General features: G+C 43.3%; 4 protein-coding genes across 11 annotated transcripts; 1 reads left to right on the top strand and 3 right to left on the bottom strand.

The window, feature by feature from the left end:
* Nucleotides 1-25,459: 25,459 nt before the first annotated feature.
* Nucleotides 25,460-29,122, bottom strand: LOC139410623 (PH domain containing endocytic trafficking adaptor 1). Of its 2 annotated transcripts, none has more exons than XM_071155946.1 (3): nucleotides 28,990-29,122; nucleotides 28,446-28,549; nucleotides 25,460-27,804 (listed from the first exon to the last, which is right to left on the bottom strand). In XM_071155946.1, the coding sequence occupies exon 3, from the start codon at nucleotides 27,779-27,781 to the stop codon at nucleotides 26,939-26,941; it is 843 nt and encodes a 280-aa protein (XP_071012047.1). In that variant the 5' UTR covers nucleotides 27,782-27,804; nucleotides 28,446-28,549; nucleotides 28,990-29,122; the 3' UTR covers nucleotides 25,460-26,938. The 2 variants fall into 2 exon arrangements, with proteins under 2 accessions (XP_071012047.1, XP_071012048.1); XM_071155947.1 differs by having other exon boundaries at nucleotides 28,446-28,574; nucleotides 28,990-29,114.
* A 19,072-nt stretch (nucleotides 29,123-48,194) lies between these two features.
* Nucleotides 48,195-56,538, bottom strand: LOC139411910 (protein Largen-like). Its single transcript, XM_071158664.1, has 2 exons — nucleotides 56,401-56,538; nucleotides 48,195-48,929 (listed from the first exon to the last, which is right to left on the bottom strand). The coding sequence occupies exons 1-2, from the start codon at nucleotides 56,536-56,538 to the stop codon at nucleotides 48,195-48,197; spliced, it is 873 nt and encodes a 290-aa protein (XP_071014765.1).
* Nucleotides 56,539-58,894: 2,356 nt separating this feature from the next.
* Nucleotides 58,895-71,922, top strand: LOC139410622 (hydroxysteroid (17-beta) dehydrogenase 4). Its single transcript, XM_071155945.1, has 24 exons — nucleotides 58,895-59,106; nucleotides 59,617-59,670; nucleotides 59,794-59,901; nucleotides 60,336-60,395; nucleotides 61,928-61,949; nucleotides 62,127-62,173; nucleotides 62,579-62,663; nucleotides 63,816-64,003; nucleotides 65,169-65,260; nucleotides 65,363-65,387; nucleotides 65,465-65,593; nucleotides 66,236-66,342; nucleotides 66,632-66,868; nucleotides 67,138-67,189; nucleotides 67,280-67,351; nucleotides 67,771-67,874; nucleotides 68,021-68,086; nucleotides 68,255-68,324; nucleotides 68,529-68,635; nucleotides 69,192-69,278; nucleotides 69,423-69,509; nucleotides 69,598-69,736; nucleotides 69,967-70,094; nucleotides 71,669-71,922. The coding sequence occupies exons 1-24, from the start codon at nucleotides 59,049-59,051 to the stop codon at nucleotides 71,756-71,758; spliced, it is 2,214 nt and encodes a 737-aa protein (XP_071012046.1). The 5' UTR covers nucleotides 58,895-59,048; the 3' UTR covers nucleotides 71,759-71,922.
* Nucleotides 71,923-72,487: 565 nt separating this feature from the next.
* LOC139410621 (dmX-like protein 1) lies at nucleotides 72,488-132,979 on the bottom strand. Of its 7 annotated transcripts, none has more exons than XM_071155937.1 (45): nucleotides 132,757-132,979; nucleotides 131,640-131,842; nucleotides 131,120-131,245; nucleotides 119,138-119,215; nucleotides 118,891-118,969; nucleotides 118,464-118,599; nucleotides 118,259-118,325; nucleotides 117,941-118,119; nucleotides 117,652-117,856; nucleotides 116,941-117,112; nucleotides 114,972-115,151; nucleotides 113,949-114,184; nucleotides 107,859-108,546; nucleotides 107,635-107,756; nucleotides 107,420-107,509; nucleotides 106,717-106,816; nucleotides 106,488-106,607; nucleotides 106,151-106,372; nucleotides 103,933-105,636; nucleotides 103,656-103,766; nucleotides 103,201-103,370; nucleotides 101,035-101,132; nucleotides 100,758-100,923; nucleotides 100,206-100,482; nucleotides 99,083-100,098; nucleotides 95,460-95,651; nucleotides 94,641-94,717; nucleotides 93,369-93,490; nucleotides 92,376-92,627; nucleotides 91,907-92,091; nucleotides 90,108-90,256; nucleotides 89,919-90,004; nucleotides 89,490-89,691; nucleotides 87,919-88,036; nucleotides 87,489-87,551; nucleotides 81,417-81,503; nucleotides 80,110-80,231; nucleotides 79,710-79,848; nucleotides 79,540-79,600; nucleotides 79,184-79,311; nucleotides 78,829-78,906; nucleotides 78,150-78,241; nucleotides 77,942-77,994; nucleotides 74,771-74,988; nucleotides 72,488-74,477 (listed from the first exon to the last, which is right to left on the bottom strand). In XM_071155937.1, exons 2-45 carry the CDS (start codon nucleotides 131,724-131,726, stop codon nucleotides 74,253-74,255), a joined length of 9,078 nt encoding a protein of 3,025 aa, XP_071012038.1. In that variant the 5' UTR covers nucleotides 131,727-131,842; nucleotides 132,757-132,979; the 3' UTR covers nucleotides 72,488-74,252. The 7 variants fall into 7 exon arrangements, with proteins under 7 accessions (XP_071012038.1, XP_071012039.1, XP_071012041.1 ...); XM_071155938.1 differs by having other exon boundaries at nucleotides 91,907-92,094; nucleotides 100,209-100,482; XM_071155940.1 differs by having other exon boundaries at nucleotides 100,209-100,482.
* Between the last annotated feature and the right edge of the window lie 8,256 nt (nucleotides 132,980-141,235).

Raw genomic sequence — 141,235 nt, 5'->3', positions numbered from 1 at the left:
GCTAACGTAACATTATACCAGTCAGATGAGAGCTAACATTGGCTAGGTAGCTAACCAACAAGCGATTAAATCTAGCTAGCTATATTTTGCCAAGTACCCAGTCAACACGGTGGGTTCTGGCCTATTCCGTTTGAGACTCGGGGGACTTGGCATCGACTCGGACTCTGGGGGCTTCATACGGGCTAAACTCTTCCCGAGTCCCGCAGAATCATATTACTCTGGGTTCCGGCTAATGGTACTCGGGCCGAGTCCACTTCAGCATATCTGTCCCAATTAACTTTTTCAGAAGTAGGGCCGTATTAAGTTTTATTCGGCAGGTGATGGAAGAATATAAAAAAAAAATAATTAATGTATTAATTTCACCTCAAATTTGCTAGATAATTTGCAAGCTAAAAGTTGTCCCATTAGGCTATTCGATGGAGAAGGAACGTAGAGAATCTATGCTATAAATTAATTAGATTTTACTACTGTGTTAGCTAACTAACTCAAAAAGGCCATTTTATGTTCGGTAAAGGAGATGCCACAACACTTCGTTGACAAGAGGCTGACTGAAGAGCATCCTTTTCCTGAGAAGTGGTTGCGCTATGATGCTATTTGTCACATGCGCAGAATACAAGTGTAGACCTTACCATGAAATGCTTACTTAGAAGCCCTTAACCAACAGTGCAGTTCAAAAAGGAGTTAAGAAAATATTTACCAAATAAACTAAAGTATAAAATAATAAAAGTAACACAATATATATTTTTTTAAAACAAGTCTATATACAGGGGGTACCGGTACCGCTGTAGAACTTGTTGTGGATCTGGGGACCCATGCCAAATCTTTTCAGTCTCCTGAGGGGGAAAAGGTGTTGTTGTGTCCTCTTAACAACTGTCTTGGTGTGTTTGGACCATGATAGTTCTTGGTGATGTGAACACCAAGGAACTTGAAACTCTCGACCCTCTCCGCTACAGCCCCATCAATGTTAATGGGGGCCTGTTCGGCACACCTTTTCCTATAGTCCACGATCAGCTCCTTTGTCTTGCTCACATTGAGGGAGAGGATGTTGTCCTGGCTCCACACTGCCAGGTCTCTGACCTCCCTTTAGGCTGTCTCATCGTTGTCGGTGATCAGGCCTACCACTGTTGTGTCGTCAGCAAACTTAATGATGGTGTTGGAGTTGTGCTTGGCCACAGTCGTGGGTGAACAGGGAGTACAGGAGGAGACTAAGTACACACCCCTGAGGGGACCCAGTGCTGAGGATCAGCGTGGCGGATGTGTTGTTGCCAACCCTTACCACCTAGGGGCGGCCCATCAGGAAGTCCAGGATCCAGTTGCAGAGGGAGGTGTTTAGTCCCAGGGTCCTTAGCTTAGTGATGAGCTTCAGGGGCACTATGGTGTTGAACGCTGAGCTGTAGTCAATGAACAGCATTCTCACATAGGTGTTCCTTTTGTCCAGGTGGGAAAGGGCAGTATGGAGTGCGATTAAGATTGCGTCATCTGTGGATCTGTTGAGGGCGGTATGCGAATTGGAGTGGGTCTCGGGTATCTGGGAGGATGCTGTTGATGTGAGCCATGACCAGCTTTTCAAAGCACTTCATAACTACCGGTGTGAGTGCTACGGGGAGGTAATCATTTAAGCAGGTTGCATTCGCTTCCTTGGACACATGGTGTCTGTTTGAAACATGTAGGTATTATAGACTCGGTCAGGGAGAAGTTGAAAATGTCAGTGAAGACACTTGCCAGTTGGTCCGCGCATGTTTTTAGTACACATCCTGGTAATCCCTCAAGCCCCGCGGATTTGTGAATGTTGACCTGTTTAAAGGTCTTGCTCACATCGGCTACCGAGAGCGTTATCACACAGTCATCCAGAACAGCTGGTGCTCTCATGCATGCTTCAGTGTTGCTTGCCTCGAAGTGAGTGTAAAAGGCATTTAGCTCGTCTGGTAGGCTCGCGTCACTGGGCAGCTCGCGTTTGGGTTTCCCTTTGTAGTCCATAATAGTTTTCAAGCCTGCCACATCTGACGAGCATCAGAGCCGGTGTAGTAGGATTCAATCTTAATTCTGTATCGACGCTTTGCTTGTTTGATGTTTTGTTTGAGGGCATAGCGGGATTTCTTATAAGTGTCCGGATTAGTGTCCCGCTCCTTGAAAGCGGAAGCTCTAGCCTTTAGCTCGATGCGGATTTTGCCTGTAGTCCATGGCTTCTGGTTGGGATATGTACGTACGGTCACTGTGGGGACGACATCGTCAATGCACTTATTGATGAAGCCGATGACTCCTCAATGCCATTGGATGAATCCCGGAACATATTCCAGTCTGTGCTAGCAAAACAGTCCTGTAGCGTAGCATCCGCGTCATCTGACCACTTCCGTATTGAGCGAGTCACTGGTACTTCCTGCTTGAATTTTTGCCTGTAAGTAGGAATCAGGCGGATAGAATTATGGTCAGATTTGCCAAATGGAGGGCGGGGGAGAGTTTTGTATGCATCTCTGTGTTTGGAGTAAAGATGGTTTTGAGTGTTTTAAAACTTTGGGTGCACATGTAACACGTTCGTAGAAATGAGGTAAAACGGATTTAAGTTTGCCTGCATTAAAGTCCCCGGCCAGGTTCTGATCTGAGTGTGCTAATGCCACCGCAGCATAAAGATGCTGATACTCAATGGGAGATTCCAGCACTGACTGATCACAGCTATGTGTCAAAAGAACCAGTCAACAAGCCCATCTGCCACAAACAAACCCAATGTGGTGGTGCAGAGCCATTGACCCACACCATCCTGAAGAATGACACTAGCTCAATGTTGTATACTGGCCTACCTCTTAGTGTTTTCTTTGACCATGTAGCTTTTCTGGAGAAATTCTACACGGCTAACTTCAAAATGCATATCACTGATGAAACACTGATAACCTTGATGAAGCTGAAGCTGAATCTTCTCCAGGGTGATCTTGCTGAACAATTTGCTGTGTCCCAGGGAGTAGTGAGCAGAATACTTTCCTTCTGGATTGATACAATGGAGGAGCACATGAAGATCTACATTCCATGCCTGCTGAGGGAGACAATCCAGAACACAATGCCTCAGTGCTTCATAGTGAAGTTCCCCAACACAACTTGCATCATCAACTGCTCTGAAACCATTCTTCAGAAAGCACTTCATCTCGATTCCAGAAGGGAGTCATACAGACACTATTATTCCAGCAATACTCCCAAGTATTTGGTTGTCATTGCTCCATGTGGACTCGTTATGTTCATTTCTCCTGCATATGGAGTGACAAGTTCATCACCCAAAACTCTAGCTTCCTGGAATACCTTAGGCCTGGCGAATAAGTTATGGCAGACAGGGGCTTCACCATCCGGGATCTGCTGTATGAGAGAAAGTTGAACCTTGCCATACCAGCCTTCACTCAAAAGGAGACCAGCTGTCAGATAAGGATGTCACAAGCACGAGAAGGATAGCTAATGTTGAGAGAGTTATCAAGACGACTCAAGGTGTTCAAAATCCTCTCCCAGACTGTTCCCGTCAACCTGACGCTCAAAATGGACAGTCCTTAGAATCAGTGCAGCGCTTGTTAACATGCAGGGTGAGATCATCCATGAGGATGCTGAGTGAGCAGTGAGAACGTTCATACATATGAAATGTAACTTTATACACTATCATTTCATCCACATGAGATACTGTGTGTATATATAGTTTCCTATTTAATCTGAATCATTTTAATGTTCCTTCATTAGAAATGTATTGTAACTTTGCATGTTCCTGATAATTACAGGCATCCAATAGGTGCTGTTATTATGCCTTCTTCAATCTATTTAAAATACATTTTCTTCAACAGCAAAATGTCTCTAACAGACCAAGAGGGAAGAAAACTGTTTACGAAGTGCCACACTGTTTTCTTAATTTGTTCCCTTGAAAACCAAACCCAGAATCAAACTGAAAAGACATTTGAAACCCTTAGACATGCCTCCTCATCCTTCATTTCAAAATGTTACGTATCAAAGAAAATGTCAACAAAGTTGAATTTCAGAGTGTTTTTATTAACATGAATGAAGTGCCATAAGAAAATAAATAGCTATACAAGGTTGTCGTGACTTTCATTAATGTGATGATTGTTATTTATCGAATCATCAAACTATGTTTAATTGTTACCAGATTAAATTAATCATGTAACAATTAACTCATTACGAATGTGGGGTACCACGGAAGAAGTTGTTTATAGAGTTACCATCTCCCGAATTCAACTCTAAACGATATACACTACCGTTCAAAAGTTTGGCCTAGAAGGCCAGCATCCCGGAGTCGCCTCTTCACTGTTGACTTTGAGACTGGTGTTTTGTGGGTACTATTTAATGAAGCTGCCAGTTGAGGGCTTGTGAGGCGTCTGTTTCTCAAACTAGACAATCTAATGTACTTGTCCTCTTGCTCAGTTGTGCCCCGGGGCCTCCCACTCCTCTTTCTAATATGGTTAGAGCCAGTTTACGCTGTTCTGTGAAGGTAGTACGCAGCGTTGTATGAGATCTTCAGTTTCTTGGCAATTTCTCACATTGAATATCCTTCATTTCTCAGAACAAGAATAGACTGACGAGTTTCAGAAGAAAGTGCTTTGTTTCTGGCCATTTTGAGCCTGTAATCGAACCCACAAATGCTGATGCTCCAGATACTCAACTATTCTAAAGAAGGCTAGTTTTATTGCATCTTTAATCAGAACAACAGTTTTCAGATGTGATCAAATAAATACAAAAGGTTAAAAAAATGTTTTTTTAAATGTACCCCCTTTTTCGTGGTATCCAATTATTAGTTGTTACTGTCTTGTCTCATTGCTACAACTCGCGTACGGGCTCGGGAGAGACGAAGGTTGAGAGCCATGCGTCCTCCGAAACATAACCCAACCAAGTCGCACTGCTTTAACACAGTGCGCATCCAACCCAGAAGCCAGCCGTACCAATGTGTCGGAGGAAACACCGTACACCTAGCGACCTGGTCAGCATTCACTGCGTCCGGCCCGCCACAGGAGTCGCTAGTGCGCGATGAGACAAGGATATCCCTACTGGCCTAACCCGGACAATGCTAGGCCAATTGTGCGTCGCCCCATGGAGCTCTCGGGTGCGGCTGGCTGCGACAGAGCCTGGGCTCGAAACCAGAGTCTCTGGTGGCACAGCTAGCACTGCGATGCCCGGGAGGCACTCAAAAGGGTTTTTTAACGACCAATTAGTCTTTTAAAATGATAAACTAGGATTAGCTAACACAACGTGCCATTGGAACACAGGAGTTATGGTTGCTGATAATGGGCCTCTGTACGCTTATGTAGATATTCCATAAATAATCTGCCATTTCCAGCTACAATAGTCATTTACAACATTAACAATGTGTACACTGTATTTCGGATCAATTTTATGTTATTTTAATAGACAAAAAAAAAGTTATTTCAAAAACAAGGACATTTCTAAGTGACCCCAAACTTTTGAACGATAGTATATATATATATATATATATATGTATGTTATATATCGATAACAGTCACTTATTAATCATTACCTCATATCAGTCTCATTCTGAACGTCACAGACTTCTTGAATCCATAAAAGAGCCCAAGCCTTTTCTGATTATTCAGTACTACACAAATTGATTCAATTATTTATTTTCTAACTACCTAAATAATAACAGAGTACACATACACACCTACATGAGACAAAAGTCCCTAGTGGACTGACAAGATATGACGGCTTATTACACATATGGTGAGGGAGGGGTAGATAGATAGAGGGAGAGACAAAGAGAGTTAAACTTATCGTACATTTGTAAACTACCCTCAAAGTAATAATAATACTTTGCTCATGTACCACCACCCGTTTGGGTAAGAAATGTAATGTATTTATGTGTATATGTCTTTGTTCATCGTCTCTCTGTTGAAACCAATCAGTCCTTCTATGGGAAGATCTCGATGGGTGTAAGGCACTGGTTGTCCTCCAGAGGTCACAATGTCCTTCTTCTTAGTTGTATTGGTCTTGTAGTGGAGTGTTTTCAGAGCAGATACTCATATGTTTGTCTGAGATGGGATTCCTCAGGTAGATAGTCAAAGTTCCAAACTCACTTTACACATGCCCAGCTGCAGACTGGCAATGTTAAGGTCTAGTCTTTATCTTCTACACCTTGTGTTGAGAGTTTCAGAGTTTCTAACCATTTCCACGTGTGGACCACGGTCAAACGTCTTCTTGTCTGGGAATTTCAACTATTTGTAACATTTAACTTACACTTCACGTCTGCTGGTCTGGTATGTTGATTCTTAGCGAGTCCTTTTAAGCACTCTGCTCAAAAAGGGAGGCTCAGTTGCACTGACACACTCTTCTGACCTCATTCGGGACGTGGCTTAGTTAATGTGCAAAGGCCGTGAAAACTGATCTCGTTCGAAAACTAAAATCACATGGCTGGGACGGTTTTATGACACCTCACGCCTATCGTAAATCTTATGCAGCAGAGAATCCTCTCCAGTATCAATCAAAGGAATGCCTTTTCTAGAGAGCCTGTCGCCCGCCCAAAAACTGTAACGTTCAAAAAGTGACGATTAGATCAATATATATATTTTTTATAATAGTATTTTTATTTTCCCCAATTTCATGGTATCCAATTGGTAGTTACAGTCTTGTCTTATCACTGCAACTCCCGTACAGACTCGGGAGAGGCGAAGGTCGAGAGCCCTAGAAAGCCGTAGAAATCACATAGATTAACATATTTGCAGCACAGAGTTAGAACTCATCCACTATCCTTGGCAGCATATGTGCACAGCATATGTGTGAAATAGAATGCTTTCAGTTTAGTGACAAGATCAGCACACAGTTTCACATCAAAAGGCACATCAATAACAACCTGTTCGGATGGAGCCCAGACAAGCAGGTTGCATCTCTCCAGTCCTGTGCAGAACATGCCCATTTGGACCTGCATGTAGTACGGACGGGCTCCATTAGGTTGCAGCTGAGGAACCCCATCCACCAGTTTGCCGGAAAACAGTTCAGTCAGAGACTTTCACTTCTTACTCAGAACACAACATTTGATGTCTATAAGTTCTTGAGAGTTTAACACTCCGTCTGGGCTTGCAGAAAGACATGGCTCCTTGACTCTCACTACTGTGTCTCTGCTCTCCAGACTAAACCCACAGCTCTCCAGCCATGTGTAGACCACCTGCTCGTTCTCCTTTCCATCTTCAGAAGAAATGCTCCAGCACAAAGTTGTTAGGATTTGTTGAGGTGCGAACAGGAACCTTCTTTGCTGAGCTAGCAGTGATCCGAAGTTTACATGCGTCAAACCGTGCATGGGAGGCTTTCTGTGCTTTAGTGACCTCCTCCAAGCTGGCACATTTACACTGCTCCAGTGTTTTGCTCTGACTGGACTGTAAACGCTGAAACATCCTGACAAAATGCATGTAATACCCTGTTAAAACATGTACAGTTGAAGTCTGAAGTTTACATACACTTAGGCCAAAACTCGTTTTTCAACCACTCCACAAATTTCTTGTTAACAAACTATAGTTTGGCAAGTCGGTTAGGACATCTACTTTGTGCATGACACAAGTAATTTTTCCAACAATTGTTTACAGACAGATTACTTCACTTATAATGCACTGTATCACAATTCCAGTGGGTCAGAAGTTTACATACACTAAGTTAATTGTGCCTTTAAATGGGACCACGCAGCCGTCATACCGCTCAGGAAGGAGATGCATTCTGTCTCCTAGAGATTAACGTACTTTGGTGCGAAAAGTGCAAATCAATCCCAGAACAACAGCAAAGGACCTTGTGAAGATGCTGGAGGAATCAGGTACAAAATTATCTATATCCACAGTAAAACTAGTCCTAAATCGACATAACCTGAATGGCCGCTCAGCAAAGAAGAAGCCACTGCTCCAAAACCACCATAAAAAAGCCAGACTATGGTTTGCAACTGCAAATGGGGGACAAAGATCGTACTTTTTGGAGAAATGTCCTCTGGGCTGATGAAACAAAAATATAACTGTTTTGCCATAATGACCATCGTTATGTTTGGAGGAAAAAGGGGGAGGCTTGCAAGCCGAAGAACACCATCCAAACCGGGAAGCACAGGGGTGGCAGCATCAGTATTTATGCTGCAGTAGTTTATGTGTCGGGGGGCTAGGGTCAGTTTGTTATATCTGGAGTACTTCTCCTGTCCTATTCGGTGTCCTGTGTGAATCTAAGTGTGCGTTCTCTAATTCTCTCCTTCTCTCTTTCTCTCTCTCGGAGGACCTGAGCCCTAGGACCATGCCCCAGGACTACCTGACATGATGACTCCTTGCTGTCCCCAGTCCACCTGGCTGTGCTGCTGCTCCAGTTTCAACTGACCTGAGCCCTAGGACCATGCCCCAGGAATACCTGACATGATGACTCCTTGCTGTCCCCAGTCCACCTGACTGTGCTGCTGCTCCAGTTTCAACTATTCTGCCTTATTATTATTCGACCATGCTGGTCATTTATGAACATTTGAACATCTTGACCATGTTTTGTTATAATCTCCACCCGGCACAGCCAGAAGAGGACTGGCCACCCCACATAGCCTGGTTCCTCTCTAGGTTTCTTCCTAGGTTTTGGCCTTTCTAGGGAGTTTTTCCTAGCCACCGTGCTTCTACACCTGCATTGCTTGCTGTTTGGAGTTTTAGGCTGGGTTTCTGTAAAGCACTTTGAGATATCAGCTGATGTACGAAGGGCTATATAAATAAATTTGATTTGATTTGATCATGTTGTGGGTGTGCTTTGCTGCAGGAGGGACTGGTGCACTTCACAAAATAGATGGCATCATGAGGATGGAAAATTATATAGATATATTGAAGAAACATCTCAAGACATCAGCTAGAAAGTTAAAGCTTGGTCGCAAATGAGTCTTCCAAATGGACAATGACCCCAAGTATACTTCCAAAAAATGTGTTTGCCTAAGGTGTATGTAAACTTCCGACTTCAACTGTATTTAGAACTATGGTTTAAGTAATAATAATATGTATACTGTAATGAAACATATAGGGAGCAGATCCGAACCCTCAACCTTCTAGCCCGAAGTCCAGCTATCACCTGTGCCCAAAAAGCATGATGAGCGGCAGAGTCCATATCCGAATTTATAAACCCAGGGTCGCTACAATACATTGTATACTTTGTATACATTTAATCAGATTTGTTTTATTTTCATAAGCGCAACATTTTACTACAGCCTTCGCTATTGGGCCTATGTTGGTTAAATTCTTGTGTACTGTTACTTTAAATATGTTAGGGACAGTTTCTGTTCATGTGAAGAGTGTGTGTCCGTTTTGGCCAATCAAGTTGGACTATGAGTTGTGTGCAGAGGGTTCACGGGTTTTTCCGTTGACGCTTAGGAGAGAAGAACGTGTGAAAGATGCTCTTTGGAAGTGGGAATTGGAAGTGGGAATACATGTTGTGCAGTTAAAAGACGAATAGTTTTTAACAGCACCCTACTTTACTTACCTTAAATAAAGAAGATTAATAGGTTAATATTTTAGCAATCGTGTTGTCTCATTTCGCATGCTGCTTGACGAAGGTTCCAGTAGCTTTGGGAGCTAGCATGGGTTCGTCGGATCGAGAGCTGGAGAGGACGGTTTGGTCTGAGGGACTTTGAATGCTTTGTTGAAGCTGGACATAATTTTTCGGGTGCATGCAGGGCACTTTCTGCCAATTGTATTATGAATGGGCAACGGCCTTGGGACTTTTGGTTTCAAGGGGGTTCTACGAAACCGCGACTAACTGGGGTTAGCCTAATGTTTTTTTGAGCTCCAACTGCGCCAACGACCATTTTCAGTTTAGCAACCGGGTTTAGGTTTAGGCTATTACAATTGTATTGTATCGTGTTTGTATTGCAGATTGTTTGCAAGTGTATCATTCATAATTCATTATTTCTATATAAACATTCTATCTGTAGATAAGAACCCTGGTCTCTTTAGTTTTTCCCTAGCGAGTTAAGTTATACCAGGTTTATTATGTACTGAGAGGTATTTTTCACCATACTACTGTATTAATTTAACTGAGCCTTAGGTAAGAGTGTTACATTTTGGGGGCTCGTCTGGGATATTATTTAATTTGTTTTCCTTGAATGATATTGTGTATTTTGCATACATATTAACACGAACAACTAAGCTTCTACACTGAGTCACTGTATTAAATTGCTAGTTGTTAGTGCTGTGAATTAATTGTACTCCACAAGTCTGGTTCATCCTTGGGAGCAATTTCCAAACGTCTAATCCGCCCCGCTCAATTGATCTCATCAACATGGAGGTTGATGAGATTGTAGCTTGGTGCACCGAGCAGAAGGTAGCTTCACACAATATTGTTGTACAGAGTAATGTGTCTGAAGTCACAGATGTATTTATTTTATTTAACCTTTATTTATCCAGGAAAAGCCCATTGAGACCCATAGTCTCTTTTTCAATGGAAACCTGGCCAAGAAGGCAGGTTCAATCAATACATTACAATCAATACATTACATAATTAAAACATACAACATGATCCAGCCTAAAAAAAAGCATTTACACTCCTCTGTAACAGTCTCCCATAATTTTCTTAAATTCATTCAGTGACACTTAACATATCTAGATGAAGCATGGATTGTACAGTTGTGGCCAAAAGTTTTGCTGCCTCAGTTTGTATGATGGCAATTTGCATCTACTCCATAATGTTATGAAGAGTGATCAGATCAATTGCAATTAATTGCAAAGTCCCTCTTTGCCATGCAAATTAACTGAATCCCCCCAAAAACATTTCCACTGCATGTCAGCCCTGCCACAAAAGGACCAGCTGACATCATGTCAGTGATTCTCTCGTTAACACAGGTGTGAGTGTTGACGAGGACAACGCGGATCACTCTGTCATGCTGAATGAGTTTGAATAACAGACTGGAAGCTTCAAAAGGAGGGTGGTGCTTGGAATCATTGTTCTTCCTCTGTCAACCATGGTTCCCTGCAAGGAAACACGTGCCGTCATCATTGCTTTGCACAAAAAGGGCTTCACAGGCAAGGATATTGCTGCCAGTAAGATTGCACCTAAATCAACCATTTATCGGATCATCAAGAACTTCAAGGAGAGCGGTTCAATTGCATTGAGGTGTGAGTGCATCTGCACGCACAGTGAGGCGAAGACTTTTGGAGGATGGCTTGGTGTCAAGAAGGGCAGCAAATAAGCCACTTCTTTCCAGGAAAAACACCAGGGACAGACTGATATTCTGCAAAAGGTACAGGGATTGGACTGCTGAGGACTGGGGTAAAGAAATTTTCTTCGATTGTTTGGGGCATCCGGAAAAAAGCTTGTCCAGAGAAGACAAGGTGAGCACTACCATCAGTCCTGTGTCATGCCAACAGTAAAGCATCCTGATGTGCATCCATCATGTGTGGTTGCTTCTCAGCCAAGGGAGTGGGCTCAGTCACAATTTTGCCTAAGAACACAGCCAAAGAATCCTCCAAGAGCAACTTCTCCCAACCATCCAGGAACAGTTTGGTGACGAACAATGCCTTTTCAAACCATGATGGACCTTGCCATAAGGCAAAACATCGATATAGCCAGGAAACCCCCAGACTTTAATCCCATTGAGAACTTTTTTTAAAATTTGTTTTAAATCCCCCCAATTTAGTGGTATCCAATTGTTTTTAGTAGCTACTATCTTGTCTCATCGCTACAACTCCCGTACGGGAGAGACGAAGGTTGAAAGTCATGCGTCCTCTGATAAACACCCCAACCAAAACCAAACACCCCAACCAAGCCGCACTGCTTCTTAACACAGCGCACATCCAACCCGGAAGCCAGCCGCACCAATGAGGTGGAGGAAACACCGTGCACCTGGCAACCTTGGTTAGTGCGCACTGCACCCGGCCCGCCATAGGAGTCGCTGGTGTGCCATGAGATAAGAACATCCCTACAGGCCAAGCCCTCCCTATCCCAGACGACGCTAGGCGTCGCGTCGCCCCACGGACCTCCCGGTCGCGGCCGGTTACGTCAGAGCCTGGGCACGAACCCAGAGTCTCTGATGGCACAGCTGGCGCTGCAATACAGCGCCCTTAACCACTGCACCACCCGGGAGGCCCTTCCCATTGAAAACTTGTGGTCAATCCTCAAGAGGCGGGTGGACAAACAAAAACCCACAAATTCTGACACACTCCAAGCATTGATTATGCAAGAATGGGCTGCCATCAGTCAGGATGTGGCCCAGAAGTTAATTGACAGCATGCCGGGGCAGATTGCAGAGGTCTTGAAAAAGAAGGGTCAACACTGAAAATATTGACTCTTTGCATCAACTTCATGTAATTGTCAATAAAAGCCTTTGACACTTATGAAATGCTTGTAATTATACTTCAGTATTCCATAGTAACATCTGCCAAAAATATCTAAAGACACTGAAGCAGCAAACTTTGTGGAAATTAATATTTGTGTCATTCTCAAAACTTGGCCACACCATGCATCTGGTGCACAAGATGAAAAGGCAGTCTTGCCTAATACTGTGAATGTCTTGGGGACATTTGGTAGCAACCACCTAGCAGACCGGGTAAGGTAACTGCTGGTGGTGAAGGAGACCTGTCTACAGAGGTAAAGAGGAAGTTTTCCCATAAAGGGCTTTGTAGATGAACACATACAAATGTATCTTTCTGCGCATATAAAGTGAGGTCCAACCTACCAATTTGTACAATGTGCAATGGTGGGTGAGTGACTTGGCATTTGTAATAAAGCGCAAAGATGCAATAAATAGAGTCCAGTCTCTGTAGGACAGAGAAGGTTGCATGCATATACAACAAGTCACCATAATCAATTACAGAGAGAAACGTGGCCTGAACAAACTTCTTTCTAGCCATAAGCGGGAAGCAAGCCTTATTACAAAAATAAAAACCCAATTTAAATGTAAGCTTTGTAACAAGATTATCCACATGAACTTTAAAGGACAACTTGTCATCCAACTAAATACCTAGGTATTTGTAGGATGACACTTTTTCTATGGATAAGCCACCAGATGTGACAATGCTAATGTTCTCTGGCAGAGTTCTAGCTCTGGTAAAGGTCATGAATTTAGTTTTTTGTACATTCAAGACCAGTTTGAGACCATAAAGGGAGGCCTGCAGTGACTGAAAAGCAGCCTGAACCAGAGAAGGAGCACATGAATATATGACTATCATATGCATTAGATGTAACTTTGCTGGTTGCATCCCATTTCCCAAATCATTAATAAAAATTGAGAACAACACAGGAGCTAAAATGGAACCCTGGGGCACATATTAATCTCAAGAAAGTTAGACTTGTGATTGTCAGTATATAACACATTGCGTTCTGTCAGAAAGATAGTTCCTAAACCAATTTACTGCCCTTTTACTGAGCTCAATGTTACTGAGCTAGCAACAATTCATGGTCGACTGAATCAAAGGCCTTTGATAAATCCACAAACAGAGCGGCATAATGTTGCTTTTTATCAAGTGCATTAATGGTGTCATTTGCCACTGCTATAGCTGCAGTTGTGGTGCTGTGCCCCGATCTAAAGCCAGACTGAACACCTCTCAGTATGTTCTTTTCAATTAAGACATTTTTTTTACTAGGGATTCATAGACTTTGGCCAGAATAGGGAGTTTAGAGAGAGGATGATAGTTATTAGCATCTGAGGGATCTCCCTTTAGCACCGGGAGGACATAAGCTGATTTCAAAATGCTGGGTATGGAATTGGTCAAGAGATTCAAGTTGAAAATGTGAGCCACAGGTTCAGTAATAATACCAGCTGCTATCTTTAAGAGGTAGGCGTCCAGGTTGTCTGGACCTGCGTTTCTATAGCCTTTAGTGCTGCATAGACCTCAGTATAAGAAACAGGCTCAAAGTTCAAATGGTTCACATGAGGGCCTATATCTTAGTTGACTGTAACAGAGCTGACATTAGAGGCCTGGACCCCACCATTATCAAAAAACTGAACCAGCAGATATGAAGTGATTGTTAACTACCCCTACAATATCAGCTTTATCCTTCACTTCATTAGAATCCATCATTAAATGGTCAGGAAGACCAGAGGATACATTATAACCGGACACTGATTTGATTAGCTTCCAAAACTTGGTAGGGTTGTTTAGGTTCTCTGTGACTGCATTTAAATAGTCATCTGATATGGACTTCCTGATCAGTCCTGTGCATTTGTTTCTTAGTACTCTGAAGGAGGCCCAGTCAACAGGAGCATTTGTATGTCTAGCTTGAGCCCAATAGATATTTCTCTTTCTACTTAATTCTGCCAAGTTATCTGAAAACCAGGGATTGTCCCTTCCACTATATTTCTTCACAGGGGCATGCTTATCACAAATCGACACAAATGTCATATAAAAATATGAATCAGACTTACTCTGTCAATATTATGGTACCGATCATGTAAGAACGTTTGCTCTTCAAACTGTCTAAAATGTCTTTTAAAAATATAACGGGGTTTGGATTTGGTCATTTTGTATTTCTAACACAAGCAATTGCACAGTGATCACTGACATAATTTTAGAATATCCCAGTCAATGTGTATTTGAGGGGTATTCGTTAGAATAATGTCCAGTAACTTTGATTTGTCAGGTGCTCTGGTATTCGGTCTTGTAGGCGCATTCATTAATTGAGTGAGATGCAGAGAGTCACACAGTTCTTTAAAAGAGTCTGATACAGATGCAAGCATGTCCCAGTTCAAATATCCTAAAATAATGAATTCAGAGTCATTTAACTTGTGCAGAACATCCGAAAGAGAGATCTCCGATCTCCCGAAGCCGAGGGCGGTCTGTAGCAGCCGACTACAGTGATGTGGGAATCCTTATATATGTTTGTTTTAACCGCAAGCAATTCAAAATGTTTGGCTTTGGTGATCGAGAGAATTTCAGAGGTGTTAAACTCGTATTTCACATAAATTGCAACCCCTCCTCCTTTACTCATCCGATCCATTCAAAAAAACGTGTACCCATCAATATAAATCCAGTTATTTGACACAGATTTCTTCAGCCAAGTGTCTGATAATGAAGCCCTCAGTCATGTCAAACCTTTTGGGAAGGCTTTGGTGCGCAATTGATGCTCGTATACTTCTGGTAAAAAGCACTATGTCTTGGTTGAGAGGTCACAGGATGTGACTAAAATCGTATTACCAGATGTTGTAGGGATACCTGGAGAGGTTGGTCCCTGGCCTGTGCGTGTCATTGTTGCGTCACCTGCATCTCCTGCTGAGGGTGAAGATTTCAGTCTAAGCTGCTGTCATTTCCGAGGAATGAAGGGAAGACTGTTGCAGATGTTACAGGTCTGATAAGTCCCTCCCCTTTTGTTGATCTAAACACTGCATTGGTTAGTGCCATTAGTTAATTGGTGGAGAAATGTCACCGTGCGGCTACTGAGATGCAAGGTTCCTGAAAGTTACGCATGTTCTCTGGTGTGAAGCCTACTCCCAGCAGAGAAGAGAAGTATGATGCTTGGGCTGAGCAGACCACTCATCTGCTGGATGAATGGTAATGTAGTGTTAATGTGAAGAAGCAGAGAATACTTGAAAGCCTAAAGGTTCTGCTGCTGACATTGTGAGGCTTTTGAAGATTGGAAATCCCACCGCTACTGCTACTGAAAGTGCATCTTGTCTGATGGCAAGGTTCAGAAACATGTTCCAGGAGGGAGAGAAACTTAATGCATATCTGCTGAGATTGAACAAACTGCTGCACAGTGGGCTATGCAAATGTGTAATTTAACTGTCTGAGATGAATAGCAACCGCATTGAACAGGTTGTGAGACGTGCACTGTCGCATGACATGGTTGCTCTTCGCATACGGATGACCTACAAGCTGGTGATCCATCTACCTTGTCTGAGCTGCTTCACAAGGTAAGGGAGGAGGAAGATATGCTTCAAGACAGGACTGTTCCCACAAGTGTTGTCATCAGCTCTCACTCCAGTTGTTGCTGCACCCACAGAAGTCAGTGACATGGAGCTGCTGAGGAAAGAACTGAATGGTTTGAAAACTGAGATGACTCGTTTTAGGTCTGCTGCTGTCACCACAGGTAAGCCTGACACGCTCACTCAGAAGACAGATTCCGCATTCAAAGTCAGAAGGAAGAACGCTGATCCATCTCAAGGTCCCACTAAGGATAAAGGCCGACCTGGCATCTTCTGCTATAAATGTGGAGAGGATGGACACTTCAAACGAGACTGTGAGGGTGAAGAAAATCTGAGGAAAGTCAACAAGCGTCTCATCAGCCAGAAACGGTCAATAGGAAACTACAGCGGGACCCAGGAAAGGAGCGGCCTGACGTCATCAGTGAAGATAAGTTCCACCATGTGCAACAAGAAACGTGAAGAAGCTAAATATATACTACTGTACCTACCGGGTGAGTTGGCCCTAGCGCTGTTGTTTCTGTACAGATTGAAGGCATCTATGCTAAAGCTTTACTAGATAGCGTGTCTCAGATCACCCTACATATCCTTTTACAACGTACTTGACGCCATTAAAGCCCATTGAATACTTGGAGCCTTAGCTCAGTGCAATACCCACCCCTATGATGGCTATTTGTTGTTGAAGTTTTCAGGATCAGTAGTAGGTGTAGTGGAGACCATTGAAGCACTTGTGTTGGTTTACCAAACCCGGCCATGAAGTCTCTATCCTAGTCGGTACAAACACTTCTGTGGTGAGAAGGCTGATGGCCTGGGAAGAGAAAGGAGGTGAAGGCTTCCTGAGCACACTACAAGTTCATCCTGCTATCAAAGAGGCTTATACGATTTCATTTTATGTTTTATTTCTAACCTTTATTTAACTAGGGAAGTCAGTTAAGAACAAATTCTTATTACAATGACGGCCTACCCCGGCCAAACCCTAACCCAGAAGATGCTGGGACAATTGTGTGCCACCCTATGGGACTCCCAATCACAGCCTGGAATCGAACCAGGGTCTGTAGTGATGCCTCTATCACTGAGATGAAGTGCTTAGACCGCTGCGCCACTCAGGAGCACCCTGGAAGAGAAAGAGATCTCAACTGATGTTGAAAACCGGAAAAGAGGAACTTTATGGTTTTCATAGACAACCTGTAACATTGCCCCCTAGTGAACTACCAAGAGTCACCGGGACTCAGAAATTTCCTAGATCACCTTGTGCTCAGACCATTTTGGTAGATAGGCCTGAAGAATCCCAGTGTCCAGAAGATTCCCGGTTTCCATAAGAACTTCTTGTGAGAGCTGAAATTCAGCCTGTGTCATCTAGAAGAATAACAGTTACAGTCAGAAATGTATCGTCATGGGAGATAACCTTAAAAAGTGGCATGCCCATTGCTTACCTGTTTCCTGTAGATGTAGCTCCTGTTCCTGCTGCCCCTGAGGGGAGTAAGCATAACTTACCTGAGAAGCTGACTACTTCTTCATTTAACTTTGGTGACTCACCTTTATGTGATGAATGGAATAGGAGGTTAAGAGGTGTTGAAACACAAATGATAGTCTCACTAAGCTTGTTGTCTCTGCTTGGCCTCTCTCTCCGCTGGGATTATCTGCCTCTAACCCTATGATGGGGGCTGGCCACTGGCTTTCTGGTGCTCTTCCATGTCGTTCCTTGGAGGGGTGCATCACTTGAGTGGGTTGAGTCACTGATGTGATCTTCCTGTCCCGGTTGGCGCCCCCCGTGGGTTTGTGCCATGGGGGAGATCTTTGTGGGCTATACTTGGCCTTGTCTCAAGGTAGTAAGTTGATGGTTGAAGATATCCCTCTAGTGGTGTGGGGGCTGTGCTTTGGCAAAGAGCCTGTACGGGAGTTGTAGCGATGAGACAAGATAGTAGCTACTAAACAATTGGATACCACGAAATTGGGGAGAAAAAGGGGTGAAATTCAACAACAAAAAAAGATAAAAAAGGGGGAGAGATACTCTTGTGAAGTGGGAAAACATTTTGTGCACTAAAAATAGTTTTTTCCTGAGTTGGTTTTAACTGCGCCCTACTCTCCTTAAATAAGGAAAATGTATAGTTTAACTTCGCAATCGAGTATAGTTTAACTTCGCAATCGAGTATAGTTTAACTTCGCAATCGAGTATAGTTTAACTTCGCAATCGAGTATAGTTTAACTTCGCAATCGAGTATAGTTTAACTTCGCAATCGAGTATAGTTTAACTTCGCAATCGAGTCGTCTCAATTCGCTTGCTGCTTGGGTGGATTGACGGAGGTTCCAGTTGCTTTGGGAGCTAGTTTGGGTTTGACGGATCGGGAGCTGGGGAGGACGGTTTGGTTTTCGGATACATGCAGGGCACATTCTGACAATTGGATTATAAATAGGCAACGTCCTTGGAACAATTGGTTTCAAGGGGGTCTCTATGAACCTGTGAGTAACTGTGGGGTTAGTCTAATGTTCCAATGGCGCCAATGACCATTTTCAGTTTAGCAACTGGTTTTAGGTTTAGGCTATTAAAATTGTATTGTATCGTGTGTGTTGCAGATTGTTTGCTAGTCCAATAACACAGCAAGAGAGGCAATCTGTGTGTGGGAGATCTTCACCTCGTACTTCTTCAAAGAGGGTGCTGTACCCTGGCAACACCATAGACTACACTATGCACAACAACAGGCTCTTTTAAAAAACTTGTTCAGGATCGGTGTCCCGTCCGTGGGACGGTTGAGCTAACGTAGGCTAATGTGATTAGCGTGAGGTTGTAAGAAACAAAAAAAAAATCCCAGGACATAGACATATCTGATTTGGGCAGAAAGCTTAAATTCTTGTTAATCTAACTGCACTGTCCAATTTACAGTAGCTATTACAGTGAAATAATACCATGCTATTGTTTGAGGAGAGTGCACAATTATGAACTTGAAAATGCATTAATTAACCCATTAGGCATATCTGAGCAGTCTTGATACAACATTTTGAACAGATATGCAGGATTTCACTGGATCACTCTAAAACGTTACACATACAGTGCTGCCATCTAGTGCCCAAAGTCTAAATTGCGCCTGGGCTTGAATAATTCGTTATGCCCTTTCTCTTGCATTTCAAAATGATGGTACAAAAAAATACACAAAAACGGTTGGTTTTTTCTTTGTATTATCTTTTACCAGATCTAATGTGTTATATTCTACTACATTCCTTTCACATTTCTACAAACTTCAAAGTGTTTACTTTCAGATGGTATCAAGAATATGCATATCCTTGCTTCAGGGCCTGAGCTACAGGCAGTTAGGTTTGTGTATGTCATAATACAAATTAATTACTTAAAAATCATACAATGTGATGTTCTGGATTTTTGTTTTAGATTCCGTCTATCACAGTTGAATTGTACCTATGATAAAAATTGCAGACCTCTACATGCGTTGTAAGTAGGAAAACCTGCAAAATCGTCAGTGTATCAAATACTTGTTCTCCCCACTGTAACTGTGGCTCCTTCCACCTTCAAAGAATAGGCAGAGGACCAACCATGGAGAATAGTAAGAAACTTCATTATTTCTATGCCTATGCTATATTGTTTGTCTTTGTGTGTCTGTGCATGTTTTCAGTATAGGGTACTCTTCAGCCACTTAGTGTGGACACCAGGTGAGGCCACACACACAGATTCCTTTTGAACACGGTCTCTTTAACTACCTTATATTCTCAATATTAGTCTCTCTCCTTCACTTCACCCCTCTTCCCCCTAAATCCTCTAGGTTATATCAGCTGTGACGGTAAACCCCTCCTGCATCTGAACTGGCTACATAGAGGACACAGCATGAGCAGAGGTCACTTGGTCGGGTCAACAGGAAGTATTATTAAAGAGATGCTTTAGATAGAGATGTAATAGTCCCAGAGTTAATGATCCAAGGTCAGTTTTGCATTTCACCTCCTGATGATTGTGATGACTGACAGTGTTAGAATAAAATATTTTTTTAAAACAAGGCTTAAGCATGCTCTCTCTCTCCATCTGTCTCTCATGTGCAGGTATGTTTTGATGTGAGAGAAGATGCCAACTCCCAGTCCCGTCATCGCCACCTCACCGGCTCTTAAGATAACCTTTGGGCCGACTGGGAGCCCAAGGCTGGTTAGGAGACACCACTAGGGACACTTATGTAATTGTGATGAACTGAGAGTATATTAATTCTAGCACTGTGATTCATTAATGATATGCTGTCTTCCCTGCTCCTCTGTTCTTACCGCTTTCCCTTTCTGTCTTTTACACCTCTATCACCACATCCTCTTTCTTCCTTGGTTTTTATAATGCACACCAGATGTGCATTGCAGTGCATATTTAACTTGTATTTATAATATATTTACAATGCATGTATTATCTATTTATAACACTTAGATAATGAACGTCGTTCAGAAAGGCGTTTCACATTCTCTACTGGTTGAAATTAAGTCTCTCATTTGATGAAATACTACACATTATCCTGTGTCCTCAGATAAATGCAGATTAAGGAAATTAGATATTGAGATGAATTGGGTTTAGAGTATTGACATGATACACATAGGAAGTGTAGTGGTGTACTGTTTAAATGTTTATTTGATTTCTGTATATATGAATTACAAATCAGCTTCTAACTAGTTAAATCATGATTCTAGTCTATTGCATAGTTACAATTTGTAACCATTGAGGTCCCAGGACCAGGATTGGTAAACACTGTTGAGGTGTATACCACAGGTATGACAAAACATTTATTTTTATTCTTCTAATTACGTAACCAGTTTATAATAGCAATAAGGCACCTCAGGGGGATTGTGGTTTATGGCCAATATACCACGGTTAGTGGCTGTGTCAAGGCATTCCACATTTGGCTGTATGTATTTTTAGATATAGGCCTATTGTAAATGTGCATTGCTGCGTTGTCTTTATTGAAGAAAGAAAAAGTACACATATAACTTGAAGCTACACATTATTGACAGAGGTAATGAACAGTCCATTGATCAGTACAGCAATTGATAAAACAGGACTATGTTTGAAACACAAGTGGTTCTGAGCTTTTGTCAATATTACACAGGTAAGCTAACAGCTAACAGACATCTGTCTCCAACACCTGTTATGTTGGGCACCTATTGACCAAAAAAGGATGTTATGATAATTTATTGAAATGACATGTATTGCTATAATAAAGTTTAAGGAAATACAGCCATGCACCAGAATTCTACAAGACAAAACAGCTCAATCATGCCTGATGGTCTTGTAAGTGTTGAGCGGAGCGACACGGGGGAACCCAAGAGCAGACTCAGATGAGGACACGGGGGAACCCAAGAGCAGACTCAGATGAGGACACGGGGGAACCCAAGAGCAGACTCAGATGAGGACACGGGGGAACCCAAGAGCAGACTCAGATGAGGACACGGGGGAACCCAAGAGCAGACTCAGATGAGGACACGGGGGAACCCAAGAGCAGACTCAGATGAGGACACGGGGATGAATGAACCAAAATATTTGTTACACAGAGAGATATGGAGTGCAGATCCACGGAAGCTCAGATGAGTTGCAGAAAAACAGATGTGTAGACTGAGGTTGGAGTTGGCTGAGTAGAACAGGGTGAACAGTACTGAGGGGAATCCAAGGTCGTGATGGTGAATAAAATCCAGAGCATGGTAGATGTGGAACAGGAGACAGAGAGAGCGGTAATTGCAATGAGAGGATAAACCGTGTGAGGCAGGGAAACAGGCACAACAGCGTAACAGGATCTTGCCTAATCATACATGGCTAGAATAATAACTGACTGAGCAGAGATTACGATCTGGCAGAGTGGAAGTGGCAGGATTGAGTATTTGTAGAGGTCTTGATTATGGAACGAGTTGCATCTGCTCTGACTCCAGAACACCTGTCTCCAACCCCACAATCACACAGAGAGGGAGAGAGAGAGAGTGTACAGGGGGAGTAACTGCAGGTTAAGAAGACACCGGATGAACACCAGAGGGCGTAGCAGGAGAAGATGTGACGGTAAGTATAAAAGCTAAGCTAGCTTTCATTTAATTTTTAAAAAAGCTTTAAAAAGGTACAGTGAGGCAAAAAAGTATTAGATCCCCTGCTGATTTTTTACCTTTTTCCCACTTACAAAGAAATTATCAGTCTATAATTTTAATGGTAGGTTTATTTGAACAGTGAGAGACAGAATAACAAAACAAATCCATGTCAAAAATGTTATAAATTGATTTGCATTTTAATGAGGGAAATAAGTATTTGACCCATCTGCAAAACATGACTTAGTACTTGGTGCAAAACCCTTGTTGGCAATCACAGAGGTCAGACGTTTCTTGTAGTTGGCCACCAGGTTTGCACACATCTTAGGAGGGATTTTTGTCCCACTCCTTTTTGCAGATCTTCTCCAAGTCATTAAGGTTTCGAGGCAGACGTTTGGCAACTCGAACCTTCAGCTCCCTCCACAGATTTTCTATGGGATTAGGGTCTGGAGACTGGCTAGGCCACTCCAGGACCTTAATGTGCTTCTTCTTGAGCCACACCTTTGTTGCCTTGGCCGTGTGTTTTGGGTCATTGTCATGCTGGAATACCCACCCACGACCCATTTTCACTGCCCTGGCTGAGGGAAGGAGGTTCTCACCCAAGATTTGACGGTACACGGTCCCGTCCATCGTCCCTTTGATGCGGTGAAGTTGTCCCCTTAGCAGAAAAACACCCCCAAAGCATAATGTTTCCACCTCCATGTTTGACGGTGGGGAAGGTGTTCTTTGGGTCATAGGCAGCATTCCTCCTCCTCCAAACACGGCGAGTTGAGTTGATGCCAAAGAGCTCCATTTTAGTCTCATCTGACCACAACACTTTCACCCAGTTGTCCTCTGAATCATTCAGATGTTCATTGGCAAACTTCAGACGGGCATGTATATGTGCTTTCTTGAGCAGGGGGACCTTGCAGACGCTGCAGGATTTCAGTCCTTCACGGTGTAGTGTGTTCCCAATTGTTTTCTTGGTGACTATGGTCCCAGCTGCCTTGAGATCATTGACAAGATCCTCCCGCGTAGTTCTGGGCTGATTCCTCACCATTCTCATGATCATTGCAACTCCACGAGGTGAGATCTTGCATGGAGCCCCAGGCCGAGGGAGATTGACAGTTCTTTTGTGTTTCTTCCATTTGCGAATAATCGCACCAACTGTTGTCACATTCTCACCAAACTGCTTGGCGATGGTCTTGACATCCTTGGAGAGCTCTTTGGTCTTGGTCATGGTGGAGAGTTTGGAATCTGATTGATTGATTGCTTCTGTGGACAGGTGTCTTTTATACAGGTAACAAACTGAGATTAGGAGCACTCCCTTTAAGAGTGTGCTCCTAATCTCAGCTCGTTACCTTTATAAAAGACACATGGGAGCCAGAAATATTTCTGATTGAGAGGGGGTCAAATACTTATTTCCCTCATTAAAATGCAAATCAATTTATAACATTTTTTACATGCTTTTTCTGTTTTTATTCTGTCTCTCACTGTTCAAATAAACCTACCATTAAAATTATAGACCAATTATTTCTTTGTCAGTGGGCAAATGTACAAAATCAGTAGGGTATCAAATACTTTTTTCCCTCACTGTAGCTTAATGGGATAATGTCTTACTGTGGTGCATGAAGAATCCAATACTTTACCTTGCATGCAGTACAAATGGCATTCTTGTGGAAACACCTCCTCTAAGAGTATGAACTAGGCTGTTTGAGAAGGTTTGAATCCTAAGCAACCTGCCTACACACGGTTTGAAGTACAATACCAACATAGCTACTGTAGTAGGTCAAAGCTGTGTGCTGGAAAACCTTGGTAGAGCATGGATGGAATAGACATTGTGGTGCTCGTGAATTTCCTTCATTTTTCGGCTTCAGACCAATGCCTATTCTCACTTAATGTTTTATTATATACAACTAGGTATAACTAGGCATAGAGCTATAAGAGAATTAGTAGATATACAAATATACTGTGGGTATACACAGTTGATGTACAAATGTGCAGTATCAATATGAATATATCTAAATGCAGAAGTACAAATGCAGTATAGCGCAGTTATTTCTGTGTAGGCTACCGTTCAGAGAATGCTTGATGCAGTGTGCAGCATAGAGTGCATAGTCCATAGGATCTTTTCAGGTGGTGTGGTTCTGGTCATGAGTGACCTGAACTGCCTGCCAGAGGTAAATTTTTTTCTTCTTTCCTGCACGCTTCCTTGCTCTTGAGCTAGGTACATGGACTTTCACCGTCAGTCATGAGACCGAACAGTGGTGTCGTCTGCAAACTTGAGTAGTTTGACAGATGCGTTGTTGGAGGTGCAGTCATGGCAGTAGAGGTGAGAGCATTGATCCTTGAGGCTTACCGGTGCTGAAAGATAGTCAGAAAGGTTTTTTCCCATCTTCACGTGTTGTGTCCCGTTTGTCAGGAAGTCAGTGATCCACTGACAGATGGCGCTGGACACATTCAGCTGGGAGTTTTGTTTTGTAGCAGTTCTGGGATGATGGTATTGACGCAGAGCTGAAGTCCAATAACAATATCCTTGCATATGTCTTTGGGTTATCGAGGTGTTTGAGGATGTAGTGTAGGCCCATGTTGACAGCGTCGTCCACAGACCTGTTAGGTCTGTAGGCGATCTGCAGTGGGTCAAGGGAGGCGTCAGTGATGGTTTAGAGAGGGGACAGTACCAGGCTCTCAAAGGTTTTCATGATGAACGAGGTGAGCGCGACAGGTTTGAAGTCGTTCAGGTAGGAGACTTGTTTTTTCAAGACTGGAACAACAACGGAGGATTGGAAACAAAAAAATACAATAAGTCCTTGTAACACTAATAAATACAAACATGTAATACATTGTCAATGTAGATTTGGTCATAGTGTTTTAATCATCTATATAAAATAAAACATGTTTTGATTGATAAATTAAAAGGACTAGGAATCAGGCCAGACTACCCATTCCATACACCTCGGTCGTCAGTAGTTACAACAAAGTCATAAACCCCCCTATTTCTACAATGTACCTTCTTAAAATGTGATTTTAAACCTAACCTTAAAATGAACAACACTGCTAAACGATTTGACCCAAAACTCTGACCTTCATTTAAGATCCAAAAGCATATTTTTGTTTTTATGAATTTTTACAATATAGCAAAGTAGAAATTAGTTTGTAGCGACATCTGGTAAAGTGAAGCATTTTGCTTTCATTTAGAGACAACACAACCCCATTGTCCCATCTGGACTGGTCACCTGATGTTGAATTTAATGCCAACCATTTCAGTTTCCTCGCTCACATTAAATTCACATTTATTCTACAGACATTTTTATACCTTTAACTAGGCAAGTCAGTTAAGAACACATTTTTATTTTCAATGACGGCCTAGGAACAGTTAACTGCCTTGTTCAGGGGCAGAACGGCAGAGTTGGTACCTTGTCAGCTCGGAGATTCGATCTTGCAACCTTTTGGTTATTAGTCCAACGTTCTAACGACTAGGCTACGCTGCCAACACAGAAATTGGCATCAGTTTAGCATCAAAAAAGTTTCCAATTCAAGAGAGGAAAACAGCCCAACATGAACAAATGTATTCATTCGAACATTGAAATCAAGGATACACACCTGGACAAAACAAGAGAATCTTTCAGCTGTTTATTAATTTGTTTAAATTACTTATAGGTAATGCTCATAGTATTATAAGTTCAGTCATTCATTCATTCATTCAGGGGTGAGCAGCTGAAGGTAATTGCATTACTGTCTCTAGACACAATCCCATCTTGCCACATGGAAACAGGACATTCTTCTGGCAGTAGTGTACTAAAATATTTTGGTATTCTTTCCATGAAGTTGACCACAAACAGATTACAAAAGTATAAAGAAGCATTGGGTTGTCATCGTTCCATTTTTAGCACACTGGATATAGAAGTGTCATGCTGTGCAATGTCTCATCCAATAATTTGGCATACTCCAAATGTCATATAATTAAAAAAGGGAACTGTAACTCAGTACAAAATGTCCTCCTAGTGTCAGATTTTTAAAAAACATAGTAATTAATAACATACAACTGATCATTCACTCAGTCACAATCACATCTATACCAACCACCTGTAGCCTGTTCAGGATCTTTACTGGCTTTCCACAACTTGATTTTCCATTCCTCGTCCTACCATATTTTTTGCACAAGTTACAGACTTGTCTAAATCTACCAGTCTTGTATGGTATGACCAGGAAACAGAAAAGGCCCCCCTAAAAAATATAAAACTGGGTTATGCCATTTTCGGTAAATGTATATATAAAAAAAGTGACTAATGAAAATACTGTGCGTTAGATCTGGCCAAATGGATTGAGCCATTGTCGCAAACAAACAAAAATTGCACTAAGTGTGGTTTGGCAAAAACGAAAGGCAGATAAAGGCATTGGGTAGGCCTACACTTATTATTAGATTACTGTCAACGACAGGTTTGGGAGGAAAATCATAAGGCACAGGTTAAAAAGAGAGAATAATTTTCTAAATATGTAAACCATTGCTTGAGCAAAATGAATGTGGTATAAAGAATGAATGCGCCGGTGTTCATTCTTCAATGGTCCCCCTTTCAAAACCTCCGGTGAAATGGAATGAAATGCATTTTCTCAACTATGTATATGTACTGATTTCTATTATGTGTCAGAGACACTCAATTCAGTAACAATCAGGGGTCATCCTTTCTTTTGTGAATATAACAATGGTAGAACACAACAATGACAGAGAAAGTGATAAGTGATCGTAGTTTCTGATTGGAAAAAAACTACAACAAAATAGACAGTAAATACAAAGATTTTCCTTTAAAAAAAAACATCCAAAATGTACCATAGACTCATAGAAATGTAGTGACAGACAGTCACAGGACAACACATCATATTCCCACTGGCCCACAAGACCTAAAAATACCAGGAAAGTGCTGCTTTTAGAAAATCAACCAGCTCCACAGACTGCCCCAAGGGTTTGGAATTTTAAGGACACGCTCTCTGGCATTAAAATCAAGGTATTTCGGGGTGAAACAATACTGCGAAGTGACAAGTGCCCTTTCTAATAATGGCTAACAGTTGGGCTGTGAGGTGAGGGGGGGGAGGGGCGCCTCAATGGCTCTGAAGCCACTCCACCCTCAGTTCAGCCACCTCTTTTCCGTACCAGTCGTGAAGTTTGGAGAAGCACCCAGTCCCGGGGGAGACAGGACTCTCAAGAGATGCACCCCTTCTGCGCGGAGGGACGGGCGGAGGCCTGAACCCATCGCCCCCTCCATTCCCATTTCCCTCCCACGGCACACCAGAGTGGGGGCCCTCACCAAACCCATTGACCAGAGCAGAAGGCTTGCTCCAGGCCACCCCGTTCTCTTTAGAGGTGCCTGACGGGAGCTGCACCTCCTCCTGAAGGCTGCGAGCATGAGCCGAACCCTGTGCGAGCGCTGCACCTGTAACCTGGGTAGAGGGCACGTGGGAAGCGCTGAATGATGCTCCTGATTTGGAGCGTGCCACCCCCCCAGCCTTCTTGGAGGACTTGGGCCTGCCCTGCAGCCCAGCAGCCCCCTCCTGGATTTCTTCCAGCTGCCTCTCCAACTCCCGCACCACCAGCCGCATGTAGTCGAAGCTGGCTCGCGACAGAGCCTTAACCCACGACTCCATGGCCGCCTGGTTCTCCGCCGCCATCTTGTAGACACGCGCCTTGGCGCAGTCAAACTTGATGGCAAAGGCGAACTCCTCAGCTGACTCGCAGAGCTCTACGGTGCAGCCCTCCAACACGATGACGCCGATGGGTTCCCGGCTCTCACGCTCCTCAAAGTAGAACAGCATGTTGCCCTTCAGGATCAACCAACGCCGGTGGTAGGCTGTGTTTCGCTCCCCCTTCTTGAAGAGGAAGCCTGTCTTGTCTGGCGGCGAGTCGCAGGTGGCATAGTGAGCCACACTACGTTCATTCAGCTTCATCACACCTTCTCCACAGGGGTGTTCTTAAAAAAATAATCAAATCACAATACAGCATCTGGGTACTAGTCCAGCTCATCAATAAGATGAATTAACTAATTGTTTAGGTATACACACCTCTCACAACACAGGTCAGAGGCATCTAGGATTAGACTACTGTAAACAAATTAAACAGCTCACAAGTCCTATACCTGCCCATGTGTAGTTTACAAGTACTGTAGCTTGCAAACAAAGACAGGGGTCATGCAAGAGGTCACTGTAACGATCTCTGCTAGCTAGAACAATTTAGCTTAATGCAGCGCTTCTCAAACACTGTCCTGGGGACCCCAAGGGGTGCATGTTTTGGTTTTTGCCCAGGCCAGCAGTCTGGGGAGCTCATCAACTTGATTATTTGACTCAGCTGTGTAGTGCTAGGGCAAAAAAATATATATAAAAAAATCCCGAGGACCGAGTTTGGGAAACGCTGGCGTATTGGCACCGATGTTATATGATTGAACAGGTGAAAGTGAGTGATCTGCCATATATATTTAACCTTTCCAGATAAGTCCAATCAATGATACATGTTTTATGTATCACAACAGGGTGCAGGTGCATAAAGTGTTTTACATTTAACAGCATTTTCAGTCAATAGCGCCGAAGACTGGATGTAGACTAGGGATATACTCACAGATCGCTCTCATATCCAGTTGGTGAACCCTTTACCGCAGGCCTGTTTGATCTCACAACAGCATCGCAGGTCAGAATTCACCATCCCCTTTCTCTCCGCTGGAGCTAGAAAAACACCGCAAATCTTACACTGTAATTTCGAAAACAAAAGGACAGTCTCACACCACAGGAAAAAAAACGGCCTTTAAGTACCAACACATGAATGTTTCAGGAATAACGTTAGCCAGCTATACTTTCAATGGCTTAGATTTGACACGTCACCAGCACAAGGATGCAACGTTACCAATAACTCCCCTTGAAAACAGTACTAGCTAGCCAATCCAACTACTGAAAGAAAGCTAACGTTAGCTAGCAAACACACACCTAGCTTGATGCCCCTAGCTAACTGGCTAAATGTTTTTGGTCCAGACAGTGAAAATGATCCAACGTCAGCAAATACAGTTTCCTCGCCTTAAAACAGGATACTTAATACTATGTCTGACATTTAAATATATAACATTATATACATACAATTGTCCCATTTCCACAAGTGTTTTTTCTCATACCTTGCAGTGTTGTTTTAGCTCTTTTTCACCTTTTTATTTTTAGCCTTTCATTCCTTTTCCCAATTTCAGTCACGTGTTCTTTCGACACAGCATCACCCTAACCAGCAGAAAGCACACTTGCTGTCCCTCGCTCCGTGCGGGAGGTTCTTCTTTCAGTTTTATTGGCAAATCACAACCAACTGACATGTGCATACACTGCCACCTACTGTACTGGAGAGTAAGGCTGGCCACGACCGAAAGTTGAAGTCGGAGGTTTACAAACACTTAGGTTGGAGACAATAAAACTCATTTTTCAACCACTCCACACATTTCTTTTAACAAACTATACTTATAGGATATAGTCGGTTAGGACATCTACTTTGTGCATGACACAAGTCATTTTTCCAACAATTGTTTACAGACAGATTATTTATCACAATTCCAGTGCGTCATTAGTTTAAATAATTGACTGTGCCTTTAAACAGCTTGGAAAAATCCAGAAAATTATGTCATGGTTTTAGAAGCTTCGGATGGGCTAATTTACGTAATTTGAGTCAATTGGAGGTGTACCTGTGGAGGTATTTTAAGGCCTACCTTCAAACTCAGTGCCCCTTTGCTTGACAAGTGGGAAAATCAAAAGAAATCAGCCAAGACCTCAGAAAACAAATTGTAGACCTCCACAAGTCTGGTTCATCCTTGGGAGCAATTTCCAAACGCCTGAAGGTATCACGTTCATCTGTACAAACAATAGTACGCAAGTATAAACACCATGGGACCATGCAGCCGTCATACCGCTCAGGAAGGAGATTCATTTTGTCTCCTAGAGATGAACGTACTTTGGTGCGAAAAGTGCAAATCAATCCCAGAACAACAGCAAAGGTCCTTGTGAAGACGCTGGAGGAAACAGGTACAAAAGCATCTATATCCACAGTAAAATGAGTCCTATATCGACATAACCTGAAAGGCCCTCAGCAAGGAATAGGTCACTGCTCCAAAACCGCCATAAAAAAGCCAGACTACAGTTTGCAACTGCACATGGGGACAAATATGGTACTTTTTGGAGAAATGTCCTCTGGGCGGATGAAAGAAAAATAAAACTGTTTGGCCATAATGACCATCGTTATGTTTGGAGGAAAAGGGGGGAATATTGCAAGCCGAAGAACATGTCCCAACCGTGAAGCACGGGGGTGGCAGCAGGATAAGATAATTATGTTCTCCAGATACATCACCCAATTTAATTTTATTACTCTCTGTCTGCAAACCATAATGTGTAAGATCCTGGTCGAATGAAACAGACGGAGGCCCAGCTAAATAGTCAAAAAGGTTTATTCACGGAACGTTCTGAAGTCAAGAATACAAAACAAGCCTCCCGGGTGGGGCAGTGGTTAAGGGCGCTGTACTGCATAGCGCCCGGGTTAGGGAGGGCTTGGTCGGTAGGGATGTCCTTGTCTCATCGCGCACCAGCGACTCCTGTGGTGGGCTGGGCGCAGTGCGCGCTAACCAAGGTTGCCAGGTGCACGGTGTAGCCTCTGACACATTGGTGCGGCTGGCTTCCGGGTTGGATGCTTGCTGTGTTAAGAAGCAGTGAGGCTGGTTGGGTTGTGTATCGGAGGACGCATGACTTTCAACCTTCGTCTCTCCCGAGCCCGTACGGGAGTTATAGCGATGAGACAAGATACCACGAAATTGGGGAGAAAAAAGGGTAAAAAAAGTAAAATAATAAAAAATAAAAAAAGAATACAAAACAATTCATTTTATACTGACTTCTCAATCCCAGAACAACAGCAAAGGTCCTTGTGAAGATGATGGAGGAAACAGGTTCACACAGCCATACGCACACACACACACACACACAAACAGACGCACATACACACATATCCACACACACATGCACACAAACTGACGCGCACACACGGTCTGTCTCACTACCCAGCCGACAGAGATGGTGACCTTGTCCTGCTACACTGTCTGTCTCACTACCCAGCCGACAGAGATAGTGACCTTGTCCTGCTACACTGTCTGTCTCACTACCCAGCCGACAGAGATAGTGACCTTGTCCTGCTACACGGTCTGTCTCACTACCCAGCCGACAGAGATAGTGACCTTGTCCTGCTACACGGTCTGTCTCACTACCCAGCCGACAGAGATAGTGACCTTGTCCTGTCTGTCTCACTACCCAGCCGACAGAGATAGTGACCTTGTCCTGCTACACGGTCTGTCTCACTACCCAGCCGACAGAGATAGTGACCTTGTCCTGCTACACGGTCTGTCTCACTACCCAGCCGACAGAGATTAGTGACCTTGTCCTTGAGACGTACTCCCCGTTCTCTCCCAAATCTCTAGTCAGGTCGGCACCGAGCTCAGACAGTCTGTGTTTAAAATACCATGAAGACATATTGTTTAACCCTAATTCTGACTAGGACTACACATTTATCGATTATGATTTTATACATTCTAATCAATTTCATACAATTATATGTTTCAGGGCGGAATATTCTAATCATTCAATGAACAGACAATTCTCACCTATCACAGCATCATGTTGTGGGGGTGCTTTGCTGCAGGAGGGACTGGTGCACTTCCCAAAATAAATGGCATCATGAGGATGGAAAATGATGTGGATATATTAAAGCAACATCTCAAGACATCAGTCAGGAACTTAAAGCTTGGTGGGAAATGTATCTTCCAAATGGACAATAAACCAAGCATTCTTCCAAAGTTGTGGCAAATGGCTTATTAAGGACAACAAAGTCAAGGTATTGGAGTGGCCATCAGAAAGCTCTGACCTCAATCCTATGGAAAATTTGTGGGCAGGACTGAAAAAGCGTGTGCGAGCAAGGAGGCCCACAAACCTGACTCAGTTACACCAGCTCTGTCAGGAGGAATGGGCCAAAATTCACACAACTTATTGTGGGAAGCTTGTGGAAGGCTACCCGAAACGTTTGACCCAAGTTAAGCAATTTAAAGGCAATGCTACCAAATACTAATTGAGTGTATGTAAACTTCTGACCCACTGGGAATGTGATGAAAGAAATAAAATCTGAAAGAAATAATTCTCTCTACTATTATTCTGACATTTCACGTTCTTAAAATAAAGTGGTGATCCTAACTGACCTAAAACAGGACATTTTTACTAGGATTAAATGTCAGGAATTGTGAAAAACTGAGTTTAAATGTATTTGGCTAAGGTGTATGTAAACTTCCGACTTCAACTATATTTATACCACTATATTTTCTTAATTAACTGACCCAGAATTTCTAATAAAATAAAAATAATTCCCAACAAACCTCACTACTCCCATTACCCACACCCAAAATACCACCCACTCCCCTTTCCCATCCAACCTCTCTGACCCCATCAAACAACCTATCCCTTTCTACATCATACATTTCACAATATAAAAATACATGATCAACCATTTCCTCTACCATACAGCCATTACACATTCCAGGACCATGTTTCCCTATCAATTTCAAAGATGAATTCAATTGCATATTCCTAATATCATCCTACACAACATAACCTCCTCCCTTCTGTTCCCATTATATGACACTATCTCCCGTGCAGATTTCATTGTATTATAACAATTTCTGCCCTCACTATTTTCATCCCATTGTCTCTGCCAGCAATCTAACCCATTTTCACCGAATCAATGTTTTCTTTTCCCCTCTACCCAACTGCACCATTATATCCACAATATTCTTTCTCACTGCTCTTTTTGTTATTATATCTACTGTGTCATTTCCATTAACTCCTGTATGGAATTCAAAAGAACTGAATTTCAATACCATGTCTTTATAAGCCCAACAGCATCATTATTTCTACCCATAAATCCTCACGTTCTGACGTTCCTGATCTTAAACTACACTAAACTGATGCAGAGTCCCAACATATTACTAGTCTTCTTGATTGTGCCTCTTCTATCCATTGGACTCCAACAATTATAGCAACCATTTATGTTGAATATACAGATAAATCATTTGTTAGTCTCTTGCATAGATTAATATAGAAATCAGGAATGAATACACCTGCTCCTGTCTTCCCAATCATGAGATCCTTTGAACCATCTGTATACACTGCAAGACAAGAATAAAATGTATTACTACTATATTGACCCACTATTGTTCCTACATTATCTTCTCACACCACTGTTTCTTTTCTTCTGTCAGGCTCAGATCAACATGTGGTCTTGTATAAAACCACAGTGGCACATTTCACATTGCCACAGATGGCCTTATAACAACATCTCTGAGTCCATATTCATCAACCCTTTTTCCAATCTCTGGGCCAAAACCCCTCTTTTGATATTGTTCATATTCCCAGCACTCTTCCAGTACTGACAGTATATGATGGTCTACCATACTACCCTTCAATCCAGTATGCCAGGGCTGGCTTAACTCTTCCAAGGGATAGTGGCATTTACCCAGTATCTACTTGTGAAGCCTCAACCGGTGTAGTTTTAAATGAACCATTGCACATCCTGAGTGCACTCGCTTGCATCCTATCAAGGTGCAACAGCGATGCAAAAGCCGCAGAACCATATACAAAGTACTCAATCTAAATATTCAATCTAAATATTCAGTAAATATTGCCTATCTGCCCCCCAATCATGCCCAACTATTGTCCTTACAATATTTAAGACTTTCTTATATTTAGTATCAATATACAGTGGGGAGAACAAGTATTTGATACACTGCCGATTTTGCAGGTTTTCCTACTTACAAAGCATGTAGAGGTCTGTAATGTTTATCATAGGTACACTTCAACTGTGAGAGACGGAATCTAAAACAAAAATCCAGGAAATCACATTGTATGATTTTTAAGTAATTAATGTGCATTTTATTGCATGACATAAGTATTTGATACATCAGAAAAGCAGAACTTAATAATAATTCATACTTAAATGATGTTACCCTTTCCATTCATATTGCATATAATTGAACACTGACATCTTCCTTAAATCTTTTTATTAGTGAACAACACATGGCAACAACCCCATGATAAGGACCATTCCTTTACTGCTACAACAGCACCTTGCATTGTCTCTATTACATAAGGAATATTTCTTCACATTTTCCAAATGGCACCATCATCTGCATATAATGCCTCCCCTACACCCTGTCCGATACCCCAAAGATATCATCAAACATCAATGTGAAATAAGATAGGACTAACAGCCCTACCTTGTGGAGCTCCATTTTCTACCTCATATTCTCTTGATAACGCCAATCCCACCGTGACCTGGAAAGTTAGGTCAAACAAGAACTCCATAATCCAGTTATACATTCTCCCACCCTGCCCATTTCATTCAATTTAATCAGTAAACCTTCCCGCCACATTGTATCATATGCTTTTTCAATATCAAAATATACTATTGACGGCCTCCCGAGTGGCCCAGTGGTCTAAGGCACTGCACCGCACTGTGCCACGAGAGATTCTTGGTTCGAGTCCAGGCTCTGTTGCAGCTGGCCGTGACCGGGAGACCCATGGGGCGGCACACAATTGGCCCAGCATCGTCCAGGTCAGGGGAGGGTTTGGCTGGCAGGGATGTCCTTGTCCCATCGTGCACTAGCGAGTCCTGTGGCGGGCCGGGCGCAGTGCACGCTGACACGGTCACCAGGTGTACGGTGTTTCCTCAGACACGTTGGTGCAGCTGGCTTCCGGGTTAAGTGGGCGTTGTGTCAAGAAGCAGTGCAGCTTGGTTGGGTTGTGTTTCGGAGGACGCACGGCTCTCGACCTTCGCCTCTCCCGAGTCCATACACGAGTTGCAACGGTGAGACAAGACTGTAACTACCAATTGGATACCATGAAATTGGAGAGAAAAAGGGATGAATAATAAACAAAGATATATATATATACTATTGACATCACTTCCTTCATTGCCTAAGCCTTGGTCACCTCCAGTACCAACTTTAACGAATGCATCAAGGCTTGTTCTTCATTTTCTGAATCCACTCTGGTGTGGACTTAATAGACCCCTATGTTCCAGATAATACATCAATCTTCCTACAATCAACTTTTCCATTCATTTACAGAGATTTGATGCAAGTGCAATATCAATCAATCAATCAATACAATTGATTTATAAAGCCCTTCTTACATCAGCTGATGTCACAAAGTGCTGTACAGAAACCCAGCCTAAAACCCCAAATAGCAAGCAATGCAGGTGTAGAAGCACAGTGGCTAGGAAAAACTCCCTATAAAGAACAGAACCTAGGAAGAAACCTAGAGAGGAACCAGGCTATGAGGGGTGGCCAGTCCTCTTCTGGCTGTGCCAGATGGAGATTATAACAGAACATGGCCAAGATGTTCAAATGTTCATAGATGACCAGCAGGGTCAAATAATAATAATCACAGTGGTTGTCGAGGTGGTTATCATTTTCCACACATCCCCCAGTTGTTTCCCTTCCTATAGAAGAACATAATTCCTGCCATGCACCTTTCTTGGCGCTCTTAAGGATGTCCAACCGCTGGGTTAGGGGAAGGTCCTGATCACTGCAAACAGTACAATTCAGCAAGAGAAAGTTTTGAAATTGAACCTACTAAATGTCACATTCCCAGTACTACGTCTAAAATGAGAGTAGTAATTGTTGGAATGCCAATGGAAATGGAAGAAGTTAAGGCTTCCCTGAAAGGAGGAAAAGTTATTGACGCGAAAAGGATGAAAAGCAAAGGAAGTGGCAGTCGAGTGGACACTACAACTGTACTGTTACAATTAGAAGGGAAGCTGCAGAATAGGGTGCAGCTAGGATCCCTCAGTTATCCGGTTAGAGAGTACGTGCCGCCTCCACTTCTGTGCTTCAAGTGCCAACGGATGGAGCATGTTGCTAATGTGTGCAAAGGTAAAATGAGAAGTGCAAAGTGTGGTAGGGATCACGTGTATGGGAAATATGGGCCTGATGCTAGAGTTAAATGTTATAACTGTGAGGGCGGATTTGAAGTACAACAGGAAGCCATGGAAGCACAGAGGTACACAATTACAAACAACGTATCCTATGCTGAGACTATTTGGAAAGTGAATAACAAACCTAGTGTTCAAAATACCCCAAATACAACATATTAGCAGATAGTCAACGCTCCTAGGACGCCTGTGGAACCTCAGCCCGATTGATATGCGAGCATAAACGTTTGATTACATAGAAAGATCATGGTAGAAGATTGTGTACACTTCTTGGCCTTCATGTGTAGGGCAATCAATATGACTGCTCCAGGTAAGAACAGGACTGCACAAATAAAATAATTAGTGAAGGCAGCCAAAGATATTCTGGGGATTTCTGAAGTTATGTAGAAATGATACATTGGATGCTGAACCAAAATTCAAATGATGATCAGCATAATACATAGTATTAATAATAATAGTAACAGTATTATGGTGTTCCATGTTGTTTAATGGAATGCTAGGAGTTTGATTGATAATGGACAAGAATTTAAGAAGTGTGTACATGATTTAGACGTTTTACAGGACGTGATGTGTGAAAAGGAAACATGGTTTAAACCTCAATTGGATTCTATTATACCTGAGTTTATCTATGTGAGAAGTGATAGAAATAAGAGTTGGTAGGTTTCATTAATTAAAGAAGATGTAGCACTTAGAGAGATTCATGGTTTCAAAGAACATGAATGTGTGGCACTGGAGATTTGTAGAGAAGGGGGTAATATCACATTGTTTAATACTACCATAATCCTTGTAAACCTGTCTCTGAAAACCCGTATCTGGGTTGTAAACCCGTATCTAGTTGCGATATCCAGTAAAGGTGATAATGAGATACAGTATGGTGTGGAGATTTCAGTGTGCATTACAGCTTGTGGGGCAGCAATACCACAGATGCTAATGGTTTAGTGGCTGAAGATTTTATGGAGCGAAGGGGACTAGTTGGTATAAATTATGTTTGGGGGACATGGATAAATGTGACTAAAGGTGCATTGTCATGCTTAGATCTTACATTGGGTCCTCCTCCATTGCTGGTACACAGTATGTGAGTGGGGTGTAAAGATAGAATCCACAATAGGTAGTGATCATTTTCCAGTCACATGCAACATAGATCTTGAAGTACAGTATCACTCAAAAGTTCGGACAGACCTTCTCATTCCAGGATTTTTCTTTATTTTTGCTATTTTCTACATTGTAGAATAATAGTGAAGACATCAAAACTATGAAATAACACATATGGAATCATGTAGTAACCAAACAAGTGTTAAACAAATCCGAATATATTTGAGATTCTTCAAAGTAGCCACCATTTGCTTTGCACACTCTTGGCATTCTCTCAACAAGCTTCATGGGGTAGTCACCGGGAATGCGTTTCAATTAAAACATGTGCCTTGTTAAGTTCATTTGTGGAATTTCTTTCCTTCTTTAATGCGTTTGAGCCAATCAGTTGTGTTGTGACAATGTAGGGGGGTATACATAAGATAGCCCTATTTGATAAAAGACCAAGTCCATAGTGTCACGACTACCGCCAAAGTTGGCTCCTCTCCTTGTTTGGGCGGCGTTCGGTGGTCGACGTCACCGGCTTTCTAGCCATCTCCGCTCCATTTTTCCATTGTTGCATTAGTTTTGTCTTGTTCCCTGCACTCCTGGTTGTCATTCCCTAATCACACTGCATATATTTATTCCTCTGTTCACCTCCATGTCTTTGTGTGAAATTGTTTTTGTTACATGTTCGTGGGTATGCGCCAGGCTGGGATTCCCCCCGTTATTCCGTGGCTTTTTACGAGGGATGTTGATTGTACAACATTTGCTAAATTTTTGTGACAGTTTCGCCCATAGCACTTTTACCTTTGGCTGGAGGTTTGGACGCAGTGGCGTCTGACTGTTTTATTTGCCTCTGCCTTAATAAAGTGTGCGTCTGTTCACAACTCTCTGCTCTCCTGACTTCTCCACCAGTAGCGCACACCTTGACACATAGTGTGGCAAGAACAGCTCAAATAAGCAAAGGGAAACAACAGCCCATCATTACTTTAAGACCTGAAGGTCACTCAATCCGGAAAATGTCAAGAACTTTCACGTGCAGTCGCAAAAACCATCAAGCGCTATGATGAAATTGGCTCTCAGAAAGACAGCCACAGGAAAGGAAGACCCCGTTACCTCTGCTGCAAAGGATACGTTTATGAGAGTTAACTGAACCTCAGATTGCAGCCCAAATAAATGCTTCACAGAGTTCAAGTAATAGACACATCTCAACATCAACTGTTCAGAGGAGACTGCGTGAATCAGGCCCTCATGGTCGAATTGCTGCAAAGAATCCACTACTCAAGAACACCAATAAGAAGAAGACTTGCTTGGGCCAAGAAACACGAGCAATGGACATTAGACTGGTGGAAATCTGTCCTTTGGTCTGATGAGTCCAAATCTGAGATTTTTGGTTCCAACCGCCGTGTCTTTGTGAGATGCAGAGTAGGTGAACGGATGATCTCCACATGTGTGGTTCCCACCATGAAGCATGCAGGAGAAGGTGGGATGGTGTGGGGGTGCTTTGCTGGTGACATTGTCTGTGATGTATTTAGAATTCAAGGCACACTTAACCAGTATGGCTACCACAGCATTCTGCAGCGATATGCCATCCCATATGGTTTGCGTTTAGTCAAATCAAACTTTCTTTGTTACATGCGCCGAATACAACAAGTGTAGACTTTACAGTGAAATGTTTACTTACAAGCCCTTAATAACCAACAGTGCAGTTCAAGAAGTTGAAAATATTTACCAAGTAGACTAAAATAAAAAGTAATAATAAAAATTAACACAATAAGAATAACAATAACGAGGCTACAGTATATACTATATCTGGCACCGGTACCGAGTCAGTGTGCGGGGGTACAGGCTAGTTGAGGTAATCTGTACATATAGGTGGGGGCGAAGTGACTATGCATCGGTTACAAACAACCAGAGAGTAGCAGCAGTGTACAAAAGGTGGGGGGGGCTCAATGTAAACTGTCCAGTGGCGATTACCATTATGAATGGTTGGGGGTAGAAGCTTGGGGGTAGAAGCTGTTGAGGAGCCTTTTGGTCCTAGACTTGGCGCTCCGGTACCTTTTGCTGTGTGGTAGCAGTGAAAAAAAGTCTAGAACTAGGGTGACTGGAGTCTCTGACAAAGGACAATCATTTGTTTATCTCTGACAAAGGACTATCATTTGTTTTATCAACAGGACAATGACCCAAAACACACCTCCAGGCTGTGAAAAGGCTATTTGACCAAGGAGAGTGATGGAGTGCTGCATCAGACGACCTGGCCTCCACAATTACCCGACCTCAACCCAATTGAAAAGGTGTGGGATGAGTTGGACCTCAGAGTGAAGGAAAAGCAGCCAACAAGTGCTCAGCACATGTGGGAACTCTTTCAAGACTGTTGGAAAAGCATTCCTTATGAGGCTGGTTGAGAGAATGCCAAGAGTGTGCATAGCTGTCATCAAGGCAAATGGTAACAACTCTGAATAATTTGTTTAACACTTTTTTTGGTTACTATATGATACCCAATGTAATATTTCATAGTTTTGATGTCTTCACTATTATTCTGCAATGTAGAAAATAGTACAAGTAAAGAAAAACCCTTGAATGAGCAGGTGTGTCTAAACATTTGACTGGTACTGTAAGTATACAGGTGGTAGACGAAAGATAGTTCCTTGGTGCCTGAAGTCTGTAATAAAGCCATCAATGATTGTGATAATGCTTTTAAAACTTTGAAGAATAATTTGACATTTGATAGCATGATAGTCTCTCAGGGAAAGAGAGTGTTGGCTAGGAAAGTCATTAATAACCCCAATCTCTTCCCAAATGATTTTTTTGTCAAATGCAAAGGATGGAAGTACTTACTTGCTGGTTCTGGGAACACTACCATAACTTTACAACTTTCTACTCCAACCTCTTTGTCTAGTGGTCCTGCGCTTTACAGATCTACTCTCAACACTCTCATGGTTTCCCCAGCAGTGTTCGTCCCTCCATCACCCTCATTGCCATTTCTCTTACTCCTGTTCCTCCTATTTACAACAGGTGTAAATAGCTGATCATCACTGGTCATATCATCATTTACAATATCAGTTGCCCTAACGCTACCATCTGAACTATCTGCCATGCCGACCCCAGCCACAGAACAAACAAACAAAGATACAGCTTGTTACTGACCGTCCGCAGGCCACGTTCGCAGCTACGCTCGCGCCTGGGAGGTTGCAGAATGGTTCTAAACTAGAGCACATGGCATGCCCAGCCTGCCAGACACGCCCGATCCGATAAATCAATGGCATTATAGGGGTGGAAGAGGCGGTGAGAGTCTGCAGTCTGTCACACAACGTGGGTGTAAGGTGTTGTTTCTGGACTCTTATTTTGCTTTTAACCCATTGACAGTAAAACAATAAGGTTGTTAATATTCACTACATGACCAAAGGTATGTGGATACCTGCTCATCGAACAGCTCATTCCAAAGTCATGGGCATTAATATGGAGTCCCCCCTTTGCTACTACAAGAGCATCCACTCTTCTGGGGAGGCTTTCCACTAGAAATTGGAACATTTCTGCAGGGTCTTGCTCCCATTCAACCACAAGCATTAGTGAGGTCGGGCACGGATGTTGGGCGATTAGGCCTGGCTTGCAGTCGGCGTTCCAATTCATCACAAAGGTGTTCGATGGGGTTGAGGTCAGGGCTCTGTGGAGGCCCTGTTCTTCCACACTAATCTCGACAAACCATTTCTACATGGACCTTGCTTTGTGTACGGGGGCATTGTCATACTGATGCTACAACGTTGGAAGCACAGAATCGTATAGAATGTCATTGTATGCTGTAGCGTTAAGATTTCCCTTCACTGGAACTAAGGGGCATAGCCCGAACAATAAAAAACAGCCCCAGATAATTATTCCTCCTCCACCAATCTTTACAGTTCGCACTATGCATTGGGGCAGGTAGCATTCTCCTAAACCCAGATTCGTCCGTCGGACTGCCAGATGGTGAAGCGTGATTCAAATCAAATCAAATTGTATTTGTCACATGCACTGAATACAACAGGTGTAGGTAGACCTTACCGTGAAATGCTTACTTACAAGCCCTTAACCAACAATGCAGTTTAAGAAATAGAAGTAAGAAAATATTTACTAAATAAACTAAAGTAAAAAAAATTACATAACAACAATGAGGCTATATACAATAATTGTTCAGCAGTCTTAGGCTTGGGGGTAGAAGGTGTTAAGGAGCCTTTGGTCCTAGACTTGGTGCTCCGGTAGCGCTTGCCATGCGGTAGCAGAGAAAACAGTCTATGACTTGGGTGACTGGAGTCTTTGACAATTTTTTTGGCCTTCCTCTGACACAGCCTAGTATATAGGTCCAGGATGTCAGGAAGCTTGGCCCCAGTTATGTACTGGGCTGTACGCACTACCCACTGTAGGGTCAGATGCCGAGCAGTTGCCATACCAGGCGGTGATGCAACCGGTCTATAATGCTCTCGATGGTGCAGCTGAACATTTTGAGGATCTGGGGACCCATGCCAAATCTTTTCATTCTCCTGAGGGGGAAAAGCTGTTGTTGTGCCCTCTTCACAACTGTCTTGCTGGGTTTGGACCATGATAGTTCTTTGGTGATGTGGACACCAAGGAACTTGAAACACTCAACCCGCTCCACGTCAGCCCCGTCGATGAGAATGGGGGCCTGTTCGGCCCTCACATTGAGGGAGAGGATGTTGTCCTGGCACAACACTGCCAGGTCTCTGACCTCCACCCTATTGGCTGTCTCATCGTTGTCGGTGATCAGGCCTACCACTGTTGTGTCGTCAGCAAACTTAATGATGGTGTTGGAGTCATGCTAGGCCACACAGTCGTAAGTGAACAGGGAGTACAGGAGGGGACTAAGCACACACCTCTGAGGGTCCCCAGTGTTGAGGATCAGCATGGCACATGTGTTGTTGCCTACCCTTACAACCTGGGTGTAGCCAGTCAGTAAGTCAAGGATCCAGTTGCAGAGGGAGGTGTTTAGTCCCAGTGTCCTTAGCTTAGTGATGACCTTCGGGGGCACTATGGTGTTGAACGCTGAGCTGTAGTCAATGAACAGCATTCTCACAAAGGTGTTCCTTTTGTCCAGGTGGGAAAGGGCAGTGTGGAGTGTGATTGAGATTGCGTCATCTGTGGATCTGTTGGGGCGGTATGCAAATTGGAGTGGGTCTAGGGTTTCCAGCATGATGGTGTTATGTGAGCCATGACCAGCCTATCAAAGCACTTCATGGCTACCGGCGTGAGTGCTACGGGGCGGTAATCATTTAGGCAGGTTACCTTCGCTTCTTGGGCACAGGGACTATGGTGGTCTGTTTGAAACATGTAGGCATTACAGATTCGGTCAGGAAGAGGTTGAAAATGTCAGTGAGGACACTTGCCAGTTGGTCCGCTCATGCTCTGAGTACACGTCCTGGTAATCCGTCTGGCCCCACGGCTTTATGAATGTTGACCTGTTTAAAGGTCTTGCTCACATCGGCTACGGAGAGCGGGATCACACAGTCGTCCGGAACAGCTGGTGCTCTCATGCATGCTTCAGTGTTGCTTGCCTCGAAGCGAGCATAAAAGACATTTAGCTCATCTGGTAGGCTCGCGTCACTGGGCAGCTCGCGGCTGTAGTCCGTAATATTTTTCAAGCCCTGCAACATCCGACGAGCGTCAGAGTCGGAATAGTAGTATTCCTCACTCCAGAGAACGCGTTTCCACTGCTACAGAGTCCAATGGCGGCGAGCTTTACACCACTCCAGCCAACGCTTGGCGAATGGTGATCTTAGGCTTGTGTGCAGCTGCTTGGCTATAGAACCCCATTTCATGTGAGCTTGTGTGGCCTACCAATTCGCGGCTGAGCCGTTGTTACTCCTAGAGGTTTCCACTTCACAATAACATCCCTTACAGTTGACCGGAGCAGCTCTAGCAGGGCAGACATTTGACAAACTGACTTGTTGGAAAGGTGGCATCCTATGACGGTGCCACGTTTAAAGTCACTGAGCTCTTCAGTAAGGCCATTCTACTGCCAATGTCTATGGAGATTGCATGGCTGTGTGCTCAATTTTATACACCAGTCAGCAACGAGTGTGACTGAAATAGCTGAATCCACTAATTTGAAGGGGTGTCCACATACACGTGTACATATAGTGTAGGCTATATATTTCCTTACACAGTGTAGTATCATGGATGACACCTCTGGAAGTGTGCTCCAGTTGCATAAAAATCTGCTCTAGCAACAGCTGGGGCTCTTGAACAAAGGTAGACCACTATCAGAGGGATCTATTTGACCCAGTTCCTTTGATTCCAAATGGAGAATCTATGGGTATTATAATTACATTCATTCCATGTTTGTTTTTTACATTGAACGTCTTCAGCTAATTGGGACGATGGTCTTACATGGTACAATGATTACATTTTTTATTTAACCAGGCAAGTCAGTTAAGAACAAATTATTATTTACAGTGATGGCCTACCCCAGCCGACGCTGGGCCAATTATGCGCCGCCCTATGGACTCCCAATCACAGTCGGATGTGATGCAGCCTGGATTCTAACGAGGAACTGCAGTGACCCCTCTTCCACTGAGATGCGGTGCCTTAGACTGCTGCCACTCAGGAGCCCAGATATCAATTGTCTTCCTTTTGCCTCTTGTCTTCATTCACTTTGAAATAGGTTTTTGACTCTCACTGAAAATCTAAGATAACGACAGTAGCACTAGCTTGGATGAGCGTTAATACTAACTTTTTCATTTGATTGACATACTGTAGGTCATTGACCTTTCAAATAGCTTTAGAAGCAGGAATTACCATTTCAAATCAACACAATCAACACATACTTGAAGTTATTTTGTAATTAACATGTTAAAGGAAAAACAAAGTATAAAGACTAACATAAGTGCAAAGTGCAAATGATGTCCAAAGATGCGGACATTGTTTCCCCGACACGTCGTTGACAATGTTTTTTTATTTCACGAGAGAACACAGTCACAAAGTCCGCATTGACTAAGGGTGGGCTGAAGTGAGGTGCACTCCAGTTGGTGGATCCTAACAGCCGCTCCAGGAAATGCATAGCAGACCACAGCGATGACAGGAGAAAGTGGAAAAAGAATCAGTCATGCATTCATTCAGTATCATTCCTCCTCTGATAAGCACAACAATGTATTTGGTTTAATCTAGTTTGCTTTCACATTTTACACAATTTTTTCCGCCCCTATACCATAACAATAATGTGTTTATATATATATATATATATATATACTCTCTCACTATATAAATAAATGATCCAGATATGCCCTGCAGAAACGCATGTACTGTCAGAAGAATGACAGCCTTCTTTAAAACACGCCTTTCATCCCACGGAATAAAAAAAATATCCTCTTTTTAAATGTTACAATCTCTGTAGAAAGGTTTTATAAATATATAAATATATACAAATAAAATGTAATGCAAGTTATTCTTGCTTTAAGTGCATGCCATATCTTTGCAAGCAACTTGTATGACATTGATCACACATAGATTTCTATACGCTCAACATAGCATTCCGAACACAAATTAGTGAACATCCTCAATTCCTATATTTTAGCCTTTTAACTTGCCTCATATTGTATGTTGGATTTTCAATATGACACATGTATGTATTTCATGTTCCTGTATATTAAGAGCAGTCACTGCAGATCAACAAATATTGTCCAGCAGATTTTACTGGCTGTTTATGTCTAATACCCCACAATTCACAAAAACCTGTAACCAACACATACAATTACGAACTGAGTGTGTCTGTTCTTGTTCAAATTATGTCATAAGAAAGTAACATGACCATGGTTATGTTTCTCTCTTTCTCACGTTCAATAGGAATGTCAGCTATAAGCAGACTTCCCACCCTTGAAGAGTTCTCAGAATGCTGGGGACATCAGTAATTCCACTGCCTATAAATTATACATAGAATCTCCATTTCAATTGTAAATGAACCAGTCACATTTGGATGCAATGTTTTCATCTTATGTTTGCATTACATTTGAACTTTTACCATGCTTCTCCCATGAATAAAACTGTGCTACTATGTCTTCCAATTCTCTATGAGGATTAATTATTTGGCCTTGGCTCAGAGGAATTGGTGTTCTGTCAAAGGTAGGGAGCCTCGTTCTCAGTGACTGTATGATGAACCAAAATTGATCCGTTTCATGTCAGTAAAGGCTGTTTCGACTTTTACCCAGAAGGACCTGCAGGGGAAACAAGGAAAACACATTAATGTGAGCATTCTGATAGGAAGAGGGAAATGCAATTGAACTTGCATAACAGCAGTAGCCATGGGGATGAACAGATTAAAAAAGAACATGACCACAATTCAAACAAAAGGATGGGGATGTTTTTTTGGTCAGAACATTATTTCACAATTCCTTTCAGAATATTCAAGGTTACATTAAACTTATTTGTTCATAAAATCACAAAAATGGTGAACAAAATAGTACATTGTGAATTCTCTTATGTTTTTGATGTGCATGCAGCTACACCATAATAGCCAACATCAATAATCTAGTATGTGGTCGGAACCTTACACTTTCTAACTCACAGATAGATGTTGGTCAACTTGAATGCCTTGTACTTTGACTAAAAATCTTTATCTAATCATCAAATTTAAATGGATTACTTCAATGGTGATTACACATTATAGTAGAATGTTGATACGGTCCCTTTCTTTACAGTTTCTGGGTGACATAAAATCTTCTGCATTTTAAGTGTCAGACAGAGGAAGTGGCAGACAGAGGAACTGTGTGTGTTTCGTACATTCTTCATAGTCTCTTGACCAATTCTTCCACTTGACAAATTCTTGACTGTAGATCTGTACAGCTGTATCACCATTTGAAAAACAAACAAGTCCCCATTGCAATATTGTTTATCTTAAAAAAGGAGATGCAGCTGATGTCTCTCCTTTTAGTCTCTAAAGGAGTATAATAATCTGATGCCTCTCCTTTTAATAGTCTCTAAAGGAGTATAATAATCTGATGTCTCTCCTTTTAGTCTCTAAAGGAGCACAATAATCTGATGTCTCTCCTTTTAGTCTCTAAAGGAGCACAATAATCTGATGTCTCTCCTTTTAATAGTCTCCAAAGGAGCATAATAATCTGATGTCTCTCCTTTAAATAGTCTCCAAAGGAGCATAATAATCTTGGATTAACATTGCTTCACAACTTTCTCAAAAATGCCCTCTCTCTCTCTCTCTCTCTCTCTCTCTCTCTCTCTCTCTCTCTCTCTCTCTCTCTCTCTCTCTCTCTCTCTCTCTCTCTCTCTCTCTCTCTCAATATGTATGAAATGTATTATTAGCACTCTGATGTTTTGATAATAATATATATATATAATAATAATGTACTGTAGGTGAACATTTATCTCCAGTATGGACGGAACGCCTCTGGAACAAAACTGTATTATTTGTCTTTTCACTTTCCTTTTTGTTTAATTTCTTTTCACTTTATTTCAATTTAGGAAGCTTGTATCCAATTGAAATTAAAGACCTAACCAAGTGATACATGTTGAGTATATCAACAATTGTGTCTGGCACTGTAGTACGATATGGAAGAGTATGATAGCTAATTGTTAATTGAAACAACTGTAATTGTGTCACATTTATGCATATTCCTCTTTGCCAGGTCGGTAAGTGATGATGTCACGCAGAATTTTTAACCATCAGTTTTGCACAATAAGTTTTACACCAGCATTCTAAACGTCTAGAATAGTTTCCCACCCACAGGTACATGCAGAACATGTACTGTAGCTGGGTGGGTGGGATTCATCATTGCGATAGATATCTCTATATATAGTTCTGCTGTGGGCACACTCTTGTGGAAGTCTTTTCTAATCACCCTACAATGCCCATTTCCTTTTAGTACATGTATGCATTTATGTATTTCAAGGGAATTGTTCATAATTTGTTAGTATTCTATATGACATACATAGAGCTGTACTACTTGATGAAGGTTAAGACATTTATTTTATTTCTCCAGAATAAAATGTTTTTTACTAATCTCATCCACAATGCGACCAGGCGAAGCAAGCCTGCAGGGCATAAGCTGATATCGCTACATCCTTCATGGCATTCCTCATGTTTGTTACATTTTTTCATGTTTCTGTTTATTTAAAATGCTTGAATAAGCACCAATCCCTATCTAAATGTTGAATGCGGGTTAGTAAGCTTGTCCATGAGAGCAAAGACATTGAATCTCAGCAGCGTTCACATCCCACTTTTTTGTCTTTGTTCCCACAGACTCACACACATTTTACACACACATCGCTTTCCCATGTCTACTTTAGAGCATTGTCAACATTTGTGTTGGTACAAAGGCAGTATGAAATAGTGTTATCGGCACAGTAATAGCCTAATCCTGCTCATTAGAAGGCTTGCTAGTAGGAGGTGCTACTATTTCCATCCACCTCCAGGGTATGCCTAATTTCTTCCCTTCCAAAGCACTGAAATGCTTTCATACCCTTTTGATCATTCCTTTCTGAATGACACGATAACATAATAAAGCACCCACACACAGCCACTACTGTTTAATTACAGTTCTATAAATGTATGGTAAATTAAGATTAAAATACCAACATATGTTGAATGGTAATACATCTAACTAAGATTTAACCTCAAAACATCTGAGGTTAAACACTTTCGAATAGTGTCTGTTCAGTCCACCATGGGAGATTTGACATGGTTCGTCTTCGCAAGCTAAACTCAATGTGACTATATTTATTTGACATCTTCCTATAACCTAAGCCACCAGTAGATGTTGCTATAGATTCAGTAGTGTGACACCCTCCCCATCTCAAGAAGTGAAGTATGGCAGTGAATCAATATCAGGTGACAAAAGATACTATATGCCATCATTGTATTACTGTCTCAGCCCTATACACAGAGGTGTACTGTAGAATCTGGGTCAGCGGTCGGATTTGAGGCAAGCTTGATTTGTTGTTTAACCCAGAGCATAAATGTTCTAACACAGCTTCTTGTTTCTAAAAAATCCCTTAAAAAAACGTGATACAATGTTACTTCACATCTCTCAAACCAATCCTGCCAAACCCTTACACTAGCAGGACAGTTGTTAGCTGCCACTCACTCACCTCACCGTTCATTCTCTCCTTGTGCATTTCTGAGCTCATGGCCACGTCTTCTAGCGCTCTTTTTTCCTCATCGTTTAGATAATCCACGTTTGACTGGAGTAGAAAGTGCTCATGAAATAGAAAACACTATAAATTATTTAGAAATATTTAAATTAAGGGTGATTAACATCAAACCGTTGTGGTGGTTGATTTTCGAAGGATGGTTTTCTGTGGTTTCAGGGAAGGGTTAGAATGAGGCACACAAGGCAGTTTTGTAGGAGGGAAACTATGGCTGACACTTAGACCGCCATTTTCTAACATGAGCTGGGATGGTGGTGAGGAGGAGGAACACTGATGGACAGGGCTCATGTCATCAGTAAATTCTGTCTGTAAGTGCATATCTGTGTTGTCAACGTCATATTGCAGGTCACAGTCAGGGCAGTACCCGTGATACTGGACCTTTTCACTGAATCGGACCCTCTCCCGCGTTGCCTGGGGGCATTTGGTCTTTTCGTGCCGTAGCAAAGGCATAGGCATAAGTCCTCTCTCTTCCTTTGTACTATTAGAGATGCAACACGATAAGTCTCTGTTTGGCTTCCCTGGGAAAACACCATTACGCATAAGAGTCCCGTTAGCCTTGGCTAGTAGGCTCCCTGATAGTGGGTTCTTGTTGTGCTCCTCTGCTTTGATAGGTGTCAGCCTGGGAGGGGGCAGCGGAGGGTGGGGCTTCTTCATCACGGTCAGGATGGCGTGGCTGACAGACGGGGGCCTAAAGATGGCGATCTTGATCTTGTCGATGCTGGAGGCTGTGGTGGTGGTGGTGGTGCTGCTAGAGCTGCTGTTCAGGGTGTCTGTCTTTGAACTGTCTGTCATCTCCTCCTCCAGCTGTAGGTCACACGTGAGGGAGTCGATCTCATGCACAACCTGCACCAAGAGAAAAGGAAAAGGAGGACAGTACATATTTAGTTTGACAGACAAAGAAATATAACAGACTAATAGAGTAGAAAATACAGCAGCAGCCAAATTGTTACTGTGTGAAGCACTTGTTGTTGTGCAACCTGGCTAGTAAATAGTTAGGCAGGGGGAGGGGGCGTCTACTAGGCTAACATATGGAATTGTTTTAAGATGGTCATACCAAGGATCATTTACCCATTTGATTTTGAGTTTTAGGAACCCTTTAGGTATATAACAAAAAAATATATGTATACTGTATATAAAAAAAATATTTGATCAAACATTGAATTTGGCCATACTGCTATCAGCCCATAGAAACACACTGAATAACAGGTTCATACATAGTCCAAAAAATGTGTGCAAAGGAATTTTGTTTTAAAGTGCCTGTCCTATAGCTGAGAGATATAAGAAAGATACGGAAATTATTTGTAATTTTTTTTACCCATATTTACCCCATTTTTCTTTTGCACTGAACTACTTCCATATAGATATACACTACATGACCAAAGGTATGTGGACACCTGCTCGTCTAACATCTCATTCCAAAATCATGGGCATTAATATGGAGTTGCCCCCCCCTATGCTATCCATTCTTCTGGAAAGGTTTTCCACTAGATGTTGGATCATTGCTGCAGGGACTTGCTTCCTTTCAGCCACAAGAGTATCAGTGAGGTTGGGCACTGACGTTGGGCGATTAGGCTTGGCTCACAGTCGGCATTCCAATCCATCCCAAAGGTGTTCGATGGGGTTGAGGTCAGGGCTTTGTGCAGGCCAGTCAAGTTTTTCCACACTGATCTCGACAAACCATTTCTGTATGGACCTCGCTTTGTGCACGGGGGCATTGTCATGCTGAAACAGGAAAGAGACTTCCCCAAACTGATGCCACAAAGATGGAAGCACAGACTTGTCTAGAATGTCGGAATAGAGCTAAGCACAGGTATGCTGTAACGTTACGATTTCCCTTCACTGGAACTAAGGGGCCTAGACAGAACAATAAAAAACAGCCCCAGATAATTATTCCTCATCCACCAAACTTTACAGTTGGCAGTTTACATTGGGGCAGGTAGCGTTCTCCTGGCATCTGCCAAACCCAGATACGTCTGTCGGACTGTCAGATGGTGAAGCGTGATTCTTCACTCCAGAGAGCGCCTTTCCACTGAGTCCAATGGCGGCGAGCTTTACACCACTCCAGCCGACGCAGGCATTGCGCATGCTGATCTTAGATTTGTGTGCGGCTGCTCTACCATGGAATCCCACTTAATGAAGCTCCCGACGAATAGATGATGTTGCTTTCAGAGGCAATTTGGAACTCTGTAGTGAGTGCTACAACTGAGGACGGACTATTTTTACGCACTACGTGCTTTAACTCTCGGCTGAGTCTTTATTGCTCCTAGACGTTTCCACTTCACAATAACAGCACTTACAGTTGACCGGGGCTGCTATAGCAGGACAGACATTTGACGAACTGACTTGTTGTAAAGGTGGCATCCTAAGACTGTGCCACATTAAAAGTAATTGAGCTCTTCAGTATGGTCATTCTACTGCCAATGTTTGTCTATGGAGATTACATGGCTGTTGCCCTCAATTTTATACACCTGTCAGCAAAACAACCAACGTGTATGTGTTCGTGAGAGTCTCACCTTTTCATAGAGGCATATTCATATGTAGCCAAACAGTTTGGACGCTACTGCAAACGTTTTCGTGAGAAGACCAATTTTTGGGATGTCTCAAGGTCTGACAAACACCGCTGTAGCTCGGCCACCTTCCACCAAAGATGCGGAAGGCCGTCATTGGTGGATGCGGTAGAATGAGACATAGACGTGTACATCGACTCTAGGGCGTTATAAAGGCCCACTGCAGTCAAAAACTTGTTTTACAGTGCCTTCAGAAAGTATTCACACATTTTCCACATTTTGTTGTGTTGAATTTAAAATAGATTAAATTGAGATTTTGTGTCACTGGCCTACACACAATACCCCGTAATGTTCAAGTGGAATTTTGTTTTTAGACATTTTTACAAAGTTGATCTTTTTTTGAGTCAATAAGTATTCAACCCCTTTGTTATAATAAGTTCAGGAGTAAACATTTGCCTAACAAATGACATAATAAGCGACATGGATTCACTCTGTGTGCAATTGTAGTGTTTAACATGATTTTTGAATGACTACCTCATCTCTGTACCCCACACATACAATTATAAGGTCCCTCAGATTTGCAGTGAATTTCAAACACAGATCCAACCACAAAGACCAGGGAGGTTTTCCCAATGCCTCGCAAAGAAGGGCACATATTGGTAGATGGGTAAAAATCATAAAGCAGACACTGAATATCCCTTTGAGCATGGTGAAGTTATTAATTACACTTTGGATGGTTCATCAATACCCCCAGTCACTACAAAGAAACAGGCGTCCTTCCTAACTCCGCATGCGGAGAGGAAGGAAACCGCTCAGAGATTTCACCATGAGGCCAATGGTGACTTTAAAACAGTTACAGAGTTTAATTGCTGTGATATGAGGCTGAGGATGGATCAACAGCATTGTATTTACTTCACAATACTAACCAAAATGACAGAATGAAAAGAAGGAAGCCTCTACAGAAAGAAATAATTATGTTTGCAATAAGGCACTAAAGTAATACTGAAAAAGGTGTGGCAAAGAAATTAACTTTATGTCCTGAATACAAAGTGTTATGTTTTGGGCAAATCCAACATAGCACATCACTGAGTACCACTCTTCAGATTTTCAAGCATGGTGGTGGCTGCATCATGTTATGGGTATGCTTGCCATCAACAAGGACCAGGGATTTTTTTTAGGATAAAAAGAAACGGAATAGAGCTAAGCACAGGTAAAATCCTAGAGGAAAACCTGGTTCAGTCTGCCTTCCAATAGACACTGGGAGACAAATTCACTTTTCAGCAGGACAATAACCAAAAACACAAGGCCAAATATACAATGGAGTTCTTTACCAAGACGACATTGAATGTTCCTGAGTGGCCTACTTACAGTTTTGACTCAAATCGTCTTGAAAATCTATGGCAAGACTTGAAAATGGGTGTTTAGCAATGGTCAACACCCAACTTGAAAGAGTTTGGAAAATAAGTACTAATATTGTGCAATCCAGGTGTGCAAAGCTCTTAAAAAGGTACCCAGAAGGACTCCCAGCTGTAATCGCTGGCAATGGTGATTCTAACATGTATACTTACAGTTAAAAGTTTGGACACACCTACTCGTTCCAGAGTTTTTCTTTATTTGTACTATTTTCTACATTGTAGAATAATAGTGAAGACATCGAACTATAAAATGACACATGGAATCATGTAGTAGCATAAGAAGTGTTAAAGAAATCAAAATATTTTTTTATATTTGAGATTCTTCAAAGTAGCCAACCTTTGCCTTGAGGACAGCTTTGCACACTCTTGGCATTCTCTCAACCAGCTTCATGAGGTAGTCACCTGAATTGCATTTCAATTAACCTTGTTAAAAGCTCATTTGTGGAATTTCTTTCCTTCTTAATGAGCCAATTAGTTGTGTTGTGACAAGGTAGGGGTGGTATACAGAAGATAGCCCTATTTGGTAAAAGACCAAGTCCATATTATGACAAGAACAGCTCAAATAAGCAAAGAGAAACGACAGTCCATCATTACCTTAAGACATGAAGGTCAGTCAATCTGGAAAATGTCAAGAACTTTGAAAGTTTATTCACGTGCAGTCGCAAAAACCATCAAGCGCTATGATGAAGCTAGCTCTCATGAGGACCGCCACAGGAAAGGAAGACCCAGAGTTACCTCTGCTGCAGAGGATAAGTTCATTAGAGTTTCCAGCCTCAGATTTCAGCCCAAATAAATGCTTCACAGAGTTCAAGTAACAGATACATCTCAACATCAACTGTTCAGAGGAGACTGCATGAATCAGGCCTTCATGGTCAAATTGCTGCAAAGAAACCACTACTCAAGGACACCAATAATAAGAGACTTGCGTGGGCCAAGAAACACCAGCAATGGACATTAGACCAGTGGAAATCTGTCCTTTGGTCGGATGTGTCCAAATTTGAAATGTTTGGTTCCAACAGGCGTGTCTTTGTGAGACGCAGAGTAGGTGAATGGATTATCTCCGCATGTGTGGTTCCCAAAGTGAATCGTAGAGGAGGAGTTGTTATGGTGTGATGGTGCTTTGCTGGTGACACTGTCAGGGATTTATTTAGAATTCAAGGCACACTTAACCAGCATGGCTACCACAGCATTCTGCAGCGATACGCCATCCCATCTGGTTTGCGATTAGTGGGACTATCATTTGTTTTTCAACAGGGCAATGACCCAAAATACACCTCCAGGTTGTGTAAGGGCTATTTTACCAAGAAAGAGAGCGATGGAGTGCTGCATCAGATTATCTGGCCTTCACACTTACCCGACCTCAACCCAATTGAGATGGTTTGGGATGAGTTGGACCGCAGAGTGAAGGAAAAGCAGCCATTGAGTGCTCAGCATATGTGAGAACTCCTTCAAGACTGTTGGAAAAGCATTCCTCATAAAGCTGGTTGAGAGAATACCAAGAGTGTGCAAAGCTGTCGTCATGGTAAAAGGGTGGCTACGTTGAAGAATTTAAAATCTCAAATATATTTTGATATATACTTTTTTGGTTACTACATGATTCCATATGTGTTATTTCATCATTTTGATGTCTTCACTATTATTCTACAATGTAAAAAATAAAGAAAATCCCTTGAAAGAGTAGGTGTATCCAAACTTTTGAATGGTACTGTATGTAAATTAGATATTTCTGTATTTAATTTTCAATAAATGTGCATTATACGGTATTGGGGGTAGATGGGTGAGAAAAAAACTTTTTGAAGGCACTGTATATAATGTATATTTCCACACTATGTGGTTGGAATAATATTGTGAAATTGTGAAAATTATAATAATGTCATTCTAGTGTAGGAGCTGTTTGAAAAGTCTGCCTGAAATTTCAGCCTGTTTTGGTGGGATGGAGTTTTGGCCTGCCTGGTGACATCACCAGGTGGTTAGTTAGTTAATAGACCAATAAGAGAGTTTCAAACCTCTTCCAATAACAGCTTGTCTTCCGTTTCCCCTCCCCACGCAGACCAATCGCAGACAGTCCTAGCAACATTTTTGCTTGAGAAATTGCTCATTGCTGAGAAGCTATTTTTGTTTCTTTTTGACAATTTTACACAGTAAGGTACTTAATTGTTACCAGAAATGATTTGATATGGAAATAAAAACTGCTTCATTTGGCATTTAAACTAATTCATTATTCTAATAACTTTGTAGACATATGGTCCTCTCAAGCCAGATTCGCATGCAATACAACAATATTACACAGTATTCTCTGATTAATTGCAGGTTGTGTTTGATTAATTAATTTGCTAGACGTGTATTTGTAAGGTAAGGGCAAACTAGAAACTACCCATGATAGTCCAATGAAAAGAACACACACCAAACTGTATGAAGACTCTAAATCATAAGTAAGACCCTCCGGCTATAGCAATACTAACTTGATAACATACATGATCAGTTTATATAAGAATGAATTCTGTGAGTATGCTCTTGCACATGTTGGACATAATAAGATGAAATTGAAATTGTTGAAAGCACATACTTGGCCCCTCCATACATTCATGGTTGAGGTGATAATAATATACCTACATGACAGGCAGTGAAAATTGCAAAGACATCTCTTTGTAGCAAATGACTACATCTTCCCTTAGGTATGTTTACTAGTTTTGAGTAGAAATAAACCTTGATTACTCTATGTGTATGTGCATGTATAAAATACACAATGTTCAACACTATTATGGAGAGAGTCTGAAATGACTTGTTATTTTGTAATCTATTACTGACACAATACCTACTAATTAAGGCCTATGGTATAAGTTGCCTATCATTTCACATTTCAGTGGTAGCCAATACGTTGCCAAACCATATCTGCGAACAGTATCCACATAGTATACCATTTTAAAAGTCATTATATTTTACAGTAATTGACGCTAGTGAAGTAATATCAGCATATCCACATTTAATGTAATATAAAACTGAGGTTTGGGTAAAAAGCTCATGTAGAGGGAAATCTCCACGCAGTCTTAAATGGATCATTTAGTGGGACACAAAAGAGAGTCACAGTATCCATTGCAACATGCTTAGGGGCATGATGGTTCTCTCTGTGCCAAGTATCTGGGTTCAGCTCCTCTTAAACATAGGCTTGAATCCAATAATTCAAGTGTGTGAGTTGCACTAGATAAATACTGCATCTAAATGGGATTTACTGAAACATTGGCTTTGACAATGAACTGACAATCCCCGAGGTGGGTTGTTTTAGTAGTGCACACTCTCCTAAATAGAATATTGATTTGTATGTTTTATTTCTTATTTAACCTTTATTTAACTAAGCAAGTCAGTTAAGAAAAAAAATATTATTTACAATGGCGGCCTAGGAACAGTGGGTTAACTGCCTTTTTCTGGGGCAGAAGAATAGATTTTTACCTTGTAAGTTCAGGGAATCGATCTAGCAACCTTTGGGTTAGATCGACGCTCTAACCACTAGGCTACCTTCCGCCCCAGATTGATGTTTCTATAACATTGTGTTTAATTCAAATACTTGTTAAAAATGTTGAAAGAGCAGCATTATGTCAGAGGAAATGTGTGTCATGTATCCATCCATTACATCCATCAATTAAGAAGAACAGTGTAGGTTTCATCTAAAGTGACAACCTGTCGTGTAAGGGTGGGTATTTCAGGACCAGCAGGCCGGACAGTTCCTTTCGTACAAACATCTAGGTAGGCTACATCCACGCGTCAAAGCAGGTTAGATTGCGTGTCATTATAGGGACAATGGAAGACCACAAGGATCAATGTGTGAAATCAACAGAAAACAAATATAGTATGAGTTAAATGAATGAATGCTCTAAAATTGATATTCCTAACAAGTGTATATCACTTAGACACAATGACAGCGCTGACACAATCCTGATACTGTAACAAGAAGAGAGAGAAGAGAGCTGCTGTATAATTTGACAGGAGACAATTATAATAAAAACAGTAGGCTAGACTGCATTTAGATGATGAAATGCAATGCAAAACCATACCGGTGAACTACACGTGATTAATCATGATACATGTTTGCACTTAAATTATCAAAGCCCAGTGTTCGCACTAAGGCGCAGCTGCGTTGTCATCCTTCGCACATACAACGTGTCCTATATGTCTTTCATGTTCACTGATAAGATATGTGGTCACATACGAAAGGGCAATGCACAGGCCATGGACTTAATTATATCTGAGCCTTCAGATGTTTATTATAGAACAATCTTTTTTCCAATCAGTAAAAAATCTATACCCTAAACATACCTGCATTAAAACAAAACAATGTTCATCTCAAATAAAAAAATAAAAAACATAAGCCAGACATAGGAAACATATTCCACTAACCTCTTTGAGTTCCTTGGCTACATCCCTCAAGTCTCCCAGTATGGTCTCCAAATCCTTCACGATAGTCTTGATCTGCTTTTTGACTTTAACTTTGGAGACTACTCCTTCAGCAGATTCTACATTTGATGTCCCTGACATTCTTCGTTGGCACAACGTATTTTTAAGGATTACAAGTAAATCCTTCCGCTGCCGTCAGACCACTTTGCCTATGCATTTTAATGTTCTGTTTTCTTCACTTTCCTCCCATACAGGCTAAATCACGCAATAATGTAGCGAAGCGTGGTGACAGCGTCCCGGCCAGCACGCATGCGCAATAGAGCATAGCAAAAATAATATTATCATAAAAATGTTTAATAAAATAATGTTGCTGAAGAGGTGTTTCTAGACAGTCGCTCGTGATCATTCCGCCGTTACCTTTTAACATTTCTGTCAAAAATACAAATGCTGATATGTCACATTTCCTTGTGGCAAGATGCCTAGTCAGATATTCGGTCCGTCATTTTAATCAGACTGAAATAATAAGAGAATGAAAAGGAACATGGTACATAGTACACATCAATCCAATCCAAGTCCAATATTCTAATCATAATGGTCCATAGGCTGCGCCAGACATCCCCATTGAACGGATTGTCTCTAAAAAATACATGTATATTCTATAGGTTACATACGACAGGCATAATATATTCATAAACTGCAGTTACTTTGCTGAATAAATGACAAGTGATAATAATCCCTTCTTCACATTGCATCTACATCGAAGCCTCCGTGGTGTCTGATAGCCTGCCCATACACCAGGGGAGAGAATGGTCTCTGCACGGCTGCGCGTGTCATGACACGCGCGCCGCAGAAGCAGGTCACCTTAGGCTGCTCTTCATGTTTTGATTCGAAAAGTGATACATTCGTGTTACTCACCATTATTTCCATAGTGTTATGGTTAAAACAATGTTTCCCGAACCGGTACACGTGACGTGTCATTACACTCAGCCAGCACTTTCACATGGGCTATGTCATCTATTCCAACACTAGCACACCTGATTCAAGTAGCCAACTACAGTTGGATCAGGTGTACTAGATGAAATAGCCTTTAGATCACATTTGTCGAACGGCTGCGGTTCCCGATGATAGATTCCTGGGTTAAAGCATGGCTGCATTGAAGCAGTTTGGGAAAGTTTTGCACATTTCTAGGCTTTTGTTGGGGGGTAAATATTACGGCCTCTTTAGACTTTCTAACATAGGAACAACATATAAATCTTTCCAACTCACTATTACATAACATTCATCAAGTTCCTGGAATATTTCCCAATGGGCTTGTTTCTTCTGTTTGGACAACTCATCTTATATTGCCTGCATGTTTATATGAGAAAAGCTTTTGACTTCTGCTTTTTGGGTGATTATGCCTATAGACAAACTTTAAGATGTAATGAAATAATATTTCCAACCATACTAATCGGCAATACTGTAGGCTATTTTAATGGGCAGGGTAATTTACTCTTGAAGATCTCACATCCAAGTTAAGCAATCACATCCATCATCATTGACCTGTGTGTGTCTTGCACACAACACAAGGCATGGATTGCTTGCCCAGGGTAAGCAGTCATTTATTATACTTAGGCCCCACTTGGACATCTAGTTCAATTTTGGAATAAGGGTGCTTCTGGTTTGGTCTGTATCCTCAAACCTTGACCCAAAACATGTCTAGGCTATTTTTGCCATATATGATCAGAGACAGGTGTGATCAATGATTTCATTTGATTAACTTCATATAGGCCCTATGACATGGTAGGCTATGTGAACAGACTAGAGATATTGGCTTTGTGAAGCTGTGGTTTTTAATTTGAGAAAAACAATGAAAGGACATTTAAATGCTCCCACTGCTTTTCATTGATTTTCTCATAATAATGCAAAATGCTGAAGGCATACAATTGCAAGTATGTATCAGTCCAAGTTGAGTCAGTCAAACGCCCACTAAATTGTCATAATTCTTCCTCACTCAAACAAAGTGATTTGGCTGGTAGTGCTGCAGCCTTAGTTGTATGTCACGAATTTACCTATCCATGATTGAGGAGCCCTTTAAAAAGTGATCCTCAATGTAATTTTCGAACTATAGCCTAGACTATAGCCTATTAACTCACCTGTATGTCTTATTGGCCAGAGTCAGAGCAGGGTCACCATCACTTATGTTGAGCCTAGTATTAAATTAGGCTACAACCTTCTTAAGATATATTTTGTTTGCTTGGAGAACTCAATGACAATGCCGTGCCATCCACAATGGTTTGGAGAGTTGTGACATTTGTTTGACAAGCTTCTTTTTTTTTTTGTGCATCCGATGCCTATAATTTTAATTCATTTGTGCATCAAATAAGCACTGGATCATTATAGCAAAAGGTTCAGCTCAAGACGTAAGCACTTTTCATCAGAGGACATTTAAGTAATTAACAGGTTAAATTATCTTGGATTTATGATGGTTTGTACTTGGATCTCTGTGATTGGTTGTTGTTACCTTTGATTACCCAGCGCCCCTCTTGCGGAAGTAAGGCAAAGTTCACCCTGATAGCTGTTAACATTCTAGTTGTTGCCCTGCTGTCTTCGCATACTACCAGCACAGTTTTGAATCTGGACACAAAGTTAAAATCCAGAACTACTTCATCATGTCTGTGCCTTTGGTTTTCGACGGGAAAGTTGTTATTGTCACTGGGGCCGGTGGAGGTAAATGACTGCTATCTTTTGCTAACATAGCTAGCTTCATTGGGATATGCTCATCTTGTTATTTGCTAACGTTACGTTGTGCAAGGTGGTGTTGTGTTTTAGTGGTGGTTGACATGGTTGTGAATCCATTGTAAGGATTATTGCCAGGCGTATTCTTATTTGTCTGGTAGCAACCGTGGCTAACTAACTAGCTTTCCTAACCAATAGTAGTGCTTGGTGGCTATGCGCAATGTCAGAAAGTAGCCAGCTTGCTAAGTTACTGGAGCAAGTTACCCATTGCTGTCATTGTTGCAACACTTTATACTTGAATCTGATATCGCTCGGCCACACAGGACAAAGTACATTTCGCTAATTCCAGATACCTTATGTGAGGGCATTCTTGCAACAAAATGCCCAGTATCCCATCCACGCATGAATACAACATGTACTGTGTTGGACACTTTGCCGCAACCGTAAGTCTTATTTTACATTTTCATTTGACCAAGTATTAACTGAAACTTGTTTCCATAGGACTTGGGAGAGAATATGCATTGGCTTTTGGTGTGAGGGGTGCCTCAGTAGTTGGTAAGTATTGTGAATGTATATTTTTTTAAGATGTACATTTTAAATAAGCTGGCAACTATACAGAAAATATACTGTTCAATGCTTAGTTATTGGTTTAATTGTTTATCTTTTCTCTGCACGCAGTTAATGACCTTGGAGGAGATATTAAAGGGGGAGGGAAGAGCTCCAATGCTGCTGATAAAGTCGTGGAAGAGATAAAAGCCAAGGGAGGCAAAGCAGTGGCTAACTATGGTGGGTAGATGGACCAAGTTATCTAACTCATTTGAACTTTTGCACATGGTTCAAGAGTCTTGCGTGGCCAACCTTCCAAATCCTGTCTAGAGCCCTGTAATCTGAAGTTAGGTTCAAGGCTATGTGGGCAGGTTACAGGGCAAAATCACAGCCTTGATAGTCTCAAAAACCGTCCTTCCATTGCCCAATTTTACTTCCTTATGTTTTTTTTTGAGCCCTCAATGAAACTACGACTGTAGACGTCCAGAACTGTTTAGGAGCATTATATCAGCTGTGAAAAGGAGCCATGCACATTTGTCTACTGTTTGACGTTTCCCTTTTTTACCTGGCCACCCAGAAGAGCATAGACTGGTTTCTTTCTTCCCAGAGTTTCTTTGCCACCATCACACCTTGGTTAGGCATTTTGGAGGTTTATTCTCATGTTTGCCCCACAGATTCTGTAGAAGATGGTGAGAAATTGATCCAGACTGCCCTGGATGCTTTTGGGCGAATAGGTGCGTATTTAGACAACTGTTTTCCTTGTTTTAAAACCAATAACACAATGCACATTTAAACATAGCATGGCTGATGGTAAGTCAAGCATGATTATACAGTGCATTTGGAAAATATTCAGACTCTTGGACCTTATTAAAACATTTTTATTATGTTACAGCATTGTCTTCTTGGGTATGATGCTACAAGTTTGGGGAAAAACTCGCCAAATGCAGGTGTGCTGTTCTTTGCAGATCCCCTCAAGTTCTGTCAGGTTGGATGTGGAGCGTCGCTGCACAGCTATTTTCAGGTTCTCTTCAGAGATGTTCAAGTCCGGCCTCTCGCTGGACCACTCAAGGACATTCAGAGACTTGTCCAGAAGCCACTCCTGTGTTGTCTTGACTGTGTGCTTAGGGTTGTCCTGTTGGAAGGTGAACCTTCGCCCCAGCCTGAGGTTCTGAGCACTCTGGAGCAGATTTTCATCAAGGATCTCTGTACTTTTCTCTGTTCATCTTTCCCTCGAGCCTGATCAGTCTCCCAGTCCCTGCCACTGGAAAAACATCCCCATAGCATGATGCTGCTGCCACCACCATGCTTCACTCTAGGAATGGTGCCAAGTCTCCTCCAGATGTGATGCTTGGCATTCAGGTCAAAGAGTTAGATTTAGGTTATTAGCCCAGCGAATCTTGTTTCTCATTTTCTGAGAGTCTTTTGGGTGCCTTTTGGCTAACTTCAAGGGGACTGTCATGTGGCTTCCCTCTGGCCACTCTACCATATAGGCCTGATTGGTGGAGTGCTGCAGTGATGGTTGTCCATCTGGAAGGTTCTCCCATCTGCACAGAGAAACTCGAGAGCTCTGTCAGTGACCATTGGATTCTTCGTCAGGGAGGTGACCAAGGCTCTTCTCTGATTGCTCAGACTGGCCGGGCTGCTAGCTCTAGGAAGAGTCTTAGTGGTTCCAAACTTCTTCCATTTAACATGGCTGGAGAACTGATTTCTTGGGGACCTTCAATGCTGCAGACATTTTTTGGTACCCTTCCTCAGATCTGTGCCTCCACACAATCCTGTCTCTGAGCTCTACGGACAATTCTTCGACCTCATGGCTTGGTTTTTGCTCTGACATGCACTGTCAACTGTGTGACCTTCATATATAGAGAGATGTGTGCCTTACCAAATCATGTCCAATCAATTTAATTTACCACAGGTGGACTCCAATCAAGTTGTAGAAACATCAAGGATGATGACTGGTAACAGGATGCACCTGAGCTCAATTTGAAGCCTCATAGCAAAGGGTCTGAATACTTATGTAAATAAGGTATTTCAGTTATGTTATATACATTTGCAAGCATTTAACCTGTTTTTGCTTTATCATTGTTTTTTTGGGGGTGGGGGGGGTCTGAATAAGGCTGTTACAAAAGTCAAGGGGTCTGAATACTTTCCGAATGCATTGTATGTTCAGGCTTGATTGTGCAAATGGTTTGTTTTGGCATCTTACAGTACATGATTTGGTGATAAGAATTTTGATTTAAACAGACCTGTTGCTTATCTTTTCCAGATATTGTTGTTAATAATGCTGGGTAAGAATGTGATTTATCTAAATCCTTTTAATCAGATTTGATCACTTTTTTACAAAATAAACTAAACTGTAGTGTTTCAGATGGATATGTGACATAGAAAACTATTCAATTTTACTCAATGTGTATATAATAGAATAGAGGCCAAAGTGAACAACATCCTGTTTTATTGATTTCAAGGATACTTCGGGATCGTTCCTTTGGCAGAACGAGTGATTTGGATTGGGGTAAGGAGTTTATTTCTGAGTACACATTCATTCTGTCAATCATCACGGAAGGAGAATATTGCATATTAAACAGTCATATGGAATGAATAGTAAATGTCTATCAGGCTGGAGAAGAGCTTTAATTCCAAGGACTTTAGCGTAGAGAAATGAATGACAAATACAGTCTGAGTAGTAATTTGCAAGAACAGGATAACCTCTACATAGTTACTGTAATGCATTATTTGAGCCTGGTTCCTTTCTAGGTTTCTTCCTGGTTCTGGCCTTTTCTAGGGAGTTTTTCCCAGCCACCGTGCTTCTACACCTGCATTGCTTGCTGTTTGTGTTTTTAGGCTGGGTTTCTGTACAGCACTGTGACAACGGCTGATGTAAAAAGGCCTTTTATAAATACATTTGCTTGTATTTCAGACCTCATCCATAGAGTCCACCTGAGAGGGTCCTTCATGGTCACTAGAGCTGCCTGGAACCACATGAAGAAGCAGAAGTTTGGGAGGTGATGTCAAGGGTCAGACCCAGCACCATGTTGCCTATGTAAAAGGAAGTAGAGCTGACTGTTCTGCTGAATCCCAAATCGTACCCTAGAGCAGGCTCTGCAGTCCTGTAGATCAGTGTGGATTGGATAGGAATAAGCAACATGGTAATTGCCTTCTGATAGCCTGGATAGAATTCTCACCACTGCTTTGCTGTCATCTTTTCCAGGGGTTTTTAAAGTGGGGTCCGTGGAGGTACTTCAGGGGGTTGCGGCTAGACGCCAATTTCTGTTCTCAACTCTGGCCTACATGGGCCTGGTTGGCTCACAGGGAGTTGGCCCCCAACTCCATACAACAAAATTCCCAATGACAAATTGTGCAGAATTGCAGGAAATTTGCTTGAAAATGGCAAAATTTGCAACCCATGCCAAGGGATGGGCCTTTAAAATGTTCCTGCTCTGGACTTGGTTTGTCAGGACATGTACTGCCAAAGTCCTAGTAAAACTCCCTGCATGCAATTTTTTTTTTTATCTCACTCAAGTTGTTCTGATTATGAGGGGGGTCCCTGATGACTCGGTCCCCGGGCCCAAAAACTTTGAGAACCCCTTGACCCACTCAATAATTTCAGCTCATAAGCAGTGCCTAGGGATTCAGAATTCCTTTTGTACATTCAATTAATCCAGCTCTCATACTGAACACACTCCAAACAGTTAGGTAATGGCCGGTGCGGAGTACAGAGCTGTTTCAGTTGGGTAATGGCCGGTGCGGAGTACAGAGCTGTTTCAGTTGGGTAATGGCCGGTGCGGAGTACAGAGCTGTTTCAGTTGGGTAATGGCCGGTGCGGAGTACAGAGCTGTTTCAGTTGGGTAATGGCCGGTGCGGAGTACAGAGCTGTTTCAGGTTTGCGCACAGGTGGACCCTGTCTTAAATTAACGTTGAGAAATCATCCTTATGATACCCCTTGATTTGCAGCTTCGGCACTAAGAATACGTGAGAAAACAGTCTTCAAATGTTCTAGAATAGTTTTTAGGTGGTTGTTAGCGTTTGACAGGTAGTGAAGCGGATGGGTTTCTTAACTATTGTTATTGCCACGTGCCTGAAACGGCCTTGGCGCTTCAGTCTAATTCAGTGCACAGTGTTGAATCAACGTGCCACGGTGCCCTGTCTGTTCCCAGGATCATCATGACTTCATCGGCTGCTGGCATCTATGGCAATTTTGGGCAGGCGAACTATAGCGCGGCGAAGCTGGGTCTGCTGGGATTGGCCAACACCCTAGCCATCGAGGGCCAAAAGTACAACATCCACTGCAACACCATCGCCCCGACCGCAGGCTCGCGCCTCACAGAGACTGTTATGCCCCCAGGTCAGAGGAGCTGCTGAGGAACGGCTCTGAACAGGCTGAGCAGCACACATTACTGGGTCATTTCATTAAGACTCAATGATTTTAGTTGATCTGTAGTGTAATATTGCGATGAGTTACCAGTGCTTGGCATGTACTGATGGGTGCCTGTACTCATTGTGGGTGCCGGTATTGTTTAGATGCAGGAGCTCTACATACTTTTGAGTTAATATTCTATTAAAGCAATAAGGCCTGAGGGGTTGTGGTATATGGCCGATATACCACGGCTAAGGGCTGTTCTTATGTGCGACTGAACATGGTGTGCCTGGATACAGCCCAGAGCCGTGGTGTATATTGGCAATATACCACAAATCCCAGAGGTGCCTTATTGCTATTACAAACTGGGTACCAACGTAATTAGAGCAGTAAAAATACATATTTTTGGCATACCTGTGGTATACGGTCTGATATACCATGGCTTTCAGCCAATCAGCATTCAGGGCTCAAACCACCCAGTTTAATACAGGAACTCAAGCAGGAGAAAACATTTGAGGTGCCGGTACTCTGCTCTAGTGATCTGCCTAAGTCGAGCACTGTTGCATCATGTAATATTGACATGTAAATGTGTTACTAAAGTTTGTCAAACTAGTGCACTCACAAACTGAGTAAACACTGAGATTAATCATGCGTTCTGACAAATGACGTTTATTTATGGGTTGGGCATTTAATGAGGTGTCGTAGATTGCTTTGGTGGGCTTGGCTGACATCTGTGATTTTCTTCTCTGGTGTCTGCCACGTGATGTCCTTTTCATATCCCATATGAAAGTTGTGTGATACGGTCCCCTTTGCTGGTATAAAAAAAAAAAAAGTATCTTAAACTGTAGGACATGTGTGTCAAACTCATTCCACGGAGGGCCGAGTGTCTCGCGTTTTCACTCCTCCCTTGTACTTGATTGCTGAATTAAGGTCACTAATTAGTATGGAACTCCCCTCACCTGGTTGTTTAGGTCTTCATTGAGAGGAAAAAACAGATCTGCGGACACTCGGCCCTCTGTGGAATGAGTTCGACACCCCTGTCCTATGGTTTATGAAGATTAAAAAATATATATGGATATACCAGCATATCCCCACAATGTGCATACCTTTTCATGTTATTAGCAACTTAACATGTAGCTTTTTTTTGTCGTAGTTCTGTGTGAGTCCTTGAAAGCAGAATACGTGGCGCCCCTAGTTCTGTGGCTGTCTCATGACCAGTGTCAGGAAAATGGAGGCCTGTTCGAGGTTTGTTTGAGAACTGTATGAAATGTTCACTTATGCCTTTAACTGTGTCGCCTTACTCCCAATCCTTCCTGATTATTCTGTTAATGTTCTCTCCCTGTTAAGGTTGGTGCTGGCTGGATTGGAAAATGTGAGTTGAATTTATTATTCTCATTTGGGAGTATTTTCACCGTTCTACAATATTTTCCATCAATGTGTTTTGTGTAGTGCGCTGGGAGCGTTCACAGGGCCGCATTGTGAGGAAGAAGAACCAGGGCATGTTTCCTGAGACTGTACGAGACCAGTGGGACAACATCTGTGACTTCACCAATGCCACCAAACCTGCCAACATCAATGGTAACCAAGTCAAGCAGCCCTTAGACTGAACACCTATGCTGGCATATTTTGCCTCTGTCAGATACATTACAGATATTAGTCATTGACTTATACACAGATGTATTGAATTGAACCTTTTTTTGGACAATAGTATAAAATGCAGAAAATTACTGACTAGGTAGGTGTCAGTGAAACACTCAATAGTCCACCTGCAGTAAATGCTGGAACTCTTTTGGTGTTGTAATAACAACCAATTTCATGGGAAAAGGTCTGCAGTGTAAACTGAGTGGCTGACCAGGGATCAAACCTCTAAGAGAAGTGAACAAACTCATTGGCTTGTGCTGTTATGACACAATGTCAACTCCACCACTGGTATTTCCCCCTCGTCTTTGAATGAAGAGCACAGTACAGTATCGAGCGGAGCGCCTTTGGGTCAGACACAGAAGAGAACATGACAAGGGTTCATTATTCTCTCCTCCCTCGGCTTGCCCTTGGATGTGCAGCAGCATGGGGGTGGCAGCCTCCAGAGGAGTGCCTCATTACCATGACTTTGTAGTGCTCCTCATTTGTACCTTATTAGAGGACTTTTGGCCGTCTTTGTTCCGCAACGTCCTTATTGAGTGAATATAATGAATCTCCTCTTATCCCATTTTTTTTTTTTAGAGTCCGTGGCCACATTGGTGGAGGTGCTGTCAAGAGTGGAGACTGATGAGGGAATTGCCCCCAACCCCACCAGCGCTATGGCTACTGCTGCATCTGGGATCAGTCCTGTGAGTGGGGAGGTCAACAGTACTAGGCTGGAATGACGTGACGTCATGCATGTTGGTGACAGATGGTCCCATAATGATGCTCTCTGGGCCATGTCTTCAAAGATATCTGTTTGGAGTGTCTTTGACACCAAGGGGCCATGTCTCCAAATCAAACAGTCCCTGGCTGGCTGATGTCAATGTATCCCTAGCTGACCTACGGGGCCTGGTTCTACCTAAAGGCATGCTTAGTAAACGACATGGCTTGTGTCCACTTCGTTCTGTGCTGATTGTCGCTGTGCTTCCCCTTCAGCTGGAGGCGGTGGGACAGAAGCTTCCGGAGTCGACCTTCAGCTACTCCCAAACTCAGTGCATCCTGTACGCCCTAGGAGTGGGCATGTCCACCAAGGATGACGACCACCTCAAGTTCCTGTACGAGGGCCACGAGGACTTTAGCTGTCTGCCCACCTTCGGGGTCATCCCCTCCCAGGCGGCCATGATGGACGGAGGGCTAGGTTCCGTGCCTGGACTCAACTTTGACTTCACCAGGGTAAAAGCTCCAGGAAACAATCCCAATCATCTTTATTTCCCCAAGTACAGTAGAATTTACAGTTTTATATTCATTATATAGAAAATAGATGCAGTAAACTCAGAACTCATCCCATACCGAAGTGGCAAGCAACTGTTGCTGTTCTCACACATTTAATTTAGTGGGTAAATAATACATGTTTATTTTGCTTGGAGCAAAGACTAACTGAAACTGCTATTGTCACCATAACCAATTTACTCACCTTTGTTCATTCTGATATTGTCACTCAGTTGTTGCATGGAGAGCAGTATCTGGAGCTTTTCCAACCATTACCCACCTCCGGTATGTGTGCCCATTACAGAAGTATCTCTGAGAACAACATTTTCTGTTTACAAAAGCCTGTTATTGAAAATAATTTGTCTGCATTTGCAGGAACACTGACGTCTCAGGCTAGAATCGCAGATGTGTTGGACAAAGGATCTGGCGCAGTCATTCTCCTGGATGGTTAGTTTTGTTAAGCTTACTTCCTTGTCCCTGAGAATTAGTGTGGTAGAGTAAAGGGTTTATAAGTGACGTTCCACAGGATTGAATGAGACGAGCAAAGAAATAGCAGAGGAACTTTAACAATTAGTTATGGACCTGATATTAAAGGAAGGAAATTGAACACATGCAGTCTAAAGATTCTTTCAGAGAAACTTGAAAGAATATTTTATTTTCTCCTGTGGAATGTAATTTTTTTATTTTTTTTTAAAAAGTTTCATTATTGGTGTAAAAAAAAAAAGCTATTTAGCAGGCACTTTTATCCAAAGCGACTTCATCATCTGCACACATTTGAAGTCCACTGTCCTGGCATTGCAAGCACCACGCTGTACCAACTGAGCTACAGAGGACCATTTGGAAGATAACATTGTTTTTCTCCACAGTCCACACGTACAGTGGTAAAGAGCTGTTGTGTTACAACCAGTACTCTCTGTTCATCGTGGGGGCTGGTGGCTTTGGAGGAAAGAGAACATCTGATAAAGCAATGGTAACAAGGAGTCTGTTAACAACACCAATGCTTTCAAACTATTCAGAAGTACTACCATTATTTCTTTCTTTTCTTTTTTTTTTTTAGAACAAAATGGTTGACTCTTACTATTTTTCTTTCAACGTAACTTAATCTCACTCTTTCAGAGCACAGTAGCGCATCCAAACAGAACTCCTGATGCTGTGATGACTGACACCACAACAAGAGACCAGGTTTGTTGTTCCATCTAGTGTATACACTGGTTTTCACTACTAGTGCCCAAACTGTTAGGAATTTACAAAAGTTGAAGCATCAAATAAGTAGCCATAATGGCTCAACGGGAGCCCGACACTCAAGATATTTCTAAAAGGAGTGACTTGACATTGATTCCACGCTTTCAGGCTGCCTTGTATCGTCTGAGTGGGGACTGGAACCCCCTCCACATAGACCCCAGCTTTGCAGCAATGGGAGGTGAGTCTTCTGACCTGGTACCAGATCTGTTTTGGCAATCGTGTCAACTCCTTGTCATGTCAAAAGAAGAGTGCCAAGGAGTTGACATGATTGCACCAACAGATCTGGCACCAAGCTTTGACTCTTTTATATGAATAAAACACTGCACAGTGTTATGCAGGATATTGTGTTGAATCTTAAAGACCTCTTCTCTCCATTTTTCAGGATTCAAATCCCCTATTCTGCATGGCCTGTGCTCCTTTGGGTTTGCGGCTAGGCATGTGCTGAAGCAGTATGCCAACAACGATGCCTCCAGATTCAAGTCCATCAAGGTGAAGCACGATCTTGGATCTTAACGTCATAGACTGAATAGAACGGCCGTTCCCATTCAAGTCAATGATGGCATAATGGGGGAACTGGCGGACGTTGCGAGTGTACCCATCAATCTGTGCTGTGATTTGAGTCAGCTCAACTGACATTACAAAAAATATATTAAATTGCATGAGCGACATCAGTTAACTTTCTACATTACCATGGAAACCAGGCAGCCATTGCGAGTGTACCCTTGAGTTTACCGGTCAAATTGCCGTGATTAGAGGTTCCAAAACTGTTAACAGTTCCCGTATATCTTTTTGGAGCTTGGCACTTAATCAAGAAAAATAAGAACACCCTACCGTTGCTCTTGACTATCACTGACTTTGCTGATAGCTGCTTTGAGGAAGGTTTGACTTATGACTGTGAGATGTGGTTGTCTCACCTAGCTACTTTTAAGATGGGTGCTCTAACTGTAAGTCACTCTGGATAAGAGTGTCTGCTAAATGTCTAGAATTGAAAATGTAATAAGCTCTTTTTAAATGACTTTTTCCTGGTTCCTACTGTATCCTTCAGGTTCGCTTTGTAAAGCCAGTGCTACCAGGCCAGTCTCTACAGACTGAGATGTGGAAAGAAGGAAACCGAATTCACATTCAGTGCAAAGTAAGCAGTTTTATCATGGTTGTGCAAGAGGTTAATAGTGATCCATTAAGATTGAAAGAATTACCCAAATTAAGTCCAGTAACCTTTTTCCATGTGATACAGAATATCCAGGTTAAATTGATTGGGTTATGTCTTATTCCTCAGGTCAAAGAGAGCGGTGCTGTGGTTTTGTCAGGTGCCTATGTGGACTTGCATGCTGCTGCAGATGGCTCCCCACAAATTCTTCCTGAGGTACATCAGTCAGACTCTTCTTGTGTGATGCAAAATCCCAAAGGTGGAAATGACCTCTGACTAGTTTTCCTGTTTTGAACCCTTCTAGGCAGGGGGACTCAAGAGTGAGCTGGTGTTTGCTGAGATCGGCCGTCGCATTAAGGACCTAGGGGCTGAGATGGTGAAGAAGGTCAATGCAGTGTTTGGCTGGGAGATCACCAAGGGAGGAAACACTGCAGCCCAGTGGAGTAAGTGAACCCTTGTTGCTTTCCAAGCCCTCCTGTCAATCAATGCCGTCATGTTGAACCTATGCGGCCTGCTTCCCGGGCCCTGATTACGCCAAGTCCTGGACTAAAAATGATTCTCGATGGAGAATTACCATTGTGCACTTTAGTCTACTACTAAACTTAATCTGGATCTGGGAAACTGGCCCATAGTGTTAATGCCTCAACCATAACTTCATTATGCTCTCCCCCAGCCATTGATTTGAAAACTGGAGCTGGCGCCTTGCACAAGGGCCCATACAGTGGCAAAACCGATGTGACCATCACTGTATCTGATGATGACTTCATGGAAGTAGTGCAGGGAAAACTCAACCCTCAGAAGGTACAGACATTTCCCCAAGCCTACATGCCTGGCAACATCTGAGACACTGTAGAAAGCTGCAAGGTGACTCAGCAGAGAACTGCCAATGTGTAGCACATTCACACTTCAAAGCTTTTTAAAACTTAGTAAAAAAAATAAGTACATCCCAGTAAGAGTGGGTTTTCTTGGCAGGAATGAGCTACATTTCACCTTTCATTGTTTTGTGACTTTAGATCAGGGATGGATAACTGGCGGCCCTCCTTTCTGTAGGCCCGCGGATCAATTTCGGTAAAATAAAATGAGGGGTGGAGGGAACAATTTTAATGTTGAGAGGTAGAATACACAAGTTGCAGTTTTGAGAAACTGCTGATGCACAACAAATTTCAACAATTTCACTTAGGGCCCCCAAAAGGCTAGGATAGCCTTTTACTGCCTGTGTGCCACTGCAGCTCATCATGAGTAAAGATTTTTTGTGGCTCCCACCCCAATCAAAGTTGCCCTTCCCTAATTTTTATACAGAACAAAAATGTTGGTTTCATGTGCTGAAATAATATCCCAGACATTTTTCATATGCGCAAAAAGCTCCTCTCAAAAGTGCACAAATTTGTTGACATCCCTGTTAGTGAGCATGTCTCCTTTGCCAAGATAATCCATCCACCTGACAGGTGTGGCATATCAAGCAGCTGAGGAAACGGCATGAAAATAAAAGGCCACTCTAAAATGTAATTTTTTTTCTTCACACAACACAATGCCACATGTCTTGAGGGAGTGTGTAGTTAGCATGCTGACTACAGGAAAGTTCACCAGAGCTGTTGCAAGAGAATTGCTCATTTCTCTACCATAAGCCGTCTCAATATCATTTTTAGAGAATTTGGCAGTATGTCACAACCGCAGACCACGTGTAAACCACGCCAACCCAGGACTTCCACATCTGGCTTCTTCACCTGCGGGTTGTTCTGAGACATGCCACCTGGACAGCTGATAAATATGGGTTTGCACAACTGAAGAATTACTGCACAAACTGTCAGAAACCGTCTCTGGGAAGTTCAGCTGCGTGCTCGTCGTTCTCACCAGGGTGTTGACCTGACTGCAGTTCAGCATCGTAATTCCTTGAAGCTGAAAATTTCCCAGTCCTTCCATGGCCTGCATACTCACCAGACATGTCACCGTTGAGCCTATTTGGAATGCTCTGGATCGATGTGTACGACAGCGTGTTCCTGTTCCCACCAATAGCCATCAACTTCACACATGCCAATGAAGGAGACAACATTCCTCAGGCCACACAAATCAACAACCTGAGCAAATATGCGAAGGAATCACCAGATACTGACTGGTTTTCTGATCCGACCTTACCAAAACAAATCTGACCAACCTATTCATATCTGTATTCCCAGTCATGTGAAATCCATAGATTAGGGCCTAATTAATTTTCTTCAATTGACTGATTTCCTTATGAACTGTAAATCTTATTGTTGAATTTGATATTTTTGTTCAGTGTAACTCCAGGAAGCCCTTAGCTTATGACCATTTTAATATGGGGTTGTAAGAGCATATAATTTTTCTCAGTGACCTGAGACTTGTACTTGTTCTTCCAGGCGTTCTTTGCAGGCAAGCTGAAAGTGCGAGGGAACATCATGCTGAGCCAGAAGCTGGAGGTGATCCTTAAAGACTATGCTAAACTGTGAGGTTGAGCAAAAGGAGAACCACTCAGTTATCTAACGTGTTTGTTTCACCTGAGGTAGCAGCATTAATTGCCAATGTGCATAAAGAAGACAGAAGTCACGTCATTGTTTTAACACCATCCACAGAGTTTTCCAATGTGCCAATAAATCAGCACAATGTTATTTTCTGTTTTTTTTCAAATTGCACCTTTTCTGTTGCAGTAATTTGACCTGGATTTCAATGCATCATATCTGGTGAAATAACCTAAATGAGAGTTAAAATGATAATTTAATGCTATTTCAACAAATAGCCACATTACACTGAGTGTTAGCTGGGGCTGCGATCATGATTTTTACTTTGACGCTGATGAAATAGCGCCATCAAAGCTGCTGATGTGCAATTCTGAATGTCAAGTCAGATGACGGGTGCATGGGGCCATGCAGTAGGTGGGACAAACTGTACATGAACAATATACTATAGTGTCAACTGGGGATGCTTGCTGTATTCCAGGGCAATGAAGAAAAGGCAAGCAGAACCTGTCTGCTGTGCTACATTTTTTTCACTAAAATTGCATTTGTGCTCCCAGATTAGGCATAGTTAAGTGTCCTGACTTCCCTAAAATCCAATGTAACCCACATTAAGTGTTAGCTTGGTGCAACATGCTACACTAATTTCTAATAAATCTTATGCACTTTCTGACGGGGATAAACGTTTTAATACCCTTTAATCAAGGTTCCAAACAGACAAGTGTACATTTAAGTTGCTTTATTATCTGACTTAATCAACATATTCATAAAATTAGCTTTCTGAGCATATTCACAGTGTAAAGGAAGAAAAACATGGAACCCCTATTGTATATGATGGTTCTAGGTAAATACTCATCCCTTGTCTGTGATAGCAAATTGCTTAGTGTAATATGCTATCTCCTACGCATTGTTGATTAAAGATTTTATTCAATTACTTTGTGATGAAATGTGTTTTACAGGGACAGCCATAGTTGTACTGCACCCCGGGAGGAAATTAGGGTTAAGTGCCTTGCTCAAGAGCACACCGATTTTTCACCTCAGGGATTCGAAACCGACCTTTCGGTTACTGGCCCAACGCTCTAACCATAAATCAATGTACTTTGATTCTTATATCTGCCCCTGGAGGAAGTGAAACAAACCCAGTTCTGCATCATGATCAGGCACTATTGTTTAAACACAATCCATAAATATTACTGGTATTTCACAGAATTGTCTTCATAAAGCAGGACTTGCTAAAACATCACAGTAAAGTTGTGAGGTGTAGTTTGTTCTATTTACAGAATGCAATAACTACGTCATTAACGCTTTTCTCCAGCTTATACCCCAAATATAGATGTGACAGTATGCCAAGGGGGGTGAAGTTATTGGGAATAATAGATATCACAATATACATGGGCCTAGATTCAATCTATAAGTTACAAGGTCATTTCATGAAGGCAATGCATTTTGTAAAAATAAAAAGCTATTGTTCAAACCACACAAGTACCCCACTAAGGCAGCCAAATTATTTTTTATACCTAGCAGATGTGATTGGTCAAAAGACCAATTAGTGGATAAAAGATAATTGGGCTGCTTGTCTAAATGCATCCTCACTGACAAGCTAGTTAACCAGTTTGTAAAGTCAATTTCATGTTAGCAAAGGTAAATCCACAATTTAAGTGACTTCTCTATGCATTTGTGGTTGATTTGGGGATGGGAGGAGGAAAGTGCTGTGTTGAGTATGAAACTGTTTTATTCCAAGACACTCATTGAAATTAGTGCTCTCTTTCTCTTATTGGCTAAAGGGTGCTTACGTGGTGTTACTTGATAGTTACAGCATTCTGTCTAAAATAATCAAGGGGAAGAACAGACCAATTATATTGGGTTTCCCTGATAAGTGGGTCCTTAAAGCTACATGTGTACCTCCAATAAAATGATCACTTGATTGGTCAATTGCACACAAGGTTCATATAAATACCACTCAACAATACCTAGGGGAAATGGGTGCAGTACCAGTATGAGTTAGATTTATAAGAACACATCACCACTGTTTGAATCTAGACCACAACAATACTAAACAGAATATTATACTTAAGGTTTGGCTTGCTCTCTGGGATCTAAACTATGCACTGCATATCATTTCACCTTATTTATGAGCAAACAAAGCGAATTCCTTATGATTCGATAATGTGCTTTATATCAACTGGCCTTAACAACTCAAGCAAGCAGGGATGTCAGTATTTTACAGTCTTAAAATGGATGCAGAGCACTGTAGAAACACCTGACATTCCAAATCATACACTGCACAGATCTCATCTCTACATGTAAGATTCCAATATGATTGCCTCAGAAAAGTGATCACTGGTGAGAGGAGGAAGCTTGCGTCCGTTTTTGAGTGTCCTCTCCTTGTGCAGACAGACAGTCAGTCCCTCCACACTCATCTTGCAGTAACTTGTGCAAACAAAGGCAGTCTTGGTCACGTAAACCACAAGCTGAGGCTGTGCTTAGTTAGCTAAATGATGAACTTGACGTCGTTCTTCAGGTTGCCGTTGTTGACGCTGAAGCGGTCAGGGAGAATCCTCATCTTCATGGTACCATCGGCGCCACACGAAAAGATGTGGTTGGCCGGGCCCACCTCGATCTGCATCACGCCCGTGCCCAGATTCCGGAACAGGGACTGGCGAGCGTGCTCGTTGGGGAACTGATGCAGTAAGCACTGCATGGACAGGCTCCACACCTGCAACATCACACCACAGTCAGGGTTGGAGCAACCTTTTTGTTATTTTTGCATACGATTTATGGATTTAAATCTTTAACATGCTATACAGGGGGGAACCAAATATCTATTGTAATCCTGATTTTGCAATAGGCTGCTCCCACCACCCTACTCCCCTTGAACCTCCCAAAATCCACCCTATACCGATCCACAACCGTTGTTTTTGACCCATCCTAACCCAGTCACCTGGAAAGAATAAACAAGCAACAGGTGCAGTGAGGGGGACTATGTGGCTAGTGAGGGAGGGAGGGCACCTTGATGTTGCCCTCGGCAGAGCCGCTGATGAAGCTGCCCTCGGTGGGGTCCACAGCCAGGGCCTTGACGGGGGAGTCGTGGGCCTGGAAGCTCTGGCGCTGGTGCCTGTGGGGGAGCTCCAGCACGCTGATCCAGCCCTTCCTGCCACCTGTGATTAGCAGCTGCTGCCTGGGGGCCAGCGACAGCACCGTGGCCCCCGACTCATGACAACTAAAGGCTGCAGAGAGAGGAGAGGGGCAAAATAGGAACAACTTAAATGTAGCTAACTTGGCTACTCTCTGTATTATTGTTGATGATGTACTGGCTTCAATAGAAACAGCCAGTGTTGGAGGACTCACTGTGCACTAGACTGTTCATAGTGTTGTGAAGGTGCACTAGACTGTTCATAGTGTTGTGGAGGACTCACCATGCACTAGACTGTTAATAGTGTTGTGGAGGACTCACCGTGCACTAGACTGTTCATAGTGTTGTGAAGGTGCACTAGACTGTTCATAGTGTTGTGAAGGTGCACTAGACTGTTCATAGTGTTGTGGAGGACTCACCGTGCACATAGTGTTGTAGACTGTGCACTAGACTGTTAATAGTGTTGTGGAGGAATCACCATAGTGTTGTGAAGGTGCACTAGACTGTGCACTAGAATAGTGTTGTGGAGGACTCACCGTGCACTAGACTGTTAATAGTGTTGTGGAGGACTCACCGTGCACTAGACTGTTCATAGTGTTGTGAAGGTGCACTAGACTGTTCATAGTGTTGTGAAGGTGCACTAGACTGTTCATAGTGTTGTGGAGGACTCACCGTGCACTAGACTGTTAATAGTGTTGTGGAGGACTCACCATGCACTAGACTGTTAATAGTGTTGTGGAGGACTCACCGTGCACTAGACTGTTAATAGTGTTGTGGAGGACTCACCGTGCACTAGACTGTTCATAGTGTTGTGAAGGTGCACTAGACTGTTCATAGTGTTGTGGAGGACTCACCGTGCACTAGACTGTTAATAGTGTTGTGGAGGACTCACCGTGCACTAGACTGATCATAGTGTTGTGAAGGTGCACTAGACTGTTCATAGTGTTGTGGAGGACTCACCGTGCACTAGACTGTTCATAGTGTTGTGAAGGTGCACTAGACTGTTCATAGTGTTGTGGAGGACTCACCGTGCACTAGACTGTTCATAGTGTTGTGAAGGTGCACTAGACTGTTCATAGTGTTGTGGAGGACTCACCATGGACTAGACTGTTAATAGTGTTGTGGAGGACTTATCGTGCACTAGACTGTTAATAGTGTTGTGGAGGACTCACCGTGCACTAGACTGTTCATAGTGTTGTGAAGGTGCACTAGACTGTTCATAGTGTTGTGGAGGACTCACCATGGACTAGACTGTTAATAGTGTTGTGGAGGACTCACCGTGCACTAGACTGTTAATAGTGTTGTGGAGGACTCACCGTGCACTAGACTGTTCATAGTGTTGTGGAGGACTCACCGTGCACTAGACTGTTCATAGTGTTGTGGAGGACTCACCGTGCACTAGACTGTTAATAGTGTTGTGGAGGACTCACCATGCACTAGACTGTTCAGTGTTGTGAAGGTGCACTAGACTGTTCATAGTGTTGTGGAGGACTCACCGTGCACTAGACTGTTCATAGTGTTGTAAAGGTGCACTAGACTGTTCATAGTGTTGTGGAGGACTCACCATGGACTAGACTGTTAATAGTGTTGTGGAGGACTCACTGTGCACTACACTGTTAATAGTGTTGTGGAGGACTCACCGTGCACTACACTGTTAATAGTGTTGTGGAGGACTCACCATGGACTAGACTGTTAATAGTGTTGTGGAGGACTCACTGTGCACTACACTGTTAATAGTGTTGTGGAGGACTCACCGTGCACTACACTGTTAATAGTGTTGTGGAGGACTCACCGTGCACTACACTGTTAATAGTGTTGTGGAGGACTCACCATGGACTAGACTGTTAATAGTGTTGTGGAGGACTCACTGTGCACTACACTGTTAATAGTGTTGTGGAGGACTCACCGTGCACTACACTGTTAATAGTGTTGTGGAGGACTCACCATGGACTAGACTGTTAATAGTGTTGTGGAGGACTCACTGTGTACTAGACTGTTAATAGTGTTGTGGAGGACTCACCGTGCACTAGACTGTTAATAGTGTTGTGGAGGACTCACCCTGGACTAGACTGTTAATAGTGTTGTGGAGGACTCACTGTGTACTAGACTGTTAATAGTGTTGTGGAGGACTCACCGTGCACTAGACTGTTAATAGTGTTGTGGAGGACTCACCACTGGACTAGACTGTTAATAGTGTTGTGGAGGACTCACTGTGTACTAGACTGTTAATAGTGTTGTGGAGGACTCACCGTGCACTAGACTGTTAATAGTGTTGTGGAGGACTCACCGTGCACTAGACTGTTAATAGTGTTGTGGAGGACTCACCGTGCACTACACTGTTAATAGTGTTGTGGAGGACTCACCGTGCACTAGACTGTTAATAGTGTTGTGGAGGACTCACCATGGACTAGACTGTTAATAGTGTTGTGGAGGACTCACCGTGCACTAGACTGTTAATAGTGTTGTGGAGGACTCACCGTGCACTAGACTGTTAATAGTGTTGTGGAGGACTCACCGTGCACTAGACTGTTAATAGTGTTGTGGAGGACTCACCATGGACTAGACTGTTAATAGTGTTGTGGAGGACTCACTGTGTACTAGACTGTTAATAGTGTTGTGGAGGACTCACCGTGCACTAGACTGTTAATAGTGTTGTGGAGGACTCACCGTGCACTAGACTGTTAATAGTGTTGTGGAGGACTCACCGTGCACTAGACTGTTAATAGTGTTGTGGAGGACTCACCGTGCACTAGACTGTTAATAGTGTTGTGGAGGACTCACCGTGCACTAGACTGTTAATAGTGTTGTGGAGGACTCACCGTGCACTAGACTGTTAATAGTGTTGTGGAGGACTCACTGTGGACTAGACTGTTAATAGTGTTGTGGAGGACTCACCGTGCACTAGACTGTTCATAGTGTTGTGGAGGACTCACCGTGCACTAGACTGTTAATAGTGTTGTGGAGGACTCACCGTGCACTAGACTGTTAATAGTGTTGTGGAGGACTCACCATGGACTAGACTGTTAATAGTGTTGTGGAGGACTCACCGTGCACTAGACTGTTCATTGGATTCACCAATGTATCCCAAAGACACACATTCCTATGGAGACAAAAACAAAGCATTATTTAAAGCGCATTAGACCAACTGAAACAGGCACTCTATAACATCAGCCCATTTGGTCCCCAGTGAAGTGATTGAAAGGTTTGATCGCAGGGCTCTGTAGCAGGGCTACGAAGCAGGGCTACGTAGTGTACCTGTTGTCTGTTGACAGCCCTGCTGTGGCTATGAGGGAGGATGAGCCCACGAACACAAAGTCGTGAGCCGTCTTATTATGGCACTGCAATGTCTGTGGAGGGAAGAACATCACCAATAAACAACAACGCTACCAGACAGTAGGAGGCACAGCTAACTGCCAAAATAAAGTGTACATCAACATACAGTGTATTAACAGGGCATTGGGCCACCACTAGCCGCCAGAACAGCTTCAATGCATCTTGGGATAGATTCTATAAGTGTCTGGAACTCTATTTGAGGGATGAGACACCATTCTTCACACAACAAATTCCATCATTTGGTGTTCTGTTGACGTTGTTGGAAAATGCTGTCTCAGGCACCGCTCCAGAGTCTCCCATAAGAGTTCAATTGGATTGAGATCTGGTGACTGAAACGGCCAGGGCATATGGTTTACATCGTTTTCATGCTCATCAAACCATTCAGTGACCACCCTTGCCGTGTGGATGGGGGATTTGTCATTCTGACCATCATTTTTATCCATGACCCTAAGCATGATGGGATGTTAATAGCTTAATTAACTCAGGAACCACAACTGTGTTGAAGCACCTGCTTTCAATATATGTTGTATCCTTCATTTATTCAAGTGTTTCCTTTATTTTGGCAGTTACATGTAGACAGAGAGGCGCTTTTTGTTCCTACCAGGTAGGGTTTAGGGGTGTTCCCAGTCGTATTGGTCTGCCATAGACGTAGGGCTCCGTCAGCGTCAACGATACCAAACTGAACAACACAGCCAAGAGATGACCATATTAGGAAGATCATTCAAATAAGGAGTAAAAGTAATGTCCAGCAACAACATAATTCCTCAGCGGTAGCCATGTTGTTGAGGGACTGAGTTGGGCAGGGAAAACATTACTTGGTGAATAATTAAATGTAAACTAGATATGCGTTCCAGTGCACTACTTTTGACCAGATTCTTATGAGCCCTGGTCAAAAGTAGTGCACTATAAAGGGAAATTGGGAATAGGGTGCAAATGGGGAAGGAAAATGTAGTCACCTTGTTTCCTTGGTGGTTGAATCGTATCCGTGTGACTCTGGAATTGCCTGGACTTCGGAAGCAGATGATCTGCTGAGAGTGGCCCCACTCAAACATCCGGACACTTCCGTCCTGCGCTCCTGTTAAGTCTGAGGGAGGGAGGGACTTGGTAATCACAACCACAACAATAGGATTCTCCAATCCCAATGTAATATTGACAATAAAAAGACATGCTAATATTCCAAGAATATATATACACACAAGGCAAGGATGATAACATCAAGGTCTAAACAAAATAGACATGGTACACACATAACTAGCATGTGTGGCAGTTTCAGTCATTGTATACAAGCAGGAAAGAAGTTACATCTACTTACAGTAAGGCAAGGTTGGGTGGGAGGTCATCCTTCTCACGTTGTTGATGTTCCTTTTGATGAGCTGCACCAGGAAATAAAAGGACAAGATACTCAACAAGACATGCTAGTAGAATGTACTGCATTGTGCTCAATATCAGTGGCAAAGAAAAGAAAAGCTCTATCGGCCTCACCACGGCAGCGCCTCTCCCCGTCTGCAGGCCCCCGAGCCAGGGCATGTTGATGGGCGTCCCTAGGCTGCTGTGGGTATAGGGGGTGGTGCCGTGGAGGGTGTTGAAGTCGTCCCGGGCCTGGATCACCAGGAAGTCATCACTAGTGTGAGAGTGCGTGTGTGAGAGAGAGAGAAGAGTTTGAGAGGACACTCCCAGACAGAACAGTATTAACACAGTGCTGACTGCATACAAGAGCCAAGCTTCAGGCTTTTACTTCTTGCCAATCTAAACATCTCTGATATGGTCAATAGGTATTCAGCAGCCAAATCACAGGTAGGGACACAGAGGGACATGCAAAGTTCCTACACAACTCTAGAAGACACTTTATTTTCTTGTTTGGGTAATTGAGATCCGGGCTCACCCTTTGGCCTCGGCCTCCGTATCGTCATCGATCCACGTCAGAATCTGAGTGGCCAAGATGGAGGACACGTCCAGCTCCTGGATGTCATGAGTGGAGGCCATGACTAAGCAGTTCCGATTAGCCTGGGACACAGAGAGAATAGAGAAAGAGGAGAGAAATCCAAAATCAGTTCTTCCACTTCACACAGCCTATTGAGCCAATGTGACACCTTGCTAGTCTAACATAACGACGCAGATGTCTCCTGTGGAGAACATGCGTAGAACAGACGTCTCTTGTGGAGAACATGCGTAGAACAGACGTCTCTTGTGGAGAACATGCGTAGAACAGACGTCTCTTGTGGAGAACATGCGTAGAACAGACGTCTCTTGTGGAGAACATGCGTAGAACAGACGTCTCCTGTGGAGAACATGCGTAGAACAGACGTCTCCTGTGGAGAACAGGCGTCTCCTGTAGAGAACAGGCGTCTCCTGTAGAGAACAGGCGTCTCCTGTGGAGAACAGGCATAGAACAGACGTCTCCTGTGGAGAACAGGCGTCTCCTGTAGAGAACAGGCGTCTCCTGTAGAGAACAGGCGTCTCCTGTAGAGAACAGGCGTCTCCTGTAGAGAACAGGCGTCTCCTGTGGAGAACAGGCATAGAACAGACGTCTCCTGTGGAGAACATGCGTAGAACAGACGTCTCTTGTGGAGAACATGCGTAGAACAGACGTCTCTTGTGGAGAACATGCGTAGAACAGACGTCTCTTGTGGAGAACATGCGTAGAACAGACGTCTCTTGTGGAGAACATGCGTAGAACAGACGTCTCCTGTGGAGAACATGCGTAGAACAGACGTCTCCTGTGGAGAACATGCGTAGAACAGACGTCTCCTGTGGAGAACAGGCGTCTCCTGTAGAGAACAGGCGTCTCCTGTAGAGAACAGGCGTCTCCTGTGGAGAACAGGCATAGAACAGACGTCTCCTGTGGAGAACAGGCGTCTCCTGTAGAGAACAGGCGTCTCCTGTAGAGAACAGGCGTCTCCTGTAGAGAACAGGCGTCTCCTGTGGAGAACAGGCATAGAACAGACGTCTCCTGTGGAGAACATGCGTAGAACAGACGTCTCCTGTGGAGAACATGCGTAGAACAGACGTCTCCTGTGGAGAACATGCGTAGAACAGACGTCTCCTGTGGAGAACATGCGTAGAACAGACGTCTCCTGTGGAGAACATGCGTAGAACAGACGTCTCCTGTGGAGAACATGCGTAGAACAGACGTCTCCTGTGGAGAACATGCATAGAACAGACATCTCCTGTGAAGAACATGTGTAGTACCTTGTTGATGGCGAAGGCGGTAATGATGTCCGAGTCCTTGTGGATGATCCGGGCCTTGCCTCCGGGGTAGCCCAGATCTGCCTCGCTCTGTAGAGCAATGCATGAATCATTACAGTCTCTGCATGTCTGAATCATTATACAGTCTCTGCCCGTCTGAATCATTTCAGTGTGACCTAAAGGAAGTGGTGGGAGATGAATGGACGACGCATGCCTGTTTGCAGTAGGAGGGTGTGTATCTCTAACAGAGCCTTGCCTCAGGGCTACAGGGTGGGAGACTAGAGCATCAAGAACCCACAGTTATCAGGATTAGTGCCATTTTCAACCTCTGGAGACAATGCTCAGCACATGAGGCTCAGCAAACCCACTGAGATGGGCGTCTTATTGTATAATATAAAAGGGGTGTATTGACACGAGAAGCCGAACGGAGGCTTTCACAGAACATTAGGTTGAATTACGTTCTACATCACAATTAATTAAATGGTAAATACCACATTTCCTCTCAGAGAGTGTTCGGCTCGACTATGAAGTCTAAATATGGTGACTTGCCATTTTCACATAGTACTTCATCTTAACCCGACGAACATTCAACGTGACACTCTGGGCCTGCTAATCAGAACCTATTGGACTTCATGACAGTCTTATTCTCCTCTGCACATTCTGTGGAATTAGTTTGCGACGAACTATGGCAACCTAATCACTGTATAGACTAGGAAAAGGCTTTATCACAGAGTACAGAACATGCGTTTTATGTCATAATTTTACCGTCCAAAAATTCTGTAAATGTTATGGTGTTCTATTAAGTAAAATCACACCATATACCGTATATATAGTGATTTGATTTGATTTGATTTAGTGAATTTTGTCTTAGATCTAGTCTACTGTATAACATTCAGATAAAAGCATGGCAATGTCTTTCATGTAGCTCTATACCATGACAGTATAAACATTGTTTGGTTCTTTATGCAGCTGTTCATTACAAAATTCATACAAATCTCAGATTGACTAATGAAAGTAATACACATGCATTTGTTAGCTCATGCTAACAAGATTTCAATAAAACCAATGCAGCTTTTTTGAAATGAGCCAAATTGCTTAACTAATTGGTACAATTATTTGGGAAATTTGCCAAATGAATAATGCGCTGGGAAAGTGTGACATTCACTTCCGTGCTTTATTTGTTCCGTTTTTTAAATGGTCTTCAAGTGCAAAAAGCACAAAATGCATTAGGTTCAAGTAAATTAATTCACTAATATAATTTGATATACAATGCATCTGGAAAGTATTCAGACCCCTTGACTTTTTCCACATTTTGTTACGTTACAGCCTTATTCTAAAATGTATTCAATTGTTTTTTTCCTCCTCATCAATCTACACACAATACCCCATAATGACAAAGTAAAAACCATGTTTAGAAATGTTTGCTAATGAATAAAAAATAAAAAATTACATAAGAATGTTTGAAATGCACACAACTGTCTATATAAAGGTCCCACAGTTGACAGTGCATGTCAGAGCAAAAACCAAGCCATGAGGTCGAAGGAATTGTCCGTAGAGCTCCGAGACAGGATTGTGCCTCATTAAAGGTCCCCAAGAACACAGTGGCCTCCATCATTCTTAAACCACCAAGACTGAGCGGGCGGCCAGCTCTAGGAAAACAGCGCAATCGAGGGAGAAGGGCCTTGGTAAGGTAGGTGACCAAGTAGCGCAGCGATCTAAGGCACTGCATCTCAGTGCAAGAGGTGTAACTACAGTCCCTGGTTAGAATCCAGGCTGTATCACATCCGGCCATGATTGGGAGTCCCATAGGGTGGTGCCAATTGGCCCAGCGTTGTCCAGGTTTGGTCGGGGTAGGCCGTCATTGTAAATAATAATTTGTCCTTAACTGACTTGCCTAGTTATATGATGGTTAAATGTAATTATTATTTTTGTTTTAACCCGATGGTCACTCTGACAGAACTCTAGAGTTTCTCTGTGGAGATGGGAGAACCTTCCAGAAGGCCAACCATCTCTGCAGCACTCCACCAATCAGGCCTTTATGGTAGAGTGGCCAGACAGAAGCTACTCCTCAGTAAAAGGCACATGACAGGCCGCTTGGTGTTTGTCAAAAGGCACCTCAAGACTCAAGAAACAAGATTCTCTGGTCTGATGAAACCAAGATTAAACTCTTTGGCCTGAATGCCAAGCGTCACGTCTGGAGGAAACCATCCCTATGGTGAAGCATGGTGGTGGCAGCATCATGCTGTGGGATGTTTTTCAGCGGCAGCGACACTAGTCAGGATTGAGGCAAAGATGAACGGAGCAAAGTACAGAGAGATCCTTGATGAAAATCTGCTCCATAGCACTCAGGACCTCAGACTGGAGCGAAGGTTCACCTTCCAACAGGACAACGACCCTAAGCACACAGCAAAGATAAGGCAGGAGAGGCTACGGGACAAGTCTCTGAATGTCCTTGAGTGGCCCAGCCAGAGGCCGGACTTGAACATCTCTGGAGAGACCTGAAAATAGCTGTGCAGCAACGCTCCCCATCCAACCTGGCAGAGCTTGAGAAGCTCTGCAGAGAGGAATGAGATTCAGTCCCCAAATACAGGTGTGGAAAGCTAGTAGCATCATACCCAAGAAGACTTGAGGCCGTAATCACTGCCAAACAAAGTACTGAGTAAAGGGTCTGAATAGTTATGTAAATGTGATCTAGTTTTTTTATTTGTAATAAATTAGCAAACAATTCTAAAAACCTGTTTTTGCTTTACCCTTATGGAGTATTGTGTGTAGATTGATACAAATAAATAAAACATGTAATCAATTTTAGAATAAGGCTGTAACTTAAAATGAGGAAAAAGTCAATGGGTCTGAATACTTTCAGAAGGTACTGTGTGTGTGTGTGTGTGAGAGATACATAAACTCAGCAAAAAAAGAAACTTCCCTTTTTCAGGACTCTGTCTTTCGAAGATAATTCGTAAAACTTAAAATAACTAAACAGATCTTCATTGTAAAGGGTTTAAACACTGTTTCCCATGCTTGTTGAATGAACCATAAACAGTTAATGAACATGCACCCGCGGAATGGTCGTTAAGACACTAACAGCTTACAGACGGTAGGCAATTAAGGTCACAGTTATGAAAACTAAAGAGAGGCCTTTCTACTGACTCTGAAAAACACCAAAAGAAAGATTCCCAGCGTCCCTGCTCATCTGCGTGAATGTGCCTTAGGGATGCTACAAGGAGGCATGAGGACTGCAGATGTGGCCAGGGCAATAAATTGCAATGTCCGTACTGTGAGACGCTTAAGACAGCACTACAGGGGAGACAGGACGGACAGCTGATCGTCCTCACAGTGGCAGACCACATGTAACAACACCTGCACAGGATCGGTACATCCGAACATCACACCTGCGGGACAGGTACAGGATGACAACAACTGCCCGAGTTACACCAGGAACGCACAATCCCTCCATCAGTGCTCAGACTGTCCGCAATAGGCTGAGAGAGGCTGGACTGAGGGCTTATAGGCCTGTTGTAAGGCAGGTCCTCACCAGACAAACCCACCGTCGCTGGACTAGACAGGACTGGCAAAAAGTGCTCTTCACTGACGAGTCGCGGTTTTGTCTCACCAGGGGTGATGGTCGGATTCGCGTTTATCGTCGAAGGAATGAGCGTTACACCGAGGCCTGTACTCTGGAGCGGGATCGATTTGGAGGTGGAGGGTCCGTCATGGTCTGGGGCAGTGTGTCACAGCATCATCGGACTGAGCTTGTTGTCATTGTAGGCAATCTCAACGCTGTGCGTTACAGGGAAGACATCCTCCTCCCTCATGTGGTACTCTTCCTGCAGGCTCATCCTGACATGTTCCTCCAGCATGACAAAGCCACCAGCCATACTGCTCTGTTCTGTGTGTGATTTCCTGCAAGACAGGAATGTCAGTGTTCTGCCACAGCCAGAGAAGAGCCTGGATCTTAACCACATTGAGCACGTCTGGGACCTGTTGGATCAGAGGGTGAGGGCTAGGTGCTTTGTGGAAGAATGGGGTAACATCTCACAGCAAGAACTGGCAAATCTGGTGCAGTCCACGAGGAGGAGATGCACTGCAGTACTTAATGCAGCTGGTGGCCACACCAGATAGTGACTGTTGCTTTTGATCCCCTGCTTTTTCAGGAACACATTCCATTTCTGTTAGTCACATGTCTGTGGAACTTGTTCAGTTTGTGTCTCAGTTATTGAATCTTATGTTAAGTTTGCTGAAAATAAACACATTTGACAGCGAGGACGTTTCTTTTTTTGCTGAGTTTACATACATACATATAAATAAATAACGTGCCAGTCAAAAGTTGACACACTTACTCATTCCAAGGTTTTTCTTTATTTGTACTATTTTCTACATTGTAGAATAATAATAATAGTAAATACATCAAAAATATGAAATAACACATATGGAATCATGTAGTAACCAAAAAAATGTCAAATACAAAATATATTTAGATTGTTTTAAGATTCTTTAAAGTAGCCACCATTCGCATTGAGGACAACTTTGCACACTCTTTGCATCCGCTCAACGAGCTTCATGAGGTCTTCACCTGGAATACATTTCAATTAACAGGTGTGCCTTGTTAAATGTTAATTTGTGGAATTTCTTTCCTTCTTAATGTGTTTGAGCCAATCAGTTGTGTTGTGACAAGGTAGGGGTGATATACAGAAGATAGCCCTATTTGGTAAAAGACCAACTCCATATTATGGCGAGAACATATCAAATAAGCAAAGAGAAACGACAGTCCATCATTACTTTAAGACATCAAGATCAATCAATGCCGGAAAATTTGCAGTCACAAAAACCATGAAGCGTTATCATGAAACCGTCTCTCATGAGGTCCACCACAGGAAAGGAAGATCCAGAATTATCTCTGCTGCAGAGGATAAGTTCATGAGAGTTACCAGCCTCAGAAATTGCAGCCCAAATAAATGCTTCACAGAGTTCAACACATCTCAACAGCAACTGTTCATAGGAGTCTGCATGAATCAGGCCTTCATGGTCGAATTGCTGCAAAGAAACCACTACTAAAGACACCAATTAGAAGAAGAGACTTGCTTGGGCCAAGAAACACGAGCAATGGATATTAGACCGGTGGAAATTTGTCCTTTGGTCTGATGAGTCCAGATTTTAGATTTTTGGTTCCAACCGCCGTGTCTTTGTGAGACGCAGAGTAGGTGAACAGATGATCTCTGCATGTGTGGTTCCCACCGTGAAGCATGGAGGAGGAGGTGCGATGATGCTTTGCTGGTGACACTGTCTGATTTATTTAGAATTCAAGGCACACTTAACCAGCATGGCTACCACAGCATCCTGCAGTGATACGCCATCCCATCTGCTTTGCGCTTAGTGGGACTATCATTTGTTTTTCAACAGGACAATGACCCAACACACCTCCAGGATGTGTAAGGGCAATTTGACCAAGAAGGAGAGTGATGGAGTGCTGCATCAGATGACTTGGCCTACACAATCCCCCGACCTCAACCCAATTGAGATGGTTTGGGATGAGTTGGATAGCAGAGTGAAGGCAAAGCAGCCAACAAGTGCTTAACATTTGAGGGAACTGCTTCAAGCATTCCAGGTGAAGCTGGTTGTGCCTAGAGTGTGCAAAGCTGTCATCAAGGCAAAGGGTGGCTATATAAAATATATTTTGATTTAACACTTTTTTGGTTCCTCCATGAGTCCATATGTTATTTCATAGTTCTGATATCGTCACTACTATTCTACAATGTAGAAAATAGTAAAAATAAAGAAAAACCCTTGAATGAGTAGGTGTGTCCAAATGTTTGACTGGTATTTTCTATATTGTAGAATTATAGTGAAGATATCAAAACTATGACCGTGTTTTTATGAATTTCATGATATAATCTTGAAGTCAAGTTAAAAACAGAAAACGCGGACATGGAAGTGGACGCGGAAATAGATGACATTTTCCCAGCGTAAAACACAGGTGGCAATTAAAAACAGGAAAAAAACTGAAATGATTTTACTGGTCAATGAGCATGATAATTACAACCCATAAACCCCCACCACCAAAATTATCCAAAGCAGTACCTGGTTACAGCTAGGCTCCTCCATCCCTGAACATTTGTCATTTTCATTGAGGTCCTCAACCGACTTAATTATTTGAGAAGCCCCCAAGACATCAGACAAAACAATGTGATGAATCATGCAGAGTCAACAGGAAACACAATCTAGAATTAGACGGTTAATTATCAGGGTTTAAGAACAATATTATTCACCAGAAATCCACAAAGTAAAAGGCAATTAGGATATAAATACAGGAACCATGCAAAACAAAAGCACAAATGCGTCAACAGGGGTAGAAAAAGTTAATGACGCTCTCTGGGACTAGAAATGATGTTTTAGGTATTATTCAATGGGATATGTTATTTAGTGACAGTATGCAATGTGTCAGTGCTCAGACTGCTCAGCTGTCTGCATGCGGTGGGTGGGTGGGTGGGTGAAGTGGAGCGGTAGCTACCTCGTTTTGGTTTCGTTTCTTGGTGAAAATATTGCGGATGAACGTTTCCTGCACCTCTTCCTGTTTGACCAGGTACTGCCACAGCCTCTTCACAGGCAGGGCAGAGTGGTGACTGGACCTGTAGCCACACAACACTCCCCTCGGTTATACAGCTCACTTACAAAAAGGCATTTATGACGTTGTGTGGATCATATCAGTGTGTACCGAAAACCTACATTTACAGCAGTGGTCACTAACCTTTTCGGAGTAAAGATCACTTTCGATGTCAAAAAGCAAGCCTAGATCTGACACTCAGATGTATTTAGAAAAGGACTTGTAATGCGCATATGCAACATTAACTTAGAAAAAACAGCTCTGTAGGAAAGTTTTGTGCAGTAGGACTGATACATTATCACAGCATATTGACTATGCTGGCCTGCCAATATTGTTCTTCTCAGACCATATTATATTTTAAAACTCAATCTTTTATAACAAATTAGATCATTTGTTGTATCAGTTGGGAGGCACAGCTGAGAATAAATTGAAATAATTAGCTTTTTTATTTTACTGGACTGATGTTCAGTCTCAGTGGTGGGAGAGAGAAGCAGAGGGTCCATCCCTCACTGTCCTCTCTTTTTCTCTGGTGAAACTGACCAGAGAGAGGAGACACTGTCTTCCTCCTGACGGCCCAACTAGAGACACACCACATTATTTCTGTCTCATGCACAAATTCATGTTGTTCCTATGACCAGAGAAAGTGAAATATCCCTTGATATTAAAATATACACGACGTGCTGCTAATGAAACAAATACTGGCCTATCGATACACTTGGCTACTCATGTACTGCAGCTGCAGTGCTGGTTGTAGCGTGAGTGGAAGTAGCGAGAAACACGTTTTATGTTTTGTAAAAGTGCTGAATAAAAACGTAAACATGAAGTCACTTATAAAAACAGCAGCTCTTTGCTGTATTGTTTGACAGTCTCTCTCTGGTCGTGGTTTTAAAAGTTATGAGATCTCACGTAAGCTAGTATCAAACTCTACTGTTGGGTCGTGAAAGCTGTAGGCGTGGTATTTTGAGCTATCCGACTGGCCAGAGCAGTAGGCACACTTGATTTAGCTCTCCTGGTCCATCTGGTAGGCGGAGTTTGTCCCTTCAGACAAATGAAATGGTTCAAAATGGGAACACTTTGCCTACCTAGCGCGGCGGGCCTCTGAATCAAGTGCACCTACCATCAACCTCGCAAGACGAATAGAACAAAAAAAATAGCGCGCAAGGCTTTGGGGACCAGCATCGTTGGCTTTTCTACAGAAATGCGCCCTAATGATCGACTAGGAATGCGCCCTGATGATCGACTAGGAACGCGCCCTGATGATCGACTAGGAATGTGCCCTGATGATCGACTAGGAATGCGCCCTGATGATCGACTAGAAATGCGCCCTGATGATCGACTAGGAATGCGCCCTGATGATCGACTAGGAATGCGCCTTGAAGATCAACCAGTCGAATGCAATTGACCGGTTGGTGACCACTGATTTACAGAATGTTATGGCAAACATATGAATATACAGAGAATTCCTGTTTGGCACTCACCTGAAAGGTGTGTTGGAGGGCTCAAACAGGGCTTTGTGTCTAAGGATGGCGGGGCCTGAGGCAGCCGTCTCGTCCAGAGGGTGTGTGGAGATGTACTTGGAGGGCGGCCCCCCGAAGATCTCCAGCCTCTTCAGCAACACCTGCTCCCAACGCTGGAGGGTCTTCAGCACCGCGTGACACAGAGGAGAGCCCACAGGTAGATCTAAGAGAAACACACAAACACTAGGTGACATTAACAACAGTACATTCAGAGACGTGAGACTTCACAAAAAGGGCAGGCAGTTATCTAAAAGAGAGTCTGGTTCAATATCACAAAATCCCTCTCTTAGTTTGGACTTCACAAGCACTAATGCTTCCAACTAAAATTGTCACCACAAATAGACATTAGTCCAGTGGTTGTGAAGGCTAGTTGTCGTTAGTGTACGGTACCTAGTAGGTCGTGTCCTGCCATGGGGTAGAATGACTTCAGGCTGCCTAGGACCAGCTGGACCATGGCCAAGCGCATCAGACACCAACTGGACACACACACACACACACACAAATCACCATTGATATGTCTAACCATCACTGACAAGAGTAACGTCCATTTGCTTTGATAATGCTGCCCACTGACTGTACCTGTAGGAGTTGGGATTGGAATGTTCTCGGCTAGGAGAGTTGGGGTCAAAGTCTCCAAACTCGTCTTCATCATCATCATCCTCGTCCTGACTGCCCTGGCTCTCCTCCGAGTCGTACTCCACCCTGCTCTCTGACGGAGGGAGGAAAGGCTGTGGGAGGAGGAGGAGAAAACACTATAAACACAGACATACAGTTGAAGTGGGAAGTTTCCATACACCTTAGCCAAGTACATTTAAACTCAGTTTTTCACAATTCCTGACATTTAATCCTTGTAAAAATTCCCAGTTTTAGGTCAGTTAGGATCACCACTTTATTTTAAGAATGTGAAATGTAAGAATAATAGTAGAGTGATTTATTTCAGCTTTTATTTCTGTCATCACATTCCCAGCGGGTCAGAAGTTCACATACACTCAATAAGTGTTTGGTAGCATTGCCTTTAAATTGTTTAACTTGGATCAAACATTTTGGGTAGCCTTCCACAAGCTTCCCACAATAAATGGGTGAATTTTGGCCCATTCCTCCTGACAGAGCTGGTGTAACTGAGTCAGGTTTGTAGGCCTCCTTGCTCGCACACACTTTTTCAGTTCTGCCCACAATTTTTTCTATAGGAGTGAGGTTTGGGCTTTGTGATGGCCACTCCAATAAACTTGACTTTGTTGTCCTTTTGCCAAAACTTTGGAACTTTGGATCATTGTCCATTTGGAAGAGCCATTTGCGACCAAGCTTTAACTTCCTGATGTCTTGAGATGTTGCTTCAATATATCCCCATCATTTTCCATCCTCATGATGCCATCTATTTTGTGAAGTGCACCAGTCCCTCCTGCAGCAATGCACCCCTACAACATGATGCTGCCACCCCCGTGCTTCCCGGTTGGGATGGTGTTCTTCGGCTTGTAAGCCTCTCCCTTTTTCCTCCAAACATAACGATGGTCATCATAGCCAAACAGTTCTATTTTTGTTTCATCAGACCAGGGGACATTTCTCCAAAAAGTACGATCTTTGTGCAGTTACAAACCATAGTCTGGCTTTTATATGGCGGTTTTGGAGCAGTGGCTTCTTCCTTTCTGCACGGCCTTTCAGGTTGTCGATATAGGACTTGTTTTACTGTGGATATAGATACTTTTGTACCCGTTTCCTCCAGCATCTTCACAAGGTCCTTTGCTGTTTTTCATCTCTAGGAGACAGAACGCATCTCCTTCCTGAGCGGTATGATGGCTGCGTGGTCCCATGGTGTTTATACTTGTGTACTATTATTTTTTACAGATGAACGTGGTACCTTCAGGTGTTCGAAAATTGCTCCCAAGGATGAACCAGACTTGTGGAGGTCTACAATTTCTTTGAGGTCTTGGCTGATTTCTTTTGATTTTCCCATGATGTCAGGCAAAGAGGCACTGGGTTTGAAGGTAGGCCTTGAAATACATCCACAAGTACACCTCCAATTGACTCAAATGATGTCAATGAGCCTATCAGAAGCTTCTAAAGCCATGACATCATTTTCTGGAATTTTCCAAGCTGTTTAAAGGCACAGTGAACTTAGTGTATGTAAACATCTGACACACTGGAATTGTGATAGATTAATTCACTGTGTCTGTAAACAACCGACTTGCCAAAACTATAGTTTGTTAACAAGAAATTTGTGGAGTGGTTGAAAAACTAGCTTTAAATGACTCCAACCTAAGTGTATGTAAACTTCTGACTTCAAATGTACATACATGTTAGAATGAGCTGAATGACTGGGTATTTCAGAGGGGCATGGTTTAAGTGAACTATGAACCTGGAATTGTACACTACTACGGTACCTTTGCGATAAAGTAGTCCCAGATGCTGAGCTCCGGGGGGACAAAGTGCTCTTTGAAGATGGAGGTCTCTTGCTCCACCACAGGGCTGGTTGGGCTGGGGGTCTCTGGCCCCTCTCTGGAGGCACTGCGTGGCGACGACGACAGCAGCTTGAAGCGCCTGGGCTTCCTATCGAACTCCTCACTGGCTGCTGAGACAACCACACACATGCTATATTTATTGGACATACTGGACTTGCCATTTTTCAAGGTAGTGCGTAAAACTGATATAATATTACGGATAATATTGAGACGAACAAGAGCTGCAGTGTGTGTAGACTGTTGTTCCAGCCCAGCTGTAATACGCCTGATTCAACCAATCACAATCTTCAACAGATCTTTGAATCAGGGGTGAAGGCTGCCCACGCGGCTCCGAGTTGCCCACCCTTGCGTTACAGTTACATCAGCCTCTACATCTGACGAGCACACACACCTGGAAGTGACTTGGCCTTACTGGGCTTCTCTGTGATGGGGGTACGCGCCCCCCCTCCGAAAACAGCCACCCACAGCTTGCTGTTGAGTGGGTGGGCCACGATGCGGAACAGCTCGTTGCTAGAGTGGGTGGCCAGGCCGTGCACAAACAGGCTGAGGAAGACGGCCGTCAGGATCTCACACAATAACACGGCCAGGCCTGGCTGGCTCTCCTCACCAGCAGAGTTCAACAGGCGGATCAGGGTACTGATACCTGACACACAGAGACCGTGAGGGAGTGAGAGTGAATTAATTGACTAGAATTAAAGAATCACTTTATTCAAAAAAACATTATTTCAGTATGTTGTTCATTAGTCCACTGTTGATATAGTCCCAACAAATGTTTTTTTTAGATGGAGCACTTTTACTGATGTAAAAGGCATCACACTTTTTTGCTTTTTAATGAAAGAACAACATACTAATTAACAAAATATTAACTAATTGTAATTAACAAAATACTAATGAATAAAATACAAAAATGTGTTTGTGTTTAAAGTGATCCTTTAAAAGTTGTATGTTTAGGACTGTGGTGTTAAAGGGGCAAACTGCAATTGCTACATACATTTGACTTCTACATTAATACTATGTACCCATTGATTATTGAAGAATATTACTTAGAAATGCTTCATAAGATTAGTTCAACAATCGTAACCCATCAGAACCCAAAATATATTTAAAAAAATATTTCAATGTTTGTAAACAAACACTATCGCCTCAAGCAATGGTTAAAACTGCCATTTTGATCTCATGGATGGTCAGTCCTTGCATCCCATAGCTGTCTATGAATTTGAGAGTGGTTACATTTGTCCAGACCCATCCCTCAGCGGTGTCTACACTTTGTTATTGTTTGAACTGCAGATTGCCCCTTTAATGTAGCAATCAAGCAATGGTTCTCCAAACAGGGTACAATTTCTGTGAAATGAAGTGAAAACTGGTGGAAGTAAAGTGGGATTACCTGGCCACTGTGCTGGGTGGGTGTTGGGCAGTACAGTCTCCTCCATGCTCACAGTGCGTACCGGGTGGTGCTGGAAGGAGAGGATACTCTGGTACACTATCCCAGTGAACTGGTTCACATGGCTGGGAGGAGAGAAAGACAAGGAAGTACACCCACTCAGTCATTTAGCAAGAAGGAAGGGGATGTTCCATTAAACAAGGGATTACCAACCAGGGGAAATGGCGACGTGTACATAGGCCTATATGGAGCGGACTGTAAATGTTTTAACTTCTCTGAATCCAGAGAACGGCAGACCCATTTAACACACAAAACACTAATACACTGCTGTGGCTCCTCATCCTCTGGTTACAATAAAGAATTCAGGAGATCTATAGATGAGGCGCAGAAGTGTATTCTGACATCAAAGAGCCTTCTCTAGATATTTAATGAGTTCCATCTCTCACAGGGGGGATATATAGCTCTCTCAACATGATGGTTCTATTTCAGTATACTGACGGGTATATTAGAGTGCATTGTATATCTACTAAGTCCTCTATTAAGCTTGCATGAAAGAGCTGATTCCTGTCACATAACACAGAATTGAGTTACAGGAAGTGTACAGGCTAAATCTGCAATATTAGAACATAAAGTGCTTCTTTAGTGGACAGAGCAGGTTGAAAAGGACCGTGAAACTGCAACATAAAAAGCCAGCGTTCGAAGCCTTTCACATGTTCGCCAGATGGAATCACCTACCATGAGTTGAATTCAGAGTCAACGTTTCGACAGACCTCTAGCACGACTGCGGCGTGGGTTTTCATTAGCATAACAAAAGGAGAGTGTTGAATTAGAAAAAGCTAATTTAGTCGGACTGCACCGCTTCATTCTCCACACGAGAGGGGGAACTGTTGGGCACGGCTCAAAACAAAGTCCTTACTCATTTACAGATCTGTGAGCTTTGAAATGCCAAGGTCAGGCGGAGGGCCGGGCGCAGTCACGTGATTCCTATTTTAAGGTCATTCAACTATTAGATGAGACAAAGAAAAAAGTATTTTCTCTACTTTTTAACGTCATACACTTTTCTCCTTGTAGTAGTACAGCTGTTAGAGAATCAAAAAAACAGGTTTTAATGATCATTATCACACACTGACAGGCAGATTCTCTAAATCAGATGCATGGTGCAGTTGAAATGTCTGAACTAATGTGCATTTCCCAGCATGCTGTTGGTTGTGAGCTGTTCTAGTACAGAGATCAGGAGCACAGATCAAAGTTGGCGGCGTTAGGATTCAGACTAACCTGTGGTTGTGGCCGTCGCAGAGACACTGGTAAATGCAGGCGGACAGCGAGGCTGCCAGTGTGTGCATCACATAGATCTGGGAGAGCAGGAGGTATGAGACACATTATGAGCAGCAGAACAGCACTATCAACTCACCTTATATTACCAGTGATATCCATCTATCACAATATCTCCACTGCAAACACTTCTGATAAGATATGACCCCTGTCAAATTCACAGCACATTACCGCCCCTGTCAAGTTCACAGCACATTACCGCCCCTGTCAAGTTCACAGCACAATACCGCCCCTGTCAAGTTCACAGCACATTACCGCCCCTGTCAAGTTCACAGCACATTACCGCCCCTGTCAAGTTCACAGCACATTACCGCCCGTGTCAAGTTCACAGCACATTACCGCCCGTGTCAAGTTCACAGCACATTACCGCCCCTGTCAAGTTCACAGCACATTACCGCCCGTGTCAAGTTCACAGCACATTACCGCCCCTGTCAAGTTCACAGCACATTACCGCCCCTGTCAAGTTCACAGCACATTACCGCCCGTGTCAAGTTCACAGCACATTACCGCCCCTGTCAAGTTCACAGCACATTACCGCCCCTGTCAAGTTCACAGCACATTACCGCCCCTGTCAAGTTCACAGCACATTACCGCCCCTGTCAAGTTCACAGCACATTACCGCCCCTGTCAAGTTCACAGCACATTACCGCCCCCACATCCACCCCGCACAACCAACACAAGTACCACTCTGATCTCTCAACATGCTCTTTGTTTGGAGTACACAGCATGACGATAGCCTTGGCTGGTGCACATGTGTCTGACCTCGTTGTTGATGACGTCTGGGTGTGGCGGGGAGTCCAGTGCGTTGATGGTGTGCAGGATGTCGTGGGTGAGGTTGGTCAGATGGACGATGGGGTTGGCCACAACTGTCTTGGCACTGGCAGTGCAGGCCAGCAGAAGAGGAATGGAGGCGTGGTGCAGGTAGGGGGCGACGGCTGACTGGACACCATCATCCTGTGGACATAGAGTAGCGTGGCGTGACGTGTGGCTCCAAGACTAACAGACAAAATACATAAACAACTGAGCTGGATCTGTCTGCGCTAACTGTGTGTGTGTGTGCTGAGCCATATGGCAGACTGAGCATCTACCACTATAACATTATTTTTGACCCCCCCCCCCCCCACTTTTTATCTGAAATTATCATCACCAACTAAGTAACTTCTCATATAACAGTTTAAAATGTTTTGAGCTAGTAATGTCAATATTTATCTTTAGAAATGAGCTATGACATACTTAGACAATTTATGTAATGCAGCTTTGGATTTCACCCTTCTCAAAAACAGGGAATTTCACCCTTCTCAAAAACAGGGAATTTCACCCTTCTCAAAAACAGGGAATTTCACCCCATTTGGAACTTAACAGAGAGCCGCTCTCTTCTCCCGTTCTGACCAGGGCATCTTGCAAAAATGATCGCTGTCCTTGTTATGAAATTTCATCTTTACCCTGTTCAGTTAAAAATGACCAAATGCACTGATTGTTTGAAGCAGAACTACCAAAAATATTTTGTATAGTGAACCTGGCAATCGAAAAGCCCCAATCATCAGTTAAATGTGCAATCAGCAGCAAGATGAGTTGTGTCCACGATGGTAGACTACACAGCCATGCTGGTAATACACAATTTTCTACAGCGCATTTGGTAACAATGACATGTCCCTAAAGCCTATGATTTATTATTGCAAAAGCCATTTTCCAAACATCTGAATGCTGAAGGTGCGGGGCAGATATAGCCTACACATATTGAAGCAGGGATGGGGGACGGCCTACTTCTCGTTGGAGCGAGAAGCTGCTTCTCCTGCACTGTGCGCAGTTATCTGAATTCTAGATCAATGTCAAATGCAGTTACGGGTATAAAAGTTCAATAGGCTGAATGAGAGGACGCATCAACTCAGTCACAACATGAGGTATTTTCGTAATAAGGCAGGGAAAAAAAGGAACAAAACACGTCAACGAACAGCCGAGTCGGTTATATTACCGATTAATGCTTTACTTGGATCCGTTTGGGATCTGCGGACCGATGCATTCACATCTTAAACATTTCAACCAGTAAACGATGCGTATCGGCAGATTGTTACATCCCTAAAAAAAAATGCTACAGAATTGCATCCTGGCTACTATTCTGCGGTTCACTCATCAGATCAGATGCTTTGATGTCAAACTTAAAGTAAGTCATCTCAGACAGAGGCGTTACTGTCATGTGGTATGACAGGAGCATCTGATGTTCCAAACGCTCCAGAGGAGAGCAGTGTTTGTGTGTTCCTGGTGTTGGAGACTCGATGCTCGTCTCCCTATAAGTAGGACGAGACGTCAGAAGAGAATTGGAATCAGTCTTGTCTGTCAGACAGCCAGCCACTCACTACAGAACTCACTGATTCCAACCATCAGCTACACAAAACCCCAGCAACGGCAAACGCGAGGCTGAAACAAAATGGCAAGCTCCGCTTTCTTTGCTTCAGTTTTTGTGTTGCCCTTCCTTCGTATCCCTCAGAGAACTCGCTGTCAAGTACTGAAATGCAAGAGCCTTTTTCTTAGTCTTGTTTACAACAAAGATAATAATACTGCACTGAACAAAAATATATATAAACGCAATGTGTAAAGTGTTGGTCCCATGTTTTGTTAGATGAAATAAAGTATCACAGAAATGTTTAATACACACAACAAGCTCATTTCTCTCAGATTTTGTCCACAAATTTGTTTACATCCCTGTTAGTGAGCATTTCTCACTTTCCAAGTTAATCCATACACCTGACAGGTGTGGTATATCAATAATCTGATTAAACAGCATGATCATTACACAGGTGCACCTTGTGCTGGGGGACAATAAAAGGCCACTCTAAAATGTACAGTTTTGTCACACAACACAATGCCACAGATGTCTTGAGGGAGCGTGCAATTGGCATGCTGACTGCAAGAATATCCACCAGAGCTGTTGCCGAAGAATTTAATATTAATTTCTCTACCATAAGTCGCCTCCAATGTTGTTTTAGATAATTTATCAGGAGGTCCAACCGGCCTCACAACCGCAGACCACGTGTATGGCGTTGTGTGGGTGAGTGGTTTGCTGATGTCAACATTGTGAACAGAGTGCCCCATGGTCGCGATGGGGTTATGGTATGGGCAGGTATAAGCTACGGACAATGAACACAAATGCATTTTATCGACAGCAATTTTAATGCAAAGAGATACTGTGACAAGATCCTGAGGCCCATAGTCATGCCATTCATCCACCGCCATCACCTCATGTTTCAGCATGATAATGCACAGCCCCATATTGCAAGGAACTGTACAGAATTCCTGGAAGCAGAAAATGTCCCAGTTCTTCCATGGCCTGCATACTAACCAGACATGTTATCAATTGGGCATGTTTGGGATGCTCTGGATTGATGTGTACGACAGCGTGTTCCAGTTCCCGCCAATATCCAGAAACTTTGCACAGCCATTGAAGAGGAGTGGGACAACATTCCACAGGCCACAATCAACAACCTGAGAAACTATGCGAAGGAGATGTTGTGCTGCATGATGCAAATGGTGGTGACACCTGATACTGACTGGTTTTCTGATCCACTATTTTTAAGGTATCTGTGACCAACAGATGCATATCTGTATTCCCAGTCGTGTGAAATCCATGGATTAATTGATTTCAATTGCCTGATTTCCTTATATGAACTGTAACTCAGTAAAATCTTTGAAATTGTTGCATGCTGCGTTTATATTTCTGTTCAGTATAATTATAAAACTGGGTGGTTGGAGCCCTGCATGTTGATTGGCTGAAAGCCGTGGTATATCAGACAGTATACCACAGGTATGGCAACATGTAATTACGTTGGTAACCAGTTTATAATAGCAATAAGTCACCTCGGGGGTTTGTGATATGGCCAATATAGCTATGATCCTTATTGATGTCACTTGTTAAATCCACTTCAATCAGTGTAGATGAAAGGGAGGACACAGGCTAAAGAAGGATTTTTGAGCCTTGAGACATGGATTGTGTACGTGTGCCATTCAGAGGGTGGGCAAGGAAAAATATGTACGTTTCTATAGGGTATGGTAGTAGGTTCCCAGGCATACTGGTTTGAGTCAAGAACTGCAACGCTGCTGGGTTTTTCATGCTTAACAGTTTCCCGTGTGTATCAAGAATGGTCCACCACCCAAAGGACATCCAGCCAACTTGACACAACTGTGGGAAGCATTGGAGTCAACATAGGCCAGCATCCCTGTGGAACACCTTGTAGAGTCCATGCCCTGACGAATTGAGGCTGTTCTGAAGGCAAAATGGGGTGCTAATGTTCCTAATGTTTTTTACACAGTATATATGGCTATTGTATCCATTTGTTACTCATTTTAATAAGATTGACAACATACAGTGTGTGTGTTAGTGTGTGCTGTACCTGTTGGGACTCCTGAAGCAGCAGGATGAGTTCCATGCGCACCGAGGCCAGGCCTCCTCCGTGGGAGCCGTGCAAGCTGCAGTAGCTGAGGAACATGCGCAGGAGAGGCTGGTTGCTCTGGAGCCAGTGTCTGCGGGTGCGCTGAGCCTCACCAGGGTGGGCCTGGGCCTCCTCCTCTCCACCCGGCCCTGCCATTCCCAGGGCCAGCTCTGGCAGGCAGGGCTTGTAGCTGCAGCACCTCTGCAGGGCCACCACCTCCCTCTCCAGCCACTGGCACAGCTGGTAGCGGAGCTTCCCCCCGTCCAGCTCGTAACCCGTGGACAGAGTCCGCAGCTCCGTGGTCAGGATCTTTAGGCAGGCGCTGAATTTGAGTTGAGCGGCCAGGATGTCCTCAGAGGGCATGAGGAAGTCACCCTCGTCCAGCAGCGTCTCCGTCAATGGAGAGATGGCGTCTTGAAAGACACTACTGGTGTTGTCGGCACTCTTCATGACCAAGCCCTGTGGTTCGTCGTTGTCCTCCTCCTCTTCCTCCTCCTTGTCGCTGTCCCATTTCAACTCCAGGGCTTCATCCTGAACCGACACAGAGGGCTGGCCCCAGTCAAAACTCAGCACAGAGTCCGATTGGCTATTGGACAAGCTGTCTGACACAGACTCGAAGCCGTTCAACGCGGGCTGAGACCAGTCCAAATCTGACGCCTGTTCCTTTTTCGTCTCGCTCAGGTCGGGGTTGGTGGTATCGTCCTGGGGGAGCTTGGATCTTTTGACCACTTTGGGCATTTTGGAGAGGACCTCCAGGGCCAGCATGGGGCAGCCGGCCTGCAGGTGAGCGTAGGCTGCGGTGAAGAACAGCCTCCTCTCCACCAGGCTGATTGAGTTTGCCATGCGACCCTCCGCTGTCAGACCCACCCTGGTCTTCTCAGACGAGCCAAAATGGCGGCGCAGCAGTAAGGGATGTGTGCGGAGGTAGGTGTAGAAGTTGAAGACCTCCGGGCTACAGAGGGACGTGGACGAGGTACCTGCAAATCACAGCTCTGTCATTTCCCCAGGCATTCACATCATCAATTTATCTTAAAATTATCAAACGTCAAATCTAAGAAGGGAAAAAGCATCGTTCTCTTACTACTACCTGGTTGAGTTGTGTGGCCAGCCTGAGTGGAGGACGCTAGGTTTGGGGCAGCAGGCTGCTCCAACAGAGTATCCAGGGCCCGGCTGTAGTCCTCCAGTACCCAGTAGGCCGTGCTACGCAGGAAGGGGTCCTGGTGGGCGGGGAGCTGGCGGTCTTGGCCCAGCACGTGCCTCTGCAGGATGCGTTTGTAGGTGGAGGACGTCTCAAACTCGGACTCATAGAGCCGGGAGATCACCAGGGCCAGCTGCAGGTCCTGCATCTTCTCCAGGCAAACCTGTACAAGGCAGGCCAAACCTCATCCAACAGTGTTGAAAGCATTTGCAGTAGCAACACAGAAAAATACCTCACAGGAATATCAAATAAGGTCACCTCTACCCTTTGCATGGCCAGATGTAATTTGTATAAATGCTCAAAGATACAACTTTGTATTTAATTATATATATTTTTTAAAGAGAGAGCTACCTCTCTCCTGAAAATCTTTGTATGAAAAAGGTGGACCTCATATCTACTGTAGTTGCTGACAGCAAAATTAGGAAAACATTTTTTAACCTCCACAGCATCCTTGAGGGAGCCTGCCAAAAGAAAGAAGGCTGCAGAGTGCTGGAAGCGCTGCTTCCCCAGCAGAGAGAAGGCGTTCTTCAAGGCAGCCCTCCTCCACCTTTCCTCACCGAAGTTGTTGCTGAAGAACGTAGTCATTTTAGCATTCTTCTGAGACCTTGATGGAACAACACACGTTGGCATTAGACTATCTGTAATGTGAAATAATTGTTTCAATCTTTTCAGGGGATATGGGAAATTATATTCAAGAACTTCTCAAAGACGTTACCTGTACAGTCCCCAGACCACCGCTTTCTTTTTCATAGCAAGATAGAAGATGGCGGCGTCCAGAGGATCGTTCTGCCTTTGAAAAGACGCTTTTGCGACCTGATGAATAACGGAGGTAGAAAAACACATTTGTATATAGGTCATTCCACATTCTCTGATTTATATTACTGAATTCTGTGTTGCAGCAAAATCTGACTCTGTTCTCCTTTTGTATTTCAAAGGCAACCAATAACTCTTATCTATCCATCTATCCACACACGTTCAAAAGTTAGGGGTCACTTAGAAATGTCTATTTATTTAAAAGAAAAGCACATTTTTTGTCCATTAAAATAACATTGAATTGATCAGAAATACAGTGTAGACATTGTTAATGTTGTAAATGACTATTGTAGCTGGAAACGGCAGATTTTTAATGGAATCTACATAGGCGTAGAGGCACATTATCAGCAACCATCACTCCTGTGTTCCAATGGCACGTTGTGTTAGCTAATCCAAGTTTATAATTTTAAAAGGCTAATTGATCATTAGAAAACCCTTTTGCTATTATGTTAGCACAGCTGGAAACTGTTGTCCTGATTAAAGAAGCAATTACAACTGGCCTTCTTTAGACTAGTTGAATATCTGGAGCATCAGCATTTGTGGGTTCGATTACAGACTCAAAATGGCCAGAAACAAGGAACGTTCTGAAACTCGTCAGTCTATTCTTGTTCTGAGAAATGAAGGCTATTCCATGCGAGAAATTGCCAAGAAACTGAAGATCTCGTACAACGCTGTGTACTACTCCCTTCACAGAACAGTGCAAACTGGCACTAACCAGAATAGAAAGAGGAGTGGGAGGCCCCGGTGCACAACTGAGCAAGAGGACAATTACATTGTGTATAGTTTGAGAAACAGACCCCTCAGAAGTCCTCAACTGTCAGCTTCATTAAATAGTGCCAGCAAAACACCAGTCTCAATGTCAACAGTGAAGAGGTGACTCCGGGATGCTAGCTTTCTAGGCAGTCTCTCCAGAGATGTTCAATCAGGTTCAAGTCCGGGCTCTGGCTGGGCCACTCAAGGACATTCAGAGACTTCTCCCGAAGCTACTCCTGCATTGTCTTGGCTGTGTACCTTCACCCCAGTCTGAGGTCCTGAGTGCTCTGGAGCAGGTTTTTATCAAGGATCTCTCTGTACGCTCTGTGCTCCGTTCCCTCGATCCTGACTAGTCTCCCAGTCCCTGCCGCTGAAAAACATCCCCACAGCATGATGCTGTCACCACCATAATTCACCCTAGGGATGGTGCCAGGTTTCCTCCAGACATGACGCTTGGCATTCAGGCCAAATCTTTGTTTCATCAGACCAGAGAATCTTGCTTCTCATGGTCTGAGAGTCCTTTAGATGCCTTTTGACAAACTCCAAGCGGGCTGTCATGTGCCTTAAAGGCCTGATTGGTGGAGTGCTGCAAAGATGGTTGTCCTTCTGGAAGGTTATCCCATCTCCACAGAGTTACTCTGTGTCAGTGTGACCATTGGGTTCTTGGTCACCTCCCTGACCAAGGCCTTTCTCCCCCGATTGCTCAGTTTGGTCGGACGGCCAGTTCTAATAAGAGTCCTGGTGGTTCCAAACTTCTTCCATTTAAAAATGATGGAGGCCACTGTGTTCTCGGGGGACCTTCAATGCTGTAGAAATTTTTGGTACCCTTACCCAGATCTGTGCCTTGACACAATCCTGTCTCGGAGCTCTACGGACAATTCCTTCGACCTCATGGCTTGGTTTTTGCTCTGACATGCACTATCAACTGTGGGACCTTATATAAACAGGTGTGTGCCTTTCCAAATCATGTCCAAATCAATTGAATTTACCACAGGTGGACTCCAAATTTTGAGTCTCATAGCAAAGGGTCTGAGTACTGATGGAAATGTCATATTTCAGTATGACATTTTTTATAAATACGCAAACATTTAAAAAAAAACTTTTCGCTTTATGGGGTATTGTGTGTAGATTGATGTATTATTCTTTTTTTTTTTTTTTAAATCAATTTTAGAATAAGGTTGTAACATAACAAAATGTGGAAAAAGTCAAGGGGTCTGAATACTTGCCGAATGCACTGTATGTATGCATGCATGTATATATTTATTTAAAGGGAGGAAAAATGATCGCAATAGGTATATGGGACACATGGGCTCACTTTTTCTATACACCTCCGGAGTTTATTGGTGCTCCTGAGCCACCAGCCCATGCCCATGGCGCGGAGCTCGGGCCAGGTGGGGTCTCCTTTCTGCAAGGCAGGTAACATGTGGAGCAGCTCGTCCTCAGCCTCGGAGTGGAAGGCCCAGGCGTAGTGACAGGTGGACAGACCTGGAGGACCAAACACAGGTTGTCAAGACAATCAAACGTCACACTAGTCTACACAGCACCAGGCTGGAGGAACTAGAGTTGTTTGACTATGTAATAATATGTTAATTTACCCACATTGATTTAATTTACATGTATTTTTTTACAAAAATAAATAGGCTAATCAGCATAGGTCAGCCATGCAGGAATTAAACCCACAAGTCTAGTGTTGCAACAAGAATCATGTTCTAGCCATCTGAACCTCAGTGGGCTGCTGTGTTCTGTTGTGTTGAGTTTAGCCCTGCCTACCTTGGCGAAGCAGCTGAGCGCGATGGGCAGGAGGCAGGGTGGTCAGCAGGAACGTATGGAGCCTCACAGCCAACAGGAACTTCAGACCGCACTCATCCAAAGTTTCTCCACCTAGTCAATGGAAAGAACATGACCATCTGCAGTACTCCTCCTCACAGGCCTTCTACTAGAATAAAACAAATACACCCCCTTTGTTCATAGTAGTCCATTGAACAACATTTTGTAAGGAGAAGGACTATTAAGGACAGTTTGTGTTGGGTTAAATGAGATACAGTACCTTTACCCCTGCTCTGGCTCTCCCGGATGTCAGTGCTTGTGGTGGCGATGGTGTCAGCCAGGGCCATGAGGGACATCTGCTCCATGCGGGTCAGTCCCGGCAGGCTGGAGTGGAGCAGGTGGCTGGACAGAACCTGGGCGTGCTCTGGCCCAAAGAAGGTGGGGCTATATTGAGACAGGTCTATGACCTTAGCACCGCCGTCCTCCTGGTCGCTGTCCATATGCTCCAGGTCGTCCACACCCACCCCGCTGCTCTGGAAGAGCTCATCGTAGGCGTCCGTCTGACTGGACCCGTGGCCACTGTCTCCACTCAAGCTGGCCACCTTGTCCTTGGGCTTGGGGGAGCAGTCCTCGTCGGCCGCCAGCAGCGCGTACAGGGGCAGGGGAGGGACGGAGTCAATCTCTGTGTAGTCCGAGCTCTCGCCCTTGCTGAAGAGCTTGGGGTCTCTGGAGGTGCTGCCGCCGGCGCTGATGGTGCGCGAGCGGAGACGCTTGTCTTGGTTGGTGCCGTTGTCTTTGAGGGCCACAATCTCCCCGGCAATGCATTTGACGAGATGGGAGAGGATGGCCTTGGCCCGCCGGACCTTCCCCAGGTCCATGAGCTCCAGCAGCTGTACCGGGTGGTACTGGGGCAGTGTGGGGAACAGGTGGTGTGCCGCCTCAAACAGCCCGTAGTCCTCCATCTCCGCAGGCAGGTCGTACACTGTCCTCTTCCCACTCAGCTTCTGGGCCAGGCTGGTCATGGACCTGGTCAAGCTCTTCTTGGGAGGAACGGGGTTCAGGCCCTCCTCATGGCTCTGTTTCATTGCAGCCAGGAGAGATGACACACTGCCCATGTCTGTGGTGGTGGTGTTCGAGGCCGTGGACTTGGCCAGGGCCGGGGGCTGCCACTGGGAATACACGTGCATCTCACAGTCCATGCCCACCACCAGGATGCCGTCTCTCACCCAGGACAGGGATACGGGGATGGGCAGGGAACCTTCCACGGAGGAGACCAGGTCCACGGAGCGCAGGAGGACCAGGCGGGAGGAGCTCTGCTCCCTGGGGCCCTCAGACAGGCCCAGTTCAGGAGGTTTGCCAGAGAGCAGGCCATACATGTAGAGTTTGGAACCAATCCCCACAGTAAGAATGTGGGAGCCGTCCTCCCTGGAGACCCAGTCCAGGTGGACCAGACTCTTACCAGAGGTCCCCAGGCAGTCGTCATTGGGCAGATAGATGTCCAGGTTATTATTCTCCACATTCAGGTCCTTGACGCCACTCTCCATGTTATTGTTGTTGTTACCAGTGGGAGTGGAGGCATCCAGGACGAGGGTCTGCTCTAGCACCCAGTGGGAGCCACCTGTGGACTCACACTGGAATAACCCTACATGGACCAGTGGTTCCCTGACACCCTGCTGAGGGTTAGGGCTCAGGTGGTTAGGGCTCAGGTGAGGGCTAGGGTTGTGTCGGTAGGCCACTGCAATGCGGCTGGTGTGACAACAGCTGACCGTGACTGGTCTGCCTGACACGGTCACGGCACTGCTGTTGCCCAGCCCCTCCTCCACCAATAGAGGCCATTCCTCCCAGGTGTACGTCAGCTCCTTGGTGTCTGGCTCCACTGCAGCCACCCTGCACCTCCAGAACCTCACCTTCCCGTCTGAACAGGAAGTGGCCAGGAGATAGGGAGCGCCACCTGCCGGCTGCAGGGAGGACGCGCTCAGATGACCTGGAACAAGAACAATCATTGGTTAGTTAGTTTAGCCATACTTCCTGGGTAGGCTTGTACACTTGTGGCGGCAGGTAGCCTAGTGGTTAGAGCGTGGGCCAGTAACCGAAAGGATGGTGGATCGAATCCCCGAGCTGCCAAGGTAAAAATCTGTCTTCTGCCCCTAAACGAGGCACTGTTCCTAGGCCGTCATTGTCAATAAGAATTTATTCTTAACTGACTTGCCTAGTTCAGTTTTTTTTAAGACACAAACTCAATACAATTGACTTAAGCTATATCTATACTGAAATATAACAGTTTGATGCCTGCAAAGTAACAAAGATGCATCCACCCCCCAAAACCGTTCCAAACAAAGGGCTGTTAATGATCTCTTATCCAATTTCAGTTGAACTGGTTCCATTCTATAGAATTAGCCAACTTTGTGAGTTGATTACATTCCTGTGGAAGAACAAACAGGATTGTCCCATTATACAGGAGAGGAGGGCAGTGTGACTGTGGTTCAGTTCCCTCTCACCTGCTGAGGGCGTGACGCTGATCACCTCAACACCATCTGGAAGAGCTAGCTCCTGGCTGTACAACCTGTGAGTGGCCAGGGTGAGGCGACTGGCACTCTGCAGGTTGGACGTGCAAGGCTTGTTCTTCTGGGCCGAGGGGGAGCTGAACGTCTCAAAGCTAAAGGAGCTGTTCATTGGCGACGAGGTCATATTCTCCTTTTCAGGCGGAGCGCCGGTCTCGTCTGTAAAGACACATAAAAACAAAAACGTTTTTTTAGAGCCAGGTTAAAGCTGGCTGGCTGGCACACAATGCCCAACAATGCTGTAACATAGAAATGGATCCTTGAGGTCACACACCCATAGTGATTTGGCCAGCTGCCAGTTGCAGGTGCCACATATGCAGGAAAGACCTGCCAGTCTGGGTGAACTCTACCACCACCAGGAAGAAGCGGGCGGAGAAGCCTGGCTGGCTGGAGGCTGCAGGAGCAAAAACAAAACACACACAAGGACACGTACATCACACTGAATGAGATGGCCTGGAGAGTAAAGTGAAGGTTATATTAGTGAGTGTCTCCCCTAATCCTACCAGTCTCTATAGCGGGAGCTTCCTGAGTGGCTTCTCTCCGCTCACTGCCCAGAATCAGATCCTCTTCAAACACATGCAGCAGCTGAGTCTCCTTTCCCTGCTGCAGAACACACATTTCGCATTTACATTTTTTGTCATTTAGCAAGACGCTCTTATCCAGAGCGACTTATAGTAGTGAGTGCATACATTTTTATACTTTTTCAGTTGGTAGAGCACCATGCTCTACCAACTGAGCTAGACAGGACACACAATAGGACAGGATATTTTTTGTCACCGAGGGGAAAAGTGTCTTGAACAATTAAAGAGTGTGCTCATGCTTCCATACATAAATACATAGAATCTAACCATGCATAATCATCATCATAATACACACACACACACACACACACAAAAAAAGTGAATTATTTCATGCCAAGGTCAGGCTGTGACAAGGTCAGGCTGTGACAAGGTCAGGCTGTGACCGCATGATTTAAGGCCTACTGGCTAGGCTACAGTGTAAAACACCCATGGCATGGCTGACTTTTTCATTAAGATGGCAAGAAGCCTATTAAACAATGTGTTAAATAGAATTCAGTCATGTATTGAATATTGGATTGCGCTTTACTATGCCTAGCAAACCCCAATCATGGTGCTGAAAAAGGTCAGTGAAAATCTGTGTGCACTCAATAGAACATATTTCCTTCTTCCATAAACGTATACTTACGAAGTCAGTAATGGCATCTAGCTCGATGATACAACCTGGTTTAGCAGTCGATTGTTGGCTGATGATGTTAAAAACTTTCCCGACATATTTCTGAGACAAAGTTAAAAAAAATATAGATATATTTGTAAATGTTTAGATATCGAGAATAGTGAGGGTAAATAAAAATTATGTTGATCTGAGATATCAAAAAGACATTGTGCTGGTGGTTGACTTACTGAAATATCTGGGTTGGAGAGCTCACTGAGTAGTTTCTTGGCTTCAATAACAGCCTGATAAAGCCTCAGCGAGTGACCGTCACTGGCCACGAAGCAGGCACTGGGAGAGTTGCAGTAGACACCTGCAGTAGAGAAGAAAACTATTGCAACAAGCCATCTGCTGACAGATATTGTAGCTACCAGAGTTTTCAAAGGTAAATCCCACTGACGGTCTCCTTCCTTACCAAGGCAGTTGCTGGGGATAAGTGTGGGCAGCCAGGCTACATTGGAGAAGGCGGAGGAGTGGAGAGAGTTGATCCTGGCCAGCTCAGACACCCCTCCAGAGAAGGACAGAGGTCCCACTGGATCCACCCTCCACAGAATGAGCTCGCTGTAGATGGCGTTGGGGTCCTGCGACACAGCGCCCAGGGACACCCGGCTGGGCCCGCCCCCAAAGGGTTGAGAAAGGGTGGTCGAGGGGGCGGGGACACTGTCCACGTCGGGGGTGCGCAGAGCATTGTGGTGTGAGGTGGTGAGCAACAGGGGCAGCAGGGAGTGGCAGGCCAGGTCGTTGAGGTGGAAGCGGTGGCCGCAGTAGCGTGACTTGTGGGACACGCTGAGCACAGTGGAGAAGGCCGACTCCTCTGCGAAGCTGACCGCCCACTGGTTGAGGGAGCCATCGGAGTGCGTGGAGATCATGAGCACGTTGGGGGTGAAGATGCTGAGGCGGAGGCTGCTGGAGTAGGAGGTCGCCTTGCTCTGGCCGTAGGGAATCAGCACCGACGAGGAATGTGGCAGGCCGGCAGGCCGCTGGCGGCCATGTTGGATGGCTAGGTCCACGTTCTTGTTACAGGCGTACATGACCACGCTGCGGCTCAGGGAGTTGGCGTCGCCCGTGGGGAAGGCCACAGGAATCCGGGACACAAAGGACACCTGTCACGGGACAACGGAGACATGATTGGTCAGTTGGTGCTGCTTCACTTCTTCACCAAAGATAATTAGCATATTACTATGCATTACGCTTTCTGACATTTTTTATCAAATGAAGGCAGCCAGCCCTAATAAACCTGGATGTCATTGAGATTCCATCAGCAGCGTTGACTGCCGGATCAAAAGAGGCCCAACCATTATACTGCAGATAAACGCATTTCCAATTTCAAATCATGTCAGACTTAATTATAATATAATTAACACAGCGTCAGTGAGAATCCATTAAAATGTAAGCTGTACAACGCAACTGTCAAAATGATTAGTTTCTTGGAGACAGCTAATGTTGTTTTCAACTAGTAGCACGTGGATTTATGTTAATATTCCACGTATTAAAAGACGCAAAAAATATATGAAAATGAAATCAGTCAGACCACATAACACAGTGCGCCTACAGAAAGTATTCATACCCCTTGACTTATTCCACATTTTGTTGTATTACAGCCTGAATTCAAAATGGGTTAAATCAATCTGTTCTCACCCATCTCCACACAATATGACAAAGTGAAAACACTTTTTTATTTTTGCACATTTGTTGAAAATGAAATACAGAAATATCTAATTTACATAAATATTCACACCACTTTGCTGACACTCCAAATTGAGCTCAGGTGCATCCGATTTCCTTAGATCATCCTTGAGATGTCACTACAACTTGATTTGAGTCCAGTTGTGGCCAATTCAATTGTTTGGACATGATTTAGAAAGAAACACACCTGTCTATATAACATTTCCAACAGTTGACAGTGCATTACAGAGCAGTGCATTTGTTGTCTGAAGAAATAGCCTTGAATTTTACATCTTGTCTCATACAATCATTGGTTCCTGTAGATGCTGGGTAGAGATATGAAGGGAAGACCGTCATGACCCCCTTTTCAGACCTTTTGTCAGAACGCCCAGAATATGTTCTATAAGTTAAGATAGGAGACGGTGCCAGTCACATACAGGAACCAACTCTATGAACAATGCCCGTGAAGCTTGTTTGTATAGCCGTAAATAAGAGAACTAACGGGACTGCCCCGACAGAGCTCCTGGCAGACTTCAGACTGGTACTGAGTGTCCCTGTGTTGGATTTCCACAACAATCTGGAGTCAACGAAACAGGATGACTGATTCTGCCTGTGGAGCATTCTAGTGAGGGTCTGCGAGGAAAACCGGTGGGGCATTTTATGAAACGTGAGGGAAATTCCCGTCTGACCAAAAGATGAGGACCCGCCCAGACCCATACTGCGAGCTGCCCAGGAGGAGACACATCTGCAAATAATTGAGGGACAGAGAGTTTTTCGACCTATAACCTTAGTGAGGGGGTTCCATCCACCACTGCCCATCGTAACCTGGGACTACTAGTAATAGCACGGGGTGTTGTTTTATATCTATAGGAAGGAGAAGTCTATAGGCATTTCTGTGAATTGTCCATGTGATCTGGGACCACTGTACCATAGTTTCTGGGAGGCTAGAGAACCGTTGAAGATACATATGGTGCACAGGATGCAGATGGGGTGGTGTGGATATAAATACCTAAATTGTTTGATAACGTTATATAGGGATTCTGTGTGATGTGAAGATATAGGATGAGAGAATACTAAACTGAGCAACAACAAAAAAAACATCCTCACTGTCAACTGCTTTTATTTTTCAGCAAACTTAACATGTGTAAATATTTGTATGAACATAACAAGATTCAAGAACAGACAAACTGAACAAGTTCCACAGAAATGTGACTAAAATAATTTGAATAATGTGTCCCTGAACAAAGGGGGGTGTCAAAAGTAAGTCAGTATCTGCTGACACCAGCTGCATTAAGTACTGCAGTGCGTCGCCTTTGATATATTATCGAATATATATTTTAAAACTAACCTGAGGATTGATTATAAAAAACGTTTGACATGTTTCTGTGGACATTATGGATATTATTTGGAATATACATCTGGGTTGTCGTGACCGCTCTTTCCTGTGGATTTCTGAACATAACGCGACAAACAAACGGAGGTATTTTGGGTATAAAATAATCTTTATGGAACAAAAGGAACACTGTATATCCAATTGATTATTTTATTGCAGTGGTCACCAACCGGAATTCCTAGTCGATTACCACACATTTAAAAACATTTTTTTAACCCTTTTCTCCCCAATTTCATGGTAGTTACAGTCTTGTCCATCGCTGCAACTCCTGTACGGACTTGGGGGAGGCAAAGGTTGAGTGTCGTGCGTCCCCCGAAAACAAGACCCTGCCAAGCCGCATTGCTTCTTGACATACTGCTCGCTTAACCAGGAAGCCTGGCGACCGTGTCAGCATGCATGCGCCCGGCCTGCCACAGGAGTCACTAGAGCGCGATGGGACAAGGACATCCAGGCTGGCCAAACCCTCCCCGGACTACGCTGGGCCAATTGTGCGCCGCCTCATGGGTCTCCCGTTCGGGGCCGGCTGCAACACAGCCTGGGATCGAACCCAGCTGCGCCACTCGGGAGGCCTCACCACACATTTCTGTAGAAAAGCCAACGATAAAGTCTTGCGCTTCTTTTTTTTTTTTGTATTGCGCCGTTGGCGGAAGGTGCCCTTGATTCAGAAGCCCTGTGCACCGGTTAGGCAAAGTGTTCCCGTTCTGAACCATTTCATTTGCCTGAAAATATTTTTAAGAATCTGCCTACCCAGCAGACTAGAAGATCTGTGGCTAAATCGAGTACATCTACTGCGCTGGCCAATCGGATAGCTCCAAATCACCATGCCTATAGCTTCCATGACCCTGGCCACAGTAAACTTTGATATTAATCTACATTAGATTTCATAATTTTATAAAAGACCAGAGAGAATGTCAAAGAATTCCCTCAAAGAGCTGCTGTTTTTGTTTCTCTTTTATTCAACACCATTACAAAACATTAAAACATCTCTACTTCCACTCGCTCTACAATGAACGAGTAGCTAAGTGTATCAATAGCCCGGTGTTCTTTATTATTAACAGCTCGTTGAGTCTATTTTAATATCAAGGAATTTCACTTTCTCTGGTCATAGGAACAACATGAATTTGTGTATGATTTGGATGCGGTGCGACTCTAATTTAGCCGTCAGGTGGAAGACTCTATGGTCCCTCCGCTGAGACTAAAACAACTGGGAACTCGGAAATTTCAGACTTCAGTGGGTTCAACACAACTAGGAACTCTGGAGAAAAAAAACAAGATCCGACTTGGAAGAATCTTATTGAATGGTCATCCAACTCGGAATTCAAAGTCGGAAACTCGGGCATCTTTCCAGAGCTCAGACCTGAAGATCACTCACATCATGATTTGATGTTCTTTTTTCACAGTTGTCTTGAAAGCACCATGACCATCAGATGTCGGTACCATCAGTCCAGTAAAATAAAAAGCTAATTATTTACATTTTCGCTCAGCTGTGCCTCGCAAGTGCTACACCAAGTGATCTATTTTGTTACCAAAGCTCGAGATTTTAAATATAATACCGTCTGAGAAGAACAATATTGAAAGGCCAGGCATACAGACAATATGCTGTAATAATGTATCATTCCTCCAAAACTGTTTGTATTAGGTTAATCTAAAATAAAATGTAGTCATGTTTTAAAAGAAATTCTGAGCGGTAGTTCACAGCTTGCTTTTGACTGCATAAGTGATCTTGACTCAGAAAAGGTTGTTCTATTGTGAAGCAAAAACCATAGAAATGTCAGTTATGCAATTTTACTGATACTTTTATGACAGGGTAGGTCAATCCATCAGAGATCACATGCAGTTCGATCACATACAGTGCCTACGGAAAGTATTCAGACTCCTTGACTTTTTCCAGATGACTTTTTGTTACGTTACACCCTTATTCTAAAATTGATTAAATCGATTTTCCCCTCACCAATCTTAAAAACAAAATACCCCATAATGTTATATCAAAAACAGATCATTTATTACAAATAAAAAACTGAAATATCACATTTACATACACCACTGTTCAAAAGTTTGGGTTCACTTAGAAATGTCCTTGTTTTTGAAAGAAAAGCAAAAATCTTTGTCCATCAAAATAACATCAAATGGATCATAAATACAGTGTAGACATTGTTAATGTTATAAATGGCTATTGCAGCTGGAAACGGTTGATTTTTTTATGGAATATCTACATAGGCGTACAGAGGCCCATTATCAGCAACCATCACACCTGTGTTCCAATGGCACATTATGTTAGCTAATCCAAGTTTATCATTTTAAAAGGCTATTTGATCATTGGAAAACCCTTTTGCAATTATGTTAGCACAGCTGAAAAAACTGTTGTATTGGTTAAAGAAGCAATACAACTGGCCTTCTTTAGACTAGTTGAATATCTGGAGCATCAGCACTTATGGGTTCGATTACAGACTCAAAATGGCCAGAAACAAGGAACGTTCTTCTGAAACTCGTCAGTCTATTCTTGTTCTGAGAAATTATGGCTATTCCACGCGAGAAATTGCCAAGAAACTGAAGATCTCGTACAACGCTGTGTACTACTCCCTTCATAGAACAGCGCAAACAGGCTCTAACCAGAATAGAAAGAGGAGTGGGAGGCCCCAGTGCACAACTGATCAAGAGGACAAGTACATTAGTGTCTAGTTTGAGAAAGACTCCTCACAAGTCTTCAACGGGCAGCTTCATTAAATAGTACCAGCAAAACACCAGTCTCAACATCAATAGTGAAGAGGCGACTCCGGGATGCTGGCCTTCTAGGCAGAGTTGCACAGAAAAAGACATCTCTCAGACTGGCCAATAAAAATAAAAGATTAAGATGGGCAAAAGAACACAGAAACTGGAAAGAGGAACTCCCAGGGCGTCCCGGAGTCACCTCTTCACTGTTGACGTTGAGATAAATACTTGTGTTCTTGGGGACCTTCTATGCTGCAGACATTTTTTGGTACCTTTCCCCGGATCTGTGCCTTGACACAATCCTGTCTCGGAGCTCTTCGGACAATTCATTGACCTCATGGCTTGGTTTTTGCACTGTCAACTGTGGGACCTTATATTGACAGGTGTATGTGCCTTTCCAAATCATGTCCAATCAACTCAATTTACCACAGGTGGACTCCAACTTGCAGAAACATCTCAAGGATGATCAATGGAAACAAGATACATCTGAGCTCAATTTCAAGTCTCATAGCAAAGGGTCTGCATACTTATGTAAATAAGGTATCTTGAAAAAAGTGTTTTTACTTTGTCATTATGGGGAATTGAAGGGGGAAAAAACAATGTAATACATTTTAGAATAAGACTAATGTAACAATGTGGAAAAAGTCAAGGGGTCTGAATACTTGCCGAAGGCACTGTATTGTGATGCAAAACAACAGAAATGTCAGTTAGGTTGCTTTACTGATGAAGATAACATACCTGGACCTGCCGGAACATGCCGGGCTGGTATTCATCCAGCCAGTCCACATGCCACACCAGCAGAGAGCCATCCATGGGGTGGATACTGAACAGCATGTCTGCCCCTCTGTTCCAGTCCTCCAGTAGCACCTCTACCTGGTGCTCCACCGCTGCAGCAGGCAGCTGGGTGGACGCCACATCGGGTCCTCCCTCTGCCGCTCGCCTAGAAGCCTCCTCTACCTCCTCATAGTCAAGCTCTGGGAGACAGACCGACAGGAGAGCTCATATCCAAAGACCTTTCATTTCTAGGTTAAAGCGGCAATCAGCAGGTAAAACAATAAAGCGATCTCCCCAACCATTTCGTTAAACAGCTGAGGGATAGGGCTGGAGAAATGTAACCACTCAAATTCATAGAGCTACGGATGTAAGGGCTGACCATCCATGACAAAATTACAGTTTTAACCATGTTTTGTGACTATATAGTGTTTCTTTACATTTACTCTGTTTACAAACAGTGGAGTAAAACAAGCTTTTATATTGGGTTCTGATGAGGTACGACAGTTGAACTAAGCTCATGAGGCAGTTAAACAATGTGTTATATTGTTCAAGAAACAGTGGGTATGTTTCATTAACTCCAAATCGGATGAAGCAACTGCAGATTGCCTCTTTAAAAAAGTGTATTATATTGCGCTATGACTTTTTATTTTATGACTTGTTGTGCAATCTGGTAAAGTGTGAGAATTAAATAATTTAGGCCACGTGTCAATTCCCTCCATTCCATGGAGGTCCGGGTGATTACGGGTTTTTGTTCCACCCTTATTTGATGGATGAATTAAGGTCACTAATTAGTAAGGATCTCCAGGACAAGGGTTGCCTACCCCTGGTGTATTCACTGAGGACCAAACCTAAGAAAACAGCCAAAACTCTGAGGTACTAACATGAACTTGTCCAATTAAAAAAAAGCTTGTTTTCTTTACAAAGCATTTTCCGTTGCAAAACATTGTGTCCTAATGAATCCACCCCTGCTCTCTACCTAGTACCTACCCTCCTGGGAGTTTTCCGAGTGGTTCTGCTCCACACTGCCTCTGAGCTGCTGCAGGAACACCTCCATTGCCAGGGTGAGAAGCAGCTCCTTGTTGTTGAGCCAGTGCACGGTGAAGGGCCCGCCAGGCTCCTCGTCATCTCCCCCACACAGCGACGTGATAGAGGGCAGCAGGGGGATATCTGCTCCAAACAACACACCCATACTGGATCACTTAACTGGTGTACAGTCATTTGTGCACAGAGTTGGTCCTGGTTGCAGAGCCCTGCATTACCCTGGGACTCCCATATCGCCCGACAGAGAAATGTGCGGCGCGGTCGGAATGTTTCATGCTGCGGGGCGGGCAGCGGACGATCAGAAAGACAAATTCAGGATGAAAATATTATTTTATTTCTGCAAATGATTTAATAATGGCCGTGTCGCCGTTTAAAAGCACTGCGATCTGTTATAAAACCACTTATCATACGAATCCCTCTCAGTCATTCTGGCTCCTCTCCTCTGAGGCTCGTTACACAACTGGCTCACGCCTGCTTCAAACAGTAGTGGTGGAAAATATATATTTATATTTTTTATCTGATGTGATTGAGTTTGTGGCCACTTGTGATGAATTATAAAAGCAATTATCAGCTTGCAGTTCTCACTGGAAAGTATGTTGTTAATCATTTTCTACAGGTAATGAAATAATGGCTATTATGATCAGGCACTAGTCAGCCTATCAATAGCCTATTTGTTGCCTTTTCATTTGCTTACTGACAGTTTGAATTGAGCTTATTGGAATTGGAAGTTTACAAGGTGAACAGGGACTTTCCAACCAGCAAATGTCTTATGAAATCATGCATTCATTGCACATTATAATGCTTAAGATAGAGGTTTTGCAGATGTGTAATTTTAACATTGCGGGACTGGGTACAGGAGCTGGAAGAGATTTGGCGGGAGCAGGTGGGATGTCAGCAAAAAAAACCTGCGAAGGCAGGCTCAGTATGAAATCCTCTACCTGGTTGTTCTTGGGCAGGTCACATTATCCCTAAATATGTGTGATGATCAGTAGAGTTGGGAATTGCCAGGGACCTCACAATACAATATTTTCTAGAGCCCGACCGATGTGGTATTTTTGGTCCGATATCGATTCCGATTTTTTGGGGGGGACAAATCGTACCCCTACCAATATATCTGCCGATATACTGTTTCATAGTGGGGAAATGAAAAAGTGTAATTTTCCCACACTGAATTCTCCTGAATTGGCATCCAAAAGAGCAGTTGTCCATTAACTATGCTTAAAAATGTTGATTTCATACATTGTGACAATGACATCATGAGTACGGCCGCAATTGTTCAGATAAACATGAGATTCCCTTTTTCCATCCCATTTATTGAATATCGTTTAACGGTTGAATTATCATCCGATATTGCTATATCCTCCGATAATGTCAGTGAACCGATGTCACAATACTTAGGTGCCGATACGATTGTATATGTATTGCGATCCAATACTGTGATTTTATTGCGATTCCATGGTCTAAACACTGCTCACAATGTCGGCTACAGAGGGAAGCGAGAGCCATGAGAAAACAAGTTTTGATCAGTCATGGAAATAAAAGTGTGGGAAACAAATTAGCTCCCCATTTAAAAAAAGATGGGAGTTATGAAGCTATGAAGGAAAAATACTGGTATTTTGGTGCAGGTACAGCCTAATAATATCACGATGTTGTCAAAACGATACAATATATTGCCAAAAATAATATCCCGATATGTAACTGTATCAACTCCACCCTCCATCACTAACGGTCAGTTAGATGGGCTTATAACATTGACTCTTAGGCATAACCTCTGCATTGTCATTCTTATGAATGAAGTACAGAAGGGGTTTACGACAGGCTCTGTTATCCTAAAATCAACTGTTAAGCAATGTAAACATCCTTGAATTAATGCCACTGAACTTAATGCCACTGAACCACTGTTTGTGTGCGGTACCTGTGGCAGGGTTGATGCTGGCAGCAATGTGGAAGTGGCAGAGAGCGTTGGCATGGGGCACGCTGTTGGTCTTGTGGTTGTGGTGACTGTTCTGCTGGGTCGGGAGGCGGCCGGTTAGGGAGGGCTGGGCCACACCTCTCAAGGGGGCTCTCCACGACTCCTGCAGATTCAACTGAAGCAACAAAATAGCTCCTAAGTAGGGATCTCGCTCTCATATGCTTTGGAAAACCATCCCGGAACTAAAATAGTACCTCTGATATCTCAGTCAGTGATGTTAATGAATAACTCAGCAATGTTAGCAGACTTTCCTCTGGGCATTGAATATACATTTGCATATCTATTTTTCCTGCAATGTAATTTGTCCCTTGCTCCTCAATATTTTCTGGCAAGATGCATAACCATGTAATGACAGTCGTCCAATAAGGAAAAGTTCTTTACACAACTAAAGTGAAGGCAATGCATCTGATCATATAACTAGTTACTAGAGCACCTCAACAAAAAACTAAATAAATTTTTCCGCAAAATGAATAGACGTACTTTAATCAACGGATGTACTGCATAGAAACAATATATATTTTTAGTGATCTTGTCAAGGGCTGCAAAGCCTAGAAAACGAGCTTCCTGACAGATATCCTTTTAGCTCTAAGCCTGTTACGCTCTCTTAACTTCTCACCAGCCTGATAGACTACGCGGTGGAAACATTCTTCCTACCTCCAGGGAATTCCTGTCCTGTGTTTTGATACGAGAGGGAGTCTTCTTGCTGCTTGACGATTTCAGCGAGTCGCTGCTCTGTCCGTTATTATTGTGACTGAGCGTGTGTCCGGACAGCAAGCTGTCACTGGGAAGCAGGGTCTCGGCCCACAGGCGACACACACTGTCCTTACAGCACGTCAGTAGAACATTGCACACTGAACCCCTGGAGGGAAAAACACAGAGGACACAACTCCATCAGGTCAGGTATGGGAGAAACATATTCTAAAGACTTAACGATGGGCCTTACCGTGGCATGTACTTGCTGGTCTTCCTCCAGGAGAAGCCTGTTACAGTGCGTGGGTGTGCCAGGTAGACAAAAGAGAAGTCGAGCTCGCCCTGAGCGTTGTGCTCCGGTGGGGTGAACAGCTTGGTCACGCCAGACTGCCATTTGCTCGTGCCGTACCACACTTTGACCAGACAGTCGTCCTGAAAACAACGGCATCACTGGGAGTTAGCACACAAAGGGTTACGTGGCTGTTGTTAGAATGCGTTTCTCTGTAAGGTCTTTACTTATAAACAAAAGGAACATCTTTATGCGCATGAATGGACACCAAAGGCCACCCACCTGTCCGGCAGTAGCAAAGAATTCTCCATCTGGAGAGAACTTCATGAGCTGAATTGGGGAGGCGGTTCTATTAAGATGAGGGAGACAACAATACATCAGATGGATCCATGAGAAGGTTTTTTTTGGGGGGGGGGGGATATTTTTTTATTTGGTCTTCTTCTTCTAAACAGGCTACATTAGGACTATTTCATAGTGCAGTTCTTACTTGCAGTGCCAGATACACCTCCAGGGACACTGAGGGTCACCAATTGTCATGTCTGTCTGTTCCCCTGCCTCATCAAAACCATCGCTGATATTGGACCACAGCTGCAGGCTAGCGGACCCAGTTAAGAGACGAGTGCCTGTGTGCAAAATATAAAACAAAAATCAGACAATGGAGAGAGAAGATTATTTTTAAAGAACACAGGACGTTTTAATTTGCAAAGATAGTATCAAGAGCCGTGTGTAATCTTAACGTGGATCCATAAAGCTTATTACAGAGCAGTGATACTATCAAGAGCAGTGTGTGGGTTTCTTATTTTTTCTCATGTTATTCAACTGTTACTATGCACCTGTAACAAAAGATAGCTCAGATGTTCAAGTGCCTTTTGAATTTGGAAAGATACCAAATATACATAGAATAATGGATTTACCTGTGGGGTCCCAGGCCAGGTTACGCACTATGGACTGCAAAACAAACTGTCCACTCTTCTGCCACTGGTAGCTCAGTTCCTGTAAGAACACAAGCATTCAAACGATCAAATCCAAATTGTCAATGCCAAGTCATTAGGAACAATAAATTCATAATTTCCTCACATATTATTTGTATCAGAAAGTTACACTGCAGTGCAGTCAGTAAGAATCAATTACTATTAGGGAATCAATACAATTAGCACTTACTGCTGATGTCCTGTCCTTCTGGTTCATGAGCTGAACCGGCTCAAAGACACAGACAATACTTCCATAGGAAGCTGCAACCTGTCGGCAGCAATTGAAGAGAAGAGACATTTTATTCAATGTGAAGGATTGACCTTCTCACTCTCATTATACCGTAACAAGTACCAAGCACAATACTTGTGACTTTTGAAAGGACTGTGAGCTGCAGCCTAATGGTTAGAGTGAAGATGATTAAAAGATGTGAGTACTGCAATTATGACTTAAGATAGTTGTGGTAATAGCATCCTCACAAATTGTAAATAACCACATGAATTATAAAACATTTCTTGGCAACCTTAGAAGCGTAAGGTCATTTTACTGTAGCCCTTAAAACTCATACCTGTATATGGGTTGAATATAATAAATTGAAGACACTGATACATTTTTACATTGGAATGAAGTGGCTGTACAGTAACATGCTTTATATGACGCCAGAACTCTGGCTCTGCGGTTCACATCGGTGAATGGGTTTTGACTGACAGATGTCCAGAACTCTGGCTCTGCGGTTCACGTCGGTGAATGGGTTTTGACTGACAGATGTCCAGAACTCTGGCTCTGCGGTTCACATCGGTGAATGGGTTTTGACTGACAGATGTCCAGAACTCTGGCTCTGCGGTTCACATCGGTGAATGGGTTTTGACTGACAGATGTCCAGAACTCTGGCTCTGCGGTTCACATCGGTGAATGGGTTTTGACTGACAGATGTCCAGAACTCTGGCTCTGCGGTTCACGTCGGTGAATGGGTTGAGACTGACAGATGTCCAGAACTCTGGCTCTGCGGTTCACGTCGGTGAATGGGTTTTGACTGACAGATGTCCAGAACTCTGGCTCTGCGATTCACATCAGTGAATGGGTTTTGACTGACAGATGTCCAGAACTCTGGCTCTGCGGTTCACATCGGTGAATGGGTTTTGACTGACAGATGTCCAGAACTCTGGCTCTGCGGTTCACGTCGGTGAATGGGTTTTGACTGACAGATGTCCAGAACTCTGGCTCTGCGGTTCACGTCGGTGAATGGGTTTTGACTGACAGATGTCCAGAACTCTGGCTCTGCGGTTCACGTCGGTGAATGGGTTGAGACTGACAGATGTCCAGAACTCTGGCTCTGCGGTTCACGTCGGTGAATGGGTTTTGACTGACAGATGTCCAGAACTCTGGCTCTGCGGTTCACATCGGTGAATGGGTTTTGACTGACAGATGTCCAGAACTCTGGCTCTGCGGTTCACATCGGTGAATGGGTTTTGACTGACAGATGTCCAGAACTCTGGCTCTGCGGTTCACGTCGGTGAATGGGTTTTGACTGACAGATGTCCAGAACTCTGGCTCTGCGGTTCACGTCGGTGAATGGGTTTTGACTGACAGATGTCCAGAACTCTGGCTCTGCGGTTCACGTCGGTGAATGGGTTTTGACTGACAGATGTCCAGAACTCTGGCTCTGCGGTTCACGTCGGGTTTTGACTGACAGATGTCCAGAACTTGGGTGACAAGCCAATCCCTCCCACTAATTGGGCAACTTCTGCAAATGTTTTGCTGTCTGAGGGAGGTAAATGCTGTAAATTAACAGGCCTATGCATACTGAACAAAAATATAAACGCAACATGTAAAGTGTTGGTCCCATATTTCATGAGCTGAAATAGAAATGTTCCAAAAAGCTTATTTCGCTCAAACTTTGTGCACAAATTTGTTTACATCCCTGTGAGTGAGCAGTTCTCCTTTGCCAAGATAATCCAGTCACCTGACAGGCATGGCATATCAAAAAGCTGATTAAACAGCGTGATCATTACACAGCTGCACTTTGCAATTGGCATGCTGACTGCAGGAATGTCCACCAGACCTGTTGCCAAATAATTTAGCGTTCATTTCTGTAACCAAAGCTGCCTCAGATGTCGTTATAGAGAATTTGGCAGTACGTCCAACCAGCCTCACAACCGCAGACCACGTAAGCCCAGGACCTCCACATCCAGCTTCTTCACCTGTGATGACGGACGTGCTACCTGTCCCAGACCTGCTGTTTTCAACTCTCTAGAGACAGCATGAGTGGTAGAGATACTCTTAATGATCGGCTATGAAAAGCCAACTGACATTTACTCCTGAGGTGCTGACTTGCTGCACCCTCGACAACTACTGTGATTATTATTATTTGACCATGCTGGTCATTTATGAACATTTGAACATCTTGGCCATGATCTGTTATAATCTCCACCCGGCACAGCCAGAAGAGGACTGGCCACCCCTCATAGCCTGGTTCCTCTCTAGGTTTCTTCCTAGGTTTTCGCCTTTCTAGGGAGTTTTTCCTAGCCACCGTGCTTCTACACCTGCATTGCTTGCTGTTTGGGGTTTTAGGTTTGGTTTTTGTACAGCGCTTTGAGATATCAGCTGATGTACGAAGGGCTATATAAATACATTTGATTTGATGAAACTGGGTTTGCACAACCAAAGGATTTCTGCACAAACTGTCTCAGGGAAGCTCATCTGCGTGCTCGTCATCCTCACCGGGGGTGGGGATATTTTTTGACCTGACTGCAGTTTGGCTCCGTAGTCAACTTCAGTGGCCACTGACACACTGGAGTGTGTTCGTCACGGATGAATCTCGGTTTGAACTGTCTGCAGATGGCAGACAGCGTGTATGGCGTCATGTGGGTGAGCGGTTTGCGGATGTCAATGTTGTGAATAGAGTGCCCCATGGTGGCGGTAGTCAAGGACCATATCACCTCCACCCTACCTGACACCCTAGACCCACTCCAATTTGCTTACCGCCCAAATAGGTCCACAGACGATGCAATCTCAACCACACTGCACACTGCCCTAACCCATCTGGACAAGAGGAATACGTATGTGAGAATGCTGTTCATCGACTACAGCTCGGCATTCAACACCATAGTACCCTCCAAGCTTGTCATCAAGCTCGAGACCCTGGGTCTCGACCCCGCCCTGTGCAACTGGGTACTGGACTTCCTGACGGGCCGCCCCCAGGTGGTGAGGGTAGGCAACAACATCTCCTCCCCGCTGATCCTCAACACTGGGGCCTCACAAGGGTGCGTTCTGAGCCCTCTCCTGTACTCCCTGTTCACCCACGACTGCGTGGCCACGCACGCCTCCAACTCAATCATCAAGTTTGCGGACGACACAACAGTGGTAGGCTTGATTACCAACAACGACGAGACGGCCTACAGGGAGGAGGTGAGGGCCCTCGGAGTGTGGTGTCAGGAAAATAACCTCACACTCAACGTCAACAAAACTAAGGAGATGATTGTGGACTTCAGGAAACAGCAGAGGGAACACCCCCCTATCCACATCGATGGAACAGTAGTGGAGAGGGTAGCAAGTTAAGTTCCTCGGCATACACATCACAGACAAACTGAATTGGTCCACTCACACAGACAGCATCGTGAAGAAGGCGCAGCAGCGCCTCTTCAACCTCAGGAGGCTGAAGAAATTCGGCTTGTCACCAAAAGCACTCACAAACTTCTACAGATGCACAATCGAGAGCATCCTGGCGGGCTGTATCACCGCCTGGTATGGCAACTGCACCGCCCTCAACCGTAAGGCTCTCCAGAGGGTAGTGAGGTCTGCACAACGCATCACCGGGGGCAAACTACCTGCCCGCCAGGACACCTACACCACCCGATGTCACAGGAAGGCCATAAAGATCATCAAGGACATCAACCACCCGAGCCACTGCCTGTTCACCCCGCTATCATCCAGAAGGCGAGGTCAGTACAGGTGCATCAAAGCTGGGACCGAGAGACTGAAAAACAGCTTCTATCTCAAGGCCATCAGACTGTTAAACAGCCACCACTAACACCGAGTGGCTGCTGCCAACACACTGACTCAACTCCAGCCACTTTAATAATGGGAATTGATGGGAAATTATGTAAATATATCACTAGCCACTTTAAACAATGCTACCTTATATAATGTTACTTACCCTACATTATTCATCTCATATGCATACGTATATACTGTACTCTATATCATCGACTGTATCCTTATGTAATACATGCATCACTAGCCACTTTAAACTATGCCACTTTGTTTACATACTCATCTCATTTGTACATACTGTACTCGATACCATCTACTGTATCTTGCCTATGCTGCTCTGTACCATCACTCATTCATATATCCTTATGTACATATTCTTTATCCCCTTACACTGTGTACAAGACAGTAGTTTTGGAATTGTTAGTTAGATTACTTGTTATTACTGCATTGTCGGAACTAGAAGCACAAGCATTTCGCTACACTCGCATTAACATCTGCTAACCATGTGTATGTGACAAATAAAATTTGATTTGGTATGGACAGACAATGCATTCGTAAAGTATTCAGACCCCTTGACTAATTCCACATTGCTACATTATAGCCTTACTCTAAAATGGATTCAATTACTTTTTCCCCCTCTACACACAATACCCCATAATGACAAAGTGAAAACAGGTTTAGAAATGTTTGCTAATTAAAAATAAAAACCAAATACCTTAAGTATTCAGACCCTTTGCTATGACTCGAAATTAAGCTCAGATGCATCTAGTTTCCATTGATCATCCTTGAGATGTTTCTACAACTTGATTAGAGTCCACCTGTGGTAAATTCAATTGATTGGACATGATTTGGAAAGGCACACACACCTGCCTATATAAAGGGCCCACAGTTGACAGTAAAAACCAAGCCATGAGGTTGAAGGAATTTTCCAGTAGAGCTCCGAGACAGGATTATGTCGAGACACAGACCTAGGGAAGTGTACCCAAAAATGTCTGCAGCATTGAAGGTCCCCAAGAAGATAGTGGCCTCCATCATTCTTAAATGGAAGAAGTATGGAACCACCAAGACTCTTCCTAGAGCAATCGGGGGAGAAGGACCTTGGTCAGGGAGGTGACCAAGAATCCGATGGTCACCGAGTTCCTCTGTGGAGATGGTTTTCCTTCTGGAAGGTTCTTCCATCTCTGTAGCACTCCACCAAATCATGCCTTTATGGTGGAGTGGCCTGAAGAAAGCCACTCTTCAGTAAAAGACATGACAGCCCTCTTGGAGTTTGCCAAAAGGTACCTAAAGACTCCCAGACCACGAGAAACAAGATTCTCTGGTCTGATGAAACCAAGATTGCACTCTTTGGCCTGAATGCCAAGAGTCACGTCTGGAAGAAACCTGGCACCATCCCTAAAGTGAAAAATGGTTGAAGCAGCATCATGCTATGGGGGACTTTTTCAGCGGCAGGGACTGGGAGACTAGTCAGGATCAAGGGAAAGATGAACAGAGCAAAGTACAGAGAGATCCTTGATGAAAACCTGCTCCAGAGCGCTCAGTACCTCAGGCTGGGGTGAAGGTTCACCGTCGAAAAAGACAATGCATCTAAGCACACAGCCAAGACAAAGCCGGAGAGGCTTTAGGACAAGTCTTTGAATGTTCTTGAGGCCCAGCCAGAGCCCGGAATTGAACCCGTTCGAACATCTCTGGAGAGACCTCAAATTGCTGTGCAGCGACGCTCCCCATCCAACCTGACAGAGATTGAGAGGATCTGCAGAGAAGAATGGGAGAAACTCCCCAAATACAGGTGTGCCAAGCTTGTAGTGTCATACATAAGACTCTAGGCTGTAATCGCTGCAAAAGGTCATTCTAGTGGTTAGTGTTGGGCCAGTAACCAAAAGGTTTCTGGATTGAATCCCATGGCTGACAAGGTAAAAATCTGTCGTTCTGCTCCTGAGCAAGGCAGTTAACCCACTGTTCCCCAGGCGCCGAAGAGGTGAATGTCGATTAAGGCATTCCCCCCCTCTCTGATTTCTCTCCGATTTTCCTTTCAACAAAGTACGGGTCTGAATACGGGTCTGAATACTTAAACGTGATATTTCAGTTCTTGCTTCGTCATTATAGGGTATTGTGTGTAGATTGATGAGAAATAAGGCTGTAAAGTAACAAAATGTGGAAAAAGTCAAGGCGGCTGAATACTTCGAATGCACTGTAAGCTACAGATAATGAACACAATTACATTTTATTGGTGGCAATTTGAATGCACAGAGATACCGCGATGAGATACTTTCAGCCCATTGTCATGGCATTAATCAGTATCACCTCATGTTTAAGTATAATAATGCATGACCCCATGTCTCAAGGATCAGTACACAATTCCTGGAGGCTGAAAATGTCCCAGTTCTTCCATGGCCTGCATACTCAACAGACATGTCACCCATTGAGCCCGTTTGGAATTATCTGGATCGATGTGAACGACAGCGTGTTCCAGTTCCCGCCAATATCCAGCAACTTTGCATAGCCATTGAAGAGGAGTGGGACAACATTCCACAGGCCACAATCAACAGCCCGATCAACTATGCGAAGGAGATGTTGTGCTGCATGAGGCAAATAGTGGTGACACCAGATACTGACTGGTTTTCTGATCCACGCACCTTCCTTTTTGCATATCTATATTCCCAGTCGTGAAATCCATAGATTAGGGCCTAATGAATTTATTTACATTTTATTATTATTTTATTTAACTAGGCAAGTCAGTTAAGAACAAATTCTTATTTACAATGACGGCCTAGGAACAGTGGGTTAACTGCCTTGTTCAGGGGCAGAACAACAGATTTTTACCTTGTCAGCTTCGATCTAGCAACCTTTGGGTTACAGGCCCAAATGCTCTAACCACTAGGCTACCTGAATGGTTTTCTTATGTAAACGGTGTATTTTGAAAAATTAGACATTTAGGATTATAATAAATACCCCAATGATGTCATACAAGCAAGCCAAATACCTGTGAGCCCAAAAGTGCACATTTCCACATGATAAAACTCATGTAATATACAGTGTCAGTTTATGATCACGATGTTTGATGTACATTTACAAGGGTTGTTCTGAGCCGAATTAGTCTGTCTATTATTAAGAAAATTCACCATGGCACACGCTAGTGTTATCATGATAACAGAATTTTGACTTCCATATCAATACCAGGTTTAGTATCACGTTACTAAATATCAAAACGATACCAGAAAAAAAAAGTCACAGAATGGCACTTGATCCAGCCAGATAAACTCAGCTACAGCTCTGTTAAATCGTTAGTTCAATATCATTACATTTGAACATTGTCCAATTTTTGGAGACAACCATGTATGCATAAATTTAGTAAATGATACAATCAATTTGACTTTGTAACTTCAAAACAATATATTGGTAATCATTTATTTAAATGACAAAAATATATATTGATAAACTGGGTATATCAAGATGGAGCCTAGGTCTATTCACAATACAGGTGAATGCATATTATTCAGTAGGAGTGTGTGCATGCATTGAGTTATTGGACTGCTTTGCGATCACAGACTGGAACATGTTCCCGGGATTCTTCCGACGACATTGAGGAATACACCACATCAGTCACTGGCTTTATCAATAAGTGCATTGAGGACGTTGTCCCTACTGTGACTGTACGTACATACCCCAACCAGAAGCCATGGATTACAGGCAACATTCGCAATGAGCTAAAGGGTAGAGCTGCCGCTTTCAAGGTGCGGGACTCTAACCCGGAAGCTACAAGAAATCCCGCTATGCCCTGCGACGTACCATCAAACAGGCAAAGCGGCAATACAGGGCTAAGAATGAATCATACTACACCAGCTCCGACACTCGTCGGATGTGGCAGGGCTTGCAAACTATTACAGACTACAAAGGGAAGCACAGCCGCGAGCTGCCCAGTGACACGAGCCTACCAGACGAGCTAAATCACTTCTATGCTAGCTTCGAGGCAAGCAACACTGAGGCATGCATGAGAGCATTAGCTGTTCCGGACGACTGTGAGATGACGCTCTCCGTAGCCGACATGAGTAAGACCTTTAAACAGGTCAACATACACAAGGCTGCGGAGCCAGACGGATTACCAGGACGTGTGCTCCGGGCATGTGCTGACCAACTGGCAGGTGTCTTTATTGACATTTTCAACATGTCCCTGATTGAGTCTGTAATACCAACATGCTTCAAGCAGACCACCATAGTCCCTGTGCCCAAGAACACAAAGGCATCCTGCCTTTGGTTCAACACTAGTTCCCTCAAAGCTCATCACCAAGCTAAGGATCCTGGGACTAAACACCTCCCGCTGCAACTGGATCCTGGACTTCCTGACAGGCTGCCCCCAGGTGGTGAGGGTAGGTAGCAACACATCTGCCACACTGATCCTTAACACTGGATCTCCCCAGGGGTGCGTGCTCAGTCCCCTCCTGTACTCCCTGTTCACCCACGACTGCATGGCCAGGCACGACTTCAACACCATCATTAAGTTTGCAGACGACACAACAGTGGTAGGCCTGATCACCGACAACGACGAGACAGCCTATAGGGAGGAGGTCAGAGAACTGGCCGGGTGGTGCCAGAATAACTACCTATCCCTCAATGTAACCAAGACTAAGGAGATGATTGTGGACTACAGGAAAAGGAGCACCGAGCACGTCCCCATTCTCATCGACGGGGCTGTAGTGGAGCAGGTTGAGAGCTTCAAATTCCTTGGTGTCCACATCAACAACAAACTAGAATGGTCCAAACACACCAAGACAGTCGTGAAGAGGACACGACAAAGCCTATTCCCCCTCAGGAAACTAAAAAGATTTGGCATGGGTCCTGAGATCCTCAAAAGGTTCTACAGCTGCAACATCGAGAGCATCCTGACCGGTTGCATCACTGCCTGGTACGGCAATTGCTCGGCCTCCGACCGCAATGAACTTCAGAGGGTAGTGCGTACGGCCCAGTACATCACTGGGGCAAAGCTGCCTGCCACCCCGGACCTCAACACCAGGCAATGTCAGAGGAAGGCCCTAAAAATTGTCAAATAACCTAGCCACCCTAGTCATAGACTGTTCTCTCTACTACCGCATGGCAAGCAGTACTGGAGTGCCAAGTCTAGGACAAAAAGGATTCTCAACAGTTTTTACCCCCAAGCCATAAGACTCCTGAACAGGTAACCAAATGGTTACCCGGACTATTTGCATTGTGTGCGCCCCCCCCCCAACCCTTCTTTTACGCTGCTGCTACTCTCTGTTTATCTTATATGCATAGTCACTTTAACTATACATTCATGTACATACTACCTAAATTAGCCCGACCAACCAGTGCTCCCGCACATTGGCTAACCGGGCTATCTGCATTGTGTCCCACCACCCGCCAACCCCTCTTTTTACGCTTCTGCTACTCTCTGCTCATCATATATGCAGTCACTTTAACGATAGCTACATCTACATACTACCTCAATAAGCCTGACTAACAGGTATATAGCCTTGCTACTCTTTTTTCAAATGTCTTTCTACTGTTGTTTTATTTCTTTACTTACCTACACACAGCAGGGTAGCCTAGTGGTTAGAGCGTTGGACTAGTAACCGGAAGGTTGCAAGTTCAAATCCCCGAGCTGACAAGGTACAAATCTGTAGTTTTGCCCCTGCACAGGCAGTTAACCCACTGTTACTAGGCTGTCATTGAAAATAAGAATTTGTTCTTAACTGACTTGCCTACTTAAATAAAGGCAAAAAATAACACACAAACCTTTTTTTTGGCACCATTGGTTAGAGCCTGTAAGTAAGCATTTCACTGTAAGGTATGTTGTATTTGGCGCACGTGACGAATAAACTTTGATTTGATTGAGCTTGTTTTAGCTGATTCCATTGGGCTACAAATGACAATCCCTTCCATTTAGGACTATTTTATTGGCAACTGATAAGATAACTTACTACTTTATTGTGCTGATTAACAACATTTGCATAGATGGGTTAGCTGCCAACGTCACAGAAACAATGCACACGTTTCTATGGGGCAGAAGTCCGGGTGTTGTTGTGATTCTGGATGGCGAGAACGACAAGAAACTGCCATGTGGGGAATCGTTTCAGCTTGTTCTTCATACCATGTCTTATTTTGACTGACCTCAGGTCTATGCTAATATGGGTCAAATTCGCTAACTAACAACAACAACTGTAAAGAGGTATTTGACAACAAGTGCTCATTGTGCAAATGTATTTACGTGTTCAATAAACATTGGCGACGAAATACAGTTTACATGTCATCAATCTAAGCCAACCGCGTCTGATTTTCCCCATAATTGCGCACGCGTCAAATGTTGCTAGACAACCAACCCTTCTATAGGATAAGCAATCTCTTATTTTCTAAGTGTGCCTGTATAAGAAATGAATGACAATTTGTTAGGCAGAATGTGGTTGTGGAATCTGATTTGGTAAAGGAAGATGAAGAACTGAATGAGTTTTTGGTGGCAAGGAGACAAAGTGAATTAATAAAATGTTGGAGGGTCAACTTTGAAATCAGCCATTTTTGGCGTTATGGTTTGCATATTATCACAAACAAAGTACTAGGGTAGTGAATTCAGCTGTAAACTAACAAGGAAAGTCAGCTTACAATTAAAGCTGGAAGCTACCTGCATCGTCTTGCATTGTAAGTGTTCTAGCCTGTATGGACATTGTTTTTGCAGACAGTAACGAACAGTTTCAACATAACGTGTTGCATTATTCAAGTTAACTTCTGTGTAGCATGTGGGGACTAGGGAGCTAATGCAGCGCAGACAGCTCTAGCGATGAATGAGTAAGTAGAGCAAGCTATTTGCACTATAAAAGGGACTGCGCTGATACAGACTTGATCCTCTCAAGCACCTGAATGCACTCATGACTACTTTCTATGAATGGCAATGTGAAAGCCTAACACCGTCATGCTAGTCCTGTCGACAACAGAACAAGCTTTCAAAATGATGCCCGCTTGACCCAGATTGCGATTTATAACGGGCTGTTCTTGGATTACATAAACAGTAATTGTGTGATGGCGGGGATGCAGGGTTGAGTTCCAAACAAAACAACTACAAGTGTGCTTGCTCTAGTTCAACAGCATGCTTGGAGAGTAAACAACAACAAAAAACACCTTATAGTTGAAGACTTTTCTTTGAGTAAATAAATAAAAATAGAGAGAGAGAAGAAAGAAGAGAAAGGAGAGAGGAAAGAGAGAAGGGGAGAGAGAATTTTATGGTTTTATGTGGCATCTATCCCACATTTTCCATAAATATTCTTATCATGTTACTGAAAGTAACCAGAGTACCTTATGATTTATCAACAAACGCGGCGAAAAGTACATTAAATGTAAAATTAAATCAACAGTGTAATGTTCGGATTCAGTCTCGTGTCAGGTGAACAGTTGTGTAATCAACTTTGGTCGAATAATCTTCCCACAATCTCCAAACTGTTCCCTGTCAATTGCTACCATGGTTAATCATATTATTTTCATATTTATTCTGTAAGAAACATTTCAACTTATCATATAGGCCAATTCCCACGAGTGTAAAGGGTTAAGCATTTTACCACATGCTAAATGTCTACTTAGCATAATTTGAAATCTGCACCAGACCCAATAATTAACACATAGGAATCAAGTATATTGGCCTCTTTCTAACTCTGAAAGTTACTGGTTGATCTAAAACGAGGTAGTCCATAGTCAGGCACAAAAATAACTATAGGCTAACTTCCTTAGATAATACAGGTTGTGTCTAATAAGGACGATATTCCAACAATCAGGAGAGCTACATGTCATGGGTCGTGACTCGTGAGTCTGAGTCAGAACATACAACATTTTCCCACCGTGTATTGGCTGGCTTATTTTTGTTTCTCTTTCTTCATTTCCTTTTTCTGAAATATTGTGATTCTATTGCATTTGTAATATTGCATCATAATTCACACATGTTGCTGCTTAGAAACAATATAGCAAATAAATGTTCAATATTGCTCAAGGTTTAGCTACAATATAGCCTATAGCAAATTAATGGTCAATATTGATACAAAGCAACGGCCATGTAAACAATATGACATGGATATACAAACAGGGTCATAGTAGCATGCAAACTCAACTGGTTCTTCGCCAAACAGCATTGTCTATAAGTTGCAGTAACTACACCAGACAAGTAATACAAGAAACAATGTCTCATACCTGGCCTCCCTGTAGTGAGCTGTCCACACAGCCCACCTGGATGTTCCCATGCTTCGCTCCTGGGATGATCTGTAGCCTTTCAAAGTCACTGCCCAAAATCACAACGTCACAGCCAGAGGCATATGCCTATCACATGAGAGGGTGGGATGAGCGAGGAATGTCACTCAGTTAGGACAATAATCACAAAGAACTGTCAAGTGCGATTTAATGAAAGTTGAACTTCTAGTATGACTTTGCATTGCATGACACTGACAAGCAGATGATATCTGTAGTATGCATACTAATTCCATGAATAAATATACGGACAAAATGCAGACTGTCAACACGGCATAAGCAGCACAATGTAACTTTTGCCTGCACTAGAGGACAGAGACAAAAATAGTCTGATATTGATCGGCTCAGTGAAAGACTGTGGGTATAGTATCAGATTCTCTTCTCTGAACAGTGCTGCTGGACTAGCACGGAGCACTCCCAAAGCATGCTTAAAATGTAGGGAGACTGACTGCCTGAAATATCTTACCGTGAATGGTTGGTTGTTTATGCTACCTACAGAAAAACAATTGTCCCCTGGGTTGACGGCCCCAGTAAGGACTTGGTGAAGATTCATGGTCCTTTGTAACGCTGTCTTCCTGCCCTCACAATGTGGCCTTGATCCAGGACAAATTCATGAGAAACCAATGCAATGACGTGGTCATTGTGCTTCAAATCATAAAGTCAGTTCCCCTGTGAGAAAGAGAAACATGTCAGTTGTTGGTTGTGCTACTGACAGTTAAGACACTAGCTAGGTAACTTGTAGCCATCGCACTCGATGTCATATTCTCAGCAAGACAATCTTCAGTGGCAAACATCACCAGACATGTCAGTTAGTGAGACAACTAACGCTGGGTTGATAACTTGGTACAGTACAACATTGCTAGATTAGCAAGTAAACAAAAATGACTACATACCTAGCTAGCAAATGACAGCAAACTAGCAGTAGCAGGTAAGCTAGCTGTAGCTAAAGATTACAGCTAGTTAGTTAGCTAATGACAATGTTGAGACATTAGCCCATAAGTGCATTGGATAATTTACACCCCTCATCCCATGAAATCATCGCGCTCCTACATGGAAAACCAACCTGAATGTAGAGGTGTTTGGCCCGCAAACTAGAACGGGACACCGGCATAACAATCGTTTCTAAACTGGAAAGAGGTGAGCAAGTTCCGTGTGCCAACTCACGTGACACCATCACTCGGAAATAGATGACAGATAGCAACCCATTTAGCTAAATAAAAGCAACATATTGTCTATCATTTAGATTTTTTTTTAAAGATATAGCTATCAATAAGCAAGTGGTCAACTATCAAGTCAATTCACGCAACAACCAACTAGCTAGCTAGCAAAGACACGAGCATGCTACCTAGCTTTGGGACACATCGGGAGTCACTGTAACTAATACATAGATTACAGATGTTTCCAATAGCTAAGCTACCCATGTTGTTGCGTCTCTACAGGCTTACTAGCTAGTTATCGTCAACTAAATGAACTAGTTAGCTTCAGCTTCGATACAAAATATTACGTTACAGTATATAACACTATTGGGCGAAATCCGAAATGTAACGTTACAGCTAGCTAGCCTAGTGTCAAAATGCACTTACTTCTCGTCGTTTGGTTTGACTCATGAATGCATTGCGACCTGCTATCATATGACTGCTAGCAAGCAGTCTGTCATTCCGTCACGTTGGTTGCTAGCTATTCTTCTTGTAAGATAACGGACAATTTCAAATAATATGCTAAATACACACGTTAAACCATTTAGCTAGCTGTGGTATAGAGTTAGCTAGTGGCGCTCCTCTCCCGTGTGACGGTCATGAAACCGTGCTATGGATTGTGGTCATTGTAGTAATTGATGGTGCGTGATTTCATCAATGACGATGCTGTTTGCGGAATATGTTTGCCCTTTACGGATGCCCTCTACATACGGAGAGAGAGGTGCTTATGATAAACTCTCGAAGTTTTAGAATGGATTTAAAATGGCAGCCATATTGGTCAGGGAGAAATCCTAACTAGTCTAGGGAAAGGGAGATACCTAGTCAGTTGTACAACATAATCCAGATTTTTCTTCCACAGGAAAATAAAAGTAAGGCCTGTGATTTATCAGAAATTGTGTAATAGAATTATTGTCAACCTAAACTCGTGTCATATAATTATAAATACAGTTTATATCGGTTTTATACAAATTGTATGTATAAGTAGTCTCTAAAATATATGTAAACAGATCATACATTTCTCAAATTGTGTTGTCTTGGAAAGCTGTGACTGCTATTATATGATACAATATCAGTCCTACCATCAACTGATTTCAGCCAGTGTATGGCTGTGTATTGACTGCATTGTTTGAATGGAATGTTGGCATATTGTCAGTTAATACTAACAAACATATGGTGCAAATGCATTCTTAAAATGCATTATTTTACACAATTTCTTATCACAGAACTGGCAAACCATGGTTGACCAACTCCCTGGCCAAAATAGCTGACCTTTAGACCATCAGAAGAAGGTTCATGTCCAGTATTCTAAATTATAATTCCTTACTTGCTACACCATTCAATATCCTCATGCCTTCATAATTTGGGGATTCCCGAGTGGCACAGCAGTCTAAGGCACTGCGTCTCAGTGTTCAAGGCATCACTAGACACCCTGGTTTGATTCCCGGCTGTATCACAACCGCCTGTGATTGGGAGGCCCATAGGGCAGTGTACAATTGGCCCAGTGTTTTCAGAGTTTGGCCGGTGTAGGCTGTCATTGTAAATAATAATTTGTTCTTAACTGACTTGTCTAGTTAAATAAATAAAAATAACAATGCTGGCCCTCACACAGTCAACTAAAATAGCATGCAGTGTATTGGGTCCAATTCCCAAGTCATTCCCTATTCCCCAATAATGATAAAAAAACAACAAGGGAGTTGTACTCTTTATGTCCAAAAAGGTCATTTCTGGACAATATTTCTGTCCATTTAGGGGACAGACCCCTTTTGGCTCAAGAGCACCCCTAGAGGCAAGAATTCTGTACAGTTCTTTAATTTTCTCCTCAGACTCTCCTCCTCACTGCTGACAGCGATGGGTAAATTAATGATGCTGATCTGGGCCTATAATTTGTATGAACATTAAATGTTTTTAAAAAATTATGCAGTCGAGATTCCCACATTTTTAGAATTCACAGAAGTCAGCACGGCCTGAGTGCAATGGTCGAGCCTTGTCCTGGGTGATCAAGGTATCTCACATGCCAGGTAAGTTTATCATGTTTTCTTACCTCTTTCAACCCTTACAACAAGTCCTACAGGATTTTTCTGTGGGACAACTTTCAGAAGTAAATAAAAAATAAATAAAAAAGAGAATTCTTGCAGGAACAAATATCATGCAGGAAAATGTTACATGTAGGATATTTCACTCCTTCATTCTTATTTAAGACAAACATCAGCCTTGCAACTTGGTTTGCTGTAAATGCGGAATAAGGATATAAATGGTTTGTTAACAAAAACACTATTTACAAACAAAACAACTCCATTTTGCGTTATGATTCGGTTAAAACCAATGTAAAAAATAGTAAAAAAATATAGAAAAACCCTTGAATGAGAAGGTGTGTCCAAAACGTTTGACTGGTACTGTACATGTACTGTATGTTGAAATGACCATTGTAAATATTGCAGATTATACCTTTAAAGCTAGAAGAGTTAATTGAAATAATAACAAAGCATTTACCTCACCTCTGTTAGTCAAAAGCTGAGAGATGGGCCTGGAGAAATGTAACCACTCTCAAATTTTTATTTTTATTTTTTTATTTTACCTTTCTTTAACTAGGCAAGTCAGTTAAGAACAAATTCTTATTTTCAATGACGGCCTAGGAACAGTGGGTTAACTGCCTGTTCAGGGGCAGAACGACAGATTTGTACCTTGTCAGCTCGAGGGTTTGAACTTGCAACTTTCCAGTTACTAGTCCAACGCTCTAACCACTAGGCTACCCTGCCGCCCCAATTCATAGACAGAGCTATGCATGCAAGGACTGAATATACACTATATACAAATTATAGTTTTCAAATTAAATACAATTTTGCAAATGTTATCGCAACGGCAGCAAAATGCTTGTTTCTAGCAATTCAGTAATACCTAACAATGCAAAACAATACAGATACATCCAAAAAATAATAATAAAGAAATGAATAAATATCAGAATGAGTCCGGAATGTATGTATATAATGTATATAATGCTGTGAAATGTATATATATTATGTATGTATATAATGCTGTGAAATAGACTGTTTGGGCAGCATATGAATAGAAAAGCTGTGTACAGCAGTAGTTACATTGGATGAGCCTGGACTAGAATACAGTATATACGTTTGAAGTCAGAAGTTTACATACACTTAGGTTGGAGTCATTAAAACTCGTTTTTCAACCACTCCACGAATTTCTTGTTAACACACTATAGTTTTGGCAAGTCAGTTAGGACATCTACTTTGTGCATGACAAGTAATTTTTCCCACAATTGTTTACAGACATATTATTTCACTTATAATTCACTGTATTACAATTCCAGTGGGTCAGAAGTTTACATACACTAAGTTGACTGTGCCTTTAAACAGCTTGGAAAATTCCAGAAAATAATGTCATGGCTTTAGAAGCTTCTGTTAGGCTAATTGACATCATTTGAGTCAATTGGAGGTGTACCTGTAGATGTATTTCAAGGCCTACCTTCAAACTCAGTGCCTCTTTGCTTGACATCATGGGAAAATCAAAAGAAATCAACCAAGAACTAAGAAAAATAAATTATAGATCTCCACAAATCTTTTTCATTCTTGGGAGCAATTTCCAAACGCCTGAAGGTACCACTTTAATCTGTACAAACAATAGTACGTTTTAACACCATGGGACCACACAGCCGTCATATTGTGTCACGACTTCCACCGAAGGTGGCTCCTCTCCCTGTTCGGGCGGCGCTCGGCGCTCGTCGTCGCCGGTCTACTAGCTGCCACCGATCCCTTTTCTTTTTCGTTTGGTTTTGTCTGTCTTGTTGTTCACCTGTGTCTAGTTTAGGTTATTAGTGGGGGTATTTAATCTCGCCCTACCCTCTAGATTTTGTGCGGGATTGTTCATGTAGCTGTCATTTTGTTTGGGTTGCGTTTTTGTTTGTTCTGTTGAACAGGTGTTTTTCTGGACTGCGTTCCTGTCGTTTTGTAGCTACTGTTGTGGTCCTGTTCCTGTTCTTTGGACATGTAAATAAATGGGGTGAACAGGCTGTGGCTGAGGTCGTTGATCATCTTGGCCTTCCTGTGACACCGGGTGTAGATGTTCTGGAGGGCAGGCAGTGTGCCCCCGATGATGCATTGGGCTGTGACCGCACCACCCTCTGGAGAGCCCTGTGTTTGCGGACAGTTCAATTACTGTACCAGGCAGTGATACAGCCCGACAGGATGCTCTCAATGGTGCATCTGTAGAAGTTGGTGAGGGTGTTAGGGACCAAGCCGAATTTCTACAGCATCCTGACGTTGTGGCACTGTTATGCCTTCTTCGCCACACTGTCTGGGTGTATAGACCATTTCAGGTTGTCAGTGACGTGCATGCCGAGGGACTTGAAGCTTTTCACCCTCTCCACTGCGGCCCCGTCAATGCGGATGGTGGCGTTCTCTCTCTGCTGTTTCCTGAAGTCCAGAAAGGTTATTTTCCTGGTACCACTCCGCCAGGGCCCTCACCTCTCCTCCTACAGGAGGGGGGCTGGACACACACCCTTGTGGGGCCCCCGGGTTGTTGCCTACCTTCACCACCTGGGGTCAGCCCATCAGGAAGTCCAGGACCCAGTTGCACAGGGCGGGGTTCAGATCCAGGGCCCCGAGCTTAGTGATGAGCTTGGAGGGTACTTGGTATTTGGTATTTGGAGGGTATTTGGTATTTAATAGGATCCCCGCTGCACAAGCATCAGCTACACTTTCTGGGGTACATACATTTAAATCATCACACATAGCCTATATATCAGTACATACACACAATATGTAGGTCTAATACATAGTACAGTAAGGTGTTGTTTTATCTGTTTTTTTAAACGGATTGTTTTTCTTACCTAGGGTGGCAGAGAATTCCATGTTGTCATGGGCATGGCTCTATTTAGTACTTTGCGTTTCCCGGCCTCTGTTCTGGACCTGGGGACTGTGAAGAGACTGGTTGCATGTCTTGTGTTTTACCGATGAGTGTCTGAACCTTGTGCCAACTACTTGAACAGAAAGTTTGGGTACCTTCAAGAACAACACCCCGCACAAAGACCAATAGCGATGCAGTCAATCTCTCTTCAAGTTTGAGCCAGCAGAGACTGATATGCATGTTACTGACTGTCACGTTCTGACCATAGTTCTTGTGTGTTTTCCTTGTTTTAGTGTTGGGCAGGACGTGAGCTGGGTGGACATTCTATGTTGTGTGTCTAGTTTGTCTATTTCTATGTTTGGCCTGATATGGTTCTCAATCAGAGGCAGGTGTTAGTCATTGTCTTTGATTGGGAACCATATTTAGGTAGCCTGTTTTGTGTTGGGATTTGTGGGTGGTTGTTTCCTGTCTTTGTGTTCTCTGCACTAGATAGGACTGTTTTGGTTTTGCCACATTTGTTCTTTTGTGTTTGTTTAGTTTTTCTTATTAAAAAACATGAACTCTAACCACGCTGCATTTTGGTCCTCCTCTCCTTTGACAGAAGAAAGCCGTTACACTGACACTTTCCCTCCATGTACATTGGCAAGAAAAAGTATGTGAACCCTTTGGAAATACCTGGAATTCTGCATAAATTGGTCATAAAATGTTCTGACCTTCATCTAGGTCACAACAGTAGACAACCACAGTCTGCTTAAACTAATAAAACACAAACAATTATACATTTTCATGTCTTTATTGAACACACCGTGTAAACATTCACAGTGCAGGGTGGGAAAAGTATGTGAACCTTTGGTTTAAATAACTGATTGACCCTCCTTTGGCAGCAATAACCTCAACCAAACTTTTTCTGTAGTTGCGGATCAGACCTGCACAACGGTCAAGAGGAATTTTGGACCATTCCTCTTTACAAAACTGTTTCAGTTCAGCAATATTATTGGGATGTCTGGTGTGAACTGCTCTCTTGAGGTCATGCCACAGCATCTCAATCGGGTTGAGGTCAGGACTCTGACTTGGCCACTCCAGAAGGCGTATTTTCTTCTGTTGAAGCCATTCTGTTGATTTACTTCTGTGTTTTGGGTCCTTGTCCTGTTGCGTCACCCAACTTCCGTTGAGCTTCAATTTGCGGACAGAGCCTAACATTCTCCTGCAAAATGTCTTGATAAACTTGGGAATACATTTTTCAGTCGATGATAGTAAGCTGTCCAGGCCCTGAGGCAGCAAAGCAGCCTCCAACCATGATGCTCCCTCCACCATACTTTACAGTTGGGATGAGGTTTTGATGTTGGTGTGCTGTGCCTTTTATCCTCCACACATGGTGTTGTGTGTTCCTTTTTTCTGTCCCGGTACACTTTTACAAACTTCAGACTTGCGGCAATGGTTTTCTTTGGACAGCAGACTCATCAACAGAGATGTTATCGTGTTCCAGAGATAAGTCTTTAGGTGACTCTCTAGGATTCTCCTTAACTTCATTGAGCATTCTGCACTGTGCTCTTGCAGTCATCTTTGCAGGATGGCCACTCCTGGGGAGAGTAGCAACAGTGCTGAACTTTTTCAATTTATAGACAATTTGTCTTACTGTGGACTGATGATCATCAAGGCTTTTAGAGATACTTTTGTAACCCTTTCCAGCTTTATGCAGGTCAACAATTCTTAATCTTAGGTCTTCTGAGATCTCTTTTGTTTGAGGCATGGTTCACATCAGGCAATGCTTCTTGTGAATAGCAAACAAAAATGTGTGTTTTTTTATAGGGCAAGGCAGCTCTAACCAACATCTCCAATCTCGTCTCATTGATTGGACTCCGGGTTAGCTGACTCCAATTAGCTTTTGGAGAAGTCATTAGCCTAGGGGTTTACATACTTTTTCCAAACTACACTGTGAATGTTTAAATGATGTATCAATATAGACAAGAAACATACAATTATTTCTGTGTTATTAGTTTTAAGCACACTATGTTTGTCTATTGTTGTGACTTAGATGAAGATCAGATCAAATTTGATGACCAATTTATGCAGAAATCCAGGTAATTCCAAATGGTTCACATACTTTTTATTTTTCTTGCCATTGTACATCTAAGTGTGATACGTGCTGCTTGGTTCTGGACCAACTGCAATTTACCTATGTCTTTTCCGCACATGACCACACAGCTGGGTATTAGTCCAGGTGCGACAACCAGGGCCTGTAGGACCTGTCTGGTCAACTGAGATGTCAAGAAGGAAAAGCAACGCCCTATCATGGACAGACCTCTTCCCACTATGGTGCTGTAGTGGAAGAACAGCATTCTTACAAAAGTAGATGGGATAGGGAAGTGTGCAATCAATGGCGATTGCGTCATCTGTGGATCTGTTGGGGCGGTATGCAAATTGTAATGGGTCTAGGGTGTCGGGTAAGGTGGAAGTGATATGATCCTTAATTAGCCTCTCAAAGCACTTCATGATGACAGAAGTGAGTGCTTTGGGGAGATAGTAATTTAGTTAAATTACCTTCGCTTTCTTGAGTACAGGAACAATGATTGACATCTTGACACAATGGTTACATCAAGCTTGTGACTCATTCAGGACTATCCTTAATTATTGTAGCATCCACATTAATTTAGAAGTGTTTAGATACATATTCTGTTCTTATTTACAATAAATAAAACTCAAAAATGACATAATGCATTATTTACCAATGATTTTCTATTGGGAACAAAATTATCTGAAACACAAACAGCAAATCCATCCAACAGATGGAGAGTCACAAGCTTGATGTAATCATTGTGTGCTATGAATATGGGACAAATACTAAACTTTTGACTACTTCAATACACATATAAGTGAATTTGTCCCAATACTTTTGGTGCCCTAAAAAGTGGGACAATGTACAAAAGTACTGTAATTTCTTAACGGTTCACCCGATATGGATGAAAAAACCCTCAAATTAAAGATGCCAGTCTTCATATTAACATCATATCATTGAATCATTTAAAATCCAAAGTGCTGGAGTACAGAGCCAAAACAACAACACAACATTGTCACTGTTCCAATACTTTTGGAGCTCACTGAATATCATGGTCAAGAGCATTTAACATAAAGCAAAGCTATTTTGAGTGGTGCAATATGGTCTACAATTGCATGAGCTCTAAAAAAGCGATCTGTACTGCATGTACAGTGGTTAATGTAATCTAGCCAGAGGTAGGCTAGCCTGGAAGCCCTCTAGGTTGTGGGTTTGTGGTATTATTTGGTCAATAATCACTTTATTAATCACTGTGTATTGTCATAATGACAGTATGCCTGCCTTCATTGTCAAGGCTATAACGTCACAGTGGAAGTGCATTGAGGTCATTTCAAGGTCAGCTAAATAGTGCAGAGATAAGTGGGACAGACAGTCTCCTGAATAATGAAAAGTCTGACATGTCATTGACATTAAGATGGTTTAGGGATATATTGTTTTCTACGGCAGTTGGTGAAACTGTTGACTGTGCTGACCAGAAGTAGGTCACAACGTCATTAAAGATGCAGTCCATGTCTCACACTAAATATTACATTGCTTAGAACACACACACACGGCAAGAATTCCTACAAAAAAAAGATATATGTTTAAATGTATTTATTTTTAAACAACCTGTGTCCTCATATGTAGCTACGGGCCTGCACACACCACAGGTTTAGTCTCCCTCAGTATAAACATGTCACATTATCTGTGTGTACATGATAGTACCCCCCCCCCCCCCCCCCCTATTGAATACGGCTTTGAATAGAAACACACTGACTGGAAAATGCTAGAGAAAAGCTGTGCCCCAAGTGTGTTATGTCAGGTAATCTGCATAAGAACTTGTTTTTCGGAATAAAATGTAATTCTCTTAGGCCTCACTGGTGGCTAACTTTGTTAGTGAGTGCACGGATCAGACTTCTGCAAAAATAGATATTCTATTTTGAAATGGCAAAGAATTGCAGTTGCAATAGCTAA

The sequence above is a fragment of the Oncorhynchus clarkii genome, chromosome 6 (assembly GCF_045791955.1).
Source record: "Oncorhynchus clarkii lewisi isolate Uvic-CL-2024 chromosome 6, UVic_Ocla_1.0, whole genome shotgun sequence".
Classification (NCBI taxonomy): domain Eukaryota; kingdom Metazoa; phylum Chordata; class Actinopteri; order Salmoniformes; family Salmonidae; genus Oncorhynchus; species Oncorhynchus clarkii.
This window is presented reverse-complemented; position numbering and strand designations above follow the sequence as displayed.

Bases quoted from the DNA above. Each gene is read 5' to 3' on its own strand.
- LOC139410621 (XM_071155937.1), bottom strand. From the start codon at position 131,726: ATGAATCTTCACCAAGTCCTTACTGGGGCCGTCAACCCAGGGGACAAT. The intron at 90,005-90,107 runs GTACAGTCAGTG...GTGTGTGTCCAG, and splicing joins TCCAATCCCAACTCCTACAG to TTGGTGTCTGATGCGCTTGG. The intron at 79,601-79,709 runs GTGAGGCCGATA...TTCCTGGTGCAG, and splicing joins CGGGGAGAGGCGCTGCCGTG to CTCATCAAAAGGAACATCAA.
- LOC139410622 (XM_071155945.1), top strand. From the start codon at position 59,049: ATGTCTGTGCCTTTGGTTTTCGACGGGAAAGTTGTTATTGTCACTGGG. The intron at 62,174-62,578 runs GTAAGGAGTTTA...CTTGTATTTCAG, and splicing joins AACGAGTGATTTGGATTGGG to ACCTCATCCATAGAGTCCAC. The intron at 69,510-69,597 runs GTACATCAGTCA...GAACCCTTCTAG, and splicing joins CCCCACAAATTCTTCCTGAG to GCAGGGGGACTCAAGAGTGA.
- LOC139411910 (XM_071158664.1), bottom strand. From the start codon at position 56,538: ATGTCAGGGACATCAAATGTAGAATCTGCTGAAGGAGTAGTCTCCAAA. The intron at 48,930-56,400 runs GTTAGTGGAATA...CTCTTGGTGCAG, and splicing joins TAGCCAAGGAACTCAAAGAG to GTTGTGCATGAGATCGACTC.
- LOC139410623 (XM_071155946.1), bottom strand. From the start codon at position 27,781: ATGAAGCTGAATGAACGTAGTGTGGCTCACTATGCCACCTGCGACTCG.